At 35.6% G+C, this 144,179-nt stretch overlaps 3 protein-coding genes across 3 annotated transcripts; 2 read left to right on the forward strand and 1 right to left on the reverse strand.

Moving 5' to 3' along the window:
- The first annotated feature begins 7,037 nt into the window (after nt 1–7,037).
- LOC129259236 (ornithine transcarbamylase, mitochondrial-like) lies at nt 7,038–23,232 on the forward strand. The gene is made up of 9 exons (XM_064098002.1): nt 7,038–7,123; nt 7,320–7,519; nt 10,007–10,094; nt 10,853–11,006; nt 11,863–11,985; nt 13,185–13,238; nt 16,725–16,874; nt 18,966–19,103; nt 20,028–23,232. Exons 1-9 carry the CDS (start codon nt 7,038–7,040, stop codon nt 20,085–20,087), a joined length of 1,053 nt encoding a protein of 350 aa, XP_063954072.1. The 3' UTR covers nt 20,088–23,232.
- An 8,994-nt stretch (nt 23,233–32,226) lies between these two features.
- LOC129259237 (uncharacterized) lies at nt 32,227–40,059 on the forward strand. Its single transcript, XM_064098718.1, has 2 exons — nt 32,227–32,591; nt 37,387–40,059. The coding sequence occupies exons 1-2, from the start codon at nt 32,329–32,331 to the stop codon at nt 38,018–38,020; spliced, it is 897 nt and encodes a 298-aa protein (XP_063954788.1). The 5' UTR covers nt 32,227–32,328; the 3' UTR covers nt 38,021–40,059.
- A 4,753-nt stretch (nt 40,060–44,812) lies between these two features.
- Nucleotides 44,813–114,790, reverse strand: LOC129259229 (uncharacterized). Its single transcript, XM_064098717.1, has 23 exons — nt 114,434–114,790; nt 112,622–112,938; nt 111,958–112,118; nt 111,333–111,592; nt 109,276–110,870; nt 103,164–103,316; nt 97,943–98,131; nt 88,747–88,935; nt 81,397–81,585; nt 80,039–80,227; nt 77,582–77,770; nt 75,652–75,816; nt 74,496–74,660; nt 67,040–67,204; nt 65,887–66,051; nt 64,754–64,918; nt 63,609–63,773; nt 62,185–62,349; nt 58,422–58,586; nt 52,033–52,182; nt 50,016–50,392; nt 49,141–49,242; nt 44,813–47,767 (listed from the first exon to the last, which is right to left on the reverse strand). The coding sequence occupies exons 1-23, from the start codon at nt 114,777–114,779 to the stop codon at nt 47,761–47,763; spliced, it is 5,733 nt and encodes a 1,910-aa protein (XP_063954787.1). The 5' UTR covers nt 114,780–114,790; the 3' UTR covers nt 44,813–47,760.
- Between the last annotated feature and the right edge of the window lie 29,389 nt (nt 114,791–144,179).

Below are 144,179 nucleotides of genomic sequence, written 5' to 3' on the forward strand. Positions count from 1 at the left end.
ATTGGCACACGCATTACCCATGGCATAATCTAAAAAACTACATGTATAAATCAAATTTTGCATAAATGTCATTGCTAACTTATGTGTAAAATCAAAAGTTTGCTCTAATTAACTAAATATTAAATGCCCCTGAAATGATCATTTTTGGTTCAGACTCTTTATAGGAATCTGATGAGATGTTCTTTAAAATAATGTCAACATCACATTTATTTTCTTATGTATTTTATTGTTTTTTCAATGGAAATATATAGTCAGGGACTATATTTTGACCATAAACAAGGTGAAATTAATTGATTTTAATCAGTAAAAGGGAAAATAATGGCATATTTATAAATTATGGCTAAAAACACTATTTGCATTAGATTTGTACATAAATTCACATTTTTGAGCAATTTTGGGTCTGCATGCATGTACAAAATGTTGCGTAATTTCGGAACCGCATGCCAGGGGGTCGCAATTTCAGTCTCAAAAGTTGTGTGAGACTTGAAAAAGGAAGTCTGAGAGTGACGCGGTAAAAAAATTTTGCGCAGTGGATTTATCGCAAAAAGTGACGAAGGGTGCTGAATCAGCCCCCCAGTCTTATTAGGGTTTAAAAATACATTCTATAAGCCTACTGATTGTTCTTAATATACATTTGATCAGAATTCCTGAATTGAAAAAATAAGTAGTTCAAGGGCTTTATTTACATGTATATATTTGTATTTCATGCACTAAAATTGGTATAATTGATTCAAATGAAATAAAGCATATTGATTTACCGGTAATGAAATTAAGCTTTGAAACCCCATGTAAGTCAATTTTTTCCATTGTGCAAATTCTCCTGCCCCCCCCCTCGATTGACAAGACTCAGTATACCTCGGGACTACATGTATTAGGAATAAAATGTCAAATTACTTATAAGTGGGTTTTTTGGTAGGCATTCAATTTCCATGATTAGTAATTTTGGGGGAAATATGAACTTTTCTGTTGGAAATTCATTAACTAAATTGTGGTCATCTCTTATCTAAAACATCAAGAGCTTAAATCATACTGTATTTAGTGTATATTTTAATTGATTCACAGAAAATTGCATCATTCGTTGGAAAAAAACGTTTTAAAACGATTTAAAACGTTTTAAAACAATAAAAAACGTTTTATTTGTTTTTTTTAATAAAAAACGTTTTTTATTACAACCCTGCCTTCCTACGCCTAATGCGTCGGAAGGTTTTAAAGATTATAATATGAAAATGTGAAAAATTTAAGGTTTCTTACCTAACTGATGCCGAGTAAGCCCCTCGATCCACATGTAAACAACGTAAGTACAATAGTCAATAGGGTCGACCCTTGAACCGCTTATGTATGACATACTTCCGGCTAGCGATGCTGTTCTGATGAATAATTTATAGAAAACAAATATTCATCATCATCATCTGCTGTAATCTTCAAAGGGCTCTGCAGCTTATCACGAAGATGAACTGCCTATCACGAAGATGAACTATTTTGTAAGTGTTCAAATTTATCACGTAATTAGAAATAATTAGTATGAAACTGATAATTATTTTTAATTACGTGATAAATTTTAACATTTGCGAAATGATATTTTTTTTCTATAAATTATTCGTCAGAATGGCATCGCTAGCCGGAAGTACGTCATACATAAGGGGTTCAAGGGTCGACGCTATTGTACTTACATTGTTTACATGTGGATCGAGGGGTTTACTTAGCCAGGCGGCTTCTAGAGAGTGAAAATCATTTACTAACGTAAGGTCACTCTCATACGAAGCCAGGAATCCTATCTCATAGACCCACACAAAGGAAGCCAAAACCTGAAACTTTCACCCCCGAGATTTTCTACTTTCCTTCTAAAAGATCTAGACCTAAATCATGTACATGGGATAAAACTTCATTTCCGAAATTACCCGACGCACGCGTCTGTTACGTTGGCGAAGAACAATAGAAAAAAAAATGGCGGCGTAAACATCGGGCAAGTCTCTTCCGTCTATTCATGATATTTTTCTCATTTTTTTTGATGAATTCTTCTTCAAAAATAACAACGAGAGCATAGAAATGTGGAAATAGATTTGGCCGCGTTATTAACAACTATCGTAAGGGGCGCTCTATTCATAAATAAAAAAGAATGTGCAGCTGTCTACCGCGACGTGGTTTGTCGCAAGATTTGGGACAAATCTGTGGGAATTCTGCAGAAAATACATCAAAAGAACTGGTGAGTACCGATTAAACATTATCAAAGTAGTAAATAGGTTATACATAACTTGTAGATATATGTTTTAAAGTGATATTGATGCTTAGTTCTAAGCTAGGGCGGCCCAAATGTGCGTGAGTGGAGTCCCAGTTTATTAACACGGGTAAGTATTGGGGTGTCGCCTAGAGTGGTCTTGAGGACTTAATGATGATGTCTTGTATCAATCTGACATATACTTCTTCATCATTGGAGTCTTGAACAGGGTTTCATATACATGTAAGCGAAGGAAGTACACAAAGATGGATTTCCCCAGGAAATCCATCTTTTCATAATAGAATCGCATGAAATAGGTTTATTTTATTAATTTCTACACCTTCCCACGCCTTTACAAATGGTCACTTAAAAAGTATAAAAAATTAGGGTTTCTTACCAGACTGTCGTGAAGACCCCTCGTTCCACATGTAAACAACGCAAATACAATAGCGTTGACCCTTGAACCGCGGCTTATGGGCATTTTCACCACAGATGGACACAGAGGCAAAAAAATCAAGTTGATATTAATGTAAAATGCTTTATGTTTTTTAATAAAACAAGACCTGAAGTTTCTGAGACAAAATTTTTTTCCGACTCTGGCAGCCATTTTTTATTTCAAAATGGCTGCCAAAGTATGGATACAAATTAGTGTTGAAAATAGTATATTGATACATATTTTGTTTTGACAGATTTTTAAAGAACAGGTTTGATCATGATGTTTTCGCCTGTGATTTAGCTTGCTATTATAACACTTTTTAAAATCCCACAGAAAGAAACACCAGTAATTCATTCATCTGATAAAAAAAACATTGATGAAGTATGTGATATGGTATGTAATGTCAGTTACCGAAAACATTAACTTTTTTTTCTCATTTCCTGGAAAAGAGGAAATATTATATGAAACTTGGTAGATTTCCTCTCTAGGTAACACTCCTCCCTTCTACACCAAAATTAAAGATTACCAATTAACAATGAAGCCATAGGGTACCATTAAATATATGTAATGTCAGTTACCAAGTGGAAAATGTAATGTCAGTTACCGAGATGTAATGTCAGTTACCATGATAAAACGTTGGTTACCAATATTGAAATGCAAATATGTGGTCAATTTTATGGTGAAGAAATATTGTATACTTGTTATTTAAGTCAAGTCACACCAGAAGGAGCTTGCTATTGACTTTTAAAAGGTATAGTTCACAAGGAATACTATATGAAATTATGAAGGAAGTTGCATTCCCATTGTGCAAAAAAAAATTACTATGAAATTGTTTTGTACATGCACTTACCAAGTACCTAATTGTTTGTATCAGACAATTTTTTGTTTGGTTTCCGGAAGGGGGGGGGGGGCGGGTAGGGGGTACTTTTCCCAACCTATTGCCTAAATCTGCAACATTTTTAAAACTTAACATTGTGATGAAGGGGATTTCCAGGGTCCCTTTTTTAGTTTCTAGGATTCTTTTGAGCATTGCCTCGCTAAAAGTAAATTCCTGGTTTTTATACCTGTTAGTAGTGTGGATGTGTGATACAATTTTGTTTTTGGTTTACAAGTATAGATGAAAAGTGAAATTTGACAGTTCTGATCAATGTTGCATGGATCTACTAAAACTGTGGTGTTTTTTCTAATTTACAAATAGTTCAGTTTCAGTTTAGAAGCTGGAGTTTATTTTTTGTTGACAGCTTATAAAAGAAATTAGCAAAGAAAATGATTAAACAAATTATGAAGAGAATTGATATGATATGAACAAGCATTGCTTGCACTGACCAGAATAGAAATCAATAAAATTACATGGCTGCATGAGATTCGGGGGAGGGGTACATTGTACATGTAGCCTAGGGGAGGAGACCCTTATTAATTTTTGCCTTTTTTGAGGGGAGGGGGAGGTTGGAGAAGGAAAAGGTTTAAAAAGTCAATATAAAACTGATGAATATATTATGGGTGTATAGTCAGAAAAATCCATGTGTACAGTCAATGCAATATTAAATTACTATAGGAAAACATGTAGCTGCTATGACCCACCCCCCCCCCCCCCCCGAGTAAGTAAAACATACATTTCTTATCTTTTGATAATTAAAAATGTGAAGTATTATGAAACTTTTATGATTTTAAAAAGCCTCTCATATAAGTACCAAGAAAATTATGCCTTTGAAAATCATAAAGCACTGGTAAATGTTAATGTGTATTGTCAGTTACCGACAAGTAATGATAAAAATGTTCAAATCAAAGAAAGGAATTAAGAAAAGGAAAAAAATTTTCATTGAAATGTTCCTAAAAATTCGGGTATACTTCCACATCAAGCTCACTTTCATGTGAAGCCCTGCACAGAAGATACAATGCAATGATTCCACACATTTGACTTCCATGTGTTATCTCTATGGCAAATTAAGTGTAATGTCAGTTACCGTAATGTCAGTTACCAGCATGGTTGTGGAAAAATTATCATAGTCCCCAAAAGACAAAAACAAATTTTTTAATATTTTGACACATCTTAACCTAGTAACGGATGTATATTTACATATTCAAATTATTACTCTATCTACTCAGGGACATGAGATATTTCAATTTTAATGAACACCCTGAAATTGCATGTCCTTTTGTGTAATGTCAGTTACCGACACATTTTTGCTTGCTGATGCGTAAAAAAAAGGGGTTACATAGGAAAACTTAGTATCAGAGTATACAGCAAGGTTCACTTTATTAACACTATCAAAAGCAAACTCTCATCATTTGTTGTTTTAGAGATACACACAATGAAAGGTGTGAAAACATTGTGCCGTGTAATGTCAGTTACCGTGAAAATGCCCTTATGTATTACGTACTTCCGATACGCGATGCCGTTTTGAAAAACAATTCATAGATAAAAAAATTATTTTATGAATATTGATATTTATTACGTGATTATAAATAATTAGTAGTAAGATATTTATTACTTTTTAATCACGTAATAAATTTCAATATTCCTCAAGACTAGACCGATCTTGACCTACATGTAAGTTAGTCTTGAGCCCATGATGATGATGGCTTTTTTTCAATCTGACATATACTTCTTCATCATTGAACAGGCCTTCATATATGTATAAGAGAACCAGGTAAATAAAGATGGATTTCCCTTAGAAATCCATCTTTAGATAAAAGAATCACGTAAAATATTTTTATTTCATTAATTAAGTACACCTTCCTACGCCTAATGCGTAGGAAGGTTTTAAAAAATCTTCGGTAAAAATTTGCAAAATGAAGGTTTCTTACCAGATTGATGTCGCGTAGACCCCTCAATCCACATGTAAACAACGCAAATACAATAGCAGTAAATCACGTAATAGATTTTAGTATTTGTGAAATATTTTTTATCTATAAATTGTTCTTCAAAACGGCATTGCTTATCTTGTACGTAATACATAAGCGGTTGAAGGGTTGACGCTATTATATTTGCGTTGTGAAATAATTTTGGTCACTTTAAAAAGGTATCTTCTTACCGAACGTGTGTTTTCTATTGGAAAAATTTAGAAAACGACAAAATCACTGATAAGCTATTTTGACCATATTTTATTATTATTAGAATATTAAGACTTTGAAAATGTGTTTTAGACAATTTTTCATCATCTTTCTATTCAAGTTCCCTTTGGAAGGATGTTGCAAAGTTTTGAGCATATATGAAATTATTTTCTGACGCGTACGATGCACACGTTCGATAATACAAGGTCGGTCGGTAATACAATCACTATACTGTAGAGTAAAATAATTTTGTGATATTAATGCTTAGTTCTAAACTAGGGTGGCCCAAATGCACTTTAGTGGAATCCCAGTTTCTTAACACAGGTAAGTAGTATAGGGTGTTGCCTAGAGTGGTATTTAGTAGTACGAGGTTAGTATGCTATACCAAGGTACTAACCTTCGACACTGAACCGCGTTTGACCCTGGATTTTTAAGTCGTTGGAAAACATCGCTTCATTGCAAAAGTAATATTTGCGGAAACTCATTCTTGCTACTCGTCGGCATGATCAGGGGTTTTTCCAGTGAGTAGCCATACAATCGTAATTAGTTTCAAATTTTTTAATCAAAATCATACAAAATTGGCTTACGCCCACCTCGGCTCACCCATGGGTGCATTACTGCCGCCTTGTACAGGAAAATGGAAGGCACGGCGCATGCAAAATTGCCACAAACTCCCGTGAATTTCAGAAGAGGTTTTATGAAATCAAGTCCTACAAAACTTACCGAACGATGTGAAGTCAATTCCCTCTAATATGATGAATATCCTTCAAATAGCGTCATTTAAGCGTTGATTTTTCTTCTCGACAAAATATGGAGCTTGCTTCTATTTCCCAAATTTTTCGTCTAATTAGCTAAAGAGGGCGCATGATTAATCTTCATATCAAATCAAAGACACTACAAGGGAAAGACTAGGCACAAAAACTAGAGATTGTATTCAATGGGAGGAAATTGTAATAAACAAATTTTCGGCATTACTTATATGCGTTTAAGATTGCATGCTTGACCTGTAATTAAAATCATAAGTCAGAAAATAAAAGAGATTTAGTCATACATTGTAGGTTGGACATGGACCCCCAACATCTTACTACTTTTTTGGGGAAAAAGTGGTGGCATCTGATTGAATGTGCAAATTATGTCTTTTCCAAGGATGAAATGTCCCATACGTAACATTTTGAGGAAGTTATTTTTTCTCAGAATACAATACCTGTATTGTTGAATCTCTTGGAAGTTCTAATTTATTGAGTATGAAAATGTCATACCACAAAAAGTGTCAAAATTATAGTTTATCTTTTAAGTAAAAGTTAATTTAAAAAATTGTTATGAATGGGACGCATGAATGGGGAAGATTGTGCACCATTTTTTGATCATGTCACGCTATGTGTGCCCAAAACAGCACAAAGTATGAAGCGGGTCTTCTTGTAATGTAACCTACATGTAGTCAATGTAGCAGCACTGGTACGTTGAGTTTTCTGAGACCAATGTATAAGGGAGAGTGTCTGTACTGGCTGTGTGCCTAGACTTTATTAGAGTAGATTATCTTTCCATCAAATCTTTTCACGAAATTCAGACTACATGTATAAGAGAAATCAAAATTCCACTCCTTGTTTATTACAGCTGGTCTTCTCTTGTTGGGCGTCACTTCCTCACACTCAAATATTTCACAAAGGGGGAGATTGAGCAGCTGTTGTGGACCTCGGCAGACTTAAAGATCCGCTACAAGCAGAATGGGGAGGCCTACAGACCCCTAGAAGGGAAGTCGGCTGCTCTGATATTTGAGAAGCGTAGCACCAGAACGAGAGTTTCTAATGAAACAGGTAAGATTACATTGCCTACTGAAACCGAAATGCCCACCATGTTAGGAAGTACAAAGTCAGTAGTCATCCAAATTAATCTTACATGTATATTGGCTTCAGGAAACAAAGCCATCAACAAATGTGACTAGACATTGGCAAAAACAACAAAAAGTGGCCAGTCAAATGATTGGAAACCGTCATTTATGGTGGTTAACATTCTGTTACAACTGCAATATGTTACATTAGTACATACATTTACATACAAGATAATTAAATGTTATGGCCCATATTCTTAAAAAAACGTTTCCATTGCACCTTCTTTGATAGCATACATGGAGTACACATATTTCTTGTATTATCACGCTTCATGTTAGGATTCGTCAGTTTTTGCCCAAAGCATCTCATGTGTGATGAAATAAGAGTGATTCTGTACAAAGATCTGCATCATCCATGGATTTGTACCATGATGCACTAAAAAAAAAGGAAAATCTTTAGAGAACACATACACGTTTACAAGTCATGTGCAATAGGCCCCTTAATATCGAAAGTCAATTATACAAATGATGCACATTATATGTGAGTACATCGGTAGGTTTTATAGAATGGCAACCGTGCGTAAGTAATTACCCATGCATGACGAGCCATGCAACTGGTAAATTTACCATGGGTCTGGCAGAGCTGCCAAGTAGTACGATTTTTCCGTATTTAGTACGTTTTTGGAACCAAAATACGGCAGTACTTTTTTTCTTTAAAAAATATGTTTTTTGTATTTAAATTTTTTTTTTTTTTTTTTTTTTTTTTTTAATACAAAATCGAAATTTATTGAGAAAAATCATCTCTATATGTCTCTATTTCATAAAACGTACACAAATATGGTCAATGTAATTTCAGGTAACTTGTTTGTTTTTCAATCATTATGTAAAAACCAGGGTGAGATATCATATACACAAGTTTCAATGTTTTTTTTTCATCTGCAAGAGCAGTGCACATTTTAGCTTGCATGCAGCTTGAGCGCCGTGATGGGTGAGTGCGCCAAGCATTTTTATTATGAAATACACTTTTTTTGGGGAAAAATACGAAATATTTATCTCACATGGTAAAAATACTGATTTTTTGTCAAAATACTGATTTTGGGGGATAAGAATACTGAAAATGCAAAATACAACTTGGCAGCTCTGGTCCGGTAATTACTTATTAACCAGATGCATGGGTAGCCATGCGTTGGTAATTACGTTACTTTATATGCGTTGTCATAATTTTTATTTCTTTTTGCGCAAAAATCTACCATTTGATATAAGAAATGATACGCAGGTTTGTTTGTGCATTGGCAGGACTAGTGAACATGCTGTAACCATGGAAACTAGTCTAAACCCACTCAGCTACGCCTCATGGGTTAAACAAGTTCCATACCTTATGCTCACAAAACTTACCGATGCACTCACATTGTGAATCATTTTTATATTTGAGCATAATGTAACTATGGAACTTTATAAACCCATGAGGCTCAGCTGAGTGGGTTAAAGATAAATTCCAGTTTTGGTAACGATCTCAAAATGACTTTTTATAGAATCAAATATAATGACCACCCAAGTGTCTGTTTGTATAAATAAAAAAATATGTGCCAAAGGATTCTGGAAGAAACTGTAATTGCTGAGAAATAAGCAAAATAAGCGCGGATTCGGTCACTTCCGTCGGGTCTTTATTTTAGCAATAATAATATACTGTCCCACGTGTGCCTATCTGTGTTGGTGATCTTCAGTTTGAACATTTTTCAGCGTAGATTTCAAGATTTCACAAAGTTCAGTTTATGTAACTGTACCAGATCTAGTTCTTCGATGATATACTGACATTTAAGCCTGGTTTTACAGACTTTCTTATGAAATCAGTGTTTACTGCAACTACTGGCATTTCTCTGTAAGACTAGTTACCATAATTACTGCATGCATACTAGTCCTACTGATGCACAAACAAACCTGTGTGTCATTTGTTTTATAAAATGATGGAATTTTTTGGCAAAAAGTAAATTCTTTTACAACCATGGATAAGTAATTACCAACGCATGGCTAGCCATGCATCCAGTAAATTTGCCATGCATGAGTAACTACCGGACACATGGCAAATTTACTGGATGCATGCCTCGGTAATTACTTATGCATGATTGCCATTCTCTAATGCCACTTTGATCCTGCTCAGCATATGTCAGAATGGTGCTCCATTGTTTTGTCTATAGATGCTGAAATGGGAGGATTATAAACAAAAGGACACAAGCTTGGAACTAAATCAGATTTTACACGCGACTTAGATCTGTAAATGTGCCTGCAGCCAATTTCACTTTGATGATCATGGGGGGGGGGACAAATTTGTAAATGTACAGTATGCAAATGCATGTACACTGTAGTAAAGTATGTGCCTCAACTTGGGTGCTGAAACTTCAGTTCATCAATCAGTTGTATAATATTTATCATGTAATTGTGATATTTTTTTTTTATTGATGTCATATTCAAAAAGGATTTTCTTTGCTTGGTGGACATGCTGCTTTCCTATCACCTGCTGACATACATCTTGGTGTCAATGAATCGGTTACAGATACAGCAAAGTAAGGTTATGCTCAATCCTCACTATATGCTCCCTCACAATGTGCTCTCCCCCCACCCCTTTTTCTCTCTCAATCTCTCTTTGTTTTGAGTTTTGAGACCAAAATTGCGACTCCCGGTACTCGGTTCCTAATTTACACATTTTGTAAATGCATGCAGACCCAAAATTGCAAAAAAACATGAATTTGTGTACAAATCCAATGCAAATAGTGTTTATAGCAAAAAATCATAAATGTACCACTATTTTCTCCTTTTGCTGAATCGAATCAAATAATTTCATCTTGAATATGGTCAAAATAAAGTCTCAAACCTAAAAAAAAAACCAAAGAAATACATACGAAATTTAGAAAAAAATTAACATAAGAAAATAAATGTTTACCAATAGTCTTACAAATAACAAATGAACTACCCTCTATTGCCTGGGCTTATTTGTAATGGCATTCCGGGAGTGGGGCTATTCCCTTCCTGCTGGGCATTGATAGCAAAATTGTGGAATGAATCAATAACCCGGGCCTTAAAGTGTTGAATTCAAAAGGGGGCATCCATTTGTCTCCCCAGAAAGTTTATGGATCAACCATATGGTGCCTCTGTTTATTCACACACTTTTACAAGAGTGCATTTAATTGGAACTTTCTTAGTGTATGAAAGCAAAGCATAGTTATGTACAAAAATATGCTTATTCCCTAGTACAGCTGAAACTTCCTTTGAGAATACTGGCCCAAAATCGTATGTTTAATCAAATGTTTATCTTCCTCTATAGAGTCTTGTCTGGATTTGTTGACATTGCTCTTGCTCGAGTTTACGACCATGAAACTCTCCTCACCTTGTCAACAGAGGGCTACATTCCGATCGTCAACGGTCTCTCCGAGATTTACCATCCCCTCCAGGCTCTAGCTGATTTCCAAACCCTCCAGGTATTATACATGAACAAGTATTACGTGGTTTTAACGTTTAAAGCAATTTTGTTGATTTTTTCTTTGTTTTTTGCGAGCCACCCTCCAAAAGGTTTCAGCAGAGAGAGTCATTTTTCTGTGACAGATTGGTTTCAAGACTGTTTTCTTAAGTCTGAAGTATTTTGACTGAATTTATTTTGTAATAACTAGTAAGGATATCAAGGCAATTAAGTAGGACAATTACAGAGCCTGATTCAGGTAAAAACAAATAAAAGAAGGAAAATAGAATTCTCTTTTCCCATTCAATATTGGCCTCTCCAAACCTTTTCATGAAAGCACTCCACTGGCTACCAGTGTCGATAAGAACACAATATGATGATTGGTAATGTATTAGCTGCATAGACCCTTCATGCCATAAACACATTTTCTTTATAGTTTCAACAAAGATGAAGCAGTGACAATGTTACAGTGATAATTACCTGCTTCTTTTATGGTGATCAGCTTTCTGAGATAAAGTTTTCATTGTGGAATGCAGTGTTATGTTAATACATTAGTGTCAGTTCAATAGTGGCAATGTGAAGCCATAAATGAGTGAATGGCTTTGTTCGTAGTATCATTGATTTGAAACCTGAATATTGCAGAAAATGATATACCTGAAAAGATCTTCTCCTCTTGATCTTTGTTCTACTGTACATGTACGTGAGGATGACCTGAGCAAATTTAGTCATCGCAAGATGAAAGGTCACTTCAGTTGAAGTTACCGGAGTGTGTAGTATACGTGTATTCTTGGTCGGTGGATGGCAGAGGCATAATATTGACTCTATTCAATCTGGATGTAGTTTTCTAATTTTTTTTTCATCATCTTCATGTATGATAGGAGCACTATGGTTCTTTGAGAGGGTTGACCGTAGCATGGGTTGGAGATGGAAATAACATTATTCATTCCCTTATGATGGCAGCTGCTCCTTTGGGAGTCAACGTGAGAATTGCAACCCCCAAGGTATAACCAAACACCATTCCTATCCCGTGTAGATGTTGGTGACTGACAGATTTTGCAATGAGACTGAATGGATGGATGGATGAATTGATTAGTTAATTAATTAATGGAGGGAGGGAGGGATGAATGAGCAAATGAATGAATGAATGGATGGGAGTCAACATGAGAATTGCAACCCCCAAGGTATAACCAAACACCATATCTATCCCGTGTAGATATTAGTGACTGACAGAGTTTGCATTGAGACTGTGAATGGATGGATGGATGAATAAATGAATGGATGGATGGATGGATGAATAAATGGATGGATGGATGGGTGGATGGATGAATGAATGAATCAATGAATGGATGGATGGATGAATGAATGAATGAACTAACAAACGAATGAATAAATGGATGGATGAATGAATGAATAAATGGATGGATGGGTGGATGGATGAATGAATGAATAAATGGATGGATGGACGGACAGACGGATGGGTGGATGAATGAATTATTGAATGCATGTATGATAAGTAATTATTGAATAAATGTTGTAAAGGCTCAAATGAATGGATTCAATTGAGTGAGTGATTGGGTGAGGGAAGAAATGTTTGTTTATTCTTGAAAAATCATGAATAATCATGCATCAAATAATATATTGCCATAAAGTTGGAACATCTTGAAATGTATTAAGCATTTAAAGAAAACTACCCTCCCCCTCCCTGGCAAAAAGTGACAATGGTTCTTTTTAGGTTATCAATTTTGATGAGATATTTTGTCAGTACTTGATTATTCTTGATGTTCATATTTTTGCTTATCCAGGAAAGCATGCATGTATGTGTATATGTGGGATTCACTTCCCGCCAACACTTTTCCTTTAGCTCCCAACATGGACAATTTAAGAATATTTAGTGTTAATTCATGTTCAATTAGCTTGATGTAAAACCCTGTACTTTTTATTGAATTATGATTTATTACATGGCAGTCATGGGCCACTTTTCATCATTTTATGATGACAACATCAGGCCCCCCCCCAAAAAAAAAATAATAATAATGCTCTCCTGCATGTGTGCATGCAAAATTACGGTTGCTACATGCGTACGTAAGAATTTTGAAATAGATTTTTTTTCCCTGAATTTTGAGATGCATTTTTTTTGGAAAACCCATCAACATTACGTTATCATCGCACTTTCGTATCATCCTTTTTTTTTAATTTGTAGGGTTATGAAGTCTTCCCACAGGTAGAGAAAGATGCAGCTAAATTGGCAGAACAAGTAAGTATGTTATCATATTGCATTATCATGTTGCACATTACGGAACCCAATACTGCTGGATAATGTCCCAAGGTGGCCTTGTCTACTGTACGGTTGATGGAGGGTTCACCACCCCCCCCCCCCCCTTATTGCCTGGCGTATGGGGAAGATTAATTCAAATTAGTAACAAAATGGTTTATGGTTTATAAAGAATTATGTCACTGCCGAAGGCTTGATATAATGATATTACATGTTTAATTCAAACAAATTTACAGTCGTAATGATACCTTGAATTGTATAGGCCCTACATGGAATCAAGAGAGACCAGATGACTACTGCTGGTAATAAGAGGAAATGAATTGCTGAATACACAGATTATACATTGTATTTTTAACAATATAATTGCAAGTATAAATTTACACAAATTGTAATTAGTACTGTGTGGCACATTGCAGGCCTGCCAACCAGTACGTTTTAGCCGTATTTAGTACGTTTTTGCAACCAAAATACGGCAGTACGTTTTTTCTTTGAAAAATGTGTTTTTTTACTAAATCGTAATTTATTGAGAAAAATAATCTCTATATGTCTCTATTTCATAAAACGTACACAAATATGGTTATTAGATCAATGTAATTTCAGGTAACTTGTATTTTTTTTCAATCATTTAGTAAAAACCAGGGTGAGATATACACAAGTTTCAATTGTTTTTTTTTTCATCTGCAAGAGCAGTGCGCATTTTAGCTTGCATGCAGCTTGAGCGCCGTGATGGGCGAGTGCGCCAAGCATTTTATTATGAAATACACTTTTTGGGGGGAAAATACAGTTTTTTGTATCACAGAATACAGTTTTTCATTCCCAGAGGTTGGCAGGTCTGACATTGCAGAGTGTGTAGTAGATCTGGACCCCGTCTTACAAAGAGTTTCGATGGATCCGATCAATAGTAACTCTATGGAAATCCATCAGTGTCATAGTTTTTTCCATGAAAAATTGGCACAATGTCCTTTGTATGAAAAGAGAAGTGCAGTGAATTTTCAAGAAAACAATTCATGCATGAATATACATCAGAGAAAATATTTTGAACAAACATGCATAATAGATGTTGACGTTGCTGGCGGTCCATAGTTGCGATCGATCGGATCAATCATAACATGGGGGAAGGAGAGAGTTGGGCATTGGGTGACCGATAGAGAGAAAGAAAGTTGAAAAAAATCTCAATAAAACCACTTCGATGACAAAATAAAGAGATCTACTAACATGGAAATGTAACTTGGCCTCTAGGTGAGACTGGATAGCCCATTAGGAAGAGCTCACGGCCCAGCCTTACAAAGAGTTACAATTGATTTGATGGACCTCAACTACATGGGAATGCATCATTGTCATAGTTTTTTTTCTGCAGGAATTTCGCACAATGTTCTGTGTGAACAAAGAGAAGCTAACTGAATATTTAAAAAAATGATAGCTGTATGTATAACCATCATATCTAGAAAATATTTTGAACAAACCTGTATTTTAGATATTGATATTGATGGGTTTCCATACTTGTGGTTGATCGGATCAATTGCAATTCTTTCTCTCACATTCCTTTTCTGCAGTTATTTTTTTCAAATGTAGCATTTTAAGCATTTCATACTGATAGATGTGGCCGTACGATTGTGCCCTTATTGTGATGTCTCTCCATCACATGGATACTTCGATTTTGGACGACCAGCAATATACGTTAACATGTATCTATTCCAAAGAGATTAAAAACCCATTTGAGCACTGCAGTTTTTTCGATCACACCCGTAAATTTACAGTACATGTACATGTAGGGTCTACTGATTGATTGTGCTAGGGATCGCTCAGTTGACTATTTCTGAAGTTTTCAATTTTTTCGCGCTGCTTTGTGTGCTACAGACATACAGGCACAAGTTAATTGGTAGATCCGCAAGGGGCTCACTGTCGTTAAATGCATGAATTATGATAAAATGTGATGCTCAAGGGGGAGTGAACTGTGTGTGGTCTCTCATTGGCTATGTGTGATAAAATACATTGGCCCGTATTCTGATAGCAGGTTTAACTTGTACTCGGGTTTAAAGTTGTGGTTGAAGTATGGGAAGCCAAAAGTATCAACATTTTCATTAAGTTGTATGTTCCTTATGTTTACTGTGCTCTTTCCTGATTCATCGATGGTGAAGACAATCATCTAGTTATACTTCCTTGACAATTCTCGCTACCCCAAATAGCGATTTCGCCGAGATCCGGGAAAATCCCTGTAACGTGCATTGCATTATGGGATAGCTTTTTCGGTATTACAACTTCCTGTTCGGAAGTCCAACGCACTATTTTGCCATTTAGATCAATAGTGCCGTCATGCACAACAACACAACGTAGCTTTCGCTCGGAAAGTTCGTGATCACAACCCTCTCTTTCACTAACAGTTTTACAGCCTTTTCTGCTAAAGTCACTAATTCTGCCTGACGCTTTCCATTGCACGGTATTCATCTGTCAGTTAAGATTTTTTTAAGTTCCGAAACTGATTTTTATCCATTTTGTGGTCGACGAAAAATTGAACGAAATGAATGCTGAATATATTTAGTGTCTAGTTGAATACGATCGTGATGTCAGGCCGGTCGCTAAATGCAAAATTTTAAGATATTCATTATTTGTTTGATTTTTTTATAACCAAATAAAAACATGAATAAAAATTATTCTCACGTGAAATATATATATTTTTTTTATTTATAATTCAAATGGAATCAAAACTGACCAAATGTAATAAAAAGTATTATACTCTGTACATATTACGCTGATTGGCATCGATTTCAGCGTGGTGGAAAACTTAGTATCGCGAACCTCGCGCGAGCATGACTCTAAACCGGAAGTGGTGATGACGACCCGACGGAGTGAAAATTATCTCGTCTCGCGCATTATGAGATTTTTGTTCCTATTTGGGGTAGCGAGAATTATTTAATGATTTGAGAGCCAAAGGAGCTGAGGTATGATATCTCTACTGTTAGTGATTTATGTAACAATTGGCTATCCATACTTAAACCACACAACCTTAAACCTGATTTTAAGTTAAACCTGCTATTAGAATGCGGGCCATTGTAAAATATGTTTTCAGATACTACAGATGATAAATTAACCTATAATTCCATTTGTATAGAGAAACTATTATGTTTTAAGAGGAAAAGTAATTATTTTGATACTCAAGTGGTAACATAATTATTGCGGTATAAATGTTTTGAGTAGTCAATTAGCATGTTATCATTCAAGTGGGTCTATATTACTAGACTAGACTAGCATAATGGGTCAGGAAACTGGCCAGGTATGAGTAGTTTGAGGACTCGAGATGGCGCTTTTGGTTCGTATCTGCTTTAAGATAGGTGAACAAACTACGTCTTGTATTGGTCTCTGCCAACTCCTGTCTGACCTAAAGGAATGAGTTAGCAACTGAATAGTGTTTTTGACTCCTTGACAATGTAACAAACTGCTTTAAACCGGTTCTGTCTTTTGCTGCAACAGTACGGTACATCCTTCTACTACACCAATGATCCTATGGAAGCGTGTCAAGGGTCGAATGTCATCGTCACGGATACCTGGGTCAGCATGGGTCAGGAAGAAGAGAAAGCAGAGAGATTGAAGGCGTTTGAAGGTTACCAGGTCAATATGAAGGTATGCAAAGCAGAGAGGAAACAAAGAATGGATTTCCCCTTAAAAGTATGACATTAGTTGATATAGATAATGAATATTTGTATAGTTTTTATATTTCCATCCATATTTTCACTTTTATTAGAATTAAAGCCAAATTCAGGATGATTTCCCCCTTTGAGAATAGCCATAAGCTTTATTGACTTAATGAAAAATGTCTAAAGGAGTAAAATGGCCCTTGATGGACAGTCTTTTTGCTATGATATATTTTGTTTAATAACCTTTTTTTCATAACTGAACACAAAACAAGTTGTCTGATAGAAAATGATTTACTTGTACTTTCCCTTTTTTAGGGGATGATAACCCATGATATCAATATTTTAGGGGATAATTTTGCATACCTAATTTGATTAGCATTTGAGGTCAAATGAGAAAAGCTCTCGGCTTTTATTTTGTACAGTCCTGTGTAAAAAGTCTGCTACACAAAGACTTTTGTATGTAAGCAATCTTTCAAATGTGGAACAAATTGTGATGTGGCACCAAGAAAATTATTCCCTGAAGATATTATGCAACTCTTTTTATTTCAGATCATGTTCATATGGCATTTACCAGAACATGATATATAAGATGGGTTGTATGAGAGAAGGCTTCTGATTGGTCAATTGCCCTCTTCTTGCAATTACGTAATCTGGTATGGCCACGATCATGGCATATACTTTTTTTGCAAGGTACTTGTAGCTTGTGTATAAACTCTGTACAAACCCCGCAAGCGCGCATGATATCTAGGCAGCAGTGCCCCATCCAGCAGACCACACGCATACATTACACCTTTATTTTTTACTGAAAGCGATGAATTGAATTGTATTGTGACGTCGCCTCCTAAAGCCTTGCAATGATAGGCCTTCATTTTGGACGGTTCAGATTTATTTTCACACAAGTTCAAGTCAGAAGTGTTCCCATCTGATATAACACATAGTACATGCTATTTTAAAAAATTGTGGTTCAATATACAATATCATTTGTATACATAAATTTCTAATTTCTCTTTTGCGTTTATATCTCATATAAACGTACGCGAGAAATTTGAAATATATGGACACTCATATTATGGTATATTGAACTCCTTAGCATGCACTTTGTGTATGATATTGAAGTAAATTATTTGACATTACAATGTAAGCAAATTATAACTAAAATGAACCTAAAGATAAGAGGCAGTAAATTGTATGGCTCCCTTATTGTATCCGGATAACACTTCCCCACACTCCATCAGATCACTTGCAGATTGAGTGCGTGAAAACCTTCCCAGATAACGTTTTGGGTTCCAAAATATGGTTGTAATTGGAATGAACTAGTAAAGCCCCAGTCACATATAAACATGGATCCTCAAGAATTTAAACGGCAATGACAGAATGATCCGGGCAGTTTTGGAATTGTTTTGCCCCGGATCGAGCATCAACGAGCATGGATGTCTGTTACACACAGCATCTACACGGGTCAACTGGGCGTCATGTCAGCTACACGGACCATACCGGATTGCTCTGCCAACACTGCAGTCCAGGGATGATGCGTGATGTTTTTGACCTCGCAAAACCTGCTGTGTTGGCCTCCCGCGGAACTCAAAGGATGCCCAAGGCGTCTGTATTGATCTCTAGCCTGACCGCCCTGGAACTGGTACAAGGGGGTTTGGCATCGACATGTGACTGGCGCTTAACCCTACCCAGCCTGGGTACTAGGGGGTATTGCTGAATCACCCCCCTCCCCTTGACATCTCGGCTGCGGAATAGTCATGGAACAGAAAATGTTGAGGGGGTTGATTCACTCCCCCCCCCCCCCCCCCCCCCCCCCCGGGCGTCTTAGGGTTATGTTTATGCAAACAGATCCCTTTGTATTCATACAGGCCTTTGATTTTTATTAAGTAGTCGTTTATTGATTAACCTAATCTTTACCTGTTGACTACTGGAGCCTTTGAAAATTTGAAGTAATCAATTGTCTAAATAAAACAAAGCTATGCTTAGTTGTAGGACCTAGGAAAATGAATCTAAGCTGCTCCCTACAACAACACCGAACTCAAAACCTAATGCATATAATATATATTTAATTTTGCTGATGTAGATGTGCGGGGTAGCACAGAAGGACTGGACATTCCTCCATTGCTTGCCAAGGAAAATGGAAGAGGTGAACGATGAGGTGTTTTATTCTCCTAGATCCTTAGCATTTCACGCTGCAGAGAACAGAAAATGGACAGCAATGGTAAGAATCTTGTGGGGGGATGAATTTATTATTTGACATTTAACCCCCCCCCCCCGTATATTGACCGACCCTATGTTCCTTAGAAGATAATAAATTAATAATAATAATAAATTGGTACTTATATAGCGCATAATCAATTGAAATTGCTCTATGCGCTTTGTACAAATTGCTCTCCAATATTACAGTTACACTACAACAAAAATGAATATGTTTTCAAATTTCTTTTAAATGATTCAACAGAAGTACATGATCGAAGGTGAATTGGTAAACTATTCCATATTTGGGACCGCAAAAATCAAAACTAGCTCCCCCCCTTTTGAAACAACTCTAGGAATGTGTAAAATTGTAGTGTCTTCACTAGATCGAAGTCTATAATGTGGCCGGTGTGGGGATCTAAGTAAACTATAGAGGTATTCGGGTGCCATTTTATGCATACACTTAAAAACTAACTGCAACTTTGTAAGATATTCTTTTGTCAACTGGTAACCAGTGCAAATGCTTTAACAAAGGAGTGGCCTGCTCATACTTCTGAGCTTTCAAGATAATCCTAGCGGTGCGATTTTGAATGCGCTGCAACCTTTTACGATCTGTTTTATTGATATTGATCAATATAGAATTTGAGTAATCTAGCCTACTAAGCACGAGAGATTGGATAGCATGGTTACATAAGACATGACAAAAATAATGAATGAGGAACACCATTGACTCTCTCGTTTGCATATCACTGAGTTGTGCATATAACTGTTTGTGAAAAGTAAGGAAAATTTAAAATGTCATAATTTTCTTATTTTACATCCGATTTTGATGAAATTTTTAGGGTGATGATTGCTTGATTTTTTTCTGGATTCAAATTGACATTTTTGGGGGTAAAATTGACCATTAATTGTCATTTTTTGTTTTTTTTTCTGTCTGATTTTCTTGCAGTCCGTAATGCTCTCTCTACTAAAGGATCACACACCAACAACGCCCAAACCAACATACTAGGAGCATTGCCATTGAAGACCTTGCATTTGAGATGGATTTTCATCTGCACCGATTCAGTATCATGAAGACAATTCTAGTAACATTTTATATGTAACTTGTGTATTCATCCTTGCTCCAAATCCCTAGATTTCAGATAATGTCCATATCTGGTATCACTAAATGTTGTGATCCCTTAGGCACGTGACGCATTATTGATCAAAATCAATGTGTACAATTTCTGACCTCTCCGTTGAATTGATGAAGTTTTAGTCTTATAAAGACATAAACTCTGCAATTTGTTTTGTCAGACATGAAGCATTTGTGACTATCAGCCAGGGATGAAATTGTAGGTGAAAAAAATTGCATTCTGGCATAATTGTGGAGTGTTGCAAGATACTTGTAATAAGTTTCAAGTCAAATTCAGGTTTCAAAATCAATCATAAGTCTCGATAGTAATTGCAAATTTGCAATTAATTGCTGGCCTACTTCTTGTATCCATAACTACAAATTGATTTACAAGTGCTAGTTGAAATTATTCTGCCACTTGTTAATTTGCAACTGATATTTGCAATTGATTGCAAGTATTTTCTTGCCCCAGGACCATTATCTGTGGTGGAGTGAACTTTTTTTGGTTGTTTAATTAATGATAATAATCCGCTTTTATATAGCGCTTAGCCGCTTAATACATCAGAACGACGTGTCTAAACGCTTTACAGTTATTGCCCTGGTCATCAGATTCAATCAGTCACTCCCGCACACAATGTGTACACATCCTCCACTCCCTGGGGAGTATTCCAGTCAGTCGCCGGTGAGGCGCATACAGTACTGGACAAGCTAAAAAGGCATACAGTACTGGACAAGCGAAAATGACGTTCACATCCCACCGGGTACCCATTTAGCACCTGGATGGAGAGTGGCAAAGTGTGGATTAACGCTTTGCCAAAGGACGCGAGACCGTAGTGGGATTTGAACACATGACCCTCTGTTTATAAGGCGAGAGTCAGAACCACTACACCACCGTTCCTTAAAGGACAAGTCCACCCCAACAAAAAGTTGATTTTAATAAAAAGAGAAAAATCCAACAAGCATAACACTGAAAATTTCATCAAAATAGGATGTAAAATAAGAAAGTTATGACATTCTAAAGTTTCGCTTAATTTCACAAAACAGTTATATGCACATCCTGGCTGGTATGCAAATGAGGAGACTATGACGTCATCCACTCACTATTACTTTTGTATTTTATTATATGAAATATGAAATATTCTAATTTTCTCCTCATTGTCAAGTGATACAACGATTAATTCCTCCCTGAACATGTAGAATTAGCATTCACTATATGGTTCAGTCAAGTTGGTCTTTATTGTCAAATCTATAAAAAATGAAATATTGTATAATTCAAACAATAAAAAAACTAAAGAAATAGTGAGTGATGGACATCATCGACTGACTCACCTAGTTGTGCATATCACTGTTTTGTGAAAAATAAGCGAAACTTTAAAATGTAATAACTTTGTTATTTTACATCCGATTTTGATGAAATTTTCAGCACTATGCTAGTTTGATTTTTCTCTATTTATTCAAGTCAGCATTTTCCTGGGGTGGACTTGACCTTTAATCAATAGTGATTGGTATGTTGGTCCACATAACTTTAATAGAGGAGGTTTATAGTTAACTGTGCTGTCCTGAACAGGGCTGTTTGGATAGTGGAATGGGTAATAACAATGAAGTATATTAATCCTGAGACGCAAGAAAATGGTAAACTAATCCTCTTTACTGTCCCACCTTCAATCTTCCATACGTCCAATATTCACTGAAGAAATCTTTAGACTAGATTATGCAAATCATGATACACTGTTTAGTGTTGCTGTTCTCATCTCAATCGAATTTCTTCAAAGTCAAATTGATTACTGTCGTCCTAATAAATTTGAATTTGGCCAAGTTATATGTATTGCATATTTTTCAATCATGACGGGTCATGGTCATTGCTGCACATGGAATCAAATTGCATGTTTGGTGAAAATCGCTTTACTCGCACTGAAATACCTTTTTTAAAGAACTGGCAGTCAAACTGCTTTTGTAGAGAATTATGATAATATCTATTTGCAATAAATGGGCATCCGTGCACTTTTAATGCCTTTTGTACTAAGTTTAAATCATACCGTCTTTTTTCCCCATGAGTCGTTTCATTTTATTTTATTGGTGTATTTTAGCTGAATTGGGGACTGGTGGGGGTGGGGGGTGGGGGGACAAGTCCTGACTTTGGTATTGCACAAAATGTCCTGTTGTAAAAACTTTCAGAATTGTTGAATATGTTACCCTATCTAGGCCTGGGTATTTTGGGAGTTAATATGGGCCGGGGGGGGGGGGTAGCCTTGGAGGCTCCCCCCCCCCTTGAGATCTTGGCTGCGACCTATGGAAGAGAGTGCACTAAGCAAGAAGATGGCATGTGCATTCTGTGATTTTCAGTTTAACCTCTTCCCCCCCCCCACCTTTCCTTTCAAGGGTAACCAGAGCATTTTTTTTTTCAACATGCATTATATGTAGGGAGAGGTAAAAATATTTACTTACTGAACTGAAATATAATCATGATTGCAATTTGTATCATTTTCTGCCGTATTTCATTATGTTTTCAGTAAATGAATATCCATTATCTCAGTAAATAAATCATATTTAGAATATTATATTTATTATGTTGTAAGTTGAAAGTCATTATGTTTTTATTAATTATTTTGGTAGATGGGAAAATCATTCGCTACAATATTTATTCTGTTTTAAGTTGGAAGTCATTATGTTTTTATTAATTCTTTAGGTACATGGGAAATTGTTTGCTACAAGCAATTTTAAACCACATTTGTTGTATGAAGAAATTAATCAGAGTAGTAAATACAGTATTTATGAACATGTTGAAATTACAAGAAATTGTGTTAATAATTATTGCCGCGTACCCATGAATCTAAAATCTTTTTATAGGGAACATAATCTGCAATAAAATGGTCACTATTAATTGTACTGCTGTACTTAAACATAATTATGTAATGAATTTATTTGTGTTTTTAGATGATCTACGCTTGACAGGGTTCCGTTAGGGTATTCTGCTTCTTTGTTGTTTTCAAATTTGTGCTGAAAATTAAACCACTTTTTGAATATTCATCTTTCCTTTCAAGCCTGCTTTCCTGAAGAAATTCATTTATTTGCCCTCCGTCGGTTACAACGAACTTGATGTGAACGAGAATAATAAGCAGCAAACAATTTTTTTTAGGATGGAGGGAGAGAGAGGGAGAGGGAGAGAGAGAGAGAGGAGTGATCAAGATAGGTGGATAAAGAGGGATTGAATATACATATAGAGAAGGGGTGGAGAGAGGGAATGCAAATGACAAACCCAAAGACTGCATGAGAAGGAAAAGAGACAAATACTGCGGTGGAGGGTGATTAGCAACATGAATGGATTGGCGTTGCGCCACATTGATGGCAAGTGGTGCCAAAATATAACTGAATAATGGTTAACTTGCGCAACGGCAACATCATCAAAACGAAGTTCATTTTGAGCTTCAGCCAACCTTAAAAATTATTTAGGCGAGCTTTTAAAGAACAGGTCCACCCAAAACATGCTGATTTGAATAGAAAGAGAAAAATCAAACGAGCATAACACTGAAAGTTACAACATTTTTAAGTTATGCTTGATTTCGCAAAACAGTTATATGCTTATCCTGTTCGGTATGCAAGTGATGGGACCGATGACATCACCCACTCACTATTTCTTTTGTATTTTATTATATCAAATATGGAATATTTTGATTTTCCCGTCATCGTCATGTAAAACAAAGTTTCATTCCTCCCTGAGCACGTGGAATTCCATTATTTTAACATTTTGTGGTTCAAGCAAGGGGGTCCTAATTGTCAAATTCGTAAAAATTGAAATGTTGTATAATTCAAACAATAAAAAACAAAATAATTAGTGAGTGACATCAGCGACTCTCTCTCATTTGCATATCATTGAATTGAGCATAGAACTGTTTTGTGAAATATAAGCGAAACTTTAAAATGTCGTAACTTTCTTATTTTACATCCGATTTCGATGAAGTTTTCAGCGTTATTCATGTTGGATTTTTCTCTATTTATTTAAATCAACTTTTTTCTGGGGTGAACTTGACTTTTAAGGTTGGTTGAAACTTAAAGTTTATTTGTCATCCCCAAGTAATTGAAGTTTTCTGTATTATCTTTTTTTTTCTTTTGCATAATGATCCTCTGTTATATTTTGCATTTTATCTGTTCGATTTTCTTTGAACATCATCATTCATGGATAGATGGCCAAAGCACGTATGTGATGGGTTGTCAGTTATGCTTACAACGGTTTTAGCTGGAAGTACAAGCGAGATTTTAAAAATCGTAATATTACCCACTGTTACATATTGCAAGCATTTGTAATTTGCATTAATAATTTATTATATTGCATTGTTTATGTAGATTTTACTTAAGTAATACATGTAACAGCGACGGATGGCGCAATTCAACGCGTTAACATGTGCTTGGTCATAGATGGTTTTGCTTTTAAATGCGAACAAGTTTCTTTAAACAACCATAACATTAACATCCGTATTAAATAGGGTGATTTACATTTCGGATCTAAGAGTAACTGGTCACTAAAAACTGATGCAGTGTTCAACCGATTTAAAATTTGGCGTCAACACTTGCGTGTGTATTTGGGCCGTGGACTGTAATGTGGTTGAAAAGTGATTTTCATGAACTGTAACATCTTTAGAAATGCCCCCCGGGGGGGGGGGGGCACTTACATTGGCGAGCATACCATGCGCGACCAAGAAAACACGTAAAAAAATATGTCTTTTTCAAGATAGGGCACGTTACGTACGTAACGTGATAAGGGTGTCAAAAACACTAAAATAATGAAAAAAGGGTATCTATTTTGCTAGGAAAGCTACGTGTCTAGGGTTATAATTTGCTGGGATGATAAAACAAAATCAGAATGTACGTGATGTGTGTAAAGGTAAAACCGACGACCGACGGACCCGCGACATAACAATAAAATATCGCTGTGTACTTGTTTAGGGGTTCATTTCAGGGAATTCTTGCCAAGAGTATCGTTTTGTTTCCAATACTTGTTAAGGGTAGGGTTTCACACGCCAATACTTGTTAAGGGGTGCATTTTCAGAATATGGAAAATACGTGTTTAGGGTGCTTTTTGAGAACCCATGGTCGCGCATGGTATCCACTCGTCAATGGAAGTGCCCCCCCCCCCCCCTCCCCCCGGAGAATGCCTCACAATCACATTTGAAATATTCCATAAACACGTATCTCAAGTGCAGCATACAAAACGTTAGATAATGATTTAAAATACTTCTACATTTCGCTGAAAATTGAGTTTGCATTTGCCTCTTCATATTCCAGTTTTGCGTAAATCCGTGCTTAAATAAATAAACCTCTTTTGCTGCTATACTGTAACAGTATACACGCCCATCGTACCACCCCCCCCCCCCTTACTGCTACTGTAGCTATTAATCACCAATAAAGCGCCTTTGACGTTTCTCGTCATGTTAACATATAAGTCGAATTTGGGAGATATCTCGCCATGTTTTATTATAATCATGCTGACTTAGAAGGAAGGCGAGATATTTAGTCCATCCTAATTCGCAAATCAACTTTTAACCCTATCTACGTCGACACACATTTTTTACCGCGCCGCTCGCTAAATGTTTACTTTCAAGTCTTGCGCAACTTTTGAGACCAATATTTTGCGTCACCCGGGTACGTGGTTCCGAAATAATGCAACATTATGTAAGTGCATGTCAGACCAAAAATTGCTCAACAACGTGATTTTGTGTACGAAGTCAATGCAAATTGTGTTTCCAACCAAAAATCATAAATGCACGATTATTTTTTAGTTTTGTTGGTCTAAATGTATTTATTTTATGCTTTTAATGATCTCAGAAGAGTCCGTAACTAATTTCATTGCAAAAACATTGAAAATATTAACAAAAGGTTAAAAAAAGGAATACACAAGAAATTGCAAAAAAAAAATATATAAGACATAAGAAAATGATTTATTATCGCAATTTTGTTCATGTGCACTTGCTAAGAACACCAAAAAGAGTTTATATACCAAACATTAGAACATCTGGAGCTTTATTTAGGGAGTTATAGAGGAAAAAGTATGATTTCGCACAATTACGCATTAATTAGCATAATCAATTAATAGCAATTCGCATGAAATACATTACTATACAATTTTGTAGATTATGTCCTACACAACCCGCGTGCCAATTTTCGGTGCGAGCACGCGGTCAATGGCCGAGATCTCAGAGGGGGAGGGGGGGGGGGGGGCTGGGAGGTTTACTGACGGATGGTCTATTATCACTTGGTCTAATCATCAGATGGGCTAACAACATTCGGGCTAAGCCCACTTAGTCCAATTCTCTTTTTGGTCTAATGACCACTTGGTCTAATATCCACTTGGTCTAATGGCCACTTGGTCTAATAGCCAATTGGTCTAATGACAACTTGGTCTAATAGCCACTTGGTCTAATGCCCAGTTGGGCTAATTGTCACTTGGTCTAATTGCATTTGGTCTAATACCAGTTCGTCTAATAGTCGGTTGGTCTAATACTAGTTGGTCTAATACCAGTTCGTCTAATCCTCACTTGGTCTAATGTGCAGTTGGTCTAATTTCCATTTCGGCTAATTTCCACTTGGTCTAATTTCCATTTCAGCTAATTTCCACTTGGTCTAATTTCCAGATAGTCTAACATTCATTTCGTCTACATGCCATTTGGTCTAATTTGTAAAGTCTGCGTGGTGACTTCTTTTCAATTTTCTGGTGAAATTTTTAAAGTTACTTAATCTTCACACGCGCGCCCCTCGATATTGGAGTACAGTTAGAGTGACGGATATTTCGTCCCCAACTGAATTTTGAAAATATGGGGATTTTCGAAAGCCTGTGGGGACGAAAAAAAATATTTGGGGATTAAACAAACTTTGGGGATTTTTTTGTCTGTTTCAGGGGATTTTTGAAGGTTTTGGTGAAAACAAAAAAATTTGCTATTTTTCTGTAAAATAATGCTAATATAGAGGTGAAAAAATATGTTTATTTATTCACCTCTATATGTATACGATCTACTGTAGATAGTTAACGCTGGCTTAACCCAATCATGGTTCCCAACTTTTCAAGAAAACAAAAATCCCTGATATCTCTGATGAAGTTTAACAATTCCTTGATAATTATTTAAACCCATTCCCAGTTTATCATGTTTTCTAAGTTGTTGCAGTGAATTACATGTATTATTATTATTTTAGTTATGCATGTATAATTAATGTACCAGTAGACCTATACTTGTATTGTAGTAGAAGAGGCTACACTAAAAAAAACACCATAACATGTCATTCAATGAATGTTGTTTTAATATACAGCAAAATATAACAGAGTCTCACTGACTATCATGCTTTCGACTTTTGGGCCGATCGAAATTCCCTGATTTTGCCCTCATTTGAGGCATTTTCCCCGGATTTGAGGCAATCCCTGACTGGAAAAACGTTTTAAAAAATCCCTGATTTCCTTGATTTCCCTGATGGGGTGGGAACCTTGCCAATCCATTTTAAGGAAGAGGCGAATAAGTAGAACAAAAACAGAATGATAAGATATATAAGATGAATGACTACTGTGGTGATAACTGATAAAGGTCTGCAAGCGTAGACTACATGTATACTATGTTATTACACGTCAGAATGATGTGGCTGCTACCAAGATGGTCGTATTGATATTGTCGCAGCTAACCCAATAGACCTGTATAGTGTTATCAAACTATATCTAACTGGTCTGTTATTTGCCTCCAAACTTACTATTGAAATAACTAAACAAATATTCATAACAACATTGCATGATCTAATGGCTTTGTAAGTTTTGGAATCCCCCAAACTGCATAACTAGGCCATCAAGTTCAAGAATCGTCCGTAATGGTGCATAACAATTATTTAAAAGAGGCATAAACATGTTTACCAGATACGTATCCACACAATCAATTTCATTATATTTTCGTTCCTTTCTTCATAATAATTTTATTCTGATGAAACCCCGCCATTCGACCATTATAAGCTACAAGGTCCCCAACTTATTGTTCTGTAAATGTGCATGCGGTGATGTAATGATTATGAGTATGATATAATTTTTATCATCATCTTATAATCGATATACAGGCCTAATTATGAGAATTATTTTATTAGAATAATTAATTTGATGAGCGACTATCTTGTCATCGATAGTCCTTCACGGTGGGGTTTTACGCCCACCAGCTCTACCCCTCCGGATCCTGGCGATATGTATTAACTGATGCATGGTATTTATCCATTACGTACCATATTTGCTAATTCTAGATAAAATGAATAATAATGATGCTATATTAGAATAAATGGACATTAGACCAAGTGTGAATTAGACCAAATGGAAATTAGACCAAGTGACGATTAGCCCAACTGGTCATTAGACCAATTGGTCATTAGACCATTTGGCTATTAGACCAAGTGGTCATTAGACCAATTGGATATTAGACCAGGTGGAAATTAGACTAAATGGAAATTAGACCAAGTGGAAATTAGACCAAACGGTCATTAGACCATGTGGCAATTAGACAAACAAAGTGATAATTAGACCAAGTGGAAATTAGCCAAAGTGGATATTAGACCAAGTGGTGTTAGACCAACTGAAAATTAGACTAAATGATTTTAGCCCAACTGCTCATTAGACCAATTGGATATTAGACCAAGAGGGAATTAGACGAATTGGATATTAGACCAAGTGGAAATTAGCCCAACTGGTTATTAGCCCAAATGGAAATTAGACGAATTGGATATTAGACCAAGTGGGAATTAGACGAATTGGATATTAGACGAACTGGTTGTAGACGAAATGAGTTTAGACTATGTGAAGTTAGACGAACTGATAATAGACCATGTGGCATTAGACCATCCGATAATTCACCGGCTGGGAGGCCCCAAAATGAAATCCCAAAATACACCGGCCAAGATAGGGTTAAAACTTGCGTGTAAACTTATCTCGGGATGCCCACATGATAAGGATATCAAGTCGGCATGGCAATTAGATAACGTCTAATTGGCAGGTCAGCGTACAACCAGTTATGAGTCGATACGGCAAGATAAGCACTTGTCGCGGAGGTGGAACGTTATGATAATTGCGTACAAATTTAGATGGGCTAATAAAGCTTAATTCTCCCCGGAAAATCGGCGGGGCTAATGTGACATCATTAGGCAAAATTTGAAATCACAACATTCTTTCTTGTATTAATGGTGGCTCTGAAAAGAGCCGTTTTTCTCAGACACAGAGAAGTAATTAATATCTGCATGCAGGAGAACTAGCTGATCTGCAACGGCTTCGATGCATTCTTGAGATGAACTGGCACCGTTGTTGCTTGGGTGTTGGTTTGTTGGATTTCTCCTTGATCACCACTTGGAGGTTTAGCGATGGGTGCACTGCCCATCCCCGGGATGGTGGATGGGCCGTGTTACAACCGATAATGTCGCAGCGACGCATAATGTCGCAATTGCGACATTATGCGTTGATTGTGACATTACGCGTTGGATGATTTGGCATAATGTCACAGTCAACGCATAATGTCGTAGCTTAAATTACTAACGCATAACGTCGCAAGTCTTTACGCATAATGTCGCATCGGTATTTTATTCAGGATTCGATATAAGATATGTTTTCACTCAGTAATTTGTTCAAGCTCTGTCATTTGAACATTTTAGTAAGTGTGTTTCGTGGGACAGGCGCGAAAACAGGGGGGGGGGGCATTATTGAATTCATTATGATGAAAAGTGGTCACTTCTTAAAGAATTAATATTTTATCGTTGTTCATGACATTTTAGAAAGAAATTATATTTCGTATTGTAACTCGGAATGTACCGTATGACAATAATTTTATAAGCGATAGGTCCTATACCAATTTCCTCCGGGGGAGAGGGGAGCACGTGATAAATTAAAAACGCGTTGGTAAGTAGCGTGAGGGGGCAGAATTAATGCCCATCCCCGGAAAAAGTGAAAACCTTTCTTTCTTACTGAAGAGTTTCACAAAATTTAATAAAATGTGCACGAAATCATTAAATATCACTTAAGATTCGTCTTTCACACTCCTCCTCACAGAAAAAAATATGCGTATGTATTTCTTAAAAAAAAACGGGCATTACAATGTTTTACATGCATTGAAAACATATTTTCGTTTCTCTTTTAAATAACAAGAGCCCCCCGAGCAGTGGCGGCACCATGATCTTAAAACTGGTGGGTGGCAAAGGAAAAGAGGGGGGGGGGGATTTATTTAGCATGTTTCACAAAATGGAGTGTGAAGCGCGAGCTTAGTGACTAGGGCGCTGGATCCAACTAGTGGGTCCCTGCTTGAGTCCAGGGGCAGAGCACGCATACGTGTTTCTAATACAGTATATATATACAGCGGGATTTCGCCAAAAGGGGGTGTTTTCATTCATGTTTTCCCGATCGTCCGCCGCAAGCCATTTCTTGCTGTTGGTTTATAAATCGAGAGAGTAGTCCCAACTAAAGACTGAAGTCTTAAGTACACTTAATTAGCTTTATTCTTACAAACAAGATAGGCTATCTCACATTGCCTAAATAGATAATGAGAGCGCGAAGCGCGAGCTCAATTTTTTGGATATTCTGAGCAGTTGTTGGCAGTATAAGATATGCGAGCGAGAATCGCGCGCTAAATTTTTTAGATATTGATCGCACATTCCGAGTAACTAACAATGCAAAATATAATTTCTTTATTAAAATGTCAAAAACAACATTGAAATGTAAGTAAAGTTAGATTTACCTTTCAGTTAGATGACTTTACTCTCTTGTAAAATAAGTTAAATTGCATGTATAGCGATATGCACATATGATTGGTGGTATGCGTATACTTGCGTTTCACTATCATAGTCCACACATTATTTTTTTTCAAAGTCCACCCCCTTCTCCTGACAATGATTTCGATACTGACCCCCTCCCCTGCATCCACACCTGCCCCACCAAACACGCTCTTAAAAACGTTCAGATGACAGAGCTTGCACAAATAATCAGTGAAAAAAATAGTTTATGTCTTATATTTAACTCGAGTCCTGAAGCGAATACCGCTGCGACATTATGCGTTAAGACTTGCGACGTTATGCGTTAGTAGAAAAGCTACAACAAGCTACGACATTATGCGTTGGACGCTCTTGGCATAATGTCGCAATCTGCGACATTATGCGTTGGTGTGACATTATGCGTTGCTGCGACATTATCGGTTGTAACAGGCCGTTCGCTTGCTTCTTTACTTCGGTTCTTCGAGCTAGCACGATACGACGAGCCATCTTGATCGCAAGTTCACGAGTTGGTTTGGGTGTCGTCAGGCGAGAGTGAGATTGAACGGTGAAGAAAAGTTGACTGAGAATTTTCGACGGTTGCTCTTGCTATTTATTGGGCACAGGCCATTCGCTGATCTGCCATTTAACCATGTCTAAACCAGATGACCATTATTGATTGGTCAATTGTTATTTTTGTTTCCTTAACGCTACGCGTATTATACGTTCAGAACAACTGCCTTTGTTTAATAATCGACTGCACGGATCACATCCGTTTTTCATTTAGTAGTAAGTAAATCATTTGATAGTGAAGTGGAGAGGGTCATAGCGTTCCCGGATACTAATTAAGCTTCCCGGATTTAAATGGCCTGGTGTTAAAACGAATTAAACCTAGTTAATTTGGCCAGCCCCCCCCCCCCCATCTTTACCCAATCGTCCCCTTCTTTCTCTTGTTTGTCTTTTAATGATAAACCAAGATCTCGTTTAGTTTTTATTGGTATTTGAACATGGATACATTGACAACTGAGCAAAACTTGTGGTTGGTGGTTTCCTGATAAATATGGATTTAATCCGAGAAAAATTAATAGAGACACATGAAAAGGGAAGAGGGGGGGGGGCAATTTTCTTTAAAATTCTGTATGGGTATTCTTAATATACAAAGATAAACAAAAAATAACGCGTACATCACAATGATATACGTACAGTCCAAAGTTTTATATATCTAGTATTTGAACATTGGACATAAACATGATTATTGAGGAATAAATATTTATACAAGCCTCCCTACATGTATGTTGACAATATATGTATCCCTGAATATAGGCCTATAGTGCTAAATCATTTGTTCATCCATGCAAAATCTATTTTTTTCAATCAAAAGTGTTCATAAACTTTTAAGATCATGGCGGACAAGCAAGTCAAAGTAGCTTTGTGGGGAGTGCCTCGAACGATGTCGACGGTTTTTACAAAATGCATCAGTGCCATTGACGGGATTGAAGTCTATCTAGAGCTTTATTCGTATTCTAAAGCAGCTAATGGCATTTTCAAATCAGCGACCGGGCGTGACCTGCCGAAGAAACTTGAAGGGAACGAGGCGGTGTACGCAGAAGTCGTAGAGGTGTTTAAGAAGGAAACCAATAGCACTTTGATACCAAAAAGAATTTCGTGAGTATTGCGTTGAGGAATTAGGATGCCTTAATACGACTCCTTATAGTTATCCTTTTCGGGGAAAAAAAATATATACGGCGAATTAAAATCGAGATACCTATCAGATATCATTAAAGGATACTCCAGGTTGAAGACATTTGTATCTAAATAAATAAAGGAAAATTCACAAAGCAAAACGCTGGAAATTTCATCAAAATTTGATAACAACTAACAAATGATATCTTCCGAAGATATCGTGGGAGTAGAGCATAATTTCAATAATTTTCTCTGACAACACTGACATTTGTGTTCTATCAGACCGTTCTCATTTTAGGGTTTACAAGTCTTCTGCATACTGATGTAAAAGTGATCGATATAAAAATTTTGGTATTATAACTAAGAAAAAAAAATCTGACTGTCCACCGACAATATTTAGGTTGGGATAACATATTGTGTCAATCTGGCAAGGAAAAGACTTCCACTCTGAACTTGCTTTATCCTCTTCCAGACTGATTTGCCCCTCTTCAAATTCGATTGCATGTTAATTAATAATTGTGTTTAGAATGGCACAATACGATACACCAAAGTGACAAACGCTGGCCCTAGAATATGCACGGTGGCCCCGATATTAATCCACATGGAACAAGTTCTGACAATTTCATGATGGGAGTATCCACTGTGCTATGAACAGGTACAGGAATGCCCTTCTAACTTAATATGCTTCCAATCCATAAATGAAATGTTAGTTGCAGGCAGGGGCGGAAATCTCTCCCAAAAGGTAGGGGTGACACAGGGGCGGATCCAGCCTTCGCCAATAGGGGGGGATTTGTTTCAGCCATATTTTCCCCGATCGGCAGCTCGAAGATGATTTTTGTTTGTTTCTTTGAAGGGGTTGTCCTCATTAATTCTTAGCTTTATTCTTATAAATTAATATATAATATCATAATCCTTATTTATATGATGCGAGCGCGAGCTAATTTTTTTGGAAATTTTATGTATTTTTTCCTAAAATTTGAACTGATTCTTGGCAATGTTTGTTATCCTGAAAAAGATGTATATGCAACTGAATAATTACTACGAAGGCAAAGCGCAAGCAGAAATAAACTGATGAAAAAGATACCTGTTAAAGTATAATTTAACAATCAAATGCGAGCGCAAATCGCGAGCTAATTTTTTTTGACATTTTCACCTAAAGAAATAGAAATTCTAAGCAATTTCTGTAACTCAAGCAGAATAGGTATATGAATAAACAATTAATGCGAGCGCGAAGCGCGAGCGGAAAATTTCTAGATTTAGTCCTATAATATTTACTGAACGAGACACTCTATTCATGTTTTGTAAATCCTGAAAATACCAAGCATGACGTGTTTTTAACGTGAAATATGAAAGTCATATGTAAGAGGTATGTAAAAAAGTGGGCGTGGCCTATGACGTAAATTAAAAACAAATGCCCAAGGGTGCCCAAGTGGCACCCGTCGAATTCTTGAAGTAGACACCCCACACTACAACTTTCAGCAAAAAAAAATTGCATATATACCCAACTTGACGGTCATGCAATAATTCTGATCATATCTACCCGACTATACAACCTAAGGAAAAAACAACAACAATTGCATTGGATTTGTACATGAAGTGCCATATTTCCCGGAATTTACGTCAATCCGAACTGTTCGCATTTACTACGGGGAAACTCTCAAAATCGCATCAATTCCTTTGAAAATACAAATAAAATCACAATGGACAGCTGAGAGGGTTATGACCCTGGACATATTTGCAATTGTTCGTTTGGTGCAAATCTTTGGATGATGATATGTTGTCCCAGTCCACAAACTTTTGACTAATAGTCCAGGATAGGCCCCATAGACAAGGGGTCGAACCTTGTTTTTTTAGATATACAATGTTTTTTTATGTTTTCTTGTCAATTCGAGGGTGCTGATTCCGAATCTGAATGATGCCACTCTTGTATAAACCTTGAGCATTTTCCGCAAATTGGCAAAATCCAATATGGCCGCCAAAATGCAAATTACCCATGAAAATCATAAAATTGCCCACACATTAGCTATAAAATGCATGTAGTTGTTGTGCAGAAGTGAAATACCAATTGGAAAAGCGATATTTGACAAAATATTTACTTTATTGATATTCAAAATGGCCGCCATAACCCCTGTATACTTTATTATGTAGAATATGAATGGGGAAAAATATTTGTACACACAAGAGCACTATTATTGCATGTGATTATGACCTGCGAGTGGACTACTGTCTGAAAACATGACTATTAACAAAACTATGTCATTTGTATACTATCTAATGTGATAAATGCTGTATTATGATATTCAAAATGGCTGTCATAGACCCCTTATACTGTGTACAATATTTAAAAGGGGACAAATAATTTTCACAACCTTTGAATTTGTTTGACTTTAAAATGCCAATAACTGCGAAATATTGGTGTAACACTGTCTGACAACAAGGATTTCTAACGAAACAAATCATTTCCCTTGCAATTTCGGTAATTATGCTGCATGTTGACATTCAAAATGGCTGCCATAGGCCCTATCTGTATTATGAACAAAGCGAATGAAGAAACTAATTTTCACAAGAGTAAAAACAATAAAATGAATGTAATTGTAATCTACGAGTGAAATATTGTCTAAAAACATGTTTTCTGGCGAAACATATCATTTCCTTTTTCATGCATGAGATAAATGATGTATTGTAAAATTCAAAATGGCCCCTATGGGCCCTTACAGTATTATCTAAAATGTAAATGGGGACAAATACTTTAGAAAGAATTAGGATTTGCCTGACTATGAAATCCATATAATTATGTTGTATCAGGAAAATATTGTTTGAAAACGTGATTTTTTTAAATGAAATATAACATTTCCTCTCCCATGTAGGTGATAAATACTGTATTTTGACTTTCAAAACGGCCGCACAAGCCCCTACAAATTCTGTAACATGCGTATAGGGAAACTAATCATCACCAGAATGAGAACCAAAAACGCACGTAACTATGTGATGTATGGGTAAAATTTGGTCTTGAACATGATTTCTGACTAAATACATCACATAATGGTTGAGAAGGTAATAAAGGCCTTACTTTGAAATTCAAAATTGCTGCTATAGCCCAAAGTAGTATGTACATTGTAACTGGGGACAGATAATTTTGACAAAATTTTTACTATGAAAATGGCTTAATTTTGATGTAAGTGTTAAGTATTGTCTAAACCCAATGATTTATAATGAAATATATCATAGCTTGTGTCATAAAGGTGATGAATGCAGCCTTTTAAAAATGAAAAATGGCCGCCATAGTCCCTTATCTTATTATGTAAAATTTGAATGGGGAAAGATAATTTCCACAAAGAAACATATTGCAGCCATTTTGAAATTTAAATATAGCATTTATCACCTAAATAACATAAGAAATTATCTATTTGGTTAGAAATCATATTTTCAGACGATATTTCACTCACACATGCGACACCATTTAGTCAAGCAAAGCCAAATTCTGTTAAAATTATATGTTCCCATTCACAAAGTACATAGGCCTTCCGTTAGGGTCTGTAGCGGCCATTTTGACTTTCAAAATACATTATTTATCACCTACCTGGCAGAATGAATGATATATCTTGTTAGAAATTATGTTTTCAGACAATATTTTACTCTTAAATCACAATTATATGCATGTTAGGGTGCTGACTCCTGTGAAAATTGGTTTCCCAGATCGATTGTACATAATACAGAATGTCTTTTGGCGGCCATTTTGAAAGTCAAAATACAATATTTAACACAAATATGAAATCCGAATAATACATTTCGTTGCAAATTATATTTGAAGACAGTATTCCACTAATTTACCACAAAAAAATACGTTTTAGTGCTCACCTTGTGATTGTTTTTGTCCTCTCTCACATCGTAGATCATAATTTTAGGGCCTTTGGCGGCCATATTAAATATCAAAATACAGGGTTTATCACATACATGGCATGCTAAATAATAATTTTCGTTAACAATAATGTTTTTAGTCAGTATTCCACTCGTTTATCTTAACAAAAATCATTTTAGTGCTCACTCTTGTGATTTTTTGTGTCACCATTCACATTGTACATAATAGTGTTAGGGCTTTTGGGGGCCATTTTGAATATCAAAATACAGGATTTATCACATAACTGACATAACAAATGATATATATCGTTAGCAAACATGTTTTCAGACATTGCTTCACTCATAGATCATAATTACTTGCATTTCAGTGCTCAATTTTGTAAAAATTAATTTTCCCCATTCATATTGTACATGGGGTCTATGATGGCGGCCATTTTGATATCAAGAAAATAAATGTTTTTGACAAAAATCATTTTTCAGATATTATTTCACTTCAGCAGCACAATTGCATGTACTTTATAGCCAATGTGTGGACAATTTTATGATTTTCATGGGTAATTATAATATTTTGGCGGCCATATTGGATTTTGCCAATTTGCAGAAAATGCTCAAGGTTACACGAGTGGCATCATTCAGATTCGGAATCAGCACCCTCGAATTGACAAGAAACCATCAAAAAACATTGTATATATATAAAAACAAGGTTCGACCCATTCTATCCTGGACTATAGAGCCTCTCGGCTCTCCAATGTGAATTTGATTGCATTTTCAAAATATAGAATTCGATGTGTTGTATAGATTTTCCCGTAGTTAATGCGAAAACTCCCTAGAGAGTCATACTAGACCAACATGTTCTGTTTTCTCAATATATGAAAATTGGAGGCCGATTCTCATTATCACAAGCTTTATGTTTTTTCAGATGTTGTGAAATCAAACGTGATTTGGAGACCACCAAGAGTAGGTTCGTCTTTATAAAGGAGATGGCCTTTACCGATTACATCCTAGAGTATCTTCCTGAAGGCTTCAAGCACGTCTTCCTTATTAGAGAACCAACGAAGGTCTACACGTCTTTCCGGAAAGGACTGATGGCATTGGGAATGTTTAATATTAATGAAGATGATGTCGACGTCATACGCGACGATAAAACACAAATACAGCCGTTGTCGTGGTACAAGGAACAGCATCGGTTCTGGAATTATGTTAAAGAAAATCTCGACCCCAACCCCATCATCATTGACGCTTACGATCTAGCCATGAACCCGCAAGGGATCTTGAAACGATTCTGTGAAGCTGTTGGATTCCCCTACAGTGATGACCTTCTGCTGTGGTCGCCGAGTCACGAGTTCCCGGAGAACTTCGTGACGGCTGGCGAAAACCTCTTCAAGTCGTTCTCTGTGATGTATAAGACGGCATTCAGCAGCACACATTTCATGGCGCCTTCCGAAAAGGGACCATTACCACGTGATCAGCTGACAGATGACGTCATCCAATGTGTGGAGTATTCCAATCCATTTTACCATGAGATGTACAGGGAGAGAATGCAAGTCTCTTGAAAATGCCTTGTTCCTGCTCTATACAAATTAAGAGAGCTAGTGCATGCGGCAACATTTATTCGTTTTCTTTCTTCCTTTGTTAATTTTCAGCGTCCCCCATGAGGAGTAGGTCTACACTATCCAAAATATCACAATGATGTAATTAAGATGGTTTGAAAGATAATGGGATGATCCCCTATATATATTGCATAAGGTGAAACCAGTTATCCAATGTAGGCCTACATGGTTTCACGTCCTACCCAATGCACTATTTACTTGATTATGTGTGTTGGCAATTTTTGTTTAATTGTTTGCCTATTTTCTTTTGATATTTTTGGGGGGCTAAATGTTGCATTTTCGGCACGATTTAATCGTTAAAAAATGAAAACTGTTACCAAAAATTACATAAAAAAGACACTGGATCGTGCTCTAAAATGTGATAACTGAATGTGTTTTACCATATATTGTTATGCTTTCAGGTCACATTTCCTTTTTTTTTTGGAGGGGGGGGTATATCAGAGTACTACGAAACTGAGGTTTACTTAACAGATCTGTTTTCTTATTTTTGAATCTTGTAACCGCAGATCACCTTTAAAAATTTATTTTCAACATTTCTTAAAAGGTGATATTATATTGATTATCAGTCTCATTTGAAATTGTACATTTTTGTAGTCTAATAGAAAATTCTTACAATCTCTTACAGGTTGTATGATAAAGCACAGTTCTGTATTTTCGCCAACAGATGACCTTACGAAATATTAAGCGTATAGATAATGAACGCTTTAATCGGTGAACAGCAAGAAAATAATAAAAAAAAATACAGACCATACTTGAATATGGCAAGGTGTTTTTCTTTGTAAGTTGCAAGACTTATATTTGTGAATTCATTTTGGAATGAGAATGATAAAATGATGTATAGAATACTCAGCAAGGGTGATTTTAAGAGGAGGTTGAAGGGATCGTTTTAATGGTCCAGTGACGGTTTATTTCTTAATTGGTGTAGTGCCATTTCGTCCATTACCAACTCGTCTACTATCTTTTGCATACGTATCCCGACACAAGCACCCGCTGCTTTCTGTTTTACATCTTCTTCCATGTACATAAATTACATATTGTATTTACATTCATTGTTATTATATAACACGATATTATTAATTTGTTTATTTTATATGAAATTGGAAGTAACCTGTGTGATGTCGATCGGAAGAAAAGAAATGATTACTTGAATTGAGTAAAATTTGGTATACCATCAATTCGTCAACTCACCACATGGTCTAATTGCCATTTCGTCCACTCACAATTTCATCTAATAACTAGTTGGTCCAATAGCCATTTTGTCTAATACAGTTCGTTCTATATTTGGACTTAGTGTTGATAAGGCGAAATAGACGCAAACGAAATGAACATTAGACCATCTGGTAATGAGACGAAATGGTGATAAGACGAAGTGATGATGGACGAAATGCCATTAGACTACATGAAGAACGTGAAGAGTGGATGAGTTGGCAGATAACAAGATCAGTTAAAAAAAAACTGTTTTACATCATGGTCCTGACAAAGAATACAAATTGGCAATTTACCCTACATACCAGTATACTCCTTGTGTATTTACAATTGGGAAGTCTTTATTAATCGAATAGTTGTAAAGTAAATAATTCATTTTATGTTTTCAACAATAGTGAATAAGTACATGCGACTACCATGATCCTTCAACGAGCATGTCATGTCACGTGCAATATCCTTAATGATTCAGTTATTATAGCACACTGATTTGTTTGCAGTAAAAATGATCATCACTTTATGAGGGAAATCAGTGAAATTTTAAAGTGACATTAAGTTTTTTCTAAGCCTCGCTTGCCATGCGTGATTATAATAGTTTCCTCCAAAGTATTTTTCAGTGTCCCATTTTTTACTCTCTAAATATGAGTGTCCTAAACTGGTAGTACTGCAGACTTTCGGATTTATGATGATATATTATCAAGGCTCAAAATAAACAGTTTTACACAATCACCAATCACCAAGCCAATTCTGTCAGAATATATAATACACATTTAATTACCAATGCCAAAAAATAAATATTTCTAATGACGCGAAGTATATTCCATTTTACCTTAGGATTAAGTGGTGAAATTCTTTTTGAGAATGAACATTTAGGAATATTACAAAATTTTGTAGGGAGAATTCAGCCTCGAGTAAATTTGGATGAAACTTGCCTATTCGCTTGTTAGCGTCGGAACCTGGGCCCGTATTCCATAAACGAGATAAGCATGCTTAAGTCAAAAATCTAAGCATTTTGTCTTATTTTCTGTCTAAGATAAAATTCTTAGCCAAAACGCGTATTCCATAAAGAATTGGCTAAGAATTTTGTCTTAGAATTTGGCTAAGAGGTTTTGCGCAACTAAGACAGATATAGGATGAATGGCTAAGTAACTTTTCTTAAAACTGCAGATTCTGTATTTCATAAATACAACATGGCTAAGAATTTAGCCCTAACTTTAAGACAGTTGTGAGCTGTCTTAATTGTTGTAGTTTCAAGGCAATTTCAGCCAACAAAATTTTAGAATTTATACCTATATTGCATTTCAAGCTCCTACCTCATTTTTTAAACCGATTTTCATGAAATTTGGAACACACATTAGTCTTAAGGTAAGGAGGTGGAAGATTTTTTTCTTTTTTTTCTTTTTCAGAAATTGTGTTGCCATGGTAACAATATATTATGGCCCAATTTTGCCGTTTAAAATACTTCATTAGTTTTATACCAATTCTCATGAAAGTTGGCTCACACATTGGATTTGAGGAAAAGATGTGCAAAACACATTTTTGCATGTGTCGGAAAATGTGTTGCCATGGTAACGGTATATTATGGCAAAAATTATGTATAAATCTCGCTGTTCCAACTATTTCTCTAGTTTTTAACCAATTTTCATGAAATGTGGCACAAACATTAGTCTTGATGTGAAAATGTGCAAAACATATTTTATGCCTATATAAAAAATTGTGTTGCCATGGTAACAAATAAAATACCAAAAATAAATGAAAATCTTGTGATTGAATTACTTTATCAGTTTTCAACTGGTCTATTCTCCTAAAAATTTGGCATAAACATTAGTCTTGAGTTGAAGATGTCTAAGACATATTTTTGCCTGTATCAAAAATCGTGTTGCCATTGTAACAACATATTATTTAACGAAAATAAGGTGAAAATCTTGTAGTTTGAATTCCTTCATCTCTTTTCAACCAATGCTCATGAAATTTGGCACACACATCAGTCTTGAGTTGAAAATGTGCGAGAATATTTTTGTATCAGAAATTGTGTTGCCAAGGTAACAACATATCATACGCCAAAATAAGATTAAGACAGTGGTCAATGCTAACTTTTGTTTGGCTACATAGAAAACTACATGTAGCTGTGGGCTTAGTTATCGTTTTTAATTTTAGGGTGGGGGGAGGGGGGCTAGACCTCTAGATCTCAAACTACAGCCCCTAGCTTTAGATGTAAGCCAAAGATCAAGATCCTTCAGTCCTAGAAATAATCCAATGCTATATCCCGAGCTTACTTCCTTTTTCAGGCCTAATGTTAGATGAATAGATCTAGACTAGCCTACATTTACTATTTTTTAGAACTACAATCTATATTTTGATAGAGTCTACAAGTCTCTACTCTAGATCTCGACCTATTACTTAGATTGATATAGTTCTACTTCTAGATCTAGATAGGGTCTAACTTTTAGTCTTAGTCATTTAGTCTAGATCTAGGCCTACGTTAGAGATTCTAGATCAAACAGTAGACTAGTCTGACTAGATCAGCCAACGTTAGGGCTACCGGCTAGGCTAGAAATAGAATCTGGAATGAATAGAAGAAAGCATAGCCATACTAGGCTAGGCCGCCTAGATCTTAACTAAATTTTTATATAAATCTAGGCCCCAGTCTAGACTGAGCTGTTGGTCTAGGTTTTACTTTAGGCCTGTTTTGTAGAAACCTAGATCTAAACAAACTCCCCAAAATGTATGAAATAAAAACTCCTCCAAATACAAACAGATGGACCTAAAAAAAAAGTAGATCTAACTTAGTTAGATCTAACTTTTTACATAGATGTCTAGGTCAGGATTAGATCTAAGTTTAGGCGTAGTTGGCAAGCAATGCATAGCGATAGGTCTAGCACTGTAGACAGGAATAACTGTCGTTTCTGGGGATTTATTTAAAAGTTTCTGACATTTACTGTCATGTCACATTGGTGAGATTAGGGTCTAGGCCAACGTAATGTTAAGTTAGACTGTCGAGTGTCTTACTCGTATTTTAGCAGAAAACCCAAAATACAGTCGGAGACTGAAGCTTTTGGTCTAACTCTAACTAAGTCAGATAGTCCTACATGTAAATCTATCCCTGTCCTAAGTAAGGCTAAGCCAGGCTTAGTCCCGAATGTTGTTCTAGGCCTAGACCAATACTATTTAGGTCTAACGTTAGATCTATGTACTATATGTAGCTTCAGTCTCGGTTGCTCCACTATGGCATCCCACTAGACTTACAATAACATTGTAACAAAGTTACGTTTTGCAGCCTTCATGAAAGTAAAAAAATCAAAACAATGTTCAATTCTCCTCAAAACAGATGGATATTTTATAGATCTTGGGCCTAGGCTAGATCTAGGCCTAATGTTAGACCCAAGACTAGTCTCAAAAGTTACAAAAGTTTTCCCTTAGGGGGCCTAGGTCTACTTAAACTGAAGTTAAATTAAACTGTCGAGAGGAATATATAGTTTATATTTTGACAAACAAATAACAATACATGAAAAGTAATAAATGGGACTGATACACAAAAAAACTGTGCAAGTCACTCGGTTTGGGATTGAAATGTTTTGGTAATTAACAAAATATAGATAATTTTAATAAAAAGTTCTTACCATATATGGGTGATAAATGCTCTTCTCTTACTACAATAGTTGTAATTAGTTTCAATAAAATCCAAAGTTTTAAGAAAAAACAACTTCAGTGACATTTTTGCAAGTTTGTTGCAGTCACCCCTGCAGCAATTTATTATTGAGAAGGTCGCTGAAGGTCATAGAATTTGAGACTTTGGCTTAGCCATATCGCCTGACTTGAGACAAATGTCTTAAAGTTTATAGAATATCGTTAGGGAAGATTTCTTAGACAAGCAAAATGCTGAGACAAATTGCTAAGACTTAAGCAAAAAGCTTATCTTGTTTATGGAATACGGGCCCTGAACTCTATTTTGGACATTACTATTTTGTATAATTAAATAAATTGTTATTTTGTAATCCGATGTTCACCATGACAACTGGCATTTCTGGAAATGCCGTCTAATTTAGCCAAAGGGCAACTAATTAAAACCATAAGTTGTTTATATATACCGCTGGCTATTCGATAGGGTTCGGGGCAGGGGTGATCGCTAGTGAAAAGAGGGGGATAAAATAAGAATAAGAAGAAAAATAAAGAGTAAGAAAAGGAAAGAATGATATCGGAGAAAAAACTTTGGTCACGTGGATCTTGTAATTATCCTTTCAATCAATTGATATTGTTTTTAAACAAAAATAACATAAAAACTTCATGCTACTTGTTTTGCCCCCCCCCCCTCCCTTTCTAATCTCTTAGCCCTAAAAGGACTGGGCAATTTGAGATGTATTGAGGACTGGGGGGGCAGGATCCCCCCCCCCCCCCCCCCGTCTGATCTCAGCCGCCGTTTGCACGATTGCACCACAAGTTTGGCACGCACATTTTTTAACCACATACAGTAAAAAAAAATTATGTGAATATTAACACCAAATTTCATATCATTTTTTTTTCCTTTTTTCCAGATATCATATATGTGATTTAATTTGAAGGTTTCCATCAATAAAAAATGCCAAAGCCAATTTTATCTTTATGTATTTCTTTATTTTTCCAATTTTGTGCATTTCTCTTTTTTCGTCTTTTGTTTTTCATTGTTTTGTCAATGGAAATTATTACAGACCATTTAACAACTAAATTAGACCCTAAGTAATTAAGCAGACTAATCAGAATGAAAAAAAAATCACCTGTTGGTGAATTTCATCTCCGGACCATAAACTTTGTTCACAAAGTATGACAATAAGCCATCTCGGCATGACATTGTCTCGTAAACAGTCATGTGGCATATCACAATGCTTTACCCGTATATCGCTATTTTGGTTTCAAAGGTTGCGTGAGACTTCCAAAAAGTCATTAAAAAATTGTGGAGATATCTTTATGCGTTTCGGAAATATCGCGCGAAGCGTTGAAAATGCCCCCAGTCCTTTTAGGGTTAATGCTACCATGATGTGCATAATCGGGCGATTCCATACCTGTCGTATCGGACATTTTGACAATTTCTAGTCTCTTAGCTGATTGCTTGAGCAAGAAGAACATATTTTAGTTTATACTGAATTTAAAGTAGGTACGCATGTGAAAAACCGATTACCAACAAAAATGATTTTGGGTGAATTAAATATGAAAATGTTTTGTGTCGTCCGGGACTCAGAAATGCCCAGTACGACACGCAACATTTTCACCTCTAATTCACACATGGACAACATATTTCTGTCGGTTGTAGTTGTTTATATTACTACCCAGTAGTACTTTATTATTACCCAAAACCAATTGAAGTTTCTCGTTTGTTTGGACAGAAGGTTGAAACAAGTTTTGAAAATGGTTGATTTTTCTAGTATGGAATCGCCCAATATATTTTCCTTTCTATTCTGTCTGCATTTGTTCGTAATTTTCTCAATGTATTTCCAAAGCTATCTCTCATTCTATAGAATTTGATAACTCAGTAAATCAACACTCTTTACACGTGTTTTTCCGTTTTCTATTCTTTATTTATAATATGAAGAGTATGCAATGAATATATAATAATTAACGAAGTAAAAAATGGTGTAGAAAATAACACTCGAATGGCAGGAATAAAAATAATTGTGGCACGAAGCCATTATTCCCACTTCCAGCGATATATAATTATGAATTGTACTTCAAACTAATTATAACAAAAATAGTTTCTAAATGGTAATAACTCTATCCGTAATCGCATATCCCCCAAATTTATCAGAATCTAAATAACGCCTTAAAAATGAATGATAACGGAGAGAAAAGTAGGGGTTCTGATATCGTCCGCTTCAATTAGAGGGTCGTAGCTACTCCAGGCGTTAATTTCCTTCGGTAACAAATTGCCAACAGCTAGCCCGAAAATGGTAATCATCGATTAGCATTAGTCTTGTCATGTAGCTCCCATCACAAACACGCTAATCTTGCAGCAGCTAGTGATAATGTAGAACATTCCTTCTTCGTCTTTTCCTTTACCCTTAAAGAAAATACATGTATAACTGATGGAAAATAGAGTATGTACAGATTTGACCATAATAACATAAATGTATTGATGGCATTTCTATGCAGCATGTTGCATCAACACCAATAGATTTTGTTTCTTGGTTAGAACTCGAGTATTCAAACTATAAACTTAACCTCGAAACTGGGCCTCAGAATGGTAAAATTTACAACAGTGAAACAGTCTGATATCATTTCTCAAATCCATGACCTTCAATGATTACTTGCTGATGATCAATATTTGATAATAAGTGAACAGCCAGAATCTTATAAAACTTTATGAGCAACTGTATACAAACTTTATGATATTACATTGTAGGGTTTCATAGATTACATAATGTCCCTTTCTTGCGGTAAACATACAAACATATACATCACATTATACAATGAGCTCATGTGGACCTACTCCAGGCATATAGCAATGAAACATAATTATAAAAAAAAAACATAAAATGCATGAATGGTAACATTTACAAAAGTACAACAGTCTGATCTTATCCTATATACAAACTTTATGAAAGTACAATATTAAGGTTATAGTGATTACGTAATTATGTATTTTTTTGTGTCTTGCCATAGACATACAAATGTATATACAACATCATATCACGTGCGCTTGTTAGGCGTACTCCAAATATAAGAACAATTACAGCAATGGAAAAAAAAATACACAGAGTTACGTTCAAGCAACATAGTGCTCATTAGTATATACACGTACCACCATTTTTACAATTTACACCCGATACTGTAAGATTCGATACTTATACAGCAACCAGCAACATTGTGAGGTTTGTAAAAATTGTTTAACATGTTGAACATCATTCCTTTTTACTCCGACTTTAATTGCGATCCATTTGTGACTGATAACCCATGGTTTCCTGCACGCCTGTTTAAGGTATGCCATGTACTTCACATTCATGGGACTGCCCTGTACTGACATAAATGGTTATCTTGATTTCTTTTGTGTCATTACTTTTTACTTTCATACCATTTGTAGGCAACAAAGCTTTTCTTTTTCCTGATTGTGTTTTTTAATTATTTAAACTCTTCATGCAACATATATAAAGAGATATTCGGTGAATATACAGCTTAAATATAACGGGTCGATAATCATGTATGTAAATGATCCTAATATATATAAGCTTACAATCAGAATGAAACCAATCTGAACACAATATGATAATGCAAATTAACTGAGGGGGATAATTTCATACAGAACACGATAGAAGCGAACAATAGGCAAGTGAAACTTAATTAAAAGAGGGGGGTTTTAGGAGGGACTTAAACAGTTTTAATAGATGAAGCCTCACGTACATTAATGGGGAGATTATTCATGAGCTTCGGGGCAATAAGTGAAAATAATGCTCAAGTTGTCGTTTTGTGTGTATTTTGTTTTGGTATATATTATATATAAGAACATTTTTTACGAGGAGGCTGCACCCAACAAGCTATTCTTTTTAGCAGCCTCCTCCATTTCAAACCTGCTAGTATTATTATCGTAACTATAATTTTTGTACGAGAAAAATGCTATGTTTCATTGCCTGTATACTATGTAATATTGTACGAAGAAAAATATAATATGTTGGAAATAAAAAATGAATGAAATGAAACAAAAACTTTGAAATGTCAAATGTTTTCTTTCATATCACAGTTTACACGAATTTTCAGCGTCTTATTGTTTTTTTGTTTTTTTTCTCATTGATATGTCCTTTTTCGTTGGGGCGGACTTTAGCTCATACTCTCTGCACAGGACCGTTTACCGTGGAGCATCTTGTCCAGTGCATGACCTATCCCATTATCAAACTATGGCTATAAGAAAAAAAATCGACGGATCGCTTTAATAAACGGGTAAAAACATTTGCTCCTGCATGCGACATTTACTCTGGTCTTATTATATCAGAGGGCATAGGGTTAGAGAAGGATTTTATAATAGTTTTTGGTTCAAACTAATGAAAAGATAAGGATGAGGGCTTTAAAACTTGCAGGTTGTGTTTCATGTATGGCGTAAGGCCTAACGTGCAGATTTTGCCGCATCGGAGCATGTCGCCGGAGCAAATGTTTTAGAACTGCATGTACTGGCTCCAAACATGATTGTCCTAAATTTCTCAAGACAGAGTCTACGGAGACCACAGAAGGATATCATTTGTGTTAATCTATTCTCATTTTTTAATGCCCATGCATGTCGGTCATTACGCCATGGTAGGTCATGACGCCATGGTATGTCATGACGTCATGGTAGGTCATGACGTCATGGTAGGTCATGACAATGGCAGACTACTGATCGAGAGCGGGAGTATCTCTCTACCTCTAAAACTATTCCATATACTGTACGGTAACCGAAGCGAAAGACCCCTGTGTTTCATCTTGGCTGCCAATGCTAGGATCGGCTGATTCTTCATGATCTTGATGCCACAATTTCATCTTCGAAATTACTCACTGTATAGTGGTGTATGAGAGGAGAGAGAAATACATACTTATTAATAAGATTGTTGTGAAAAAAAAGAGAAGAAGATGAGGAAATGACAAAATAGAAGTTGATGAGTAATATAAAGATATTCACATGTACAGAGTTAGCAAGGTTAGGGGGACAAGTCAAGAGAGGGAGAGAGAGGGAGAGATGGAGAGAGAGAGGGGGGGGGGTGGGTGGGGGGAGACGGAGAATACGCGCGCACACACAATTTGATTCTGTAGGATGGCTAGTTTTCGAACAGCAATAATACCTAGTATGATAAGGCATTAATTTCGACTTTAATAAGTTTCCAACGCGATTAGATAAAACTAAAAATAATATTGATTTTTTTATTTCAAGACTGTTCGCAGCAAGACCTGGATTGCACAGAACTTTTACATTAAAACAATATAAAACATAACAGTATCAAAATAGAATTATAAAAAAATATTCAAAGTATGAACAAATGCACAATCAAATCATTAATACTTTGAGGATTAATATAAATCAGCAGAATATTTTCAAATAATAGTAAATGCTTTAATTGCAGAAGCTTCAAAATTTGCTTAAGATATAGTAGACGAGAAAGCGGAACGGAAGGATTTATGATGTAAGTGAATTGGATTGGATCAATTTGACTGTAAAGGCTGTCGAGATTTTGAATTAGTGACGTATTCAAAGTATAAGGAGATTGAAAAGTGGAAATTATACAATGGGTAAATATTTAGAATAAATTGTTATATACAGAGAGTTTTATATACCTATATACCTATTTTATATACCTATTTATATTCCTAGATGAATATATTTATTTACTACACTACAATTAATTGTGAAAATAACGTTACATTTTCAGGTATGTATTGTAAGCTAGGAAAGAAAACTTTATATCGTTAGAAGCTCTTCTTGTCGTTGTAGTAACGCGGCTATGCTCTCTCTTGAATGGTCATTTAATTTCAACTTTGGCAACAATCTTCATTTTCTCATCTCTTTTTTATTTGTGATCACATACATCCCTGAATGCATTTTTTAAATGTGATTTGCTTGAATTTTGGCCAGACTAATCGGCAAATTTTTATTTAGCTATTTATTCCGCTACAAGTATTTGAGAACATACTTTCTGTCAAAAATTTTTGATGAGATTAGAATGATAAGGACAGGGCGATGATTGGTTTTATATTTCATATGTATTGGAAATTATTATGGGCTCTAGCCAGCTTTCCTTGGGAAGTGTAGAAATGCAAAATAACTCTTTAATATCACAACTAGATGATCACCATTTTAGATGGGATCTGGGGACCTGAATTGCAAAATTTAGAAGAAAATGAAATGTTTGATAAAACGAGGTCTTATGACTTACCCCACTGGTTTGCCATGTACTATCTCCACAGTGATCTTATGTTCATCATCGGAATCAATAATATAACGATCTAATATCTCATCAGTCCCACATCTTATGAACCTAATAGTATTAACGTGGAGAGAACACCCATTCGTCGGAATAAATTATTTTATGTGATATGGGGCAATGGTGAAATTTTGTGTTTGGACTCTCGGGGAAAGCAAAGTAAAAACACCGGTAAAGGCGGGGACAAAACTATGGTTTAATAATGGACCTACAAGATTTAAATTCCCTTCAATAGGTTAACAGTATGAATTGTTAAAATGTAAGTATACAAAAATAGATTTGCATAAAATAAAAAGAAAATTAATTACAAAAGACAAGGTGTTGTCATTCTTTAGCACAAGAGCATCTACCCTTCTATGTCCAGCATGGCCCATCAAAACAAAGTGGCCCCGAAATAAATGCAAGACAATAAATTAATTCGGTAATTTACTTTCGAATATTTCGAGTAATTTCCAAATGAAAGTATGCGTAATTACGTCAATACGTGCGGTCGAGTATTTTACATATTATAGTAAAAAGGTAAAGGGGGAATTAATTATACTGTAAATAATTGCCATATATGTAATATCATGCTTAAACACAGCATGAGACCATACTAGACAACGCATTTGAGCTTTTTTCTATGATGAGAATACGTTATACATAAAATATCATTTTTATATATAACATTGTCCACCGAGTTGCATAATCGTTTCTTGTTTTTAGCAGTATGTGTATCTTTCACAATAAAGAACCGAACAATTGGCATTTGGAAAAGGTGTACCTGAATCAAATCAATAAATGGTCATCGCTAATCAAAAGATAGAAATAAAGGAAAGATATCTCACCCCAGGATCCTCAGATGTTTGAGATCGTGTGTTGATCTGAAAGCTTGAATGATGCGTTGAGTCTTGTCGTTACCGATGTTGAGATCTCTGAATGTGACCTTGGCGAGCTGAGATGAGACCTTGTGAAGAGCATTAAGTAGTGAGGTAGGATCACCGTAGAGAGAAGCCGGGTAACCAGCATACTCATGCGTTTGAATGGCGAGCTCTGTCGCTGCTGGTAGATGGATCCTGTGGATGACGTCACATCTGATCCTGTCCGATACCTGTATGGTGATCCTCATCACACTGTCAAACATCGATCCACAATCCTGCCATACTTCTAATGTCCTGTTCAAAACTGTCAGATCCGTCACAGTCGAACTCGTGTTGCATTCATCCTACAATAGATGCAAAATAAATGAAATGAACCTAAGAGATAACAAGAGATCATGCTAGTGGAAACATGATGTATAATGATTACCATATGCCATCGGCTGACAATTAACAAAATATAATAGGAGAGAGAGAAACAATATAACAAGCTAAAGAAAAAAAAAACCCAAACCATATCACAAGAAAAATGCAATTCATCAATAATCCATTTTCTTTACTATGGTTGTATTTTTTTTATCATGTTAATCATAATTTTTAGGAAACACCAAAGTTGTTTCTGTATTCCCTTTCCTGTACCCCACCATATTATTTTTTATGATAAATTTACATAAACCAACATGTTCTTGCAAACACATATTTCATTTAATGAAAACAAAGAGAAGATCGGTAATTGCACAACAAAATGAAATGAAACAAAATTTAGAGTAGAATCTGTAATTTAATCAAAACTAGATGTAAAATTAGAAAGTTATGCACAAAAAGTTCGTATATTTTTTTCCACAAAACATTTCTATGCATGGCATAGCGATATACAAATGGGATAGTCGATTTTTAACTCGCGAGGCTGTCTATTTTGTATATTTTGTTCGAATTATGCAATACTTTATTTTCACAGTACAGTAACACTTCATGAAATCAAAATAGCGGAAATTTACCTTGATCGGGAAGAAATCAAACATTATTCAACATTGTAATGAGAGAGAAAAAATATATATATCATGCAAAATCAAATAATGTAAGGGATTGCTCCATCAGTTTTCTCATTTACATGCCAATCACGATGTGTACATCAATATTTTTTGTAAAATTGAACAGAGTCGTATTTGACGTCCGATTTGGGGGGAAACGGTCCGAAAAGAAGCTTGTTTTGTTTTCATTTTTATGCATTGCAACTATTCGAAGAGCAGTAAAATGAAGTGGCGTCCTTGGGTAAATATATTTATATTATTATTGTTATTATAATTATTATCATTATAATAATCATTATTTTGTGAAAACGGGCTAGACATTCTTGGCTGAAGAAGATAAACACATTTCCATTTCACTCCCTAGTACATTATATCAGTGCAATCAAATTCAGTGGAGGAATGAGCCAAATACTTTAAGGGAGCGGGCATGGCATGAGAGGCAACATTTTACCCCCCCCCCCCCCCCCCCAAAAAAAAAAAAAAAAAAAAACAATGCGAGAAAGAAGACAACCATTTCTTTCTTTTTTGCCTTTATTTTATTTTCTTTTAATAAAAAACATATTTGGCTGTACTATTTTATCTGTAGGCCTACTATGATGTTCACTTTCTACTATACCGCACTTCAAGACGATTTCGACGTATATCTTTGCTCTATTTTCAGACGGACATGCCCCTGTGCCAAAACTGTAGTTTGACTATCAAAAGGTGAAATAATGATATTCTTAACCGACCAACTACACAGTCACCCAGAATCAGGATTTAAACAAAGAATTGAAAAAACCTCAAATCATAATATATTTATACAAAAAAAAATTATTTTCAATAGGACCGCAACATTACCACACCTTTTAAAGTTGGTGTTAGCACAGAAAAAAAAGAAGAAAAAAACCACAAATCTATGATTTGATTTCAAGTACTGCTACATCTACATGTAAGTACCTCCTTCTAGATATTACCTTTGCAGTCGAGGCCATCGATGATGATGAAGAGTAGAAGTCATCGTGATGCTGATTCATCTTACAACGTCTACAAAGGAACTGAGCGAGGTGACGTAATGCAGACGGACGTTCACTGGGATCAGCATAGATAACAAGAGTGTCTATTTGCTATAATAGTAATATGAAATGAAAGTTAAAATCGCTTGTCGTAACTATGAGCATTGTAATTAAATATCGTTGATTGTATTCACGAAATAATACACAGATCTGATATTTTAGTAATTATGGTAAAATAATTAGTATTATTTAGATAATTGTTCAGGGTATATGTTTAACATTGCATTTTCAGGTTACCGGAAAATAATTTTACATATTTTTTCATTCCATTTTCAGGAACATGATACACGTAACAATATTAAATGTATGTACACTGAAAATAATCATTATACAATGGTCAAAGTACAATATCAGAATGAATATAAATAAACAAAGAGGAAAGAACAACTCCAGCCATGGGTGGAAATCTCTCCCCAAAAGTAGGGGGACCAGGGGCCTATCCAGGACTCTCCAAAGGGGGAGGGGGACATTTCCCGCGGAAAATTTAACCCCCAAAAAAAGATGTCAGGTTACTTCGTACAAAATAAATTTCACAAGCAAAAAAAAGTTATCACTTTCAGTCGGGGAGGGGGGCACATTTTGGAAAAGAAACGATTAATGATCGATACTAATGTACTATTCATCTTTAAGTGCAGTGAGTGTTTTTTATTTGCTCTTTTTTCATGATTTTGCATTCTCAAAATGCAAAATTTCTCGCGCGCCGGGGAGCTCCGCTCCCGCGCTCAATCTAATCTAACAAAATTTTGGTCATGACAAATCCGTTAGCATATTAAAAATGTTATAACCCTGCATCATAAGAGTATGGTTATAATACTTACACTTATGAATTTTATGCTAGTTGCTACAAATGTCTTTTGAATATGTTTATAACTTTGAGCACAAACCAATCAAAACATTCTTTGAATACACTGACGTGACGGGGGGGGGGGGGGGTCATACTATTTTTGCGTCTTTGTAGAAGCGGGGATAATTTGTACAAAGATACAGGTATACTCTCAACTTCAGGTTAAGGGTACGATGAGTTGACCAAATCAATGCCATTAAAGAAACACAGCTAGGCAAGTTAGGACAATGCTTACCATACACTTTACAATTTCACCCGTTTGTAGGAGACACTAAATCACATTAATTCCATAACAATTATAATAAATATTTCAAATACGAAATTTGTTCCAAATTTTGAATGTTGCATCACCTCCCAATACAATCTTTAAGATAATTCAAAATATTTTCTTTCTGCAATATTCTTCTTTTAATTTGCACCATTGTGATATTTCTTCGTTCTTGGAAGTTTATATTGTGGCTGTAATGACCAATAATCATTGCATTCATTATCACCCTTAATCCCATAATAATGATTCCCTTGTTCATTCTCATGTCACCTTTGACCAGTGAGCAAATGATTATTTTTTCATTGCACAAAATATTGACCGTTTCATACTTATTTACTCTTTATATGTTTTCCCCTTTCTTGTGTAGTTTATTTTTTTGATAATTTACCTTTCTCACCCTCTGTAATGTTCACATCATTTTAAACGACTCAAGCAACATTACAAGGCTTGCCCACTACGTTCACTCGCTGAATTTCTCCCATAATTACACACCACTTGAAATATGGTTTTTGGTCAACATTCTATTCTCCAACTATTGAAAATTTGCTCGCTTGCTTCATTTATTTATATCTTTACATCCTAACAAATTCACTACAATATAGCCATCGAACAAAGTCATGATAGGCATGTAACTGAAAGATAGTAGTATGTGTTTACAGCCCGATAGACCGCGGGTCCGATAGTCCGCGGGTCCGATAGACCGCGGGTCCGATAGACCGCGGGTCCGATAGTCCGCGGTGTGTGTAAAATTATGATCAGGATATAGTGAGATCCAATGCCATCAAGAGGTCAAAAGGCCAATGATACGAGTCCATGGGGTTCTATAACGATGACCCAAAGGACAATCACCCCCTGACATCTACTTCAAGGAAAATATTATCCCCATATTTTTATCGTCAGGGACTGTTACCCCCCCCCCCCCCCGGAAATGTACCTTCTAGACGCCATACGGAGCCTCTAAAATGCCATCGACTTGACGACATGGCGAGATACTTTATCTTGCCATGTCGACTGAATAAGCTTATTATGTCCGCATGGCGCGATACGTTATCCTGCCAAGTCAGTCGACTTAAATAAGTTACATGTCAACATAGCGATATATCGGGATTCTCGCCGGGACTTGTACACTTCATATCTCGCCATGTGGACATATCGACTTGACAAGATAGAATATATCGCTATGTATATAAAATATTTTTATAAATTGTTTTCCAAGCCTTCTCCTGACCTTATTTTATTCACTCGTCTTCCTCCTTTTATGTTTCGTCTTCTTTTTCTCCTTTCTTTCCCCCTTTTTTTTTATTTCCCCGTTTTTCGCAATTTATTTGCTCTGTCAATAGGGGGGAGGTTGCCCTCGGGCCGTCTCGATCCGCCTTTGTTAGTAGTTGTTATGATGGACACGATGCATATCTATTAAGAAATGAATGCGACCGCGAAGCGCTAGCTGAAAACTTTTATAATGATGAAATGAAGAATTCATTTTCAGTTGTCAGGTTAGAATATCAAATATTTTCAGCTTGTGCTTCTCGTTCGCATAAAAAACTGTAAGGTCGGGATGCGTATATAACTAAACTATTTATTGATGCCAGTGCGAAGCACGAGCTCAATTATTTTATATACTGACTGAAGAAGGACTAAGGTATAATTCCTATTCTAATTGCTTGTCCTTTTTCTGTTTCTTACCCCTTTTTTTGCGCAACCATGGGGGGGGGGTGGCAAAGATTTTGCCCCCTGGATCGGCCTATGTATGTTGACTTGAAAAACACAAACACTTATATGTGGGATTGAAGCAGAGGATGCATACCTCATTAATCAAATATTGCGAGCGACTAGCGCCAGCTGAATTTGATAATAACCCTTTTTTTGTGACCCTGAACACGGTATCTATCTCGCTAAACAGACTTAAAACTCGAAAACATTGTTTTTTCTGTTATCGTAAAAACGGGATATTTTAATTCAGCCGCATTGATTTAAGTTTTTGGGGCAGGACATATATTTTACTATAAACAGGCAATACGAGCAATGTTGCGCCCCCGGTCGAAAATGAATTTGCATGAAGCCCTCTAAGTTCAAGGTCAATTTGGCGCCCTCGGTTGAACTTAAACTTGGCGCCCCCATGTGAAATATAACTTTGCCCTCCCTTCCCCCTCTCTGAAACATGTATTTGTCGCATTATGGTCAAAATTCAAATTAGCGCTCCCCTAGTTCGAACATCAATTTGGTGCCCCGCTAGATCGAACATCAATTCGGCGCCCCATAGTTCGAACGTCATTTTGGCGCCATCAAATCGACATCCAGGTCAACATCTCCCTCTTCCGTTTCCCATCTTCTTTTCTTTCTTTTTTCTTTCTCTTATCCTCATTCCCCTTCCTTCCTTTCTCTTTCTGTCTCTCTTTCTTCCCCTCTCGTCTTTTCCCTCTTTTCTTCTCTTTTCCCCATCTTTTCTTTCCTCATTTTCTTCTCTTTTTCTGTCTTTTCTTTCCCCCTTTTCCTCTCTCTTATCTCGTTTTTCCTTTCTTCCCCCCTTACTCTCTCTTTTTTCTTCTCTTATCCTCTCTCTCTCTTTTCTTATCTTTCTTCCTATCTTACTCTCATTTTAAATATTATTCTCTTCCTTCCTCTTTTTCTTATTTTTTTCCCCCCTTTTCCTACTCTGTTCTTTTCTTTTCTTTCTTTTCCCTCTTGCACTTTTTTCTCTTTCCCCCTTTACTCCGCCCTTTTTTCTTTTTATTTCCTTTCCCCCTTTTTTCTCTTTTAATCTTTTTTTCTTCTCTCCCTCCCCTTCCTCCCTCTCTCTCTTTCTTCTCTTCTTTTCCCCTCTTCCTCTCTCTCTCTTTTTTCTTATCTTTCTTCCCATATTCCTCTCTATTTAAATATTCTTCTCTTCCTTCCTTCTTTTTTCCTTCTTTTTCCTCCTTTTCCTTTCTCCTTTCTTTTCTCCTCTTCCTTTTCCCTCCTCTTTTTTTCCTCTTCTTTCCCCTTTTCTTCTCCATTTTTTTTTTGTCTTTCCTTTCCCCCTTTTCTTCTCTTTTTTTCTTCTCTTCCTTTCTCCTTCTTACTCTCTTTTCTATTCTCTTCTTTTTCCATCTTCCTCTTTCTTTTTTTATTCTCTCCCTTTTCCCCTCTTCCCCCTCTTTTATGAGCTGGGGGGGGGGGGTGAGGTAGTTCCCCCTCGGCCCCCTATGGATCCGAACCTGATAGAACCCCATGGCCTCGTATCATTTGACCTTTGGACCTCTCGATGACATTTGATATATCTGGTCATAATTTTACACACACTGCGGACTATCGGACCCGCGGTCTATCGGACCCGCGGACTATCGGACCCGCGGTCTAACGGACCCGCGGTCTAACGGAGCCGCGGTCTATCGGACCCGCTGTCTATCGGACCCGCGGTCTAACGGACCCGCGGTCTATCGGACCCGCGGTCTAACGGACCCGCGGTCTATCGGGATGTCCCCGCTGAATTTCTCCTATAATTACACACCACTTGAAAGGCGGTTTTTGGTCATCGTTTTGTGCATCAATTACTGAAAATCTGCTTGCATTTGATATTCATGTCTTTATATCCTAACACATTCACTACAATATAGCCATTGAACAAAGTCATGATAGGCATGTAACAGTACACCCCGGGGGGGGGGCACTTCCATTCACGAGTGGATACCATGCGCGACCATGGGGTCTCAAAAAGCACCCTAAACACGTAATTTTCATATTCTGAAAATGCACCCCTTAACAAGTATTGGCGTGTGAAACCCCTACCCTTAACAAGTATTGGAAACAAAACGATACTCTTGGCAAATGTTCGCTGAAATGAACCCCTAAACAAGTACAGGAATTTTCTATTGTTACGGGTCCTTCGGTTGTCGGCTTTACTTTATTTGGTTTAGTACGACCCCACCTTCTACACCTCGCGCAAATCGGACTCTAAACACGAAGTGTTGGGGCAAAAAGGACATCCTTTATAAAACATTTTAATTTTGGTTTATCATCCCCGCAAATTCGACCCTAAACACGTAATTTTCCTAGCGAAATAGATACCCTTTTTTCATTATTTTTGTGTTTTTGACACCCTTATCACGTTACGTACGTAACGTGCCCTATCGTGAAAAAAGACATCCTTTTTACGTGTTTTTTGGTCGCGCATGGTATCCACTCGTCAATGTAAGTGCCCCCCCCCCCCCCCGGGGCAGTACACAAAGTATATACACGCGTATACATGAACATATCCCGTGCTGTGATAAATTACACACCACTTGTAAGAGGTTTTTAGAAATCATTGTACAACTATTGAAAATCTGCTCGCTCGTGTATTGATATTCATATCTTTGTATCCTAACACATTCACTATACAATATAGCCATTGAACGAAATCACGATAGGCACGTAACTGAATTGCTCAAAGATGGTATAATGTAATCTACACAAAGTATAAACGCACGTATACATTGCCTTGATGTGATAAATTATGTACAACTTGAAAAAGGTTTTGGGGAATCATTTTACAACTACTGAAAATTTGATCGATCGCTTCGCATGCTCGCATATTGATATTAATTGTAAATCATTACTTTATAGCATGAAGACATCGTTATATGAAAGATGGTAGTATTATGTACATATGTATCGTTATACATAGCCCTTGGTGTGGAATGTCACTAAAATTTATATATTTTTATCAATATATTGCTATCATCCCCCACTACTTGGACCTCAATTACGCCAGGGAAGAATCAAACTTAATACAATTTGATGAATAAAACAGAAAAACATATAATTGTAAATATTTTTCGTGGGATATAATTCGGTTGTTGAAGATTCAAATATCAAGCACAATTTAGAAGCTACGTTAATTGATTGAGCGAATTGGGCTACATACAAGTAGTTCATGGGGGCGTTATTGATTAATTAATTTTTCGCAGATTCTAAAAAATAAAAATGAAAAGAGAAACAATTAAAGAATGATTCCTGAATATTCTTTGGTCAGGACCTGTTTACTATTGACTATTAAATGACAATTGATTTTAATAACAATTCAAGAAAAGATTCATTGCAAAGTGAAATTGGCAATTTTAGTTTATATAAGGCATCGCAGCATCAAGAGACAATTTGAAGAGCATTATGGTTTCATTAAGTACTGGCCCTTTACATATAAAACCTCCTAATAACTGTTACCTTTGCAGTTGATGCCATCGATAATGATGTTGAGTAGAAGTCATCATGATACCAACCATCGAGTGTGAGGTTCTTCAGATTATTCATCTTACAGATGAACTGAGCGAGATCACGTGATGCAGACGGACGTTCACTGAGAATCTCAATGAGATGAAGAGTCTCAATCTGATGTAACAGTAACGTGAAAATATATTTTTAAAATTACTTTACATTCTTTGCAATCCAGTGTGTATTGAAATCATATTTACCATATCAAAACTTGATTTCAACAACACAATAAGACACTAATGTTGTATGGCAGTATTCATGATAAAAGATCAATGAAATAAAAAAATCAACAACTGAAATGTGTTTTACATTTCATTTTGCGTGTCTCAGCATAGCATCGTTCCACAGGTATGTAGCAGAAAGCACACAGTCCCAAGAGTTAAAAGAGTAACTATGATATTCAAAATGTTTATTGCGAGGTTTTTAGCTTTCAAACAATGACAAATTACAGGCGGTTTATCGTACAAAATGTAACCAATATGACTTTATCTTAACGGTTTTCATAATACATTAAAAGGAAGTGAAATAGGAGAACGAATCAATGTTGGATTATAAGTAGTAATAATTTACATTAGTTTAGTCTGGTCCTTGGATCACAATGATTGTTTCATCCGAATAATAAACCTAATAGCCTTCATATCTTGTACCACCTTATTACTACACTGCAACTATATTGAAATTAATGATTGGTATAACATACAGAATATATACATTGTTGAGCGAGATATGTATTTTGTTTATCACAATATGTCAAATGCATGTTGTATCATTGTTAATCATGTTAATACATATACGGTCATGCTCAGTTATCCATGTCCGTTCTTTATCTAATTGCTCCCTTTTTCTTCAAAACGCTGTGGCGGCTGGGGCGGGTGTGGCGAATGACACGGGATAAATCTCTGTTCCACTCCGATAGAGGGCTCTTTTATTATTGCTACATTTTGGTTCTCTCCCTTTTCCTTGAAAACGATGTGGCGGCTTGGGTGGGTGTGGCGGATTACGAGGGATTCATCTTTTTTTTTCCTCTTCGTTTTTCTTCTTTCTGTCCCCTTCTTTTTCTTTTTTTCCTCCACCAATAGGGGAGGGGGGGGGGGAGGCCTCGGCTCCCTGGATCCACCTATGTAAATAGGAAAGAACTCCAGCTATAGGTGGAAATCTCTCCCCAAAGGTAGGGGGACCAGGGGCGGATCCAGGACTTTCCAAGGGGGGGAGGGCACATTTCCCCCGGGAATTTTAACACCCCCCCCCCAAAAAAAAAAAAAAAAAAAAAAAAGGTCATCACCCAAAATGTAAGGTCATTTCGTCCAAAATAAATTTGACAACCAAAAAAAAAAAAAACGGTTATCACTTTCAAGTTCAAGCGGTGAATTATCGGATGGTCTAATACCACTAAGTCTTCTTATCAGTTCGTCCAAATTCACATAGTCTATACTCATTTCGTCTACAGCAAGTTCGGCTAATATCGAATTCGTCTAATTCCCACTTGGTCTAATATCCAATTCGTCTAATAGCCAAATGGTCTAATGACTACCTGGTCTAATATTCATTTGGTCTAATGACCACTTGGTCTTATAGCCAAATGGTCTAATGACTACTTGGTCTAACTTTCTTTTATTTTTTCCTTCATTTTCCCCTTGAATTTGTTTCTTTCTTCTCAATTATTGTCTTTTATTTCGTCTTTTCTTTCTCTCCTTTATTCTTTTGTTCACCCTCCCTTCCAATTCTTTATAATTTTTCACTGGTGTAACACTGTGTAGCCTTCTTCGTCAATTGTCCCGTATTTCATTTTGTGAAATTCGGTCACCCTGGATAGGGATAAATCAGGGGATAACCTCAAATCAGGGGAAAATGCCTTAAATGAGGGCAAAATCAGGGAATTGTGATCGGCTCAAAAGTTGAAAGCACAAAAGTCAGTCAGGCATTTTTAGTGTAGCTTCCTTTACTACAGTACAAGTAGGCCTACGGGTACATAATTAGAAATAATAATAGGCCTACATGTATATATGTAAACAAAATAATAATACAAGTAATTCACTGCAACAACTTAGAAAATATGAAATACTGGGAATGGGTTTGAATAATAATCATGGAATTTTTAAACTTCATCAGAGAAAAATCAGGGATTTTTGTTTTCTTGAAAAACTGAACCCTGACTGGGTTAAGCAAGCCATTAACTATCTACAGTAGATCGTATAGGCCTACATAGATGAGGATGAATACAAATCTTACTTTTTTTCACCTCTATGATTGTTTATCAGCGTTATTTTACAGAAAATAGCAAAGTTCATTGTTTTTCACCAAACCTTCAAACGTCCCCTTAAATAGACAAAATGTCCAAAAAATTTGTTTAATCCCCAAATATTTGTTTTCTTCCACAAAGGGTTTTGAAAATCCCAAGATTTTTAAAACTTGAGGATGAAAATATATCGTACGTCACTCTAATTGGTTTCAAATATCGAGGGGCGCGTGTGTGGAGATTTGAAGCCGGCGCGCGGCTTAAAACTTAACAATTTTCAAAAGAAATTCGAAAACAAGTCACCAAACTTTACAAATAAGACCAAGTTCCATGTAGACAAAATGAATGTTAGATTATCTGGAAATTAGACCAAGTGGAAATAAGACCAAGTGGAAATTAGCCGAAATGGAAATTAGACCAACTGCACATTAGACCAACTACACACTAGACCAACTGAGTAATGGACCAAGTGAGGATTAGCCGAACTGGGCATTAGACCAGTTGGCTATTAGACCAAGTGGTCATTAGACCAATTGGCTATTAGACCAAGAGGTCATTAGACAAATTGTTATTAGACCAAGTGGTCATTAGACCAAAAGAGAAAGGGACTAAGTGGGTTTAGCCCGAATGTTGTTAGCCTATCTGATAATTAGACCAAGTGATGTTAGACTAACCGTCAGAAAACCGGTTAAGCGGGGGGGGGGGGGGCGCATTTTGGAACAGAAACGATATTTTTAAAATCAAATGATGAATGGTGAATACTACTGCGGTGAGATTTTTTTTATTTGCCCTTTTTTAATGATTTTGCATTCTCAAAATGCAAAAAATTATCGCGCACCGGAGCTCCGCTCCCAATCTTATCTTACAAGATTTTGGTCACGGCAAATCCGTTAGCATATTAAAAATGTTATAACCCTGCATCATAAGAGTATGGTCATGATACGTCCATTTATGAATTGTAGATTATTGGATCAATATATTGCTATCAACCCCTCCACTACTTTGACCTCATTTACGCCAGTGGAGAATCAAACTTTACAATTTGATAAATAAAAGAGAGAAAAAAATGTGTTTGTGATTGTAAATGTTTTTTCATGGGATATTATTCGGTTGTTGAAGAATCAAATATCAAGTACAAAACATATTTAGAAGCTACGTTAAATGATTGAGCTAGTCGGGCTACATACAAATAGTTCAAGGGGGTATTATTGATAAAGTCATTTTTCGCAGATTCTAAAAATAAAAATGAAAAGAGAAACAATGATTCCTGAATTTTCAATGGTCAGGACCTGTTTACTATTGACTATTTTATGACAATTTATTTTAATAACAATTCAAGAAAAGATTTATTGCAAAGTGAAATCGACAATTTTAGTTTATATATTAAAGGCATAATGGCCTCATGAGACAATTTGAAGACCATTATGGTTTCATTACGTACTCTTACTTCACATATAGAACATCCTAATAACTAATTACCTTTGCAGTTGATGCCATCGACAATGATGTTGAGTAGAAGTCATCATGATACTGACCGTAGAGTGTGAGGTTCTTCAGATGATTCATCTTACAGACGAAGTGATCGAGATCACGTGATGCAGACGGACGTTCACTGAGATCCTCACTGAGATGAAGAATCTCAATCTGATATAATAGTAACGTGAAAATGAATAAAAAATTACTGTATATTCCTTACACTCCAGTGTGTAGTAAAATCATATTCACCATATCAATCAGTAATTTCAACAACACAATAAGACACTAATGTTGCATGACGTTATTCGTGGTAAACAGAAATGATGCAATATATTTAAAAAAATCAACAACAGTTGAAATATGTTCTCCATTCCGGTTTGCGTGTCTCCTATTATACCATACCCCTCTTTTAAGAAATGATCATCCCGATTATTATGTGAAAATATAAATAGAAATAAAAACTTGTTAAAAGCTGTTACACAAGGTTTATTTTGCAGTGCAGCATCATGCAACCGCTATGAACGACCAAAATGCTTACAGTCCCGAGAGTTAAAAGAGTAACTAATATTCAAGATGATTTTGATATGTTTTTAGCTTTTGATAAATATATTTTTATCAAAATTTAAACAAAAGAAAATTGCAAGCGGTTTATCGTATATAATATAACCAATCATGTGGAATTCTCTTCCACAGAGTTTGAAAACCCAGACTTCACTGAAACACCTTCAAGGGAAAGCTGAAAACATACTTGTTTAAGACTGCTTTTGATAGACATTGACTTATTGTTCAGGCATGTATTATAACTAGGTAAATAGTTTTTGTTGTCCTGCTCTGAAGCGCCTTGAGCATCTAATCAAGAAAGAAAATGCGCTATACAAATATCATGTATTATTACTATTATTATTATTATTATTAATATGATTTTAGGTCCTAACCGTTAGATAAAATGTTTATAATACATTGAAATTAATTGAAATTAGAAAGTAAAATATTGTTCGATTTGGTAGTAATTATTCATATTTAGTCTAGTCCTGTGATCACAATGCTTGTTTAATCCGAATTTAAAACCTAATAACCTTCATTTTGTTTACACCGCTATAATGCCACGATGCAAATATATTGAAATTCTATTTGTCTGAAATACAGGTACATTTATTGTTGAGCAAGTTGGGTATATCTTCATCATAATATGTCAATTGCATGGTGTATAGTGGTTGAGCATGTTTATGAAGTTTCCTGGGTCTTGCTTACTATTGCGTATTACATGACAGTTGATTTTAATAACAATTCAAGAATAGATTCATTGCAAAGTGGAATTGCCAATTTTAGTTTATATAAGGCATCGTAGCCTCATGAGAAAATTAGAAGACCATTATGGCTCCATTAAGTACCATCCCTTTATATAAAAACCTCCTAATAAATAGTACCTTCGCAGTTGATGCCATCGACAATGATGTTGAGTAGAAGTCATCATGATACTGACCGAAGAGTGTGAGGTTCTTCAGATGATTCATCTTACAGATGAACTGAGCGAGATCACGTGATGCAGACGGACGTTGACTGAAATTCTCACTGAGAAGAAGAATCTCAATCTGATTAAATAGTAACGTGAAAATGAAATCAAAATTTCTTTACATTCCTTGCACTCGAGTGTGTATTGAAATCATATTTACCCTATTAATAATTAACCCCATCAACACATAGACACACTAACGTTGTATGACAGTATGTATGGTAAAATAAATCGATGCAATAAAAAAAAATGGAGATATGTTCTACATTCCCTTTTTCGTGTCTTCTATAATACCATACCCCTCATTTGGGAATTTATCATCCCGATTATTCACTGAAAATAGAAATAGAAATAAAACTTGTTACAAGCTGTTACACAAGGTTCATTTTGCAGTGCAGCCCCATGAAACCGCTATGTACAGATGTTCCAAAAAAAGCTAGCAAACCCGAGAGTTAAAAAGAGTAACTAAATAATATTCAAAATGATTTTCGATGTTTCTATGATAGATGTATTTATTAAACTTCAAACAAAACAAAATTCCAAGCGGTTTATTGTATAAAATGTAACCAATATGATTTTATGTTTTAACCTTTGAATCAAATATTCCTAACACATTATAATGAATTGAAATTAGAAAGTGAAGCACTGTTCGATTTTGTTGTGATAATACCTTTTAGTCTGGTCCTTTGATCACAATGCTTGTTTAATCCGAAAAATAAACCCAATAGCGTTCATTTCTTACACCACTTCAATGCCACAATCAAATATATTGATATTAGTTATTTGTCTGGAATACAGATACATTAATTGTTGAGCGAGTTGTGTAATTCATTATCACAATAATGCATGTTGTACAGTGGTTTATTAATTTTCTTCGGTCCTGTTGACTATTAAATGAAAATTGATTTTAATAACAATTCAAGAAGAGAATCATTGCAAAGTAAAATTGACAATTTTAGTTTACATGAGGCATCATACCCTCATGAAAAAATTTGGAGACCATTATTGTTTCATTAAGCACTCTTCCTTTACATATAAAAACCTTCTAATAAATATTACCTTTGCAATTGATGCCATCGACGATGATGTTGAGTAGAAGTCATCATGATACTGACCGTAGAGTGTGAGGTTCTTCAGATGATTCATCTTACAGATGAACTGAGCGAGATCACGTGATGCAGACGGACGTTCACTGAGATCCTCACTGAGATGAAGAATCTCAATCTGATTAAATAGTAACGTGAAAATGAAATCAAAATTTCTTTACATTCCTTGCACTCGAGTGTGTATTAAAATCATATTTACCCTATTAATAATTAACCCCATCAACACATAGACACACTAACGTTGTATGACAGTATGTATGGTAAAAGAAATCGATGCAATAAAAAAAAATGGAGATATGTTCTACATTCCCTTATTCGTGTCTTCTATAATACCATACCCCTCATTTGGGAATTTATCATCCCGATTATTCACTGAAAATAGAAATAGAAATAAAACTTGTTACAAGCTGTTACACAAGGTTCATTTTGCAGTGCAGCCCCATGAAACCGCTATGTACAGATGTTCCAAAAAAGCTAGCAAACCCGAGAGTTAAAAAGAGTAACTAAATAACATTCAAAATGATTTTCGATGTTTCTATGATAGATGTATTTATTAAACTTCAAACAAAACAAAATTCCAAGCGGTTTATTGTATAAAATGTAACCAATATGATTTTATGTTTTAACCTTTGAATCAAATATTCCTAATACATTATAATGAATTGAAATTAGAAAGTGAAGCACTGTTCGATTTTGTTGTGATAATACCTTTTAGTCTGGTCCTTTGATCACAATGCTTGTTTAATCCGAAAAATAAACCCAATAGCGTTCATTTCTTACACCACTTCAATGCCACAATCAAATATATTGATATTAGTTATTTGTCTGGAATACAGATACATTAATTGTTGAGCGAGATGTGTAATTCATTATCACAATAATACAGTGGTTTATTAATTTTCTTCGGTCCTGTTGACTATTAAATGAAAATTGATTTTAATAACAATTCAAGAAGAGAATCATTGCAAAGTAAAATTGACAACTTTAGTTTATATAAGGCATCATACCCTCATGAGACAATTACAAGACCATTATGGTTTCATTAAGTACCCTCCCTTTTTGTAAAAACCTCTTAATAAAAAGTACCTTCGCAGTGGATGCCATCGACGATGATGTTGAGTAGAAGTCATCATGATACTGACCGGAGAGTGTGAGGTTCTTCAGATGATTCATCTTACAGATGAACTGAGCAAGATCACGTGATGCAGACGGACGTTGACTGAGATTCTCACTGAGATGAAGAATCTCAATCTGATATTATAGTAACGTGAAAATGAAATCAAAATCTCTTTACATTCCTTGCACTCGAGTGTGTATTGAATTTACCCTATTAATAATTAATCCCATCAACACATGGACACACTAACGTTGTATGACAGTATTTATGGTAAAAGCAATCGATGCAAAAAAAAAAAATGGAGACATGTTCTCCATTCCCTTTTTTCGTGTCTTATATAATACCATACCCCTCATTTCACTGAAAATAGAAATAGAAATAAAACTTGTTACAAGCTGTTACACAAGGTTCATTTTGTAGTGCAGCCCTTTGCAACCGCTATCATGTACAGAAGTGCCAAAAAGCTAACAGTCCCGAGAGTTAAAAGAGTAACTAAAAATGTTCAAAATAATTTTGCGATGTTCTTATGATAGATCTAGTTATTGAAAGTCAAAGAAAACGAAATTCCAAGCGGCTTATTGTATAAAATGTAGCCAATTTGATTTTATGTCTTAACTGTTGAATAAAATATTCATAATACATTAGAATGAATTGAAATCAGAAAGTGAAACATTGTTCGATTTTGTTGTAAAAACACCATTAAGTCTGGTCTTTTAATCACAATGCATATTTAATCCGAAAAATATACCCAATAGCCTTCATTTCTTTCACCACTATAATGCCACGATGCAAATATTCTGAAATTAATCATTTGTTTGAAATACATATACATTTATTTTTGTAGTACAGAGTAGTACATTTTTTTTATCACAATATATCATTATGCCAAATGCATGTTGTATAGTGGTTATCATGTTAAATGACTTTTCTTGGGTCCTTTTTACTATTGACTATTAAATGACAATTGATTTTGATAACAATCCAAGAAGAGATTCATTGCAAGGTGGAATCGACAATTTTAGTTTATATAAGGCATAATGGCCTCATGAGACAATTTGAAGACCATTATAGTTTCATTACGTACTCTTACTTCACATATAAAACATCCTAATAACTAATTACCTTTGCAGTTGATGCCATCGACGATGATGTTGAGTAGAAGTCATCATGATACTGACCGGAGAGTGTGAGGTTCTTCAGATGATTCATCTTACAGACGAAGTGAGCGAGATCACGTGATGCAGACGGACGTTTACTGAGATTCTCACCGAGTTGAAGAATCTCAATCTGATATAAAAGTAACAAGAAAATGAATTGAAAATTATTGTATATTCCTTACACTCCAGTGTGTAGTAAAATCATATTCACCATATCAATCAGTAATTTCAACAACACAATAAGACACTAATTAGTATCCCGTAATTAGTAACCAACTGGAATAAAATTATTGGAAATGGTTTTTTGACTGATTTGAGTAGGTATGGGTGTCAACATTTACCAAAAAAAAGTTAGAAGGAATACGGGTTGGGGAAAGTGCTTTTTTTCAAGGTCAAAGGTCAATGACCTTTTTAAATATACTGTATCATGGTATCTCCCAGATAAAATATTACAGGTTGGTGATCTAGGTGTCAAAATGCACAGATTCGTACAAGAAGATCAAATAAATCAAATTAATTACCCAGAATGCACATTAAACAATAAAATTCAAGGTCAAAGCCCTTCAAAGTTCAATGACCTTTTTTCTACATCATATACCATATACGGTATAATGCTATCTCTCAGATGAAAAGGCGCAGGTTGGTGATCTTGGTGTCAAAATGCACAGATTCTTACAAGAAGATCAAATGAAATCAAATCAAGTACCTACAATGCTCATTCACCAAATGAATGAAATTCAAGGTCAAAGGTTTCAAAGCTCAATGACTTTTTTTTTACATTGTATACCATATACGGTATAATGGTATCTCTGAGATGAAAAGGTGCAGGTTGGTGATATTGGTGTCAAAATGCAGAGGTTCTTACAGGAAGATCAAATGAAATAGAATTAAGTACCCAGAATGCATATTAAACTATAAAATTCAAGGTAAAAGCCTTTCAAAGGTCAATGACCTTTTTTACATTATGTATCACACTGTATAATAGTATCTCTGAGATGAAACGGCACAGGTTGGTGATCGTTGTATCAAAATTCCCAGATTCTTACAGGAAGGTCAAATAAGATAAAGTTAATCACCTAGAATGCATACTAACCCATAAAGTTCAAGGTCAAAGGTCAGTGACCTTTTTACATAGGCTATATATCGTATAAAGGTATCTCTGAGATAAAACGCTGCATGTTGGTGATTTTGATGTCAAAAAGCAATTTTTGCAAGAAGATAAAAAAGACTCAAAATAATCCAATATCCAAAGTCAAAGGTCAAAAGTTGATAAATATTTATATATCCATGAAAAAGAAAAAAAAAGAAATTTATCCATTATATTCACATTTTATTTGTGAATAATAGAAAGAAAGATAACTATTTGTAATGAACACTTGGAAGTCTAATAATTTCACTCTGAAAGAAATAAGGATAAAAAATGGCCATGGAAAATATATTTAGGAGTTAAAGGTCAATCAACTATGTCAATAGCGTCAGGGAATTTAAGTAAATAGGTCGATATAACGTGATTGTGGCATGTAGGTATAGTGATTCTGATGGGAAAAAGACTGACCTGCGTGGAAAAAGAACACAAATTTAGTTATAGGTAAAATTGGATCAAATAGCACTTTTTCTTATAATATACTGTAATGCATTGACAAAAGTGTAAAAAAAAAATAATGTGTGATATAATTTGAAATGGTGACAATGGTGAAGTTACCTAAAGTAGCAGCATTTAGATATGCATTTTATAAATCTAAATCAAGGTACTAATTTCTCTGAAGCAATAGGTCACTAACCTCAAATGCTACAATCAATACTATAACGCTATAACTTAATCTGTAAATGGAAAGGATAGGTCTAAGTCTTATGGCAAGCATCATCCGAGAACATTTTCATATAGCCAGGGACAATGACGAAGAATTAAAATAAGGCAATCATTAGAGCTGCAGCTTTTTTGTCATAGATGAAGTTAAGTGTCTCAACTTCAGCAAAGAGTAATTGAACTCTTGAAAACCTTCTGACATTTTCAAGACTTTGATCTGACCCATTCAATGAAAGCCTAACGTTCTGTCAAGGGATATCAGACCAGAGTCCATATTATTACTGATAATTGCACAGCTTGATTCTCAAGAACTGGAAGTGGTGCTGTAGGAGTTTTGTTAGGTCGATGGATGTGTACTTGTAAGCTATTATCTCCTTTTGAACTTCATTGCTATATGCCTAATTTGTGCATGATAATAATCAGTTGTTCTGGACCAAAAACATGATCCTTGTACAAACTGATACCTAGTAGAAATAGCATCATGAGTGACGTACGGCAGAGAGCAGATATGAAGTTTTGTCTTGCAGCATTAGCATCACAAGAGATTCTGGCAGCTCGCAATAAACTGATGAAAGGTACTAATAATACGGGAATTCACCTTTGTTGAAGTTGATATATATATAATTTACTATATGTATATGACAGAAGCTGCAGCTCTAATTTCATCATCCTTCATTTCATCATCATCATCATCCCTCTGCTGTTTGGAAATGCTCTCAGATGATGCTAGCTGTGACATGAGAGTTAGACCTGTCCTGTCCATTTTCAAAAGATTAAGCTAATAGTTTATAGTATTTATTATAGCATTGAGGTGAGTGGCCTATCGCTGGAGAGAAAAGACACGACAACCTTGATTTAGATATAATGATGCATTAAATGCTGCTACTTAAGATAAAAATCATTTCAAATTATATACTTGATTTCATTTATTTTTTCAGTGCCTTGGCAATGCATCGCAGTATATGAAAAAGTGTTATTTGGTTATCAACTTTTTAAACTTAATTTTGGAAAGGGCTCATTGACCCCTGACCCCTAAATACATTCTCCATGGCCTTCATTATTTCAGACCGAAATTATGAAACCTCCATGTTTTCATTACAAATTAGCCATGGTTATTAACATTATTCAGATATAAAATATGAACACAAAAGATATTGTTTTTGGTTATTTTTATATCATATAGATTATATATTTCCTCTGATCTAGGATTTCAAGGGTGAAAGTTTATTCTTTATACTTATTTTAGTGTTGTTTAATCTTCTTGTACAAGTCTTTGGATTTTGGCACCAAGATCACCAACCTGCGGTGTTTTATCTCAGAGATACCATTATTATTATCTAATGTTAAAAAGGACATTGACCTTTGTCCTTGAATTTTATGGGTGAATGTGCATTTTCGATGCTTAATTTTATTTTATCTTCCTGTAAGAATATGCGTGTTTTGACACCAAGAACACCAACCTGCACCGTTTTATCTTAGAGATACAATTATATAATATGGTATATGTAGTATAAAAGGTCATTGACCTTTGGCCTTAAATTTTATGCGTGAATGTGCATTCTAGGTACTTAATTTTATTCCATTTGATCTTCTGGTAAGAATCTGTGCATTTTGACACCATGATCACCAACCTGTGCTTTTTCATCGCAGGGATACCATTATACAGTATGGTATATAATGTAAATAGGTCATTGACCTTTGAAAAGCTTTGACCTTGAATTTTATTGGTGAATGTGCATTCTAGGTACTTAAGTTTATTTTATTTGATCTTCTTGTAAGAATCTGTACATTTTGACACCATGATCACCAGCATGTACCTTATCATATCAGAGATACCATTTTACAGTATGTACGAAAAGGTCATTGACATTTGACCTTGAAAAAAAGCACTTTCCCCAACCCGTATTCCTCCTAACTTTTTTTTGGTAAATGTTGACACCCATACCTACTCAAATCAGTCAAAAAACCATTTCCAATAATTTTATTCCAGATTGGCTCTTTTGGGGTCTAATTTAGGGATACTAAATGTTGCATGACGTTATTCGTGTTAAAAATAAATAATGCAATATATAAAAAAAAAAATCAACAACAGTGGAAATATGTTCTCCATTTCGGTTTGCGTGTCTCATATAATACCATACCCTCTTTTGGGAAATTATCATCCCGATTATTATGTGAAAATAGAAATAGAAATAAAAACTTGTTAAAAGTTGTTACACAAGGTTCATTTTGCAGTGCAGCATCATGCAACCGCTATCAGTGTTGTAGTCAAGGCTCAATCCTCCAAGGCCAAGGCCAAGGCCAAGGCCAAGGCTTAAATACCCAAGGCCAAGGCTTCAATACCCAAGGCCGAGGCCAAGGCATGCAAACCCAAGGCCAAGGCCAAGGCCTGAAAACCTCAAGGCCAAGGCCAAGGCATTTCAAACTTTCAATACATGTATATGGAACAATGAGACAACAATGCTTAGGCGGCGGACATGACACACAGGGCAAAATGTATTAAAGGTGTGAGCGAGCGAAAATTTTGACCCTTGTACAAGCATGTAAAACAAAAATAATTTCATGATAGATTTAGACATTATTAAAATAATAATGTAGTACATTTGTACATTTAATACATTATTTTTCTAGGCGATTTACATTGCAATAATTATCATTACCACGGTCATTTGATCCTGGCATGCCCATTATCAACGTATGTCTTTCTCCACTCCCTGGGACAGGGGAGGCAGAACGTTTTTTTTGGGGGGGGGTGTCAAAGCCTAAAAATACATTTATAAGTCAAAATGAAAGCCTTTTTAAAGTGATTTCTAATTGATAAGACAGATATTTTGATTTAGGCTTTACTTTTCTGCCAGAAAGCGTAGCGAGCGAGCAGCTTTGAAAAAAAAAATCAATTCTGAAGTTGTAAAACTCGATTTTCGGTCAATTATGGCACTAATCACTGTTAAAAGGGCATCCTTGTGAGATGTTGCCAGCACGAACCACGAGCTCAAACTTCTGGACATTTCGTGTAATGAGAAATGAAAATTAAATATTCCAAGCTGTTTTTGTAATCATGAAAAGGATATGCACCTTACTAAAAAATTAACGCGAACGCGAAGCGCGAGCTAAAATTTTACTGACCAGAAAAGGAAGCTGTTCTGGACTGCATTTAGTGACTCATAAATAGGATACATTAAACTCACCAATCAAATAATGCGAGCGCAAAGCGCGAGCTCAAAAATTTGTGATATTCTAACCTGATAACTGGACATTCTACGCATTTTTTTTTGTAAATGGGAACAGAATGAGTACCTTACTTAACAATAATTTATGCGAGCGCGATCCAAAATTTTGTGATTTTTTAATCTAAAATGTATAATGTTTTACTATAAAAAGGTATTTCTTTTTGAAAAAGGGCACATTTGATTTGGAAAAAAGGGCATTTTCGATTTTGGAAAACGGGCATTTTTTCCTACAGGGAATTTGTCAGGGGGGGGGGGGGCAAGAGAGCACAAAGCGCAATTTTGAAATTTTCAAATGCCGACCTGAAAATGAGTCATTTTTAGGACTCTTGTCAGTTTTCATGTTTTTTTTTCTGTTAACAACCAATATTAAATTTCAACTCTCTTTTCTTGTATCTTCTATTAATTTACCTCAAAAACTGGAATAAAGAATACTAAAAAATAAATTTATAATCAAAAGGATATAAAATAAACGGGGCACACCCCACACTATTAATTGGGGGATTTTAAATCTTAATTATTTCTTAAAACAATAAAATAGAGTTTTCTATGAAACCACACTGACACAAAAACAAATATTTTGTTTCCTTTAAACTGTAGTGAAATGAAATTCACTGTCGAACCATATGATTAAAAACAAGTAATCTTTTTTTTTACTCTGTTTTGTCAATCTGAGACACTATACCCCCCCCCCAAAAAAAAAAAATAGATGTACTGCCTATCAACATATTAACTGATTTAGCAGTATATTCTGCCGAACCAGCCTCCCCTTCTCTCTGTCTCTCTTCCCATTCTTCTGTCTTGCCTGTTGTGTTCAAGTTTACCAAATCTTTTCAGAATATCATGAAGACTTAAACATTCTTGTTGGTCAAAGATAATACAAGGAAAATCCTAATGGAATAGAAATCAACCTTGTTATCATTTTTTGGAGTTACATGTAGCTATTCTGAAAGTATGAAATAGTTGTCAAAATTGCAGTCAGATCTGTCAGAATTATTCCTGTCATAAAATCACTATAATCTTCATCATTATCATTATTATTGATTTTGCCATTATCATCATTTTTAAACAACATATTACCAATAAATAATGTTATTTTTCATCACTTCTGTTTTCTTTGTTACTTAAGTATGTGATGATAATTCTTGATAATTAAAATTGATGGCACTGCTAAGTACACTTACTACTGCTGCTGCTACTGCTACTGCTGACTGGTAGTATTGACCATTAGTGTCATTATATATACAGAACAATTTAAACATTATGTAACTACTTATATAAAAACAAATGAAAGTACAAAATATAAAATGCCTTGAAAATGCCTTGAAAATGCCTTGAAATTTCAAGGCTCAAAATCCTCAAGGCCAAGGCCAAGGCCCTCTCAAGGCCAAGGCTTGAATGTTCAAGGCCAAGGCTTTGAAAAAGTAGGCCTTAAGGCGCCTTAAGGCCAAGGCCGAGCATCAAGGCACTACAACACTGACCGCTATGTACAGAACTACCAAAATGCTTACAGTCCCGAGAGTTAAAGAGTAACTAATATTCAAAATAATTTTGATATGTTTTTAGCTTTTGATAAATATATTTTTATCAAAATTTAAACAAAACAAAATTGCAAGCGGTTTATCGTATATAATATAACCAATCATGTGGAAATCTCTTCCACAGAGTTTGAAAACCTTGACTTCACTGAAACACCTTCAAGGGAAACCTGAAAACATATTTGTTTGAGAGTGCTTTACGATAGACATTGACTTATTGTTCAGGCATGTATTATAACTATGTAAATAGTTTTTGTTGTTCTGCTCTGAAGCGCCTTGAGCATCTAATCAAGAAAGAAAATGCGCTATACAAATATCATGTTTTATTACTATTATTATTATTATTAATATGATTTTAGGTCTTGACCGTTAGATAAAATGTTCACAATACATTGAAATTAGAAAGTAAAATATTGTTCGATTTTGTAGTAATTATTCATATTTAGTCTAGTCCTGTGATCACAATGTTTGTTTAATCCGAATTTAAAGCCTAATAACCTTCATTTTGTTTACACCGCTATAATGCCACGATGCAAATATATTGAAATTATATTTGTCTGAAATACAGGTACATTTATTGTTGAGCAAGTTGCTTTTTTCTTCATCATAATATGTCAATTGCATGGTGTATAGTGGTTGATCTTGTTTATGAATTTTCCTGGGTCTTGCTTACTATTGCGAATTAAATGACAGTTGATTATAATAACAATTCAAGAAGAGATTCATTGCAAAGTGGAATTGCCAATTTTAGTTTATATAAGGCATCGTAGCCTCATGAGACAATTAGAAGACTAATATGGTTTCATTAAGTACTCTCCCTTTATATAAAAACCTCCTAATAAATAGTACCTTCGCAGTTGATGCCATCGACAATGATGTTGAGTAGAAGTCATCATGATACTGACCGGAGAGTATGAGGTTCTTCAGATGATTCATCTTACAGATGAACTGAGCAAGATCACGTGATGCAGACGAACGTTGACTGAGATTCTCTCTGAGATAAATAATCTCAATCTGATTAAATAGTAACGTGAAAATGAAATTAATTTTTTTTTACATTCCTTGCACTCCAGTGTGTATTGAAATCATATTAACCCTATCAATAATCAAAATCATCAACACAAGAACACACTAACGTTGTCTGACAATGTTTATGGTAAAAAAAAAATAGATGCAATATAAAAAAAAAACAATGGAAATATCTTTTACATTCCTTTTTGCGTGTCTCCTATAATACCATACCCCTCATTTGAAGTTATCATCCCGATTATTCACTGAAAATAGAAATAGAAATAAAACTTGTTACAAGCTGTTACACAAGGTTCATTTTGTAGTGCAGCCCTATGCAACCGCTATGTACAGAAGTTCCAAAAAAGCTAACAAACCCGAGAGTTAAAAGAGTAACTAAATAATATTCAACATGATTTTCGATGTCTCTATGATAGATGTATTTATTAAACTTCAAACAAAACGAAATTCCAAGCGGTTTATTGTCTAAAATGTAATTAATATGATTTTATGTTTTAACCTTTGAATCAAATATATCTAATACATTATAATGAATTAAAATTAGAAAGTGAAGCACTGTTCGATTTTGTAGTGATAATACCTTTTAGTCTGGTCCTTTGATCACAATGCTTGTTTAATCCGAAAAATAAACCCAATAGCGTTCATTTCTTACACCGCTTCAATACCACAATCAAATATATTGATATTAGTTATTTGTCTGGAATACAGATACATTAATTGTTGAGCGAGTTGTGTAATTCATTATCACAATGATGCATTCTGTACAGTGGTTAATCATGTTTATTAATTTTCTTCGGTCCTGTTGACTATTAAATGAAAATTGATTTTAATAACAATTCAAGAAGAGAATCAATGCAAAGTAAAATTGACAATTTTAGTTTACATAAGGCCTCATACCCTCATGAGACAATTAGAAGACCATTATGGTTTCATTAAGTACTCTCCCTTTATATAAAAACCTCCTCATAAATAGTACCTTCGCAGTTGATGATATCGACAATGATGTTGAGTAGAAGTCATCATGATACTGACCGGAGAGTATGAGGTTCTTCAGATGATTCATCTTACAGATGAACTGAGCGAGATCACGTGATGCAGACGGACGTTGACTGAGATTCTCACTGAGATGAAGAATCTCAATCTGATTAAATAGTAACGTGAAAATGAAATCAAAATTTCTTTACATTCTTTGCAATCCAGTGTGTATTGAAATCATATTTACCATATCAATAATTAATTTCAACAACACAATACGACACTAATGTTGTATGGCAGTATTCATGATAAAAGATCAATGAAATAAAAAATCAACAACAACTGAAATGTTTTTTACATTTCCTTTTGCGTGTCTCAGCATAGCATCGTTCCACGGGTATGTAGCAGAAAGAACACAGTCCAAGAGTTAAAAGAGTAACTATGACATTCAAAATGTTTATTGCGAGGTTTTTAGCTTTCAAACAATGACGAATTACAAGCGGTTTATCGTACAAAATTTAACCAATATGACTTTATCTTAACGGTTTTCATAATACATTAAAAGGAATTGAAATAGGAGAACGAATCAATGTTGGATTATAAGTAGTAATAATTTACATTATTTTAGTCGGGTCCTTGGATCACAATGATTGTTTCATCTGAATAATAAACCTAATAGGCCCCATTTCTTGTACCACCTTATTACTACACTGCAACTATATTGAAATTAATGATTGGTATAACATACATAATATATACATTGATGAGCGAGATATGTATTTTGTTTATCACAATATGTCAAATGCATGTTGTATCATTGTTAATCATGTTAATACATATAAGGTCATGCTCAGTAATCCATGTCCGTTCAAACCCTTTTGGGGGATAATCATCTTATTGCTCCCTTTTCCTTCAAAACGCTGTCGGCTGGGGCGGGTGTGGCGGATGACGCGGGATAAATCTCTGTTCCATTCCGATAGAGGGCTCTTTTATTATTGCTACATTTTGGTTCTCTCCCTTTTCCTTCAAAACGCTGTGGCGGCTGGGGCGGGTGTGGCGGATAACCGAGGGATTCATCTTTTTTTTTACACCACTGTTCTACCTCAAAGAGAACGAAAATGTTATTTGTACTGTACAATTCATTGTGTTTCATCCGATTGGTGGTGAAATAATCGAAATGAGGCATAATGGTTAGTTGCGTGCATTTGAGTGTCCGAAAGTACACACACACAGCTTCAACACAGGGAACAGTGGTTTTCATGTGTTACAAAGAAAAAAAAAATGAACCCCTCGTCAGCCACCAATCCCGCCCCAGCCACCACAGCGAGAAAAAGGTAAATTTGCCAGTACAACCAAGGGTGAATAATTCCCTCTATAATTTCGAAATAAAAGGCCTGGAATATCTAGTTTTTATCCTACTTTAACGCTGTATTTTGAGGTATGTGATTTCTTGTCAATCATGAAATAATGATACAAAAATAACAATGTTTTGATATTTGGCAAGTTTGGAGTTGGTTGACTAAGAGCAATACGTGTGATATCAAGACGCTCAATCCGTAGTAATAGTAAGATAATGAAGAAGCCAAACTACGTCATCAAACAAGGGCTTGAATAAAAACTACACTATATTCTAGCTTCAGTGCAATTTTACATCAATAGCCATGTCTTAACATTACGTTATAGACAGAATTGAAAACTGGACTAATATTTGTCATTTTGTATAGTGTATGCATGATGATAGCTTATCAACCATGTATTAACTAAAAATGTGTATGTTTTAAATTGCACAATGAACAGATGTCAATATGGAAGGCAAAATTATATCATGATTATCAGGGTAACATGATAATTCCTTGTGGTTGTACTGATTGGGGGAAATTGTTTTTTAATTTTCGTAAAAAAAACAAAAAAAGATGAGGGGAGAAAAATACCTTTGCGGATAATGCTAGGGATGATAACGTTGAATAGAACTCTTCATGAAGTGAGTGACTGGTGGATCCACTTTCATCACCAAGATGAAGTTCCCTGAGATTAGGCATCTTACAAATGAACTGAGCGAGATCACGTGATGCAGACAGACGTTGACAGAGATAAAGACAAATGATATCAAGACGCTCAATCTGGAATAATAGTAACATAATAACGAAACAAAAATACGTCATCAAACAAGAGCTTGAATGAGCCATTATAAATACACATATACCAAGATTTGAATAAGAATACTGGGAATTATTTGTTCGAGGTCGGAGTGCCATTACTATATTTCCCAACTAGCAATTTTGCCATTAAAACCAAGGGTGGATAATCCCCTATATACTTTCGAAATAGAGGCCTGGTTTATTTATTGTATATTTTTTGTGCGTCGGTTCAATGAATTCGAAAGATGCTATCCTTACAATGAGTAAACTAGCACTAATTGGTTCATACGTGATCTACAATGCAAAGAGTGAACCACAGTGGACCGACATGACACTTCTTCACTAATTCTCATTTTGAATTTCCCCAATATGATTGTTGTACATCTAAAGATGATTATTTGTAAAATTTTCCGTCATTATTATGCTTTTCAAATTATTATGGTGTAAGGGCTGATTCCTTTTCCCTTTTTCTTATACTTCACCCCTCTCTACCTCTTTATCTATATTTCCTTCTCCCCTTTTCCTATTTCTTCTCTTCTTCCAAACCTTTTCCACACCATTTCTTTTCCATCAGCCCTTGCTTCCTCATTCTTCCAACCATTCTTGTTTCGTTTATGTATGCCAGACTGTAATATATCATATAATTTGATATATCACACCTGTTATATATACAAAATATAAACTCAAGATTTAGGCCTACTTACATGTATGTGAATTTACACTTTATCTGTTCATATATTTATAATTGCATAATTCATATATTTTTGTAATTCCATATGTTAGTACAATGACCTCATTTTAAAATCAGAACAACCTAAGTTAAACCACGGGATAGCACATCCCCTCCTTCCCCCTTCTCACCACTCTAAGTATAAATTTTGTTATGAATTGAATTGACGCGTTTGATATGTAAATAATTATCATATCTTGTTTTATGTTTGTTTATGTATACCTTTACTGTATTCAATTTATGTTGTCCTGTATTACGTTTGTTTAGAACTGACAATCTGGGCCCATTATTGTAATTGATTCCTTTTTTTATGAATAAAAGGTGATTTATAAAAAAAATAGAACGTAAGATCTTGGTATTTTTTGTTCTTGTACTCGTAATTCACCCTTTGACCTTAAGGTCATTGTACTACTACGATAAATCATGACAAATTATCACGGTGGCAGCCATTTAGGAATTTTGCAAACTAGACGTCTTTCCATCACTTGGATTGTCTAAACTTGTAACTTTTTGGACTTCATAGAAATGCATTGTGCTGAAATAAATTGTAACACAGTTTGTTTTTTGCACGAGAGGGCTGTTTATGATAAATTTGTTATGCTAAGTGTCAATATTCTAAAATGTTAAGTTGATTGACCTTTACCAGCTCTCCGGGGTCAAATGTCAAAACTTATAACGCACACCAATTATCTCTAGAACATAAAGACGCCATTAATAATAATAATAATAATATAGGGTATTTATATTGCGCACATATCCACCTTGTTAGGTGCTCAAGGCGCTCCTATATTACCCGGCTAAGCTAGGCGTTCATAGCGCACACAGCTTTTTAAGGAATTGCTTCCTACCGGTACCCTCACCTGGGTTGAGTGCAGCACATTGTGGATCAGTTTCTTGCTGAAGGAAATTACGCCATGGCTGGGATTCGAACCCACGACCCTCTGTTTCAAAGTCCGAAGACTAATCCACTGGGCCACAACGCTCCATAGTCAATATTAAATAACTATTTTGCAGCAAAACCATGTCGATAGTGAAACAATGATGCAAAAAGAACAACATTTTGATATTTGGCAAGTTTGGAGTTAGTTGACTAAACACGTGTAATATCAAGACGCTGAATCTGGAGTAATAGTAAGATAATGAAGAAGCCAGACTACGTCATCAAACAAGGGCTTGAATAACCAATACACTCTAATATACCTTCAACGGAATGGAGGCGAGCTGGACGACATCCCTTTTTATACATCAATAGCCACGTCTTAACATTACGATATAAGCTAATAAAAAACTAGACTAATATTTGTCATTTTGTATAGTGTATGCATGATGATGGCTAATCAATCATGTATTAACTAAAAATGTGTATGTTTCAAATTGCACAATGAACAGATGTCAATATGGAAGGCAAAATTAAATCATGATTATCAGGATAACATGATAACTCCTTGTGGTTTGACTGATTGGGAGAAATTTTTATTTAATTTTCGTTAAAAAACAAAATGAGAAGATGAAAAGGATACCTTTGCTGATGGTGCTAAGGATGATAACGTTGAACAGAACTCTTCATGAAGTGAGGGACTGGTGATTCCATTTTCATTACCGAGACAAAATCCCCTGAGATAAGGCATCTTACAAATGAACTGAGCGAGATCACGTGATGCAAACAGACGTTGACTGAGATCAATGTCCTTGATATCAAGACGCTCAATCTGGAATAATAGTAACATAATGAAGAACTAAAAATACGTCATCAAACAAGGGCTTGAATGAGCCATTATAAATACACATATACCAGGATTTGAATAAGTATAATGGGAATTATTGTTCGAGGTCGGGGTGCCATTACTATATTTACCAATGAGCAATTTTGGCTGTAAAACCAAGGATGCATAATCCCCACTATAATCTCGAAAAAAGAGGCCTGCTATATTTATTGTATTATTTTTTATATATCCTACTCCTAATAAGTTATAACAATACATTTTGGTAATTTTGTTCTTGTACTCGAAATTCACCCTTTAACCTTAAGGCCAATGTACTACGACGATGAATCATGACAAATTATCACGGTGGCAGCCATTTTTGAATTTGGCAAATTACACGTCTTTTCATCACTTGGATTTTCTAAACTTGTAATTCTGGGGGATTTCATGGAAATGCATTATGCTGAAATAAATTGTACTGCTTTTTTTTTGCACGAGCGGGCTGTTTATGTTAAATTCGTTATGCTAAAGTGTCAATATTCTAAAATGTTAAGTTGATTGACCTTTACTAGCTCTCCGGGGTCAAAGGACAAAACTTAAAATGCACACCAATTATCTCTAGAATATAATGATGCCATACAAATCAATATTAAATAACTATTTTTGCAACAAAGCCATGTCTATCGTGAAACAATGATGCAAAACGAATAATATTTTGATATTTGGAATGTTCGGAGTTAGTTGACTAAAAACGTGTGATATCAAGACACACAATCTGGAATAATAGTAAGATGATGAAGAAGCAAAACTACGTCATCAAACAAGGGCTTGAATAACCACTACACTCTATTCTAACTTCAGCACAATGGAGGCGAGCCGGACGACATTCCTTTTTTTACATCAATAGCCACGTCTTAACATTACGATATAAACTATTGAAAAACTGGAGTAATATTTGTCATTTTGTGTAGTCTATGCATGATGATGGCTAATCAATCATGTATTAACTAAAAATGTGTATGTTTCAAATTGCACAATGAACAGATGCCAATATGGAAGGCAAAATTAAATCATGATTATCAGGATAACATGATAATTCCTTGTGGTTTGACTGATTGGGGCAAATTTTTATTTAATTTTCGTTAAAAAACAAAATGAGAAGGTGAAAAGGATACCTTTGCTGATGGTGCTAAGGATGATAACGTTGAATAGAACTCTTCATGAAGTGAGGGACTGGTGGTTCCATATTCATCACCGAGACGAAGTTCCCTCAGATTAAGCATCTTACAAACGAACTGAGCCAGATCACGTGATGCAGACGGACGTTGACTGAGATCAATGTACTCGATCTCAATACGCTCTATCTGGAATAATAGTGACATAATGAAGAAACTAAACTACGTCATCAAACAAGGGATTAAATGAGCCATTATAAATATACATATACCGGGATTTTAATAAGTATACTGGGAAATATTTGTTTGAGGTTGGAGTGCCATTACTATATTTACCAACTAGCAATTTTGCCATTAAAACCAATGGTGGATAATCCCCTTTATTATTTCGAAAAAAGAGGCCTGGTAAATTTATTGTATTGTTTTTTGTATATCCTACTCTTAATAAATTCGAAAGATCTTGGTAATTTTGTGCTTGTACTCGTAATTCACGTTTGAACTTAAGGTCATTGTACTACTACCATTAATCATGAAAAATTATCACGGTGGCAGCCGTCTTTTGCAAATTAGACGTCTTTTCATCACTTGGTTTTTCTAAACTTTTAATTTTTTGGACGTCATGGAAATGCATTATGCTGAAATAAATTGTTCTGCAATTTTTCACACGAGAGGGTTGTTTATGATAAATTGGTTAATGTTAAGTTGATTGAACTTTACCAGCTCTCCGGAGTCAAAGGTCAAAACTTATAATGTACACCAATTATCTCTAGAATATAAAGTTGCCATACAAATCAATATTAAATAACTATTTTTGCAACAAAACCATGTCTATCGTGAAACAATGATGCAAAAAGAACAATATTATGATATTTGGCAAGTTTGGAGTTAGTTGACTAAAAACGTATGATATCAAGACACTCAATCTGGAATAATAGTAAGATGATGAAGAAGCCAAACTACATCATCAAACAAGGGCTTGAATAACCACTACACTCTATTCTACCTTCAGCGGAATGGAGGCGAGCTGAACGCCTTCCTTTTTTTTTACATCAATAACCATGTCTAAACATCACGTAATAAACAAAATGAAAAACTGGACTAATATTTGCCATTTTGTATAGTCTATGAATGTTAATGACTGTATATTCAAACTTGTATTAATATAAAGGACAATTCCACCCCAACAAAAAGTTGATCTGAATATAAAGAGAAAAATCCAACAAGCACAACACTGAAATTTCATCAAAATCGGATGTAAAATAAGAAAGTTATGACATTTTAGAGTTTCGCTTAATTTCCACAAAAAACAGTTATATGCACATCCTGGTCCGTATGAAAATGAGGAGACTGATGATGTCATCCACTCACTATTTCTTTTGTATTTTATTATAAGAAATATGAAATATTCATATTTTCTCCTCATTGCCAAGTGAAACAACGATTATTTCCTCCCTGTACATGTGGAATTCGCAGTATTTAACACTGTATGCTTCAGTCAAGTTGGTCCTTAATTTCAAATCTGCAAAACATGAAATATTGTATAATTCAAACAATAAAAAACAAAAGAAATAGTGAGTGAGGGACATCATCGTTTATTTAATTTGCACATGTATGTCACTGAGTTGTGCATATCACTGTTTCGTGAAAAATAGTCAAACTTAAACATTTCATAACTTTACATATTTTACATCCGATTTTGATGAAAATTTCAGTGTTATGCAATTTTGATCTTTCTCTATTTATTCAGATCAACATTTTTTCTGAGGTGGACTTGACTATTAAGTAATGTATATGCTTCAATAAGCAGATGTCAATATGGAAGGCAAAATTAAATCATGAATATCAGGATAATATGATCATTCCTTTTGGTTGTACTGATGGTGGGAATTTTAATTTAATCAATTTATTTCATTTAATAAATAAATGAAATGAAAATAAAAAGAAATATGCTTGGTCACATGATGCCCTTTCAAACAATCAGAATACAGGATTTAATTTATGTAGGATGTAATGCACACTATGCTACAACCATATGCATAGAGCTATATAGCTCCATGCTATAACCATTTCAACTTGTCAATTAAGTAAACGTTTCAAAAACACAATGAACAGATGTCACTATAGAAGGTACAATTAAACCGATACAAGTTCGGAAGATGCTGATCATTGCTGTAGGAGTTGATCTGTGGATAAAACAAACTATTATTGCGACGTTTCGACTACACCTGTTAGTCTTAATCAGGCAATGAGGACAGTCGCCGCTTGGTTGTTATACAGTATACTGTTCTACTATATATTATTAGTGGGATGGTAATACAGCCCCCCCCCCCCCCCTGGAAATGGGATATATTATTATCCTCCAGGATCGACGTATTTATTTATTTGTTTAAAAAGAGGGAAGCCCATTCAACAATATGTTGGTCTGCCATGGGGCCCTGTGACAATGCACATAGCATAACATAACATTTATAACAATTCATTATAGTAGCATCATAAGATAGGCATACATAAATTAGTAAGTACATGTAAAGGAAACTCACAACTAAAGTTGCAAGTAAAAAGCAGTCATTTAACAATACAAGTACAATGATTTAAAATTAAAAAAAAGATTACGTTAAATTATTAAGACGTGGATTGTTACAATTACAATTAGCCAAAATCTGTAAAATCAAGAAAGTAAGCTGAAGTTGTGAGTCGAACAAAATATCAAAATAGATGGTCGAATGCTAATTATGAAGGTGATTTCAGTACAACTCATGGGTCAAAAGTAGCTAATGCTTCATCAAATGATATTAAATGATGCAAAGCTAGTTTGATATCTTATTTCAGTTGGTAGGTTGGTACGTATATAGGGAAGGGTCGTCATAGCATAAATGCGCTTTACGGTATTCTGTGCGACATTCAAGGAGTACTAGGCATAATTATGCATATAATTATGAAACAATGAAGAAATATGATTGAAAGTTTTCATTGTTCATCCTTAAAACCATAGCAAAATAAAGTTCACTGTCAAACCATATTGACACAAAACAAGCAAACGTTGTATATGTCTTGCCGATCTTAGACCCTACACTCAACATGCTCAATATACGTACATATAGAAGAGATGTACTGTCTATCAATCTATCAATTATTAACGGATTCTTAAACTTATATTCTGCTATCCAACTGTGACTCCCCGTCCTGTTTCTCCACCGTGTGTGTATCTCTTTCCTTTTCTATCACTCTCTTTCTTTTCTCACGTATTAAATTAGGACAAGTTAAAGAGTAAGCTTTGCGGCCATGCCCACCCCAAGACTTCAATCACCAAGATAATGAGAAAAAAAGACAAAAAAAGGTAAATGAGTGAATGTACCATTTTCTACATTGTTTTCTCAACCAATTCCAAAGTTAGCTAAGAGGGTCATTTTTTGCTTGCTCTCTTCGCCTTAAGATTTTTTTTCAATACACAATATTTTACCCCCTCAAGTTAGGGGGTTCATCATGCCATCGGCACGAGGCTTTTGAATCTGACAAAATTCAGCTAAACTGTGATCAAGTTGATCATTGTTTATATTATCATTCACAATAAAACATTCTTGCTGCAAATAAAAAAGGAAAAGTAAACTACTGTAACCTGCATTTGTAGTAATTATCTGCAGTATTATCCTAACAGTAAAACAACAGTAAATACATTATATTGGATGGCTCAGTTTTGTTTTCTATTGGCAATGCGATAGAGATGTGTGATGTCACTGGTGAACAACTCTCCCTATTACCTAAGTACATATTTCACTCAAAATTGCCTTGTTTATAACATCTATCAGTAGATCATGTGTTCTTTCTATAGGAGGGCATGTAATACAGATTTTTAAAGAATACATCATGGATAAAGATTTGGTATCACCACAAAAAAAGCAGAAAGATACATTTTTAGGGTATTTTATAGTCAATCAAAGGGAAAGTTGTTCACATGTGACATCACACATTCTTGTTGCATTGTCAATTGGAGGATCTCCGTAGCATTAGTGATTGCAATATCCAAATGCTCATACCTTTCTCATTATTTGTCCGATTTTGCTCAAACTTTCTTTGTTCTTATTCTTTGATATTTCTGTTTCGACACAAACCTACTTATTCCAAAGGTTTCATTCCCCTTTAAGGACGTTCCACAGTTATGTTTGTGCACATTATGATCTGCGCATATTTTACACTCTGCGCGCTGACGTCACAATGGATGAACAGGTGATTAATTAGCTGCGGGTATGAGCTGATTTTTCTCATCTTCTGCACTTTAACTGCAGATCCGATGCGTTATTTCATGAATATAACAAATGGAATTATCCCATGGACCATTCAAAAAAATATTCTCTACAATTTCAAAATACTTTACTCTGCAGTGCTGCCAAGAATCACGAATATTAGCCCGAGTTTGAATAAATGGTAGAGTGGTTTTGATTTTTTCTTCACATAGATACTAAGCATTCGGCGCATTTTTGGTGTTTTAAAAAGCACATTTGCTCTAATAAAAATGGTGATAGTTTAAAAACAAGCACATGAACCCCTATTTTTTAATGTTTGTACCTCTTAGGTATACCTTCCTCTACAACTCTGCAAATTTTTGTGAAAATGACATGGATTTTGAATAAAGTGCAGCATTTATTGTACGTTTGTAGTTTGTTACTGAAATTTTACATTTTTTAGATTGGGATTTTGTTATCTTTTACGCCATTTTTAAGAACTGACAGTGCTGTTAAACTTAAAATTGCAAACAAATAGCACTATAAATATATTCTCCATTCTAACGATACAATTATTAACTCTCTTGCGAAATTTGATGACTTTTTCATGTATTTTGACTGAGTAATAGAGGTTTAAACTCATTGTAGTAATCTTGGGCGGTCTAAAAATGCCAAATTCTTTTGAATGCGCAATTCTTAAAAACATCAATTTGGGTGAACTTTGAAGCTCTATAGCAAAAAATCAAGCACATGGACCTATGTTAATTTTTGCATATTTCGAATATTAAGGTTCTAAAGTATCTATGTGCAAAGTTTGGAGAAAATGACATGGATTTCACTTTAACTGTGGAACGTCCTTAAGGTCAAGGCCAAAGCTTGAAATTCTTAGGCCAATGCTGTGAAAGAGTATGCCTCAAGGCCAAGGCCGATTATCAACGCACTACAACACTGGCTAAAATAAATTGATTTGTTTGTCAAATGATATTCCTGTTTATCATTAACCAGTGATGCTAATTGTCAATATTCTGAAATGTTAGTTCATTGACCTCTGCCAGCTCTTGATGGTCATTGGTTAAGACTTATGATACATGAAATTTGTCTCAATATCAGGGTACCTTGAAAGTCAATACCAAATAACCCTTTTTTGTACTAGAACCATATTTATTATTATGAACAAATGATGCAAAACTTCAATTGTATGATATTTCAAGGTCGTGAACCTTCAGGTCATTTACCTCTAAATGTTAGCAGAGGTCAAATCTGAAAATTTACATCTCAATTTTAAAATGGATATTTTGACAAGATATAGCAATAGTGAAAGGTTAATACTTAAATCATTTATTCTAAAGTGGTAGGATCAGATCAGTGTTTGTACTACTACGATTAATCATGAAAGATTCTCACGATGACAGCCATTTTAATTTTTTTTGCAAAATAGACGTTTTTCTACCACTTCGATTTTATAGACTGGTACTTTTGGGGACTTCATGGAAATGCACTGTGTTGAAATTAATTGTACTGCAATATTCTAAAAGTTGTTTGACCTTTGCCAGCTCTCAAGGGTCAAAGGTCAAAAAATATAATGCACACCAATTATCTCTAGAACATAAAGATGCCATACAAATCAATATTAAATAACTATTTTGCAGCAAAACCATGTCTATCATGTAATAATGATGCAAATGCACCAATATTTTGATATTTGGATTTAGGTGACTGAGATCAATACGTGTGATACCAAGACGCTTAATCTGGAATAATAGTAGTAACAGATGATGAAAAAACCTAAATACGTCATCCACCACTACACTCTAAACTACCTTCAGCGGAATAGACTCGAGCTGGAAGACATCCCCCTTCTTATTTAACATCGATAGTATACTCATGAAGGTTAATGAGTGCAATGGACAGAATATTTCATAAGGTGAAAGATGAAATGATCAATTCAACAAGGCGTAGCCGAGTTGAATTTATCATTCATTTCACCCTTCATAGAATGAAGTATTCTGTCCATTGCACGAATGATAATAACGTTTATTATTTGGTTTATATGACACCTACAAATAGATATTTTTTAATAATGAAATTTATGAATTTCGACGCAAAATATGTTGATTTGTTGATTGTCGCGTACATACAACATGCGCGCGTGCAATGGACAAAATCGTATGGATCCAAAATTGCACGGTTGATGACGACATTGTAAAATGGGCTGAATGATTGATATCAAACAACCAATCAACTGACAATGATCTATCAAGGTGTCATATAACCATGGCTAAACATTATGTTACGTACAGAATGAAAGACCGGTCATTTCGTATAATGTATGCATGCTGCATAGCTGCATAATCAACCTTGTATTAAGTGAAACCAAAACCCAAGAAGAGAAGCAATCTTATTGGAAAGAGTAAAATGAGAGGAACAATTATAAAAAAAGTTTCATCAAAATCGGTTTTAAAATAAGCAACTTATGGACGATTAAAAAGTCTTGTTGTACTCACTATGTGGATCCTCAAATTGGCAAACGTGCTTCAAAATTGCTGATTTTGTGGACAACTCTCCATTCGTTTTGTACACATATTTTCAGATTTCCCCCTTTATTTTACATATTTCACATTATCTTCTCCTGACCTTGACATATATGGTGTGGATTATATTTTCCCATGACATATGTTGTGCTCGGAAGGAGGCAAGATGCAATTTGAAAGATAATAAGGAAAATCTGAAAATTTGTGTACAAAACAAATGGAGAGTTGTCCACAAAATCAGCCATTTTGAAGCACGTTTGCCAATTAGAGGATGCCCATAGAAAGTACAACAAGAGTTTTCAAACTCCCATAACTTGCTTATTTCATAACCAATTTTGATGAAACTTTTTTTTTTATTGATCCTCTCATTTTACTCTTTCCAATAAGATTACTTCTCTACTTGGGATTTGGTTTCCTTTAAGTAGAAATGTATATGTTTCAAATTGCACATTAAACAAATGTGAATATGGACAAATCGAAGGTAAAATTAAATCATAATTATCAGAATAATATGGTCATCCTTTGTGGCTATACTAATTGGGGCAAATTGTTATTCAATTTTCGTTAAAAAAAAACAAAATGAGAAGGTGAAAATATACCTTTGCGGATGATGCTAAGGATGATAACGTTGAATAGAACTCTCCGTTAAGTGAGGGACTGGTGGTTCGATATTCACCACCGAGACAAAGTGACCTGATATTAGGCATCTTACAAATGAACTGAGCGAGATCATGTGATGCAGACAGACGTTGACTGAGATCAACACGTATGATTTTAAGACGCTCAATCTGGAATAATAGTGACATAATGAAGAAACAAAAATACGTCATCAAACAAGGGCCTGAATGAGCCATTATAAATAGACATATAGCAGGATTTGAATAAGAATACTGGGAATAATTTTTTTCCGAGGTTTGTTATTTCATGGACCTATGAAGAGATGGACTATCAACGCGAGTATTTCTTTGGTCCAATGATAGTCACCGTCGCTTGGTTATGCACATCTTAATGAGAACATACAGGTGTTGTAACAATAGCAATTACCATGACTACCAAGGCGTATCTGATTACCAAAAGACGGAACAGTTATAGTCCAGGAAAAATAACTGATTTTGGGGGTCAACCGCAAACAAATTGCAATATAATTTTTTTAACCACAATGCATTTCCCTGAGGTCCCCCAAATGACATACTAAAAGTCCAGAAAAATCCTAGTAGTGGAAATACATCTAATTTGCATAAATCCAAAATGGCCGCCAAATTTTCAGAAAATTTGAATTTTCGTACATAGATCTTGACATGAACATTTAATTGCCACAAAATTGGTGTCATATGAAAGAGAAATGAATTCCCTATAATTTGGTACTATTTATAGGGGATAAAAAGATAATTTGGCTGAGATTTCTTAATAGAAAACTGCATTTTTGTCATTTTTTCCCAAAAATTGAACATTTTGGAAATACATGATTTTACATAAATCTAAGAAAAATTCAGCAATTACCTTGAAATGTTTCAGAAAACTTTATGGATATACTATTATCATGTGGATGCAATTCTAAATTGGTGTCATTCTTTTTAACAAATTTATAAGGTATCAAAGTTGAATATTCAAATTTCACAAATGTCGCATTTTGTATGCATTTTCGTAGACTAATATGTATAACGTATCTAGTGTATACAGTACAGTAGTTAAAGACACTTTTTAACCACTTAGTTAAGATTAGGCTTTTCTTTATCAGCTACATATAAAGGGCTGGCACATTGACGCCACCCCTCTCAGGGGGCTGTCAAAGTCACGCCCTCTGGCTATATCATGTTGTACAGTGTGTATCAAAATTAACCCAACCGCATTTCATTCCAAATTTGTGAAAAATTTGTTAGCTTTATAGTCCAGGAAAAATTACTGATTTAGGGGGTCAACCTCAAACAAATTGCACAAAAAATATATTGCTGCAATGCATTTCCTTGAAGTCCCCAAAATTTCATACTAAAAGTGTTTTTAAACTCCATGTATTGGAAAGACGTCTTATTTGCATAAATCCAAAATGGCGGCCATCGCAAGAATTTTCAGTAATGATTGGTTATATAGTAGTACAAACACTTGTCTGATCATAGCACTTTAAAAAAAATATGATTAAAGCATTTACCTTTCACCAGTGTTATATCTTACCATAGGCTTCGTCTTAAAATTAGGATGCAAGTCAGATTTGGCCTCTGCTGACCTCTAGAGGTCAATGACCTTAAGATCAATGACCTCAAATATCAGAAAATTGATGTTTTGCATCATTAGCTCATGATAATAATAATGCAAACAAAATTATTATTCAATATTGACTTTCAAGGTAACCTGATATTCTAGAAAGAATTTTGTTTATTATAAATGTTGACCTTTGTCCCTGGAGCACTAGAAAAGGTCAATAACCTTAACATATTATAATATTAATACTTAGCATAAGTGGTTTATGATAAACAGGCCTCTCGTGAAAAAATTGCAATACAATTTATTTCAGCACAATGCATTTCCATAAAGTCTCCAAAATGCCATACTAAAAGTCCAGAAAAATCCATGCAGTGGAAAGACATCTAGTTTGTATAAATCCAAAATGGAGGCCATCGTGAGAATTTTTCATTTTTACAAATAATAGTAAAAACACTGGTCTGATCATAGCACTTAAAAAAATAATGATAAAAGCATTTAACTTTTACCAGTGTTATATCTTACCATAGGCTTCATTTAAAAATTCCAATGCAATTCAGATTTGACCTCTCCTGACCTCTTGAGGACAATGACCTTAAGGCCAATGACTTAAAAATATTGATGTTTTGCATCCAGAGTTCTTGATTAGCATCATGTTATATCAACTTATGTTTGACATTTGAGGATCTCTAAAGAAATTTTATCTTAAAATGTAAAAATATTGGTACTCGGCATCACTGGTTGATTATGATGTTTTGAGGTAATTGATCTTTAACTTTCCTCAGCAGTCAAATGTTGAGATCTGCAAACTTTACTCAAATGATCAGTTAAAAATAACAAAACTATATAATCTGTATAGTTGTAAGTTTGTAACTCTAGGGGCACGTTTCATAAAGAGTAACTTTGCCATTATGGCAACTTGAACTACCATGGCATTAGGGTTCAGCAGCCAATCAAAATCAAGGTTATCATGGTAGTTGTCATAATGGCAACGTTACAACATTTTGTAACTCTTTATGAAACGGGTCCCAGGTCTTTTTTGGCTAGTACATTCCTGACTGAGGTTAGAGTATTGGTAGGTTTTGAAATGATATCTGAAATGCCTCAATTAATTTTTTTGCAAATATCATCTATGTATACTTCCCGAGAGACTTGCAAGTTTTCCCATCTAGATTGTAACCTGGTGTAGTTGTTCTTTAGAAGGGAGATGCAGCTTACCACGATGCTGGTTGGCACTGCACTTCTCTTCCCATAACTTGCATAATGGTGACTTTGTCAGAGGTTGGACAGAATTAAAAATATGTTTCCTAGATTTTAGGCTTTTTCAACTAGTTTGGCATCATAGATTTGATGGACGCTATATCTTCGCTGAGAGCCTCTGTGATATAGCTACTGATCTACGTATATTAGATGGGCAATACCTGACAGGACATACAGACTCTTCACATTGTTTGGCTTTAGATAGTTTGTGATAGTCCCACAAGTGTTGTCTAGAGGTAGACGTGTCCAAGACAGCACATGCATACTCTGTAGCAGAGTATTGGTGGAGGAGTTTGTCAGTTCCGGAGAAGGTTATTATGTCAATATCTTAGATCTCGTCATGTCTACATCCTGTGTGAGAGATGATCAGATGACATGATCTGTGATCTCATCATGTCTACATCTTTTAGAAGAGATGATCAGATCTGTGATCTCGTCATGTCTACATCCTGTAAGAGAGATGATCGATGAAAAGATCTGGGATCTCGGCATGTCTACAACTCTTAGGGAAAAGGATAAGATGACAATATCTTAGATTGATCATCCTCCCACAGGATGTAGACATGACGAGATCTAAGATATTGACATCTTATCCTTTTCCCTTTGTAGACATGACGAGATGATTAAATGAACATCTGGGCGGCAGATCAAAATGTTTCATTTACTCAGAGTGGTGTAACCGAAGCGTACTGCCTTTCCCTTATTTGTTACTTCAATTTCAATATCCAGGTGAAGTCTCCATTGGACTGGTCCCATGGAAGATATCCACCTTGGTGTATCTCGTACTAGGTTGTTCTATTCAGTATAAGCTGGATAGTAACTAGTTAAGTTTAATATTCTAAATAAATTGAACTTTGAAAGTTTCAGGGTTAAAGGTCGCAACTTTTAATACTCGCAAATTTTCTCATGTGTCAAGGGACCTTATAAGTTAACGAATTATTATGATGCAAAACATAATTTTTTATGATATTCCGACGTCAATAATCCTTTAGGTCAGTGCCTCTAGAGTTCAGCACAGGTCAATACTAAATTGCATCTGATTTTTAAAATGAAACCTATGATAAAATATAACAGTGATGAAAGTTTAACGCTTTAATCATATTCTTAGTGTTATGATCAGACCAGTGTATATACTACTACGATTAATCATTTTGGATCACTTTTGATGCCAATAAGACGCTTTTCCACCACTTGGATTTTTCTGGACTTTTGTTGTATCATTTTGGAGACTTCATGGAGATGCAATGTGTTGAAAGAAATAGTATTGCAATTTTTACACCTTGAGGCCTGTTTATCATGAAACAGTGATGTTTAGCGTCAATATTCCAAAATGTTAAGGTCATTGACCCTTTCTACATGTAGCTCTCCAGTGTTCAAAGGTCAAAGTTTATAACCCACCAAATTCTTTTTAAAATTCGAGAATACCTCGGAAGTCAATATTGAATAATTTTGTATTTACTATTACTATTTTTATCATGAGCTAATGATGCAAAACATCATTTTTTTGATATTTTGAGGTCATTGACCTTAAGGTATTTGACCTCTAGAGATCAGCGGAGGTCAAATCGGATTTGCATCCTAATTTTGAAATGAAGCATAAAATTATGGTAAGATATAACACTGATGAAAGTTCAATGCTTTAATAAAAATATTTTAAAGTGCTATGATCAGACCAGTGCTTGTACTAATAATCATGACTAGTTTTCATGATGGTCACCATTTTGGATTTATGCAAATTAGACGTCTTTCCACTACATGGATTTTTCTGGACTTTTAGTATGTCATTTTGGTGACTTCATGGAAATGCATCGTGCTCAAATTAATTGAATTGCAATTTTTACACTAGAAGCCTGTTCATAAATCAGAGATGCTACGGGTCAATATTCTAAAATGTTAAGGTCATTGACCTTTTCCAGCTCTCCAGAGTCAAAGGTCAAGACTTATAACCCACCAAATTCTTTCTAAAATGTCAAGATACATTGAAAGTCAATATTGAATCATTTTGTTTTCATTATAACCATAAATTTATTATGTACTAATTAATGCAAAACATCAATTTTCTGATATTTAGAGGTCATTGACCTTAAGGTCATTGACCTCTAGAGGTCAGCGGAGGTCAAATTTGACTTGTATCTTGCTTTCAAAATGAAGTCTATGGTAATTAAGATATATACCACTGGTTAAAGTTTCATGCTTTTATCATAGTTTTTTAAAGTGCTATGATCAGAACAATGTTTGTACTACTACATGTATCAATAATCATAAAAATTCTCACGATAGTCACCATTTTGGATTTATGCAAATTAGACGTCTTTCCACTACATGGATTTTTTTGGACTTTTAGTATGTCATTTTGGTGACTTCATGGAAATGCATCGTGCTAAAAATAATTGTATTGCAATTTTTACACTAGAAGCCTGTTCATAAATCAGAGATGCTACGTGTCAATATTCTAAAATGTTAAGGTCATTGACCTTTTCCAGCTCTCCAGGGTCAAAGGTCAAGACTTATAACCCACCAAATTCTTTCTAAAATATCAAGATACCTTGAAAGTCAATATTGAATCATTTTGTTTTCATTATAACCATATTTATTATGTACCAATGATGCAAAGCATCAATTTTCTTATATTTAGAGGTCATTGACCTTAAGGTCATTGACCTCTAGAGGTTGATCAGACAAGTGTTTGTACTACTATAAGTAAACATTACTGAAAATTCTTGCGATGGCCGCCATTTTGGATTTATGCAAATAAGACGTCTTTCCACTACATGGATTTAAAAAACACTTTTAGTATGAAATTTTGGGGACCTCAAGGAAATGCATTGCAGTACAAAAATTATTGTGCAATTTGTTTGAGGTTGACCCCCTAAATCAGTATTTTTTCCTGGACTTTAAAGCTAACAAATTTTTCACAAATTTGGAATGAAATGTGGTTGCGTTTATTTTGATACACACTGTACAGCATGATATAGCCAGCGGGCGTGACTTTGACAGCCCCCTGAGAGGGGTAGGCATTAATGTACCAGCCTTTTTATGTATAGCTGATAAAGAAAAGCCTAATCTTAACTAAGTGGTTAAAAAGCGCAGATAAATGCATACAATCTTTCACTACTGTACTGTACACGTTATACATATTAGTCTACGAAAATGCATACAAAAAAAATTTGTAAAATTTGAATATTCAACTTTGATGCCTTATAAATTTGTTAAAAAGATTGACACCAATTTAGAATAGCATCCACATGATAATAGTATATCAATAAAGTTTTCTGAAACATTTCAAGGTAATTGCTTAATTTTTCTCAGATTTATGTAAAATCATGTATTTCCAAAATTTTCAATTTTTGGGAAAAAATGACAAAATGCAGTTTTCTACTACAAAATCTCAGCCAAATTATCTTTTTATCCCCTATAAATAGTACCAAATTGTAGGAAATTTATTTCTCTTTCATATGACACTAATTTTGTGGCAATTGTATTCTGATTTTAAAATGAAGCCTATAGTAAGATATAACACTGGTGAAAGTTTCATGCTTTTATCATGATTTTTGAAAGTGCTATGATCAAAACAATGTGTGTACTACTATCAATAATCATCAAAAATTCTTACGGTAGCCGCCATTTTGGATTTATGCAAATTAGACATCTTTCCACTAAATGGATTTTCTGGACTTTTAGTATGTCATTTTGGGGACTTCATGGAAATGCATTGCGTTGAAAAAAATTCTATTGCAATTTGTTTGCGGTCAAACCTTATTTTTCCTGGACTACAAAGACTTCAATCACCTAGATAATGAGAAAAAAAGGACAAAAAGGTAAATGAGTTATTGTACCATTTTCTACATTGTTTTCTCGACTAATTCCAAAGTAAGCTAAGAAGGTCATTTTTTTTTGCTTGCTCTCTTCGATCCCTTAAGACTTTTTTTTTAATACACAATGTTTGACCCCCTCAATTTAGGGCGTTCGTCATGCCATCGGCACGAGGCTTTTGAATCTGACAAAATTCAGCTAAACTGTGATCAAGTTGATCATTGTTTATATTATCATTCAGACTAGAACATTCTTGCTGCAGATAAAAAGGGAAAATTAAACTACTGTAACCTGCATTTGTAGTAATTATCTGCAGTACTATCCTAACAGTAAAACAACAGTAAATAAAGTATATTCGATGGCTCAGTTCTTTTATATACTAGCCTATGGAATATTGGTGGATATTAGTCCTTTGTGCAATAAGCTCTCGTATTGAATGTGCATTTATAATGCATCGCTAAAACACTCTATAGATAACAATCCATATCATCAGTATTTACTAATATTGATTACAATAAGTATTGTCAAAATCATGATCACTTATCATTATAACTGTTTTTCTTTTATTTTTCAAAATCATTATTATTATTATTATTATTACTATCATTATCATCTTTATTAAGTGTTATCATTTGACCTTTCATTATTATAATCTTAATTATCAATTAAAATGGTGACAATTATGATCATAAAATAAAGTGGATGGCACTACCACTACTTGTATTTTGGCCCCTAATGTCATTGAACTTGAACAACAATTGAAATATTTAAGTTTATTACAGAAAAGGCCATTAAAAGTATAACAACAAAAAGTCATGAAATTTCAAGGCTCAAAATCCTTAAGGCCAATGCCAAAGCTTGACATTCTTAGGCTAATGCTTTGAAAAAGTATGCCTCAAGGCCAAGGCCGATTATCAAGCATTACAACACTGGCTAAAATAAATTGATTTTTTTGTCAAATGATATTCCTGTTGTTCATTAACCAGTGATGCTAATTGTCAATATTCTGAAATGTTAGTTCATTGACCTCTGCCAGCTCTTGATGGTCAATGGTTAAGACTTATGATACACGAAATTTGTCTAGAATATCAAGGTACCTTGAAAGTTAATACCAAATAACCTTTTTTTGTACTAGAACCATATTTATTATAAACAAATGATGCAAAACTTCAATTTGTATGATATTTCAAGGTCGTGAACATTCAGGTCATATACCTCTAAAGGTTAGCAGAGGTCAAATCTGAAAATTTACATCTCAATTTCAAAATGGATATTATGACAAGATATAGCAATAGTGAAAGGTTAATGCTTAAATCATGTTTTTTAAAGTGCTAGGATCAGATCAGTGTTTGTACTACTACGATTAATCGTGAAAGATTCTCACGATGGCAGCCATTTTCATTTTTTGGGGGGCAAATTAGACGTCTTTCTACCACTTCGATTTTATAGACTGGTACTTTTGGGGACTTCATGGAAATGCACTGTGCTGAAATTAATTATACTGCAATATTCTAAAAGTTTATTAACCTTTGCCAGCTCTCAAGGGTCAAAGGTCAAAAATTATAACACACACCAATTATTTCTAGAATATAAAAATGCCATAACAATCAATATTAAATAGCTATTTTTCAACAAAACCATGTTTATCATGTAATAATGATGCAAAGGCACCAATATTTTGATATTTTGATTTGGGTGACTGAGATCAATACGTGTGATACCAAGACGCTCAATCTGGAATAATAGTAGCAGCTGATAAAAAAAACCTGAATACGTCATCAACCACTACACGCTACTACCTTCAGCGGAATAAATTCGAGCTGGAGGACATCCCCCTTCTTATTTTACATCGATAGTATACAAATCATGAATGTTAATGAGTGCAATGGACAGAATACTTCATGAGGTGAAAGATGAAATGATCAATTCAACAAGGCGTAGCCGAGTTGAATTGATCATTCATTTAACGCTTCACAGAATGAAGTATTCTGTCCATTGTACGAATGATAATAACGTTCATTATTTGGTTGATATGACACCTACAAATATATTGTTTTTATATAAAATTAATGAATTTCGATGCAAAATATGCTCGGTCTGTTGATTGCCGCGTACATACAACATGCGCGCGTGCAATGGACAAAATAGTATGGATCCAAAATTGCACGGTTGATGACGTCATTGTAAAATGGGCTGAATGATTTGTATAAGACAACCAATCAAATGACAGTGATCTATCAAGGTGTCATATAACCATGACTTAACATTATGTTACGTACAGAATGAAAGACAGGTCATTTCGTATAATGTATGCATGGTGATAGCTGCATAATCAACCTTGTATTGAGTAGAAATGTATATGTTTCAAATTGCACATTAAAAAGATGTGAATATGGACAGATGGAAGGTAAACTTAAATCATGATTATCAGAATAATTATGTTCATCCCTTGTGGCTGTACTAATTTGGGTAAACTGTTATTTAATTTTCGTTAAAAAAAACGAAAATGAGAAGGTGAAAATATACCTTTGCGGATGATGCTAAGTATGATAACGTTGAATAGAACTCTTCATGAAGTGAGGGACGGGCGTTTCCATATTCATCATCGAGCCAAAGTACCCTGAGATGAGGCATCTTACAAATGAACTGAGCGAGATCACGTGATGCAGACTGACGTTTACTGAGATCAATGTACTTTATGTTAAGATTCTCAATCTGGAATAATAGTACATGAGGAAGAAACCAAAATACGTCATCAAACAAGGCCTCAATGAGCAATTATACAAATACACCAGGCTTTGAATGAAAATAGTGGGAATTATTTGTCCGACTTGCTATTTTTAGCAAAAAACAATTTTGCAAGTAAAAGCAAGGGTGAATAATCCCCTCTATTCTTTTAAAATAAAGGCCTGGTATATTTGTTTTATATTCTACTTTGTTATAAGTTAGAACGATAGATATTGGTAAACTAGTTTTTGTAATCGCAATTCATCCATTTTAATCTGAACCTGAAGCCATGCAATCAGTGGATCACTGATTAGTACCTGCGCCGTCCTTTCACGGGACTTGCCTGGTATAGGACACCTCGCTGACCGTTGCGTCGGAGCATGGTCGGAGAGATTGTGGATCTATTTCTATTCTGTGACGTCATCGACGGAATAGTGCACCATTTCATTGACATCACAGAATAGTATATATTCTTCAGTGGGCATTTTATTTTCAACATCATTGTAAAATAGCGAGACTATGTTTGGTCACATGATGTTATTTAGACCAATCAGCATACTGGATTTAATTTGTATGATATAATACACATTATATGACACCTAGATAGATCCTTGTGATTTGATTGGTTGTTTGATATCGTTCATTCAGCCCATTGCGCAATGACGTCATCAACTCAAAAGCTGCAGCTCATGCACCAGCAGTGCGCATGTTGTAAAGACGTAACAATCAACAGACCAAACTCGCACTGCTTGAGCATGTTTTGCATCAAAATCCATGAATTTCATCTGAAAAAACAACAACATTTTTTAGGTGTCATATAAACCAAATAATGATTGTTTTTTCATTCGTGCAATGGACAGAATACTTCATTCGGTGTAAAATGAACTCATAAACATTCATTATTTGTATTCTATTCTACATTTGCAGCAGAATGTTCTTATGTGAAGCCATTGTTATAAGCATTTCAACTTGTAAATTAAGTTTACGCTTGAAAGAACACAATGAACAGATGCCAATATGGAAGGTAAAATTAAATCAAGATTAGTTCGGAAGATGTTGATCATCGTGGTAGTAAAGAAATCGCTGTAGGATTTGATATGTTGCCTTACGATAAAGTAATAATTGCGATGTCTCAACTGCACCTTGTCTTCGTCAGACAATGTGGAATGTCGCCGCTTGGTTGTTATAATGGTACTGTATATTATTAGTGGCCCGGGGGGGGGGGGGGAGTAGTCAAATGTATTGCTATACACATGCGTGACCAAATTATTTCTACACACCCCTTAAACGAGTTATTCTGTGTGCAAAAAAAAAAAAACCCTAAGAAAGCTTTTCACGAGTTGCCGCCAGAATATGACTCCTAAACAAGTTTTGTACAATCGGGAAGAACCCGAACACTTTTCAGAAAAGAGGAGGAAAAGGCCCCAGGAAAATAGCTTGGAGAAAAAAACATACCGTAAATATGGGTGACCCCGCGATTGGCCATTGACCAGTCTTTCAAAACCACCTTTTTTTCTTGAAAATCGGTGTTTTTTTATACCTTTAGCGAGTGCACGCGTGGCCCGCCCACAAAAACAGTAAAACACACCTTTAAACGATTTTTTGTGTGTGTCACGCATGTGTACATCAATACGGGATTCAATACGGGATTGGTGGGATAATTTAGATTTATATTTAGATTTAGATTTATTTATTGATAATACAGCTCCCCCCCCCCGAAATAGAATATATCATATTCCTCCAGGATCGACACATGAAGTTATGCATATGATTATGTTCTTCCTTAAAACCATAATCATACAAAGTTCACTGTCAAACCATATTGACACAAACAAGTAAGCATTCTTTGATAAGTACCATAGCGTTTTGAAAGCAGATACATTTGGTGAATGATGCTCATATTGTAGCTTACTTAAAGAGTTATTAAAATGAGTTAGTTCTGCTTATTAACGATTTGTAGCTTTCGGAAAGACTAGACTAGTAACGTTTTAAGTATCATTGAAAACGAGGTACCGTTATTATTATAAGATTAATGTTTCTATTTTCAATTTTCATTTATGTTACATGTATATGTTGTCTATGCATTACACCCTACCAATGAAACAAGTATAGTGTTATTGCTATGCACTATGGACATGAGTTGAATATGAAACTTTTTTTTTTACTAATAAAGATGAAACATGTACATGCGCTCGAGCTTTCGTGGACTTTCTTTCTACCGAGTACCATTCACCTGGGTTAAGTGCAGCACAGTGTGGATGAATTTCTTGCTGACGGAAAACACGCAATGGCTAGGATTCGAACCCATGACCCTTTTTTGAAAGACGAGAGTCCGAACCACTAGACCACGACGCACCCACAAGCTAATACCCACATGCAATACCCACATGCTAATAAGCGGCATCGAAATCGGACTAATTGAAGTTCACCAGTCCTTTGTTCTTATGAGCCAAACCAAAGAAATATGCAAATGAGGTAATTAGCATGCATGTGCGCCATCATCACTTGGCACAGGTAAAATTGAATCCGACACTACCCACATACTAAGCGACATCGGAATCGGAGCTTGCTTTCTTGGTCAGGTTTTTTTTAAGGGGGGGGGGGTGTTGAAATGACGGGAAACAGCCCTACATAACCTACATACGTCCAACCGAACGCTAAATCACCATAAATAAACCGATACCACAGCGTGTATAAAAAAAACGGGACAGATTTGAAAAGTCTATAAAATATTTGTTTCAAATTTTAATGTTTATATTTTGGTGTGAATAGGTGCTCTAAGGTCTTATCTTTCAAATGCTATTTTAAAAATGGTTTCGTTCTTGCTTGAGCGAACATGAAATGCTTTTGTCTGGGGTTAAAAAGGAGGCTTGCGCCAAAATGGCATAAAATTATAAATATGATGATCGGACTTCTTGCTAATTAGCACTTCCTCTTAACCTTTTCATTACCTTTGCCATAACCTTCAAATCATGCGGTCAAATTCATTTTCAAATTTATTTATTTTGCTTGAATTGTTCTGTTTTTGTTTCGTTTTAATATGCTCTCTGTTAGCTTTGAATATTCCATCTTCAAGCTAAAACAATTTTGTTTCAACCGGATTATGGGAGAGCGTGGATTTTCATTGTGTGCTACAAAGGTTGTGGTGCATTTTGAACAGTGCCACACAGATGATGGGAGGGGCCTTGGGATGTTCCCCCTCCCCCTCAATAAAAAAAAAATCATGACCAAGAAAAAAGTGGACAGGAAATAAAAGGAAAGATAAAAAGTAAAGTATGATATTATTTTCTAAATATTATGTCAAAATCTATCACAAAATTTGACATTGTAATAAAAAGTGGGAATATTTGCCTGCTCACTTCACTCGCTCACAACTTGTTAATACATTTTACCTTAGCTGCCATATGTAGCTCCTTCAAAATTGACTCAATACACCATTGTCATTGAAAGACATGGATCCATTCCTGTGTATCCTGTCAAGCAATAAAACTTGGTCAAGGAATCAATGACCCCTTGAAAAATAGATCCTTTAAAGGTACATAACATAATTTTTTTCACATAATAAAAGGATTTGAATCATCACAAATTGTCCCAATTAATAATGCAAATCTTCTTGCTTGGGTTGACAAAAAAAAAATCATTTTCTCAGTTACTTATGAAGGAAAATTAAAACGTAAGAGAAGTTCAAATGAAAATAAAAATTATTCAAGTGAATAAATAGATCTGTAAATAAAATTTAACTGCATAATTCGAAAATTGTGGCACAGATAATGAAAAGGTCAAGAGGGAGTCTCCTGATTAGCAAAAAGTCTGATTATCATATTACTCATATTCTGCAATTCTGGCGCAAGCCTCTTTTTTAACCCCCAACAAAAAACGTCCTGTGTTCCCTCAAGCATGAATTTTTTAAATTTTTTTTTTATTGCATTTCAAAGACAAGACCTTAGAGCACCCATTTACACCAAAATATAGACCTCATAATTTGAAACAAACATTTTATAGACTTTTCAAATCTGTCCCGTTTTTTTTTTATACGCACTGTATGAGAACAATTTTGGCCAAGATGAAAAAGAAAGACATAGGAAGGAACCTGGAATTCAAACAGAATTATATATTTTCTGAAAATCATCGCTAAAATAAGTATTTCATAATTCCATTTTATTTCTAATCGCTCACGGATATTAAAAGAAAATACGCCTCTGATTACCAGTAAATATTGTGTGTAAAGCAGACACAGTTTTAGCAAATTAACCTTTGGAAGAAAAGATTTACCATGTTTACTCTTATAAAGGGTTACACTTCGTAATTCCGAAGGTTCGTAATTCCGAAGGTTCTTTATTCCGAAGGTTCGTAATTCCGAAACACGTAAATTGCCTATACCTCGGTGTTCGTTAATCCGAAAACGTAAAATGGTTCGTTAATCCGAACATTTGAGGCGTTATTCCGACGGTTCGTTATTCCGAAGGTTCGATAATCCGAGAACGAAATAAGGTTCGTTGTTCCGAATGTTCGTTAGTCCGAAAACGAAATTAGGTTAGTTAATCATTTAGTTTTCGGACTAACGAACCTTCGGAATTACGAACCTCATTTCTTTTTCGGATTAACGAACCTTCGGAATTACGAACCTCATTTCTTTTTCGGACTAACGAACCTTCGGACTAACGAACCTTCGGAAATACGAACCTTCGGAATAATGAACCTTCGGAATATCCGAACCTTCGGATTAACGAAGCTTGGGAATTACGAATGTATGCGTTATAAAGTGCTCTTATTTCCTGGAGATAGATGTAGAGGGTATTACAAAACATTCCCGATAACCGGACATGATAATAATGTATGATTATTTTTACAACGACTATACACATTATGATAATCTATAGAAATTAACTGTAAGCTGCCAACACGTCATTTATTAGGTGAAACGCCCCCCCCCCCCCCAACCCCCCATAAAAAAACAATAATAATAATAATTTTGGATAAATAAGTATAAAAATGAACAAATAATAATTTTAGTACGTACCTTCAAATGAGTGGCGTTATCAGCAAGCACCTCGGATAAATTTTCATGCATATCCTCTACTCCGCCTGCAGAGATAGCGATCCATGCTGATCTCAGAGTGGATGAGGACCACATGAAGTCAGCCAGGTCCTCTGAAGCAGTCTTTCCACATGCCTTTTAAATGACAAGGTTTTCCAAGTATGCACATAATTTATGAGAAAAGATAACGCCATAGTAATGTGGGGGAGACAATCAAAGATCGATTTTACTCGATAGTTCAATTTATTATTTACGTGTATCTTGTTAAATTATGGTGTAGAGTGTTTGTCCAAAAGATGGTACATGTACATTGGGCTTTACCTTGATCCTAATAGAGATGAAACATTCCGGGTTGATCATCTGGTGCATGTAGGTACTGAATATGGACATATTGGAAATTTGACACAGACCACCTGGCACTTATGACATTCAGAAAATAATTAAGCAACAAATTGTGCCTGTCACAGTTTCTGGAGCATGGGACTTCTCTACACGGAAGCCGATTTAGCATTTTTAAGCAATGCCTCAAATATTGAAGATTAGGGGGGATGGCGGAGCTAAATATCTTTGAAACATTACCAAATTACGTAATTTTGTTATGGTACTGTCATCGAGAGGGTCCGATCAACTCGATTCCTAGGGCTAGTCATAGATGAAAAACTATCTTGGAAACCGCACAAACTACAATGTCTGCAAAACCATTGCTCGGAAAACTGGCATCCTTGATAAATTAAAACACTTGCTACCAAACACTATTGTGTTATCAGTGCATTCTGCATTGATCATTCCTTACTTAAATTACGGAATTATAGCTTGGGGTAATGCAGCAAGTTTGCTAATTAATGGATTATTTGTATTGCCCCCCCAAAAAAAAAAATAATAATAATAATAATAATAAATAAATAAAAAAAAAATTAAAAAAAATAATAATAATAATAAATAAAAAAAAAAAAAAAAAAAAAAAAAATGAATAAATAAATAAATCAAAATAGATAAATTAATAAGATAAAATAAAAATATAAAAAAAAAAAAAAATAAATAAAATAAAATCGTATAACAGATACACGTAATCTATACTTGAAAATAAATTTCTGAAATTTAAAGAAATGTATACTCTTTCAACTTGGAGAGCTTATGCTAAAGCTTAACACTAAACATTTGCCTCTACCTCTAACTGATATTTTTTTCAATATAGTTCCATTCATAGTCACTTCACTCGCCAAGCAAACCCTTTTCATTTACCGCTAAATGGGACATCATTCGCTCAAAACACGTTTGTTTGACTAATGTATGGGTCCTAAAGTATGTATTTTTTTAATGATAAAAAACAAAGGAATTCAATTCACTTTTAAAAAAATGTTAAACCTCAGAAGCTCACTTCTAATGACACTAGTTTATATATGTATCCCATATCCAATTAACCATAACAGTGGCGGATCCAGGGGGTGGCGCAGGGGGCGCCCCCCCCCCCCCTTCGGCGCCGCTCAAAAAAAGAACAAGAAAGATAAGGCCCTGCTTGAAAAAATAAAAATAAAGGAAAGAAAAGAAAAGGCACCACTTAAAAATATACACAGATATAATATTAGCAACAGTAAGGAAAGACTATCCCCCAGCAAAGCACAATCATATCATCTTCATTATCTTTTCTTTTAACTACCCTTTTCCCGACAACTTCGCCGGTTAAAAATAATCAGCAGTGCGCTGCCTGCATTAATTATAACTGGCGCCGATCAAGAATTATCAGCTCCACCTAAATCTAAATCGGCGCCGGACAAGAATAATCAGCACCACCTGGTTAAAAATCAGCGCCAGTCAAGAATAATCGGCGCCTCCTGGTTCTAAATCGGCGCCAGTCGATTAAGAATTGCCGCTGCCTGAATCTTACGTGACATCGGTAAAAATAATTAGCACTACTTGTTCTAAATCGGCGCCGGTCAAGAATTATCAGCGTCCCCTGGTTCCAATAAATACGCGCCGGTAGAATAATGAAGAAGGGCCTATTGCCAACCAAATCTGGATCGGCGCCGGTCAAGAATGATCAGCGGCACCTGGTTATACATTTTATTGTTGAATGGTCATAACAAAGCTTATGGCATGCCCTTACAGAGTGGACTGGGGCGGGGCAGTTGCCAACAGATGTCATGAAATCTTTAATTTATTGAAAAATCCCAGAATCATACAAAAAGCGTCGAGCAAATCCTTTAATTTTGATCTTATTTTCCAATGCTTGAATAAAAAAAAAAGGTCAGTCACTTTTCTTCTTTACACATTACACATTGTGCCACCTCTAAGGCCTATAGTGTAAGACAGCTACTACAGTAGGAAGCAATATGTCTTTTTAAACGGTTGCAATTCTCAAATGAAAAAAAAAAAAGATTAATTGTGGAGTTTCCCAGGGTAGTCTTTTAGGCCCGATTTTGTTTATAGTTTATATTAATGGTTTTTGTAGATCATCAGATGTTCTTTCGTTCATTCTCTTTGCGGACGACTCTAACTTATTTTTTTCACATAAAAATCCTCTTCACCTAGTTAATATAATCAACTCTGAACTAGAAAATGTCACCGAATGGATAAGAGCAAATAAATTGTCACTAAATCTTCGAAAAACAAAATATATGTTGTTTAGCAACTCTATAAATACACTTCCTGTTGATATTATTTTGGATGGAACTCCCTTGGAAAATGTATCCCATATTAAGTTTCTTGGAATAACAGTCGATAATAAGCTCTCATGGAAATTTCACATAGATAACATACATGTATGTAAAACTATTTCACGCAACATTGGTATAATTAACAAGCTTAAATTTTGTTTACCATTATCGTCCCTGCTTTTATTCATCCATTATATTGCCTTATTTGAATTATAGAATTTTAGCGTGGGGTAATACACAACAAACACTCTTAAACAAATTACTCCTATTACAAAAGAAGTCTCTACGTAATATATGTCACACGGCATATTTGTCTCATACTGACCCATTATTTTTTTAACATAAAATATTGAAAATTAAGGACTTATATTTGTTTAATGTCGGTCAGTTTATGTATAACTATAACAACAACAACAACCTCCCAAATGTATTTAATTTAATGTTTCCCAAAAATCAATCCATTCACAACTATCCAACAAGGCGATTGGGTGAATTTCATTTACCACTTTTAAGAACTTTGCGGGCTCAGAACACATTTATATATGATGGACCGAAGTTGTGGAAGTCACTTTATAATGATATAACACATGCAAAATCTTTGAACTCTTTTAAGACTCAATTCAAATTATCTCTATTAAAACCTTATAATATACTCCCAAATTAAGTTTAATTCATCATCTCTGTCAAGTCATCATTATTACTTTAAAGACTACAATTAAAACATAAAATAATTATTATCCCTTTTTTACATGTATCTAAAAAAAATAAAATCTGACACAAGTCCTTCTCAGATGTGCTCATTATTGTGTCTATCCCCTCCTCTATTTTCTCCTCTCCTGTCCGCTTATCCGCCATCCTACCGGTTATTTTTTTACGGCATCAATCACATTTTTCGTGCATTATATTCTTTCCAGGTTATTTTATATATTTTTTCTCCTTTTATACACATCGTTGAATCCAGATTGCTTGAGTCCACGACGGCATGTGTTCTATCTACGTACAGCAGCACCAATCCATCTTCTCAGGGCATTCTCTCCTTTTTTCTTCTCTTTTTCTGGGGGGGGGGGGAAGGGTGGATATTTTTAGGACGGGTTGTTTTGTCCTTTATCAAACTATATATTTTTGATAACTTTGTATTTATTTTGTGAGTATTTCCCTCTCATTTATTTATTATTTTTTCTCATTTCATTATCTGTAGTTATGCTTTGTTATTTTGTTATTGTTGTGTTATCTATTTCTTGAGGGGCCCACATTGTACAAGCATTGCTTTTTAGTGGGTCCCTCCATTTCCATCTTAATTTAATTTCTACTGAAAAATAGTATACATATTCAAAACCTACAATGTGTTGCCCAAATTGTCTAAGTGTTTTTTCAAAACATATGTATCATTAATTTTGTTTGCAGCTCGTGCTTCGCGCTAGCATCATTTCTGTAGCAAACCCCATACTTTTCATGATTAAATAGGTGAAAAGAATGTCCCGTTTTCAGTTTTAAACGTCAAAAGAACTCCCGCTTCGATTTGCAATAATCTTTTGCTGGATATAATCTTGTTCTTTATCACAAACGTCCATTAAACTGTCATTTTTTTCAGATCGAAATTTCAAAATTTTAAGCTCGTGCTTCGCGCTCGCATCTATTGTTTTTTGTTTTTTTGATACCCATCTTAATCATTGGTACCAAAAATGCATAGAATATCAAGCTTTCTGGTCAGAATATAAATAAATTTCAGGTGCCCTCGGCACTCGAATTATCTGTGTAGTGAGATATGTAACCTCCTCATGAGTTACTACAAACAGTCCTAAACAGGCACCTTTTTCCTGTTTTCAGCTCAGTATACTAAAAAATTTCAGCTCGCGCTTCGCGCTCGCATTAATTTGTTGGTGAGATATGTCTCTCTATCTCATGAGTCATATAAATAAATATATATATATATATAAACATGTATATATATGCATATGTGTGTGTGTTCGTGTGAGTTTCTTTGTTTTGTGTGATATCGAGCGCCTTTGGAAATTTGATTCATGATTTTGCCCCCCCCCAAATCTGAAAAAAAAGGATCGACGCCCCTGTGTATATATATGTATATATATAACAAAATAATGCTGAAGATAATGCTTTCATTGCCAATAAAGTATTTTATTGTTTACTCAATAAACAATAAAAAGTAAACAATAAAAAACTTTATTGGCAATGAAAGCATTATCTTCAGCATTATTTTGTTACCTTACAGAAGCCAATACGTGAATCTTTAAGATATATGTATGTATATATATATATATATATATATATATATATATATATATATATATATATATATATATATACATATAGTAAAAAAAATGTATCTCTATTGATATACAAAAACATTGGCCTCATCGCAATAAAAAGGTTAATACACGAGATTTTGAAATCGCACATAACATGCATTATTTGTGTTACTTTTTGCTTGTTTCTTTCTTTAATAAGTTTTTCAATCTCTCTCTATATATGTTTTAGAAAGATTATGTTTAAATTGATGTATATTTTCTGTTATAATGAGATATGTTTAAGTGGACTTCAGGTAATGGTCGTACGCAGCAAGGGGGGAAGGGGGGGGGGCAAATTCGCGATCTGCTGTTGTGAAAAACATTTGTTTCCCTAAACATTTCATGAAAACTACATGTATAAAAAAAAAATGTGCAAATGTGAGATGTGCACCAAATGTTCGAGTCTTGCCCCCCCCCCCCCCCCCCTCCCTCCGGAATATTATCTGCGTGTGGTCATGCAAAATGGCATGGCTGGAAATCCTACATTATGAAAAGAGCATTTGACAGGGTCAGAATTTACCCCTTTTCAACATTTTATGGCGCCGGTGAAGTGCAAAAATATGTGCGCCGCTCGGCAGTGCGCCCCCCCCCCTTCGCCAAAAGCTGGATCTGCCTATGCATAATACGATTAGACCTACCTTTTTTAGCTTTAAAAAAGGTAAAGAAATGTAACATTTTAATAAAATCACCTTTTAACTCTACAAAAAATGGTTTAAAAGTAATGATAATTTGGAAAAGCAAATTGCCTTACCCAAATATCATATAAATAGACATCAAAAGCAGAGAAGATGACCACAAAATATAGAAGTTGTGGCCAATTAAAAGTTTGATTTTTTTTTCCTTTGGGGTGAGGGGGGTGGCAGCCGTTTTGAACTTAGGCCCGGCACACTTCTTTCTCGGACGCGAGACAAAAAAAAATGTCATTTTAGGTTAAACTACAGTAATAGGAATTAAAAAAAAACTGTTGGCGTATCGAAATGACAAATATCGGATGTTTGACCCATGCATAGCCCACTCTTTTTACTATTTCATCTTATCTAAATTTTTTTTAACAATTTTTTTTCGTCAGAGTGAATTTCTTTAAAATTTGACTGTTGCTGTTCCTGTATGAATTGCTTTTGAACGTTTACTTACCACTTTACGATGATTCATGATGAAGATATGTCCCGCTACTGTGTGCGCCGGTATCTTCTCCACGATCTCAAGTGTCTTGCTGGATGAAGTCGATAGATGATCTGCAACAGCTTTAGCCACTGTTTGGTCTTGACTCTCATATGCTACATCAACAATGAAGTCATCATTGATACACCCATATCCCATTTGCCACGTTGAAGTAACACTTGATGCTATGAGATGAGACACGATATCCAATCCGACCTCCTTCTTCTGGGCCGAGGTGAAGTACAGAAGCTCACGGAATTCACTTGCTTTTTCGATTATATCCTTCATCAACCTGTCGTACTCGCTTCTGCCTGAATTGTGAAGAGATGTCAGATACATTCCTGCTAGATACTCCTGAAATAGCTTATGAGGGAACTGGACAGATGAGACTGCAGAATGAGAATGGTGTCTTCTCTCTCTCGGAGAAGGACTTTGCGTTTGTTTCGTGAGTACCCCAACTTGGCAACCTGTATCCACAGAACCCGGTAAGCTATGGAACTCCTGTTCAGTGAACACTAGCTTTCTGTCATGAAGCCCCTGCAAGGCAATACAACCGATATCGGATAGATGACGTAGAATGTCCTTCCGTTTCCTATCCATTTTTCCACCAACATCAATTGCAGACGTATCGAGCTTGGAAAGATAATGGTCTACTAAAAAGTGGATCATCTCATCAAACAGTTGGGAAAACGTTTGCAACTTGGACATTGCCCTTCGCCGTTCGCCGTCAAAGTCTTTCCACATGATGCACAGCATTACGGTGTATATTGGGAATGGGGCCATGTTCTCTCTGATCACATCGTTGTTTGATATGAATCGATTCAAATCTTCAGCCGAAGTTGTGTCTGGATGGAAGAACTTAGTGATGTAGGCAGACAGATTATTAGCAGAAAAACCTTCGACCGCAATGAAAGCATAGAGCTTTCTAAGCTCACTAATCTCCCGTATCTCATCTGATTTCCATCCTCTTGATGTAATTAGCACTCTCCCTGACTTGAACAGCCGATTTAAGATGATCAAAGCGATCTGGTGAGGGTTGTTTAGATCACCAGCTAACTCGTCTAGGCCGTCCAGAACAAGAAAGACGTCTTTCTGGTGGGAGAAGATATGCTTGTTTAGCCGCATGGCTGTAATCTCAATGTCGTCTGGGAGGTAAGACTTTATTATCTCTCCAATAGTCTTATCACTTACGTCACGAAGAAGAACGAGAAGTACCAGTTTGAACTCTTGGTAGCCTGCTCCATGAATCCAGTCCCAAACGATCTTTGCACAGAGAGTTGTCTTCCCCACACCTCCTTCACCTTCAACCAGCAACCGTTTAGGAAGAACTCCGTTGACTTTAGTTTTGAGCAAGTCATCGTAGAGTAGCGGTGCCTTACTTGTTGTCCTCTTATTTTCTTCCATCAACATTAGGTGTGTGAAGATCTCATCAAACTTGAATAAAACGCCACTCTTCAGTGGATCTGCTTGAATCTGACAGTTGTGAATTAAATAATATTCTTTGACCGCTTTTATGACATTCTGGAATTCCTCTTCCGTCAGTGATGGTATGTGATCGCCAACCTGACCTGTAGTAAGATAGAAAATAGCATGTCATTAAGACTAATTAATATAATGTAATTAAATATGTATACCTTTAGTTGATATTCCGTGTTATTTGTTTATGTTTTATGTTTTCTTGCTGCTGTTTTTAGCATACTTTCATGACTTTGGAAATACTTAATGTAAATTTCAGAATTATTTGAGTTTTCCACTTCATTATGGCTAACAAACAAAAACAAGAAATACCTTTACACTCTCGTGATCATTATTTTTTTTCAAATTCTATATTAATGAACATTTTTTTATCAGTATCGTCATTTGCATTCTCATTTTATAAATATCATTTACTATTACGTATCATTTATCATTATCGACTTTATTGTGTCCATCATCCTTCCTCAAACTCTCATTGTTATTATTTTCATTTATATAACATTATCATTACTATATTTTCTCTACATAGCAGTAGGATACGTGATGTTAATCACCGTTCAGTAAACTGTCGGCAAGCTGTACCAGTTTGATGTCTTTTAACTTGTTGGACAGTTTCTCCCTCGCTTCATCATCTCGCACTCTCTTCAGCCATTCGCAAAGCATCTTATACGTAGCTCCCATGATGTTGCTAGTGTTATCTCTCTCAAACCGACTTAGCTGAGCCTCAGTGAATCCTAGAGCTAGTCCGACCTTCCTGAAGTCTGATGGATCCATACCGTCAGCAAGGAGATTTAACTCATGCTCAGTTAGAATCCTAGGGGCATATTGTGGAGAGATTGAATCAGAATCGTGCTCCCACAATACCTTTTCTATTTGTAGACTATATGTTCGGGGAAAAAATTTGTATTATGAATATCCATTAAAGTTTTTCATATACATGTAGATGCAATAATTTTTTACCCATCAATAATAATAAAAATGATTATATATGATGCAAAAGCTGGACTGTTGCAGCTTGAGGCTGAACAAGTCATCAAAAGTAGTATTTGCGAAATTGAGCGACGCACTCGATTTCCGTCAAATGTCATTATACTGTACAAGAATATAATCATCCTATGTTGAAAATAGGAATCAATTTGTTGCACCGTCACAATGCGGAACTAAATTCAATTTGCTTACTTGGTACTTGGACCGGGGTTAGACTCCACGTCACCAGACCTCAGTAGGAGCACGTTGGTTATAGGAGAAGAGTAACTCCTTTTGATTGCATCACCATGAGATGGGGGCGATCTGTCATGTCTACTGACTGGAGAGATTGGTGTTTCATGATAATCTGCGACCTTTTGATTACGAAGAGAGTAACAAAGAGGAAAACATAAAGACAACAGTAATACACAATTTACTTTAAAAACTGTTCTTTTTAGTTATATAAAATTCATATCTTTCCGACTCTCTTTATTGCGAATGCTAGACCCAACATAAACATTACATTACATTACATGACGGTTTTTTTTTAGTAATAAGTGGTTGTGTCAAAATCACCATTAATAATATCTTGAATTATCTTTAGAACACAATTTTCAAACTAAATAAATTGTTTTACATGTATATTATTGGGTATGTTTAACTCATACTAGTACAAGTTGCTATAATACTCGCAAGACACCCCCTTTCTTTACTTATCGCTAGATATATCTCGGTAGGTAATATTAAAAAATACAGCTAGCTTTCGGATGGCTTTGATTTTTTTTCGTATTTTCCAGATAACATTGTGTTCCTAATTATTCTGAGTAAGACAAAAAAAGTTCTAGTCAAGAAATGAATTTTGAGATATCATACCTACCCTGGTACAAGATGATATGTTTTCAGCGTTGCCTGGTAGATTTATCATAGAACTAGGCGGAGATTCGTCATCTGTTCCCGACGGTAAAGGGTTTGATGTCTCCCTTTCGTCATGTTTGCTGTCATCCTGATCACCAGTGATGGCTGTAGCTACATGCAACTGTGGGGTTGAATCCGATAAGGAGTCTGGTTGGTCTGGTTTACTAATTTGAGGTGATGCGTGATGAGTGGTTATATACCTCATGTCCAACTCGTCTTCGTCACAAGGGTTGGTAGGTTTAGCGTCAGAAGGATCCGGTACAGGATTGGATTCTTTGTCTGTGGAACAAGTTGAAAGCGTGCGGTGAGCAGCGCACAGAGTTTCCTAATAATGATAATAATAATACACTCTAGAAACGAAGAGCTACGAAGAGCTAATTTAGCTCTTAAAGAGCGTGTATAGCGACTGCACTTCGGAGTGCTGATTTTTCTCGTTCTGAATTTTGAACTAGACAAATCAGCACTCCGTGGTGCAGTCACTATACACGCTATTAAAGAGCTAAATTTGCTCTTCGTATTTTAGAGTGTAATATTAATGATGATACTACTACTACTACTAATAATAATACCAACATTCTTATATCTTGTACATTATAACGCACATATCACTGTCAAATGCGTCCAAATGCGATTTTAGAACAAAACAGACAAAGCAAGGAAAATTTGCTGGACATCATGGCACTATTAGAAACTCAATATTTTTTTCTTAATTAAGAATGTTTTTCAAATGGATTTCATCTTGGGTGTAGAATAGTTCTTAACATAATTATGATGGGATGGTATTCTAAGGTGAAGGGGCAGCATGGGCAAATAATCGCCCTCCATAAAACTTGATCTGAACAATAGGACAATTCAAACGATCCTTTTAGGCTGATCTAAGATTGTGAGCTGGAACATACTTTCCTAAACAATTAAAGGATGCTCCGGGCTGAGAATATTTAAATCTAACTAAATAGGGTAAAATTCACAAAGCAAAATGTTGAAAATTTCATTAAAATCGGATAACAAATAACACATTATTTGAATTTCAAAGTTTAGCAATATTTTATAAAAACAGTTAAATGCACGTCCTCCTGAATATTCATTAGATGGGTTGATGATGTGACATCCCCACATTCCCTTTTCTTATGTTATAATTGTTTCATTTTTTCATATTTGTGTTCATGATGTGTATCCAATATAATGAAATAAGCTGCAGCAATAAATACCTAATAAACCTAAATCAGTTGTCAATCCAATTGTTTTAGTTCTTGGTAGAACAGTAAAAAAATCAAATAATAAAATGCAAAAGAACAAGTGGGGATATAACATCATCAATTTGATCATTGAATATTCATGAGATATGCCGAGAACTGTTTCACCAGAATAATGCAAATGTTTAAAATGCCATAAATTTGTTATTCCTTGTCCGATTTTGATAAAATTTTCAGTGATTTATTTGTCATTTCAGCCCGGAGCATCCCTTTAACAAGATATTTTGGAACATTTGCATGGACACTGATAAGTTAAAAACAGTACTTTAAACATTACACGCGACGAGACTAGGAGCCAGTTAAGACGGGTGTGATGTGTGAATATTTTTTTTACCGTTAACTAGTCGTACTGCAAAATTTTGAATTACTTGTAACCTGTTAATTTGGAAATCGGGCATCCTATAGAGTAAACTATTACAGTAGCCTAGATGACGTAGTACAAGAGCCTGGACAAGCTGGCCAAACCGTAACGATCTTACACATAGTAAATGATCCATGTTGAGCGTGTTGATTGACATTACCTGGACATTTGATATCACACGATGATCCATTGACGGCGGCACAACCAGGAATAGCCGAAGTCGACAGAGTCTGACCATACACATCGACTTTTCTATTGTCGATGTTAGTAGTTGGAGATTCAGTTTGTGATCTTTTCAGGTCTACAACGTCAGAAGATGGGGTTTGTTGAGAAGACTTGTTGACATTTTGGCTATTTTCACCTTTTGAAGAACCATTGCAAGATGGGTTATTGCTATTGGCATTGTCATTTTCGTTTGATTGTTCAGTTTCTTTCTTCGGGTCATGACGATACCTCCCGAGATACGTGCCTATCCTGACACGCCAGACACTAAGAGAGACGGGCATGGTGACATCAGGAGACTGCATGACATAAGAAAATTCAATTCAATTCAATTCATTTATTTTCTCTTTCAATCTTTTTACATTGACAATGATAGTTAAATATACATATTTACAAAATATAACATTTAAACCATTTTTATAATACAATAATACTATGAAATCGAAAGAGAAGGAGACCAACTAAAAATCAGAGCTTGTGGGGTGAAGGCACCCTTTCACATTTAATGAATAAAAAATAAGATAAAATAAAGAAATAAACAATTTATATATATATATATATATATATATATATATATGTATAATGAATAGAAAATAAACAAATCAAACTAAATAAATAATATTAAAAATAAATGATTTTTCAAGAATTTTAGATAAGTTTGTAAGCAATGAAATAGGTCTGTAGTTACTTGCTAAAGAACTATCACCTTTTTTGAAGACTGGTATTATCTTAGAAATTTTCATTGATTTTGGAATATTTCCCGATGATAATGACAAATGAGAAAAACATAAAACTTTGATTTCTATCCCCCAGATATTGATGAAATGAATGGGAGTTTGTTAGTATACTTCTAGAGAGCTTAAGTCCAACTTGTGAAAAGTAATTGTTGAAAATATTTGCCATCTGAACTTTATCTTCAATAATATAATAATTTTGCATAAGCTTAGTTATCTTTGAAAAGTTTGGTCCATTATTAATGGTAGAATTGATCAATTTTCATGTTTTTTTAAGGATCATTCTTGCATTGATTAAATTGATTATGGTAATATGCCTTTTTAGCAGTACGGATGACCCCTGTCAGTATATTATTATAATTAGTATATTGGCTCCGAGTATTCTCAGTTAATCTTGATATATATTTATGGTATAATCGATTTTTTTTTTTCTGTTTATCGAACGAAGAATTGAATTCGTTATCCAAGGTAGTCTGGGTGATCTTTTATAATTTTTGGACTTGGGCTTTGCAAAAGGAATATTTTCATTTACATGACACATGAAGATATCAATAAATGTTTCGTAGGAGTATACACGTACCTTTGATAAATAGTGGACGCATTGATGTAGTGATGTATTAAAAGAATCAGTATGAAATTCAAAGTATATTATCCTTTAAATAAACACATACAAACATACTGGCCCGTATTCTGAACTTATAGTCTTAAGTTGGGGTTCAACTATCGGGAGCCACAAGTAACGCATATGGCGCGCCGTTTGACCAATAATTCAGATAAACACTGTTTATCGCCGATAAACAGTGTTTATCGCCGAAAAACACTATTTATCGAGCGATAAACACTGTTTATCAAGCGATAAACAGTGTTTATCGAGAGAAACTCTGTTTATCGACTGAAAAACACAGTTTCTCTTGATAAACAGTGTTTATCTCAGGTCAGACTAGCTGGACAACAACATAGCCCGCCAGCGGTACGTAACAGGTGTTTTACAAGGAAGGGGCCTGGTCAGGCGAATTCCTTTGCCCTGGCGGAGATATGTTGCAATGCCAAATATGGTATTTTGTCGGACTTCACGAGGAGGCGTGGCCAAAAAATGTTGCGTTGCGAATTTTGGTATTTTTCGGACATTACAAGGAGGCGTGGCTAAAAATGCTACGTCGCGTTAGCTGACGTGGTAATTTCGGGAGGGGGCAAAAGCCGATTTCTAACAAGTTAGCATTCTTCTTCGTGGAGTCGATTTGAAAGCATCTTCCATCTCAATTCACCTGTCTTGTGCAACATACTTCCTGTATTTTTGTTATTCGTTCGTTGAACTCTTTAGTTGTGATTCTTCTAATTGTCTTTCTTACCCATTCATATATCTTAAAGAACGCTTCGCAGTTGAGAATTTATTATTTTATCTGGGAACATACCTGTATATTTGTGTTATATCCGTTTGTTGGACTTTTGAGCTGTTAGGAGTCACAGTTTGCTCTAAGGACTTTTCAATTTCGCCACCCCTGCATTATTCAATCATGCCCAAGGTTAAGCCAGGCAAAAAGTTAAGTCAGAGGAAGTCTACTCGTCGTTCGGTCCGAGATGCCGCCAGCCAGCCTTCTCCTGTCGACCTCGAGACAGACGTCGGCCAAGTTTTTACTTCTACGCAGAGCCCAGCTGCTGGAAGTTCGGCGTCGACAACCAACGGTGAGTTCGGGACAATGGGGGGCTCCTGGCCTCTTGTGACTTCTCCACAAGATCCGGTCATTCCCCAAATTCAATCCCAAGCCTCTCCTTCTATCCCTCCTGCCCCTGTAGTTGAGGGGCTTAATAGTCATGATAATTTTACACCAGCCCCCAACCCTCCTTTTCCTACGCTGTCTGCGCAGCCAGATATGCTTAGCTGTGTGTGTGATGATTTGGGCGGGGAGGTGCCTTCCAGTGTTAAGGAGAAGATATGGAAAGGTGAATTTGTAGAGTTAGGTGGATTACTAAAAAGGGAAAGCTTAAGTGAGGAAAGTTCCCAGTTGCAGGCCTTCAGCCTTTGTGCCACCGGGTCCGCTTTAATGCTTCGCCCCCAAAGCAAGGCTCCGGTGATCGCCAGCATAGAACAGTGGACATCTGCGTTCATTATTTACGCGTCTATATACTTGGAGCGACACTGTATGCGTGCGCGCGAGCTCCTCAAGTATATGGATATCGTTCGCTCTATTGTGCGTTTTGGGGGTTTCAATTGGCGGGCCTATGACATTCAATTTCGGTTACGTCAGGCCCGTCATCCACATCGTTCCTGGGCTGTCATAGACACCGAGCTATGGCTGACAGTAGCTTCGACGCCCGGTCGAGCAGCGTTTTCGTCTTTTGGGGGTAACCAGCCCTTTCGGCCATACGACCGGTCGTTTCGGCGGGGTAGTTTCCCATCCTCAGGATATGCCAACAGACAAGGGGCAATTCGGGCCCCTGGCGCCGCGCCTGCCCCCTTCCGCTCCTCACCAGTCTGTTTCGCCTTTAACGCTGGGTCATGCCAACGCACCGCCTGTCGTTATGCTCACCGGTGCGGAAAATGCTCCTCAGCAGCGCATGGCTCACACGCCTGCAACTCTGCCGCTGCAATCGCCAAACAGAAGCCTAGCTCCAACTCCAATTAAACTTGGCAGCATGCTCCCATTTCTTAGACGGCACCATAATCAACATAATGCAGCTTTTCTGATTTCTGGTTTTAGGTTGGGTTTTTCATTGGGTTTCACAGGCGAGCGTCGCTCTGTGTTCTCGCGTAATTTGAAATCTGCTAGGGAGCATAGGGACATGCTGTTGGAGAAAGTTGGTAAGGAAGTTAGTTTAGGGAGAATGTCAGGTCCTTTCCAAGACCCGCCTTTCGATAACTTTCGCTGCTCCCCGGTAGGGCTCGTCCCCAAGCGAAATCCGGGAGAATTCCGTCTAATTCAGCATCTATCTTCTCCTCGGGGGGCTTCGGTTAATGACCACATTGATTCCGATTTATGTTCCGTGAATTACACTTCATTTGACAAGGCGGTTGATCTCGTTGCTCGCTTGGGAGCTAGTGCTCTCATGGGAAAAACCGATATAAAATCCGCTTTTCGCTTACTACCAGTGAATCCCTCCGATTTTGACCTTCTGGGGTTTTGCATTGATGGCGCGTATTACTTTGATAAATGCTTGCCAATGGGCTGCTCAATTTCATGTGCCCATTTTGAGCGTTTTAGCACTTTTCTTGAGTCATGTTGCCGTGAAATTGCGAATTCAGAGCAAATTTTGCATTATTTGGATGATTTCTTTTTCGTTGGCGCAACACGGCAGGAATGTCGTTCCTTGATGTATCATTTTAAGGCGATGTGCGAGGTTTTTGGCGTCCCGATAGCGGAGGAGAAGACTGAGGGGCCCGTTCCCACTATCATATTTTTAGGGCTTGAAATCGACGCGGCTGAGCAGAGAGTTCGGGTACCCAAGGAGAAAGTAAACGTGTTACAGGCAATGCTCATTGATTTTGTTAAGAAAGATAAGCTCTCGTTGCGGCAGTTGCAGTCGCTAATTGGCAGCCTTAATTTCGTGTGTAAAGCCGTGGCTCCCGGAAGAGCCTTCCTAAGGAGACTTATCGATCTTACTAAAGGGGTCCGCACCTCAAACCACCGGATAAGGCTTTCACGCGGCGCAAAAGAGGACATGCAGGCCTGGCTTACGTTTCTGTCCGATTTCAATGGCACAGTTATGTTTTCACACTCAACATGGGTAACTAATGCTCATTTTCAGTTCTTTACTGACGCTGCGGGTAGCATTGGCTTTGGTATATCCTTCCAGGATAAGTGGGCTCAAGGGAAATGGCCAGCGGAAATACTGGAGAAGAATTATTCCATCGCTTTTCTAGAGTTTTTCCCAATAGTAGTCGGTATACGTATGTGGGGGCTCTTCTAGCTAATTCTAAGGTCTTATTTTGGTCAGATAATCAAACAGTTGTTCATGTTGTTAATTCCTTAACTTCGAAATGTCCTAGTGTAATGAAACTGGTTCGTTTGCTTGTAGTTCTTTGTTTGGAACATAATATTATGTTCAAAGCACGTTACGTGCCAGGCTCTCGCAATGAAAAGGCTGATGCCCTCTCTCGTTTTCAGATGGACAGGTTTCGCAGGTTAGCACCAGGCGCTGATCTGGCTGGCAGCAAGCTTCCCGCCCATCTTTGGAGCAGCTTCATTTAGAGAGAGAGCATCTGTTGTTTTCTTCGCGGGCGCCCGGCACTCATCATACTTATAGGAACGCTTGGTCTGTGTTTAAGCAGTTTCGGCTGCAATATCATTATGATATAAGTATACGTCCTGACGTTGAGCAGGTCGCTCAATTTATTGCTTATCTCTCCTGGAATGGGTATGCGGGGGCAACAATAAGTACATATATATCAGGCCTGGCTTTTACGATGCAAACATTGGGTTGGCCTGATGTGACTGACGCGTTTGTAATCCGGCGGCTGGTAGACGGGTGCAGGCGGAAAAATGCTCGCCGTGATACCCGGTGTCCCATAACCCTGCCTATTCTCAAATCCATCCTAAATTCATTGACTCACGTATGCGTTAATACGTATGATCTGGCATTGTTTCGGGCTGCCTTTCTAATCGCTTTCTTTGGTTTTCTTCGAGTAGGGGAGTTCACGTCTCGATCTAGACATGAACCCGTTCCTTTATCAGAAAAAGATGTTATTATTCAAGGGATGGGTAATCAAGCAAAATTGCGCATTGTGATTGCGAGGTCTAAAACAGATCAAACTGGACGTGGATGCTCGATTTTAATTCCACAGAATGTTGTTTCGTATTTATGCCCACTTCGCGCTGTAAATGATTACCTCGCTCTGCGGAGCTCGGTCGGCTCTGCCTTTTTCCGTCACTTTGACTCGTCACCCCTAACGAGGCACCAATTTGGCCAAGTTTTAAAGCGTGCCATTAGTTTTTGCGGGCTACCCGTTGCTCATTTCTCTTCCCATTCTTTCCGTATTGGGGCGGCAACTTCTGCAGCCATGGCAGGTGTTCCCGATGTTTGCATTTAAAATATGGGGCGCTGGGCTTCCAACACACACAGATTGTATATTCGACAACCTCTCCCCCCTTAATTTAAGCAATTTTGCCAGTATGTTTATCACCCTTCTATGTTTAATACCAGTTTGTGCACAATTTAATATCGACCTAATGTTTATTTGTTTTTGTTTTTTGACAACCCCTAACGAGCAGTAAATATTAACATTACTCTCTCTCTCTCTCGCTTGTTGCCATGGTGACGCAATGGTTATCTTACCCGTTAATAGTTCCATGGGCGCAGGCAGAATTGCTCGCCCACTGTTAGTAGATTGTGGTCTTTGCTACACTTATCGTGTTTATGGTAACTATGTACCCCCCCCCTTTTTTTTAGAATGTACAATTGGTGCCGCTGTTTCTTTCCTTTTCTCTCTTCCATGTGCAGTTATTTGGAGTCTCAACGTGGGTTGTGTCAGCATTCCACGGAATCGTAAGAGAGGAAGGGGACAATTCACGTTTCGCTGACGCGGGCAGTCCCGCTCTAGTTGGGGGCGGGCCCTCACTACTCGGCACGTGGCCGGGTCCTAAAACTCAATACATCCGCGAACAGGAGAACACTTGATTTCTTTGTCGCGGAGCGAAATCACTAGAGTAACAGCTGTTTTACCTCCGTCGAGGACTCGCTGGCTCGGACGTCGCGAACAGTTGGAACTTTTTTATGAGCAGATGTTATGACCCGAATACCTTATCCAGAACTCACACGTGGTGTTATCAGATCTCACGTCCTTACTACAAACTTCACTATTTAGTAACTAAGCCCCGCCCCCCCTCTCCTTTATCTTAGGGCACTAGACTCTTCGCAAGTGGACTGAATGAGCATGAATCCTCCTAGATGGTTTAATTGTGCGTCCCTGTTCGTTTAATGCACCCCCCCCCCTTTTTCCCAGCTTCTTAGCGTGGACCTTGTAAATACAGCATGGTTTGAACTATTGGCATCATATTGTGTTGTGGCGGCGGGCTGACGATGAGTCATCCCGTTTGGCGGCATTCCATTTTTTGCCACAACACATTATGATTCTTCACTTATTTTGGGCTTCCTGAGATAATATTTTTCATTTATTTAGACCAATTTCGTATATTCCACTCCTCATGTTATAATGTGAACGGGGCTTGGTTCGTCACCCGATTTGGATGAGGCCACCAGCGAATTCCATTTCGGACCGAACATTAACGTTGCCTCGTTCACATTCTAGTTCAGGGCCGTTGGTGGGGCTTCTGAGCACTAGTTTCTGTTTTAAAAGTTTTCCTGCATAAGCTCGTGTTGCAAACGGGAATCTTTGCTTCGTTGCTTTGCAGATGGAATTTTACGTTGCCCTCATTTGGCCAACATGACAAACTGGTGTCTTTGTCATGAATGTGGATGGACTGTTTTAATTGTCAATTGAGGAGATTGGTTTAATAACTTTAATTTTTCGCATATGACACATCTCAGGAGGCTTTACGTTTATATTATTATGTTTTGATTGTTGCATTATATTATGTTGGCTTTATTTGACAACACATCATTTTGCATTTTGGTATACATCATTTGGAAGATGCTTTTCAGAAACAATTTTTATTAAACTCCACGGAAAATGCATTTACTCGCCTCTCGTGTATTTTGTCTGGGTTGAGATAATACCTCTTAACGCGCGAAGCGAGTTAATGAGAGGTTATCGCCGATAAACACTGTTTATCGAGAGAAACTGTGTTTATCAGTCGAAAAACATAGTTTCTCTCGATAAACACTGTTTATCGCCGATAAACACTGTTTTTCGGCGATAAACAATGTTTATCAAGCGATAAACACTGTTTATCGGCGATAAACAGTGTTTATCTGAATTATTGGTCAAACGGCGCGCCATAAACGCAGATCTCCATAACCACATGATCAATGGTGTCATCGCAATTTGCATGTTTTGGCACTCAAAACAGTAGAAAAATCGTGTTATTATTAATGAAAAAAAATCTTCACCATACACTGTAAAAATGAAGTGCTAAAAAATTATTTAGCACTTACAGTGCTTGTACAGCGCGTCCCAAAAAGATGTCCCTCTGATATGCGGCTAAATTACTTTAAAAAAAAAATTATTCTCAATGAAATGTATGGATTTAGGAAGCTCATATCATGTTCTAATTTCTATAAAAATGTCATTGATCTCGCTTCAGTGGTTTTGAATACACAGTCTATTATTTAACAGTGGTGCTTTTCAGCCCATTCCAAGTTTGCATGTATGCAGCACTGCTGTGTGTTCTGCACTTTCTAGCATATCAACCCCCTTTGAAAGTTCTGACCAAGGAATTCCCTGATCTGACCAGGGAAATCTACATGATCTAACCAGGCTTGACAGTTCATTTCACATTTGATAACATGAGATACACAATGATTAGGACAACAGGTCATGTCTGTTTCATGCCTAATTCATGCCTAATACTGCATTTTTGTTTTCATTATTTTTTTTTAAAGTTAATAAGCTACTGTGGTTAGGTTAACCCAATGTAACTTTAAAAAAGTCAAATATTTCTCTGGTAAAGTTCCTTTTCGCAAAGGGTGATTAACTTGTGGATTACCCTTTATTTTTCAGCTTATTTTACTCATTCATCTTTCACATTTTCTTTCCAAGATGTTGCACTGATCCCCCTTATCAATCATCAAACAGTCTTAATTTTTATGTTTCTATCCTTCTAAACATGCCAAAGTTTATGATTTGATGAGCCTGGATATGATAAGGGAAATGTCCCTGCTCAGATCCTTGATGTAAAAATTGGAGTTGATATGCCATATACAATGCAGAAATGCATCAATGCTGCAAACTTGGAATGGGCTAAAATGCACCACTGTTACGTAACAGAGTGTGTTTTCAAAACCGCTGAGGCGTGACCAATGAAATTTTGATAGATGTTAGATCAGGAGATGAGCTTTCCACTCATGAACATTTATTTGAGAATACTACCACGTTTTTATTAATTCAGCCCTATGTCAGAGGGACATTTTTTTTGGGGGGACGCGCTGTATAGTAACTGCACTACGAGTGGTGATTTTCTAGTTCAAATTTAAACTAGAAAATCAGCACTTATAGTGCAGTCACTATGCAAGCACTGTAAGTGCTAAACTAGCACTTCATTTTTACAGTGTATAGAATATAGGATATATCTCATTAAAATCAAATGAGGCCCCTTTAGTAAAGTTCTTTTTATGCTTAGCTTCGCATAGTTGTTAACCCCAGATCACGTTGTATTTTTTTTTACTGGTTTTCAGAACTTGAACCAATGTGTCGATCTGTTTGATAGTTTTAGTTTTATTACATAAATGATTCCAATTCATTGAATTGCACGAGTGTTGAAAAGGAACATTCAAGATATGAGGCATACAAAATTAATAGTGCATTCAATAAACGAAGAATAAGACTATCCATGAATTGCTGAAGCTTACGACATAACATTATTGAACATGGAGCATTTTTCATAAAGCAATACGTCATACGCACAACCTTTAAATGAGTAATATGTGAAAAAACAATTTTTGTGTTTCAATGGCTTTTAGCTCAGAGAATAGTTATTTGTTCATGGGGTGCATCTATTGTTGCGTGCCCAAATACAACAGATAATCGTCAGCTCTGACGACCATGAGTATTTCAATAACATCGACCACCCTTTCACACGGTAGCAACATCGTAGTTTGAACGATGATTCCAGTGAAAAATAATTCTAATTACTAATTTTTAGCACTTGTGAATCCACACTAGAATCATGAACGTTAATCACAATCACGAATTCAAACTCTACTCCGTAGGTAAATTCCAGTGAAGGTTCACTCAAACTACGGTACAAATACGTCTGGAAGGGTTGACCTCCAAACCATCATTTGAGGGGCGGAGCTTACGTGACCTTCCAAGCACTTCCGTAAACAATACAACTGGCATGCAATCATCGTAGTTTCTTTTTGCAATGCAGTGCTTTGATTGTGCTTTTTCGGAAGTCTTTCAAAAATTTTGAGACCAAACTCGCGACAGACGGGCATCTCCAAGAAAATTCCAAGCAGTCCGTAAAATGGTGACAAAGAAACCCTTGCATTCTTAATCATTTTTAATATTTATTATAGTTTGCAATATACAATTATTGTAGGTAAGTAATTTGTTTCTCTGTTCTATGACATGTATGGTTTCCTTTTAACAAACCCATGACCATTGCTCCAACTCGATTGGAAAGAGAACGAAACAAACACATCATTTTGACAAAACACAAAATTGGGGAAAACCAGTATTATAAGACACAAACAAAGAGAAGGTTACTCGCGAAAAAAAATGAATTGTTGTATTGTTATATAATCAGTGCAATGAGAATGAAGTTTAATTGCAGCGAGGTGATTTGGAGTGTGGCTGTTGACAAGGCAATATATTACTTATAAAAGTAGTAGTAGTAGTAGTAGTAGTAGTAGTAGTAGTAGTAGTAGTAGTAGTAGTTTAAGCAGTAGTCGCAGTCGTAGAAATGATAATGATAATAACAACAATACTATAAATAATGATACAAATATATGACACAATTGTTATGAATCAGTAAATTCACCACATTTAGGCATGGGTTGGTAGATATTAGTTGCGCCTTTGTTCAATCCTTGAACACGTCATTTACTTTGTATTTCTCGTAATTCGGCAGTTTTCGTGACAGTTTTTTTTTGTTACCATTATCTTCTCCAACTTATATAAACAAATATTTAATCAGGAAATATATTACAATATTGAAATTGAAATAAATTCTTTTAAAATTTAGGAAGAAATTAGCATCCTCGACTATATCATTTATAGTTAGGTCATGTATTGCATCGATGGATTTTTCTGACTATAATTATTTGCCTCATACAGAAACAAGTAACACAAGTAGAGTAAGGGATGACATTCCAACGTATCCCAATGGCAAACGAAACAACAACGAGTGTCTGGAAATTAATTATAATGAAGAATCATGCATGTAAAATATGCTGATAACAGCGTAATGGCAAAGGGCTATTCTTTTTGAAAAATCAATCATGCGGGGGAATGTTGTCCGGATTGTTCTTGGAGTTGACGATTCATATTCCAGCTTTGTTTCCACGTTAAACACTGAGGACTTCTTTTTGGCGACTTAATTTATTGTTGATTTAGGTTGTCAAGTCACGTTTGGTACTTTAAGGCGGTTTTCCACTAGGGCGTTGACAAGACCAGGAAGGGTTGCGGAAGCTACTTTTGTCATTTCGGCATGCTGTCCGCAACCAAATTCCGTCAAAGATTATGCAAATGATCTTGTCCTATGACACAACCAGGACTGTCTGCGTATTGTCGTAGGACATTCTTGTGACTGTCCTAGGACAAGATTATCTAAATAAATGTGTCGGCGTTCGATGCGGAGAGCATGCAGATCGTATTAGGACAGAACCGGAGACATATAGGACAACGTCACCAGTGGTAAATTCAAGGACTAGGACAATCGGACAACCTGCGAATACTCCATGAAAATTATCGTTCATATATTTTTTTATGAATTTAGGGGTGTTATTTGTTTTTTTTTTTTTTTTACCACAAAGACTATATAGGATTTTCTTTTATTTCAAATCAAATTGCATACATTGGTCATGTTGGTGGAAATCCCAGGGGACAGGGGCGACGCGTCCCCTCACTTTTTGGAAAGGGGGGCGCATTTGATATCAAATGCCCCCCCCCCCCCCCCATCCTCCCCACTTTTTGGAACGAGCAAAAAAGAAAAAAAAAATAGAAAGAGAGGGAAAAGAACCAGAAGGGAAAAGAGGAGAGGAAATAAAGAGAAAAACAAGAGGAGAAAGACGAGTGAATTAAATAAGATGAAGGGGGGGGGGGGGTTCATGGCACTGTGTTAAATGCTCGTATTCCCTAATCTATGAGATACATAATTTGCTCAATAGACTTATATTGAGCTTAAAACTTCAAGTTTTGATGTAAATTTACAAACCATTTCTCGGACATTAAGTTTTCAATTTGATTTACAAATAGATTTTACAGTTTTCTGTAAAATAACTATATTTTATGGTCTACATATGAACATTTTCCGCTCGCGCTGCGCGATACCATTATTTGATTTGTCAAATAACTATTCTCTTCGTGTATTCCATAATTTTTTGAAAAATATCCCTTTTTAGGCTGGTCTGATTGAGAATAGTATCAGCTAAAGCTGCGCGCTTGTATTTTGATTGGGGAGTTATGTATACCTGTATCAATTGTAACAAATTATTTTAAATTCTTCTTTCATGACAGTTTATCAAATTTTTTGGCTCGCAATTTGCGCTCGAATTATTTTTGTTACAAATATATTAACCCATGCATCCTATTCATGATTACAAAATGTCCAGTTTCCTGACCTTAATATCAATTTCGCGCCGTCATTGGGCTTATAAGACTAATAAGTAAGATGATAATATTTTCATGATTTCCTAATAACCATTGTCCGTTTTTTTTTTCAGAATGGAATATCGACAAGTTTCATCCCTCGCTTAGGAAGATAGTCATCACAGTCATATGAAGACAAAAAAATGTCCTTAAAATGTCCCGGTCGCAACTTAAAATATATGTAATGATAAATATATCAACTTGAGCTTCGCATTCGCATCATTTATTAAGCGCGATCCATATCTAATTCGTAACTGCGCTTAAATTATTTTTTTTTTGGATCGGAAAATCAAATATCTTTAGCTCGCTCATCGCGCTCTTATTTATTGATATTATAATAAAGAATGTACTTAGAATGTCCAGATTCTAGGTCTGAATCTAAACACGCGCACGTATGTTTATTTAGATACGAATCTTGTGCCAGTTTCAGATCAGATTATCAAATTATAAATGTAGGAATATTATCCATTTATCCAATTATCCATCCTTTTCCTGATTTACAAAACGTGAGATGTCGAATTTCGTTTTAGCTCGCGCTTCGCGCTCACATCAAGTGTATAGTCATACCTCTATCCTTTTCATGCTTTTAAAAGGTGCTTAGAATGCCCATTATTTAGGTTAGAATGTAAAATAATGTTCAGCTCGCGCTTTGCGCTCGTATTATTTGACTGTTGAAATATGTAGGCTAAAGGAAAGTGTGTTTTTTTCGGTGTAATATAGCATTCACTTTTTGAAAGCAGATTTTGTGCATTTTTATACATAACAATAAATTATCTCGGATCTTGATTTTTTTTTCAACTATTGTAACTTTAAAAAGACTGCATATGTTCATAGCAAAGTCGGGGCTCTCTTTATAACATTACTTTCTTGTAATTTTTCCACAAATTAATACATATATTACAAAAGAGGAAGAAAACAGGAAACCTTCGACAGGCACATGCGGATCAAGGGGCGAGGTGGTCTTGCTCCCCCTTTAAAAAAGTATAAACAGAAGAAAATTAAGTGAAATGGAAAGGAAAAAAAAAATAAAAAATTATATGGTGGAAAAGAAAGCGGGTGCCGTGCTGATAACGGCCCTCCTCTCTCTGCTGCTGGCTTACCCCTCCCAGTATTAAAGAGATATACAAACAGCTCAAAAGAAATAGGAATAAACAAAAGAGATGAATGAAATGAGGTGAAATAGAATCAAGTAGGAAAAAAATTGCGATCATGAACAGAAAATAATTGGCCGAGATTATGAATGTGTACGATTAGAAATATCAGTTTTAATTTTTGGACGAAAATGTGAATCCAGTGTCTAATCGCCTTTGCCTCCTCTTGTACCAATTGAAATAGACTAAGAAAGAAAATGTAAATGGGCAATTCCAGAATGCCGAATGCAATCGCTACGCCCTATTGTCTTAGTTAAAAAAGGAAAAAATGGAATAACCAATGAAGAGGGGAAAAATGAAGAAGAGTGAAGAAATTGAGAGACCTGCAGACGGGGAGAATATCAGCGTTTCAGCTAGGTCAATTTGTAAAAAAATAACGGTTTTTCATTTCGCGCTTCATACTTTCAATAGTTTAATTATAAGAAGATTGTGCACGCTGTTCATTTTTAAGAAAAATACTTAGGTCTTTTCGTCTTTTCTTTTTCGTCCTTGATGTTTGAAAGAAGTAAGTTCGCGCTTCGCGCTCATATTCTATGTTTATGAGAAACATGTTTTGTGTACGACTTTTTTCAGGAAGGCCTATTTTCATGTAAAGAGTCGTGGTGTAGTGGTTCTGACTCCCGCCTTGTAAACGGAGAGTCGTGTGCTCGATTCCCACCGCGGTATATAAACCGTCCTTTGGCAAGACGTATTGCACACCTTGCCACTCTCCATCCAGGTGCTAAATGGGTACCCGGTTGGATGCGAAAGTTATTGTATGCTGGATTTGGCCAGCACAATTTTGAGGTTGCGATGAATGCAAGGAATGCTTCCCAGGGTGTGGAAATTGTGCGCTTTTCATGCGGGATTGAAATGAATCCTGGGGTAAATCGTTTTGCCCCTGCTGTAAATCGTTTTAAGCCATTCTGAGAAAAGCGATATTTATGAACTTGCTATCATTTATCATTATTATTTCTTATTAATGACATCTCATTCATGATCAAACAAAGTGCTTAAAATGCAATAGGAATATAAACTTGAATTTCAATTTAAAATCTATACCTGTATTATTAGTTTTGTTATGATAATATCATAACATATATTATATGTCCTATTCGTAAAGTCAAGCGCTGCCTATACGGTCCTTTTTTCAGTCGAGTACATTAAAATAATCTAGTTCATAATCAAACGTTGCATTAAACATCTTTTTATGTTCAGTACAGAACAAAATAATCTGCTCGCATCATTGCCAGCTTAACTATTGCAAGAAATATTTTTATAGTCCAATTTTCGGATTAGTAGAAAATGCATGAAATATTTCCCTTCAAGTCTGTAACCCCCCCCAAAAAAAAATAAAAAAATAAATAAATAAATATATCAACTCGTGCTTCGCGCTCGCGTAATATGTTTAAAACACTGCTTGAAATATTAAGTTCGCAGGTTTGTTAAGTGATATACTAATTATGCCCCTTGACCCCGTACTTTGTTACTTTTTGTAATTTTCTTGTCTTGTATTATCCCGTTGCCAGGCGCGTAGCCAGGGGGGCGGTGGGGGCGGTCGCCCCCCCCCCCATGTCCCCAAAAAGAAAAGAAAAAGGGGGAAAAAGAGAGGAGAAAAGGAAAAGCAAAGGAAGGGAAGAAAGGTAGCTTTGTGGGTTTTTCCTTTTATTCTTTTTTTTTTCTCAAAAAGAAACTCCTTCAATATTGCTTTAAATTTATATATATGAATTTTTCTTCCGCGCTGCGCGCGGTTAAACGACAATATTGCAGTTCCCCTTTGTTTCCCTCACCCGTTCTTTAACCCTGTTTTTCCACCTCAGCTATATGTGTTTCTTGCCAGTTAAAGTTCAAATACATTAGGGCATGAAATTAGAGTAGGGATAGGCCGAAGTATATGAAGTTATTTTTTTTTTATTGGTCGCGCACGTTGGGTCGGCTCCGGGCGGGTAAAATCTTTATATCAATTTCTGCCGTCACCTCCATAGGCCTATAGGCAACTTCTCCCGCTTTTCAGCTCATTACTAAACAACCATAATTTGGGGGCAAACAGGTTTCTAATTTGAAAAGAGAAAGGTATAACATTCGTGTCGTATTAAATAAAAAAAAGTATAATTTTTTTTTATCAAATTTTACTAAACATTTCCTACACATTTTCTACACATTCATCTCCTGTCCTGTTTTGCGCCCTTAGTTTTAAATTTTGAAGGACACCTAAATTTTTTTATCATTCAAAATGAAGCGCATCAGGATAAGTCAAAGAAATTTTACATCATCATGTTTTATATCATTTCAATAGATCACAGAAGTTTCAACTTTTTGCGCACCATTTTTGTAATGAAGTTCAATAATCTTAGAGGGAACAAAATTGACGAAACGTCCCCCCTTTGAAATTTCAGAGTTTAATTGCTCTGCGCGGGGAGGAATATCTTCCTCCCGGTATATATCCTTCTTCTCCTCTGTTTTTCGAGTTAAAGATATGCACTGTCGCTAAATTGTTTGTAATCAAATCTGATTTTTCCAAGGGAAGTATTCAATACTGATAACTTAGAGAATACCCTTATCTCTGGACCCTTTTCTTAAAAAAAAAAAGATAAAACGCTTTAGCTCCCGCGCTTTGCGCGGGGTCAACATTTATTTTAATTTCCTCCATTTTATCCCTTTTTTTGTGCGTTCACAATCACTTTTGAAAACAAGGTTCAAAATCACAATAAAGACAACTGAATTGGGGCTGATATAGGTACTAAAGACAAGAGAAACGGCTCCTTTTCATTTTAATTTATGAAACACCGAAAGCTTCGCGCTTCGCAAGGGAGGGGCAAACTCCCCCTCCCTGCACCCATTCCGCGCGTTGTCCTGACGCTGTCCTGGCCCTAGTGGAAAAGGGGTATTACGAGAAAATTTGTGCGAATTTCCTGGGTAAAAGAAGGGCGATCTACATGTACATTCGTCATGCGACCTTTCCTGGTTCCATATTATTCGCTTTGACGAAAAATCAGCATGTTAAGGCAAACAAAAAAACTAACATCAAAATCTAAATAAACCTTAACTCTTTAAGAGCCATTGGCAGCTATAGTTGCCCATAGCCATCTAATGCCACTGGCAGCTATAGTTGCCCAAGTAACTTTTTTTTTGTTTAACCAATTTTACAGCCAGAAAATCAACACCATATTCTGTGTTTTTTATGTTGTTATATTGGCAAGGAATTCACAATTGATTTTGTTATATAAAAAATAGTGGTTTACATAGACATTTTTTGAGTAAAATGGCATTTTTGCATCATTATTTTGAAGAGTTGATTTCGGATATTGCCGCGATCTGAATCAAGATTTCTCCTATAGACACGTGTGATATAAAGGTTGTGTGTAGCAATACACGTACTTCTATGGGCAGAGCAAAGGCGAGTGTGCGAAGGCACTTAGCATAGAATTGACCAATGACAGAGCGGTACGATGTCTCTCACCCAACGCTACTCACCCATTCGCTATTGTTTTATGAATATTCACGAGCTTACAATCGGTTCTTTTGCAGGCCGGTATGGTATTATTCTTGTGTCAAGGCTTTTTTCTGCCTGCAAATGTGCACGGTTTGAGGGATTTTTTTTAGGGGGGAGGGGGGGGGGAAGGTCTTATACTTTGTTTTTTTAGCATTCTCACAAAATTGTTCTCGTTATAAATATATGAGTAAAGAAGGCTGTCATTTCCAACTCTCATCGCACTGCGACCATCACACTCATTATTTATTTATTCATTTATTATTGTTATTATTATTATCATTATTAGTATTACTATTATCGTAATCATTATCATTATTGTTATTATTATTATTATCATTATTCTTCTCCTTCACCTTCTTATTATTAATGTTATTGCCATCAGAATCATAATCATCATCATTATGATTATTCAAAAATAATTGTTGTAATCATATCAATTGCATTCCTTCTGCAGCCAAACTCTCTCTTCATAAACTTAAGATCAGGTAAATAACGGTTCATATTCGTTTGTGTTTTTATAACCCAAACCATTAAAAAAAAAGAATGATTGACATTGTTATGCTTATCAATATCATATTCAAACTTCTCACAAAAATATTAATCGTTCAATATTCCCCTCGAATAAAATAGGAAGAAGCAAAACAAATAAATGTGATAATTAAAACGGCCGATAATACCGCTTTATTCGTCTCAAGATTTTCAAGGTGGATGTTTTTCCTTTGCTAAATCAAACCATTGGTCAGAGAAAAATTAAACGGAGTATATACAGTAATATCAGATGTTTTGAGGAAAAGAAAGATAGGGATACATTAACAAAACCGATCAGACCGACCTGTTAGTTGCTGCATCATTGACGTCACTATCAAGGGGATTTTAAAACGACTTTAGAGAGTAGAAATGAAAATGATAACGATGATAACGGGTTGAATATTAAATTTCTTTATACCACGCATATTATTGTACACTATGTTATCTGAACAAATTATTTCTTTTACCACGGATAGTGCTACGAGCTGGGGAGGCCCTAGGCGGATGCAAGATTTTTCTGTAGGGGGGCAAATTTTATACCCCAAACTTGTAAGTATTGAATCTGTCCGACCCCTCTTTATCTATATTTCAATATATCATCTTTAGTTCTTTTATATTTTGTCTCCTTCTGACTGGCAATAACTTTGTTTGTTACACTACGAATAAAAACATTTACAGAGTCTTATTTTGAAGACTACATGAATGAAAGGGTACGGTTGGCCGCACTTTGAAGATACATGGCTCTAATATATTATTGTGTGTGTTTTTTCTTGGGGATCGCAGCTGTGCTGTGATTGGTAACTTGATCGGCGACAATGCCCTTTTTTGGAACAGGTCGCTTTCTCGTACTTCAGAGGAAATAACTTGAATAGAAAAATAGTATTTCATTCAAAAGAGCATTATTTTTCGTTATTTCTGTTTGTTCAATTTCATCAATAGATACGTCATTTGAAAGGGTAAACATTGAACTTTCATTTTATCTTCTTAATTTCTTGGTATCTCTACAATTCCTCAGGTTATTTACTCTTTGAAATGTTCATGAAATCATAATTTTCTAGGTTTTACTTATTGAAAAAAAATGATATAAAATATTACATCTTTTCTCCATTTTTCCAAACGCGAATATGAAAGATAATAACACGACCATAAAGCCCGTGAACCATGCATCATTTCATGTGTAGAAGGTTTTATTATACAACGTACGGGTAAATAATTATGACCGTTTTAAAATCAGTCGCTGCTCACATTTCGGTCAATTTAGGATTCCCTCGAATATCCCTGGCAGTAGAGGGGTATTGGGCCTGGCAGAGTAAGAGTTAATAATTAATTGTTGTTACACAATGTATCATTCTAAACCAAAAGCAAATTTCGCATTACCCATGAGGTGTGCACACTATGCAATCTTCAAGAAACTTCCAAGCAGTAAAAAAATTTGTGCCAAAGCACTCTTACATCCTTTCTACCATTCAACTTTCTAAACTTTTTTTAACAGTATTTAGAAGAAGAATTGCCATTAAAGAAAACTTATTTTCAATTTTTCTCTTTTGGAAATCTTACATGGAAGCTTTTTACAGAGAGCTTTCCCTTGTCAAATCATTGTTGATTTGGGGCGGCTGGCAAAATATGACATGCGAGTTTCGTTTGCAATAAAACATTGCAGTTCTTTCGGCACACTTTTTCTCTTTCCTTCATCATGTTCATTTGGTTGTCTGGAAAATAGTGCATTTTAGCATTTGCGATATTTAATAGGGTTTGCAATATTGAAATCGTGCAGATAAGTTATTTTTTGTTCTCTGTTCTATGACATGTATGCTTCCCTTTAAGAAATCCATGACTATTATATTGCTCCAACTTGATTGGAACGAGAATGAGAATAAACGCATAATTTTGACAGAAAACAACATTGGGGAAAACCAGTATCATCAGACACACGAAGTTACCCGCGAAAAATAGCCTAAGGCCCGTATTCTGAAGTGATGTTTAACTTAGATCACGGTCTAACTCTGTGCTAAAATTATGGGAAGCCAAACGTGTTATTTTGTTATTAAGTTGTATGTTTCTTATGTTTAATGTGCTCTTTCCTGATTAATCGATGGTAAAGTCAATCATTTATTTATACTTCCAACACAATTATGAATGATTTGAGAGCCAAATGGGCTGAAATATTATATATCTTCTGTTAGTGATTTATTTAAGAATTGGCTGTCCATACTTAAACCACAACTTTAAACCTACGTTTAACTTAAACCCGACTTCAGAATACGGGCCCATGAATTGTTGGTATTATACTCCATAACGATCCTCTTTCTTGTGATGGTCAAATCTTTTAACAATACTAAAATTTAAAATAACACATATTAGCCTGATTGATCAGTGCAATGAAAATGATGTTTGATTGCATGTGTGATGCATGAACGCGAAATGATATGGAGCGTGATTGTTGACAAGGCACTCCATTTATGCATTAACTCATGGTGATAATAGTCATGGTAGTGGGAATAGTAGTAGGAGTAGCAGTCTATGAAAGTAGCAGTCTGATGATATTAACAACAATATTATGATACTAGCAATAATATTACTAATAATAATATCACCATTATCATCAAAAGTGACATGACACAATTGTTGTGAATTCATCAGTAAATTCATTACATTTATGCATGGGTCGATAGATATTTAGTTGCGCATTTGGTAAATTCTTGACCACGTCGTGAAAGCTGTATTTCTCATAGTTTTGGGGTATTCGTGACTATTCCTATTTTTGTAAACATTATCTTCCCCAACTTGCATAAAAATCCATATTTTATTGTTCGAAATAGACACCAGAAATGAAACACTCCGAAAATGTGTTTTGCCCAATTGATCGTTGGCCCGGCAGCCGCTGTGCAGCGCCAGATCGACGAGGCTCTATCTCTTTATTGTTGAACGCCAAACAGGGTAGCAGCAACTCCCACCTTTTAACGTTTTTTGGTCTGACGCGGCCGGAATTTGAACCCCCGACCTCACTTGTGAGACACTTGTTGTGAGACGGACGCTCTACCAACTGAGCCAACACACCATATCATCATGAATTCTATAACCAACTGGAAATGGAGATGTATTGTTTCAATATTTTTGCAATTAATTGGCATTCTCGAACTTTCATTCTTAGTCAGTCCATGTATCACATCGATTAATTTGTCTAACAAATATTAATTTGCCTCATCCAAAGTACTTTGAGAAAAGTTAGGTATAGCGTATGTGCCCCAATGGCAAAAGAAACAACAACAAAAAGCCTGGAAATTAATTGTAAAAAAGATCATACATACATGGGTAATATGCTGAATACAGGCTATTGACAATGGTCCAATCTCTTGGATAAATAAATAATACTGGACAAATCTCGTCTGCATTGTTCTTTAAACTGACGATTCATATTCCAACTTCGTTTCCACGTTAAAAACCGAGGATTTTTTGTTTTCAATCTAAAATTGACATGAAAGTAAAATATACGCACTGTTGATCATAATTGCAAGAAATTGAATTATTGAAGAGTTATACTTCATACATCAGTTTCTAATTTGTATTTTATTCATGATCCAAAATAAAAATATTACTTTTAACTAGGGAGTGTGCGTATTATTAAGTAAATATTCATCATCAATCTTTCAAACCCGTGGGTGTAATGCATAGTATACAGCGGGTTGATTTAAGAAACCATGTAGATTTCCATATTAGAATCTTCATTAGATAAAGGCCTTAGGCCTTCTTCATGGGTTCTATGTTAACAAAAACGAACGAAACATATCAAAAGTACAGAGGGAGGAACAGATGGACATATGGGCATATACATGTACATATAATACTGATATAATAACATATGTAACAGTAACATATGATTGTAACAGTGGCGTCGAGCGTATACAATATATGCAAATACATATACATACATATACAAATACATACATGCACATACGTACAGTGCCGGCCGCGGGAAACGTCACAGTGCCCCCTAGGGCGAACGCGGTAGCCCGTAGCGGACATTTGAGGGGAGCGGACGAGGGAAGACGCCCGCGTCCGCTCCCCTAGGATATGAGTGCCCTAGGGGAGCGCCCGAGGGTAGTCCCGCGTCTATCCTAGGGTGTTTCTGTAGGATGTTCGGCCGTGCATTCTTGGTCGAAAGAAGAGGACTGATTTGACACATTCAAGACTGCATGTGATTTTTATCTCATATCAAGCATAAGTTTTCGAATATTTATCGTGGATAAAATCTGTTATGAAAATTACAAAGTTTTGGGTTGATAACTGGGATTTTAGGCTTTTTCACCGAATTACTTATTGTTTTCGATTACACACTGGGACCAGCGTAAAGGGTCATTTCCTATATATTAATATTCTTCCTGTGGTGTCCGTTATTTCATTCACTGACATGGTTAGTCGTGATTGTAAATGAGTTTCTGACAAAGGAGCAGGTATTTGTCGATGTTGACCCTACATTCCGGAGGTCGTCCTATAACTATTTACTCTATTGTTTCCCTGCATGGTCATCCTTTTTTATATACCCTGACATGCCTTTCAGGCGCGGATCTACGAGATGCAGATAAAAGGGAGAAGAAGAAAACAAAAATGAAAGAAAAGGCGAATATGAAGGGATGGATTGAAGACGAGAAGGAAAGAGATAAGAGAAATAGAAAAAGTGAGAGAAGGGGAAAGGGGAGAAAGAGTAAATAGAGGGGGGGGGGCGAAGAGGAGAAAGAGGGAGAGGGGGTAAAGAAAAGAAATAAGGAAAAGGTGAAAATCGAGAAGAAAACAGAGGGGATAAAAAAGGGAAGGTGAGACAGAAATAAAATAGGGAAAAGAAAAATAGATTGAAAATCGAAGGGGAGAAGAAGAGTCAAAGGAAGAAAAGGAAGGACAGAATGAGAAAGAGAGAATGATAAGGAGGGGGAAATTAAATGAAATGAAGAAGGGAGACATAATAAAATTGTCCAGTTTTTCATATCAGAAAATACGTTAGTAACTCGCATCTGCCCATTTTTACGCTGATGACAAGTATTAAACATTCTTGCGCTCAATCTTGTAATTATTTTTTCTCACCTTGCTCACAATTTCCTGCTCTCGTTGCATCAATTAAAAACTTGTCCCGAATTAACATCCGCTCATTCAAGAAAGAAGAAAGAAAAATTAAAGAAAAAGGCAAATAGGAAGGGATGGAGGGAAAATGAGAAGGAAAATAGAAAAAGTGAGAGAAGCAGAAGGGAGCGAAGAAAAGAAGGTGAAAGGGAGAAAGAGAAAATAGAGGGGGCTTATTGTTACATGGTAATATGGATACCATATAGTTCTGCGGTAATTAGTTATGAAACTTGCTTTACTCAGTAATGCTCACACGTGATGATTAAAAGGATTTTCGACTATATAGAGGTGAACCGGGACGGGGCTTTCATTCTTTTACTTGGCTTGACTAACTCCGTTGTTCCCCGAAAAGAATTGTTAGATTTGATAGTTAGCGTTTGCGTGAGCACCCGCCAAAACTCTTAACAAAAGAATGGTTTGTATAGCTCCATTCTTGCTTTGTCGGCAAGTGATAATTAACTCGTTAAGTACCCATTCCACACACTACGTCATAGTAGCTTTCGAAAACATACTTTTACTTGGGTATGTGTTTAAACATTGAAGCTAAATATGTGCTAGAATTTTTTTAAATAGTTACATTATGTAAATAGCTTTTGCTGCTTTGCTCTGAAGCGCATTGAGCATCCAATCAAGATGGAAAGTGCGCTTTACAAATGTCACGTATTATTATTTTTAGCTGCCATATAACACTGAATTCTGTATTATACCAAGTTGTGACTTGGTTTTTTCATTTCCAATTCATATAACAAAATATATTTCGAAGGAAAATCTTGCTTTACTGAAATAAAATAAATAAATAAAAAATGTGTATAACTTTAATTGATGTCCGACAAATCTAACAATATAAAACCGCAGTTCGTAAATATGATAGTTTAATCTTTACTTCGACGTCAATTATTCGTGTTATTATCATCATGTAGGTGTATCAGGGATGTTGATATTCGTTTTAATCCCATCTATAATTTTGTATAAAATTGCGCGAAATATATGCGTTGTTCTCACTATGAAGCTGCAACCCCTCTTCATTTTTCTCATCCTCCTCTTCCTTCTTCTCCTTTATTATTCCCACCACTTTCATATTTTCCCAATTCGAATATCTACCAATGTAACTTAAAAACCGCAATAGAGAGCAGGTAATGTAATCAGATGTTTTAGCAAAAAGATAAATCTGTTACATCTATTGCATTTAGGTAAATTTATATTTTTTATAGGGTGAGGGTTTTAGAGACCCGATTTGAACCGAAATGAAAAGAACATCCGCATTTATTGTTGTTAGCGCATCAACAAATTAATCCCCCCCCCCCCCTCCTCATTTCTATGAACATCCTGTCATAAATTGGGAAGCGGATGTGATCAAAGGAGATCAAATGTGTGGGCGGGGAGCAAGACTCTACCAGACTGTTGACAATAACAAAAGAACCAAATAAAAAATCGATGAGCACAACCAGTTTTGCTGGTGTTTGCTTTTTGCACGTCTACTTTGTATGATCTTGGTCATACTAGTATTCGTTTTCACCTTCCATTCCCTTTATTAGGGTTGTATCAACCATGTCAACGAATTGACGATCCCAATATTGACCGCACGTTTGTTTTAACATAATGAGAATTCGCAAATGCCCTTGATATTCATAATTCTGTTTTATTTTAAGTTTGTCATTAATGTTTGTTAACATTCACTTTGTTAATAACTTGTCAATTTTGATTTACCAAAAAATCAAGTCTGCTTATTAATGCCTTTTATCTATTTTAATTATTTTTTTGTTGATATCCCTTTCTTTCTCCTTTCCTGATTCCACCCTGTGCACCCCGTTAAATTCAAGGAAGAATGTTTCAAATGTTTTCTAGTTCTTACACTGTTCACAATAAGGAGATTGGATTAGGTGTATAGTTTACGCTGAAGGGAGAGGAATGGGTACGTATGGAAAACAAATTATCCCAAAAGATAGAGAATTGATCTCCATGACATTAAATCACAATTGTGTCCTATTTTTTAAAAACAAGTTTGTATGATACATGTATGCCTCCCACGTAAGGCGTAAGGAAAAAAGTTTACCTAATGCATCAAATTAGATTAATTGATTAGATTCATTGCGGTAAATGAAATACAATAAATTCGATGTTCCAGCCAGGGTGACCAGATTTCACAAAATTAAATACGGGACAATCGACAAAGCACTATGTTCCATCGGATCGACCGAGCCAGGCCAAAAAATCAACAAAAAGGCTACACAATGTTAGATTAACAAAATATATTAAGAAAGGGGAAGGGAGGGTGAGCGGAAGAAAGAAAAGAGAAAATAATGAGGAAACAAGAAATTAATTGAGAGGAAAGAAAAAAATAAGGAAAAATTAAAAGGAAAAAAGTTTGAATAAAAGAGAGAACGGTTTCCGTCATTACTTGTAATGAATAAAGAAAGAAAGAATTAAAGGAAGGGAAGATGAATAAATGTGTGAAAGAAAAAACATAAGGAGAGAAAAGTAAGAAAAATGGAGGAAAAGAGAAAGAAATCAATAAAAAAGAATTCCTTCATTATTTGAAAGAAACAAAGACAGAATAAAACATGAAGGAAGAAAGGGAAAGAGGGAATAAGGGAAAAGAAATAAAAGGGAAAACAGAATTAAAAAAAAGAAAAAAAATAACATCTAAAAAAAAATAATAATCTACAATAGATTCCGATCACGCTAGTTTAAAAACATAATGGTCTATCACAAGATAACCAAAGTACATGCACATGTAAACATAATGCAATGTACGTACCCTAGGGTACCCGATGATAAGTGCGGGCACGGCCAATATTATATAGCACGCTGGAAACTGCGGGCGCGTCTAAACACCCTAGTCTGCTCCCCTTGAATACCCCCGGTTAGACGCGAAAGCCCCCTAGGGTGTTTGCGTGCTCGGGCGTGACGTTTCCTGCGGCCGGCACTGTATATTTCCTACAATTTGGTACTATTTATAGGGAGTAAGTAGGTCATTTGACTGAGATTTAAAGTAGAAAACTGCATTTTTGTAATTTTTCCCCAAAACCTGAACATTTTTGAAATGCATAATTTTACATAATTCTGAGAACCAAAAAAAATTGCCTTGCAATGTTTCAGAAAACTTCATTATTATAATATTATCATGTAAATAAAATTTCAGATCTGTATCAATTTTTTAGCAAATTATAAGGTATCAAAGTTGAATACTCAAATTTTAGAAATGTCGCTTTCTGAATGCATTTCCGTAGACTATTGTATAATATGTATAATCTATAGTAAAAAATGCAATGCATCGAGGCCTACCCCTCTCGGGGGGGGGGGGGCTGTCGAAGTCACCCCCCCCCCCCGGCTATGTAATGTTGTACAGTATATTGCCTATTTATTGGAAAAATCACTATTTTGGAGCACCCATTGAGGCAAGAGTTCTGCTTTACAGTACAGTCACTTTAATTGCTTTGAAACCACTTGGAGAGGAAAGAGAAGGCTTTGTTCTACCAGATACATTAAAGGCCAAGTCTACCTCAGAAAAATGTTTATTTGAATCAATAGAGAAAATCAGACAAGCATAATGTTGAAAATATATATATATATGTATATATATATATATATATATATATATATATACACTCACTATTTATTTTGTTTGTTTTTTTATTGTTTGAATTACACAACATTTCAATTTTTTGCAGATTTGACAATTAAGGACCAACTTGACTGAACCATTAAATGTTAAACAATGGTAATTCAACATGTTAAAGGAGAAATAAAACTTTTGTTTTACAGGACAATTTCATATAATAAAATACAAAAGAAATAGTGAGTGAGTGATATCATCAGGTCCCTCATTAGCAAGCCGACCATGATGAGCTTATAAATATTTTGTGAAATTACGCGAAATTTAAAAATGTTATAAGTTTAATTTACACCCGATTTTAATGACATTTTCAGTTTTATTTTTCTCTTTTTATTCAAATCAATTTTTGTTGGGGTGGACTTGATCTAAGAAGTGGCACATCGAAGCCTACAACCCCTCTCGGAAGGGGGAGGGGAAGGACTGCCAAAGCCACCCACCTCTTTTGCTGATATCATAATATTGCCAATTTATTTGAAAATTCACCATTTTGGACCCAATAGTGAGGCAAATAAGCGTTTGTGCTTTATAGTCAACCCCATTTTAATGATTTGAAACCATTTATAGAGGCTAGAGAATAGTTTGTTCTACCAGCTACATATAAAGAAGCACTGGCACATTAAGCCCCTTATCCTCTAGGGAGTGTCAAAGTCGCCCCCTATAGTAATAAATTGCCATTTATTGGAAAATTCACGGTTTCGGAGCCCCCATTGAGGCAAATAGGCGTTTCTTATTTAGGGTAAAGTCGCTTTTATTCTTAAAACCACTTGTAAAGGAAAGAGTAGGCTTTGCTCTATCTCTATCAGCTTCATATAAAAAAAGTGCTGGCCCATCGAAGCCTACCCCCTTCAGCAGGCTGTCGAAATCACCCCACCTCTTTTGTATTATTGCCAATTTATTGGAAAATTCTCCATTTTGGAGCCCCCATTGAGGCAAAAAATGCGTGTGTGATATATAGTTCTGCCACTTTTACTGCCTTAAAACTACTTAGAGAGAAAATAATAGGCATTGATGTATCAGCTATGACATACAAGAAAATGCTGGGAAATGAAAGCCTACCCCCTTCACGGGGCTGTTGAAATCACCCCGCCCCTTTTGAATTATTGCCTATTTATTGGAAAATTAACAATTTTGGAGCCCCCATTGAGGCAAAAAGTCGTTTCTGATATATAGTTCTGCTACTTTTACAGCTTTGAAACTACTTGAAGAGGAAAGAGTGGGGTTTTCTCTATGAGCTGCATATCAAAGAATCGCTGTCAAATAAAAGCCTAACCCCTCCGGAGGATTGACGAAATCGCCCCATCCCTTTTGCATTATTGCCTATTTATTAAAAAATCCACCATTTTGGAGCCCCATTGAGGCAAGAAGTCACTTCTGGAATATAGTTATGCCATTTTGACTGCATTAAAGCCACTTAGAGGGAAATAATAGGCTTTGTTCTATCAGCTGCGTATAAAGAAGTGCTGGCACATTGAAGTTTATCCCTTTGGAAGACTGTCAAAGTCACCCCACCCTGTTTGTATTATTATTAACTAATCATTTGAAAATTCAACATTTTGGAGCCCCATTGAGGCAATATGCATTCTTGCTATATAAAACACCCAATCTAATTTTCTTAAAACTACTTGGAGGGGAAAGAGTAGGCTTTCGTCTTTCAGCTACATATAAAGAATTTCTGCCTTCACCCCCACCCCCCCCCCCATTTCAGGGGGCTGTAGAAGTTACCTCAATCTTCTTACAAATTTAGCAAATTTATTGGAAAAGTCGCCATTTTGAAGCCCACATTTGACGAAAAAGGTGTTTCTGATAAATATTACAGCCCTTTTTTGTATGAAGCTGATAGAGGAAAGCGTACTCTTTCCTCTCCAAGTAGTTTAAAGCTGGAAAAATTCCTTCCTCTGTAAGTGCGTTTAATGTAGTCAAAGTGCCAGAATTATATATCACAGACGCTTTTTGGCCTCAATGCGGGCTCCAAAATTGAGAATTTTCCAATAATGAAAAAGGAGTGGGGGTGATTTTGACAGCCACTGAAGGGAGTGGGATTCGATGGGCCAACACCTTTTTATATAAAGCTGATAGAGCAAAGCCCTAAATAAACACGCCTTTAAGCCTCGATGGGGGCTCCAATACTGTGAATTTTAAAATAAATAGGCAGTATACCTAATATAGGGGGGGGGGGGGGCGTCTCCGACAGCCTCGAGAGGGCTCGTGTTTGATGTACCAGCGCTTCTTTATAAAAAAAAAACCTGGTAATGATAATAATGGTAGTAATAATGTGACTTGTAAACGCCAAATCCACTCTGTAGAGTGCTCAAGGCGCATAAAGAGCTAAAAGTGGAATAAAAGAGTTTTCAGAAGATTTTTTAAAGTCTCGACACAGGTGCATTTCTTATGTCATTAGAAAGGCTATTCCACAAAGTGCGGCACGCATAAGCAAATGATCTCCCCCCTCCCCAAGCCTTTGAAACTTTTGTAAAATTATGTATATATTGTATATCAGTGTTTTTGAACTTGAATAAAGTCATGATGAAACAAACAAGGTAACCAGAGATGGATGAGCGCAAAGACTTGCTTGGTCTAGTAGAACAAACTCTACTCTTTCCTCTGTGGGGGGATTTGTGACAGCCCTCCCCCTCCCCCCCCCCCCTCGATGTGCTATGGCATTTTTTTTTATGTAGCTGATAGAGAAAAGCCTACTCTTAACTCTCCAACTGGATGAAAAAGGGTAGATAATTGCAATGATTTTTTTACTATAGATTATACATATTATACAAAAGTCTACGGAAATGCATTCAGAAAGCGACATTTCTGAAATTGAGTATTCAAGTTAGATACCTTGAAAATTTGCTTTAAAAAAATATACAGAGTTGAAATTTAATTTTAATACGTAATGATAGTATATTAATATAATTTTCTGAAACATCGAAAGGCAATTGCTTTATTTTCTTAGAATTATGTAAAAATAGGAGCGCCTTGAGCACCTAACAAGGTGGATATGTGCGCAATATAAATACCCTATATCATTGTTATTATTATTAACATTATGTATTTCCAAAATTTTCAGGTTAAACTTTTGGGAAAAAATACAAAAAGATGCAGTTTTCTGCTTAACATCTCAGCCAAATATGCTACTTACCCCCTATAAATAGTATCAAATTCATATGACACCATAATTTTCCTATTTCTTGGTTGTTTTGTTTTATTTTTTCTCCTGCTGACAATAATGTATTCTTATTCTTACCAGTTTACACTGCAAAAACTCCGGTGTTGATTTAACACCAGCCCGGAATCCTTTTTATGTCCACACCAGAGAAGTATTAAAAACACCACTTTCATTTTGGTATAACACCAGAAAGATGTTTATACAACACCAATTAGTATTAAATCAACATCGGTTTGATTCCAAACTAGGGTTGTTTCAATACTTCTCTTGTGTGGACATATATATATTCCGGGCTGGTGTTAAACCAACACTGGAGTTTTTGCAGTGTATATGAAAATCTTGTCTCAATATATCTTACTTTGATGAGCCAACAATAATATTTACAAATTTTGTTTTCTAGTGGGATCCTCCATGTTTGCAAATTATAAATCATATAATCATTTGTATTTTTCATTATAACGTGTCTATTTTAAATAGTCCGGCCTG

The sequence above is a fragment of the Lytechinus pictus genome, chromosome 4 (assembly GCF_037042905.1).
Source record: "Lytechinus pictus isolate F3 Inbred chromosome 4, Lp3.0, whole genome shotgun sequence".
NCBI lineage: Eukaryota > Metazoa > Echinodermata > Echinoidea > Temnopleuroida > Toxopneustidae > Lytechinus > Lytechinus pictus.

What these genes read in the sequence shown, in the direction of transcription:
- LOC129259236 (XM_064098002.1), top strand. Translation starts at nt 7,038, where the DNA reads ATGAATGGGGAAGATTGTGCACCATTTTTTGATCATGTCACGCTATGT. An exon ending in GAGAGTTTCTAATGAAACAG is followed by an intron (nt 7,520 to 10,006) that starts GTAAGATTACAT and finishes ATATTCAAAAAG; the next exon opens with GATTTTCTTTGCTTGGTGGA. An exon ending in TGAGAATTGCAACCCCCAAG is followed by an intron (nt 11,986 to 13,184) that starts GTATAACCAAAC and finishes TTTAATTTGTAG; the next exon opens with GGTTATGAAGTCTTCCCACA.
- LOC129259229 (XM_064098717.1), bottom strand. Translation starts at nt 114,779, where the DNA reads ATGCCCGTCTCTCTTAGTGTCTGGCGTGTCAGGATAGGCACGTATCTC. An exon ending in GTGTGATATCAAATGTCCAG is followed by an intron (nt 112,939 to 114,433) that starts GTAATGTCAATC and finishes CTTGTTCCACAG; the next exon opens with ACAAAGAATCCAATCCTGTA. An exon ending in TCATGAATCATCGTAAAGTG is followed by an intron (nt 103,317 to 109,275) that starts GTAAGTAAACGT and finishes GTCATTTAAAAG; the next exon opens with GCATGTGGAAAGACTGCTTC.
- LOC129259237 (XM_064098718.1), top strand. Translation starts at nt 32,329, where the DNA reads ATGGCGGACAAGCAAGTCAAAGTAGCTTTGTGGGGAGTGCCTCGAACG. An exon ending in TTGATACCAAAAAGAATTTC is followed by an intron (nt 32,592 to 37,386) that starts GTGAGTATTGCG and finishes ATGTTTTTTCAG; the next exon opens with ATGTTGTGAAATCAAACGTG.